This window comes from Scardinius erythrophthalmus (genome assembly GCF_964197995.2).
Source record: "Scardinius erythrophthalmus genome assembly, chromosome: 19".
Lineage (NCBI taxonomy): Eukaryota > Metazoa > Chordata > Actinopteri > Cypriniformes > Leuciscidae > Scardinius > Scardinius erythrophthalmus.
The window spans coordinates 23,108,366-23,224,850 of record NC_138239.1 but is presented as its reverse complement, the minus strand read 5'-3'; the positions used below and the strand labels follow the sequence as shown (position 1 = coordinate 23,224,850).

The 116,485-nt window shown below is 37.5% G+C and overlaps 5 protein-coding genes across 19 annotated transcripts; 3 read left to right on the top strand and 2 right to left on the bottom strand.

The window, feature by feature from the left end:
• The first annotated feature begins 11,679 nt into the window (after positions 1–11,679).
• Positions 11,680–43,122, top strand: clmna (calmin a). Its single transcript, XM_081347113.1, has 13 exons — positions 11,680–12,127; positions 33,215–33,276; positions 34,463–34,558; positions 34,649–34,732; positions 34,827–34,919; positions 35,328–35,521; positions 35,608–35,801; positions 36,363–36,445; positions 36,520–38,523; positions 39,659–39,822; positions 40,206–40,284; positions 40,941–40,999; positions 42,666–43,122. Exons 1-13 carry the CDS (start codon positions 12,043–12,045, stop codon positions 42,829–42,831), a joined length of 3,363 nt encoding a protein of 1,120 aa, XP_081203239.1. The 5' UTR covers positions 11,680–12,042; the 3' UTR covers positions 42,832–43,122.
• Positions 43,123–48,137: 5,015 nt separating this feature from the next.
• LOC308679617 (uncharacterized protein) lies at positions 48,138–75,718 on the top strand. Of its 13 annotated transcripts, XM_081347170.1 has the most exons (12): positions 48,374–48,517; positions 51,343–51,392; positions 51,667–51,800; positions 55,520–55,599; positions 63,790–63,925; positions 67,531–67,589; positions 67,677–67,846; positions 70,319–70,457; positions 71,788–71,854; positions 75,211–75,280; positions 75,387–75,464; positions 75,654–75,718. In XM_081347170.1, exons 8-12 carry the CDS (start codon positions 70,330–70,332, stop codon positions 75,710–75,712), a joined length of 402 nt encoding a protein of 133 aa, XP_081203296.1. In that variant the 5' UTR covers positions 48,374–48,517; positions 51,343–51,392; positions 51,667–51,800; positions 55,520–55,599; positions 63,790–63,925; positions 67,531–67,589; positions 67,677–67,846; positions 70,319–70,329; the 3' UTR covers positions 75,713–75,718. The 13 variants fall into 13 exon arrangements, with proteins under 13 accessions (XP_081203298.1, XP_081203299.1, XP_081203290.1 ...); XM_081347173.1 differs by lacking the exon at positions 55,520–55,599 and having other exon boundaries at positions 48,190–48,517; positions 67,752–67,846; XM_081347164.1 differs by lacking the exon at positions 55,520–55,599 and having other exon boundaries at positions 48,190–48,517.
• Positions 51,278–64,021, bottom strand: map7a (microtubule-associated protein 7a). Of its 2 annotated transcripts, XM_081347133.1 has the most exons (15): positions 63,772–64,021; positions 60,133–60,246; positions 59,826–59,900; positions 59,583–59,746; positions 57,178–57,283; positions 56,938–57,051; positions 56,610–56,734; positions 56,376–56,491; positions 55,514–55,731; positions 53,778–53,934; positions 53,460–53,631; positions 53,016–53,117; positions 51,905–51,955; positions 51,636–51,828; positions 51,278–51,412 (listed from the first exon to the last, which is right to left on the bottom strand). In XM_081347133.1, the coding sequence occupies exons 1-15, from the start codon at positions 63,902–63,904 to the stop codon at positions 51,402–51,404; spliced, it is 1,851 nt and encodes a 616-aa protein (XP_081203259.1). In that variant the 5' UTR covers positions 63,905–64,021; the 3' UTR covers positions 51,278–51,401. The 2 variants fall into 2 exon arrangements, with proteins under 2 accessions (XP_081203259.1, XP_081203260.1); XM_081347134.1 differs by lacking the exon at positions 56,938–57,051.
• Positions 75,719–79,154: 3,436 nt separating the features above from the next.
• znf395a (zinc finger protein 395a) lies at positions 79,155–89,471 on the top strand. Of its 2 annotated transcripts, none has more exons than XM_081347142.1 (10): positions 79,155–79,483; positions 82,081–82,314; positions 82,444–82,631; positions 82,718–82,824; positions 83,665–83,858; positions 83,952–84,052; positions 84,158–84,389; positions 84,552–84,650; positions 86,637–86,755; positions 87,692–89,471. In XM_081347142.1, the coding sequence occupies exons 2-10, from the start codon at positions 82,171–82,173 to the stop codon at positions 87,801–87,803; spliced, it is 1,296 nt and encodes a 431-aa protein (XP_081203268.1). In that variant the 5' UTR covers positions 79,155–79,483; positions 82,081–82,170; the 3' UTR covers positions 87,804–89,471. The 2 variants fall into 2 exon arrangements, with proteins under 2 accessions (XP_081203268.1, XP_081203269.1); XM_081347143.1 differs by having other exon boundaries at positions 79,465–79,577; positions 87,692–89,149.
• pnoca (prepronociceptin a) lies at positions 89,310–100,577 on the bottom strand. The gene is made up of 3 exons (XM_081347152.1): positions 100,480–100,577; positions 93,660–93,812; positions 89,310–91,518 (listed from the first exon to the last, which is right to left on the bottom strand). The coding sequence occupies exons 1-3, from the start codon at positions 100,546–100,548 to the stop codon at positions 90,925–90,927; spliced, it is 816 nt and encodes a 271-aa protein (XP_081203278.1). The 5' UTR covers positions 100,549–100,577; the 3' UTR covers positions 89,310–90,924.
• Positions 100,578–116,485: the final 15,908 nt, after the last annotated feature.

The window sequence follows — 116,485 nt, the reverse complement described above, 5'->3', positions numbered from 1 at the left end:
ATTTTATGCAGTAAAAATAGCTCTGTTTGGGGAGAATTGCCTTTTTTGAACACAATTTTGGAACTCTGACCTTCTTGGTCTTTTTTTGGTCTCAGCTGGGTCTCAGAAGTTAAGCTCAGTTATTCTTTTTTAAGACGGCTTCTTTAAGGTCATGGTTTGATGAAAGGAATGCCTTGATTTATTTATTTTTTTGGTCCAGAACGAAGGCTTCTTTGTCTTTCAAAGCTGGCTTTTTGCAGTGTGAGACACATTATTTAGAGGCTAATTGCATGGCTTTTCAGCTTTAAGTAGTATTACACAAGCGCACAACGCTCTGAACTGCTTTTATCCTGTAGCAAAATGCCATTTTAAAATCATATTCAGACCTCTCTGCATATCTCTGCTATGCTAAAACAGTAATATCCGTTAATATGTGATGCACTATGTAATGTTAAATGCATTAATAGGAGTGTGATAGTCTGAAAGAGACTTAACATAAAATATGCTGCATTTTCTAAAAAGAAACCGTAATATTGAAGCTCAGCACTTCAACTTATTGCACTGCTTTATTGTTTGTATTTAATCTCGTTTTATGCCAATGCAAGCCCTTTAATGATGTATACAGGTTTCATCAATGATACTGTGCAATTCATTAGGCTGCAAATGCTAAACTGTACAAAATTTGGTTAAATGGTTCAACTGTGTTTCAAGATCATTAAACGTATGCTATTAGAGCTAGTTTACAGCACTGTGTGCATGGAAGAATTTTCTCATTGGAGAAATCTTTGATTTGCGAAGAAAATACTGGAAATTATTCTCAAAGACAGCTGACAAAATTGGAAGCATGTAGAAATTACAACATTTAGACTTCAAATGCATGAAGGGTTGTAAGACAATGTATTAACAAAATACCAGTTAAACATTTATTTTATTACTATATTTTGAATGAAACTCGTATAATGTATCTTCAAACTGATAAATATATATAGTAAAAAAAAATATATATATATATATATATATAACCAGTATTTTTGTATCTTACTCCAGGCAATAAACATGCAGTGCATTTTCAATGCTGTTTGTGTCTCTTTTGTTGCTATGGACTTGAGATTGAATAGATAAACGTGTGAGTCAGTGATCCTCTTTTAGCAGGAGACGTATCTATTTGCCTGCATTCGGCATTAAACCAAAGCTGAACTGGTCTGACGAGATGTGCGATGATAACGAAACACAAAACCAGCCTGCTGGTGTGACTAAACATCACGCAATAGCGCACAGCTAGGTCTTCTCCGGCTATATAGCGGCCATGTAAGGTCATGAGGTCAGCCCGAGGTTACTTGACGATCTAGATCTTGATGATCTATGATTTGCTTCAAAGCTATAGGAAGGTTTTACATTTTAGCTCTAGAAAAGCTATGGTTACAGAAATACGCATTTGAGTGTTTATTTGCATGGATGTGTCATTTCTGGGTTGCCTAAGTAACCATGTGTGGTTCTGCCTATTCCATTTACATTTAATTTAGGTCACCAGCACTGTAAAAAATGATTGCTGTGATTATTTATCACAACTTAAAATTCAACATTAGAATAAGAAGGAATGTGTTGTTTCAACTTAAATAAAAGTACTTGTTTGTGCTTGACTTAAAATAGTAAGTTAAGTTAACTTTAGTTTAGTTGGATATTTAAGTTAGCTCAACAAATTTTAAGTTAAGAATTGCAGCTGCATTTAAATTAATTAATTTAGGTCACCAGCTAAAGGGAAACTAGTTCTAATTGAAGAATACTGCACACCACTGTCAGAACAACTATTCGTAAAACATTTAAAGTCACTATCAGACTGCACAGATACATGTTTTGGTTAAACATTGTTCATAACGGAGTCCGTTTATTGACATTCGCTGTGTAGTCAGGTGGATGTTTGTCTTCGAGGTGTGTACGTGAACTCTAAAGGCTATCGGGCTTAAAGATACACTATGACTATGATTTTAATGGTAAAGCCCAATTCCTGAAAGCACACTCACATGGCCTAATTTATATGAGTGGGAAAGAGTTGGATCTATTCTACACACTCACCCACATGATTTCACACTGCCGTTTCCTTCCTGCGTAGCAATGAGCAGATATTTCTCTGGTGTGGAAAATGTCATCCAAATCATGTTTGTTTGCTGATGCCCAAATATTTATGGAGCAGATTGAAAGATTACATTAGAAATTAGCCATTCAGGTGAAAGTAATGGGGTTTGAATAATACAGTGATCTTACCCAGATTCATTTCATTGGAGCACGGCTATGAAACATTAAAGTTTTTGCAGCTCTCCACCCTTTAAACGCTGAAACATTAACCAAAAACCAGTGCAAAAGTGCCCTTTATCTGCAAAACAAGAGGTGACAGTTGCAGTTCTTAACTGGTTTGAAACTTTGTAAAGGTATGGCTTTACACCAGTGTTGTTATTGTTAACTAGAACTAGATAAGATGAAAAACTAAAACCTAAAAAAATTAATCTCAATTAAAGCTATAGAAATATAAAAACAAGAAATGCAATTAAAAATGTTAATAAATACTATACTAGTAAATAAATAAAACTAAAATAATCTAGAGTTATAACTTTGTTTATTCTGTTTTATTGGCATAGCCCTTCCACATCCATTGAATAAATAAAGATGAACCACATGATGTGTACGGAAATCTGCACTGTACCAGTAATGGAATTATGTAGACAGAAGACATTTAAGAGATGAAGCTCCAGTCACACCAGCCGGATGTGCTCCGTAATCAGATTTAGCCACTTAACTTTTGACTTAAGTACAAGTTACACATTCGCTGGCTTAAATGGGACATGAAAAACACACCAAGAGCTCCTGGTCACATGATAAACTGCTGTTGTTAATGTGCCGGAGATGACTCACATTGCTAAAGACTGGGATTTTCTTGTTGCCTTAATACTGTGCCGAAGTCTGGAAACTTTTTAGCTTTGTGTGACTATAAAAGTCAAACAGCAATATCACTAACAATGACTATTTCATTGTTAATTAATCAGAACAAAAGGTTAATATCATTGTGCACCTGGTCTGTTAAAGTTGAGGCTGAAGGAATCTCGTTTATTGCACTGGCTGGCCAGTCCCTCTGTAGTAAATATTTAATTCTGTGGCATGTTGCCATGACAGCCAAGGTTTCCATGTCAGAGGTGCTTTCCACTGGGAAAGTCTTGTAAATGCAAATTGACAGCTCCTGAGAGAGAGAGAAAAGCTTCGTTTGAAGAACTGCCTTTTCTGGCTGTTGAATAAAGAGGTCTACGAATGCAAATGATCTATTGTCTATCTAATTAAGTTTGGGTGTGTGCATGTGTGTATGTGTATATTTCTCTCATGACAACTCTCTGAGTGATTGGCATGGTTATGTGTATGACAATATTGGCTTAGCAGCGAGCTCATTGGCTACTGATACAGCAGGAACCAATCAGCTGTGCCCTCAAGTAGACTGACTTTTTATTGTTAGTTCATGTTAAAGTTATGGAACCTTATTTTAATGTTACCACCACAGTTCTCTTACACTCACCAAGGCTGTATTTATTTAATAAAAAATACTTATATTGTGAAATATTATTACAATTTAAAATAACTGTTTTCTATTTTAATATAATTTAAAATAATTTATTCCTGTGATGGTAAAGCTGAATTTTCAGCATCATTACTCCAGTCTTCAGTGTCACATGATCCTTCAGAAATCATTCTAATATGCTGATTTGCTGCTCAATAAACATTTTTGATTATTATCAATGTTAAAAACAGTTGTTTTAATTGATAAAATCTTTAATTTTCTATAAATTTAATATTTAAAAAGTATTTTAAGATTATACATGTTAAACATAAGATAAATCTTTCAATCTTTCACGGTAACTGCAATATATGCATGAGGATTTTAGAAATGGTGTCCATAACGTAATAATCCTCATTGTATTGTTTACACAGAGCAAACACCACCCAGAAGACTTACACCTGTAGAATGTCATCCTCCACCTAGAACAGGCTCAACACTAAAACAATGTTGTCGTTTAAAAAAAAAAAAGATTTTAATTACCACACAAGATTACAAATCTAAATGTTTTTCTATTTCAATCGACAGCATGTCACGGGTGTGGTCGATATACTTCATTATTTTTAGGTTATTATCTACTATAAGCACCCAGACAGGATATAAAATACCAGTTTTGTGTACGTTATGAACAGCTGTAAAATTGAACAGTGTGTTCAGTGACAAGTGCATATGATTCAGACATAATTTACCAAGAGCCTGTGATAACATCTCCTATCATAAGCTGTTTATTGCAGCTACTGTAGTTGAATATTTTGTATGCCAGCAGTTATGTTCACCAGAGCAGCACAGGCTGGGTTCAGTTGCGGTGACTGCAAACGGCTCAGGCTGACTGACCTGATATATGAAATGACCCTTTTAATTAAAACTGGCTAAACCCAGCTTAATGATGCCTTTGTAGTGGTCTGTGTTTAGAAGAGAGATAAGTTGGGGTTGTGGGACACGCCCCTTTATGGTTTACTACAACACCCAGTTAAAATTTCCCACTGACCTTCAGTTTTGGATCAGGTGCCAGATGGGGGGAAGTGATGTCACATAATGATATAATACCATCAGAGAGTGAAAATGAATGGATCAAGTATTGTGCTCCATTTAGTGTTCATTTACCCACCCCTCTTCAACGGTGACATCGCCGTTGCTTACTCCATGTTTCACAGAGGACAGATGGTCGGCACCAGTGTGTTGGCAGCATTAGCAGCACTTGTTCTGTAAAGCAGAAAAAATAAATCCAATCAGTGCTACTGCAGCAACTAGTGGCATCACATCAGAGCCTCAGGTCAATGCACAAGATGCACAAAACAGCTGTGGCCCACATTCAAATAAGGTGAGTGTCAAGTCTAGCTGCAGAATCTCGGCCTAAATTAAAAATTGATTTATTTGGTGTCAGTATTAATCAAAATTCAAAGCTCAGTGTCTTTCCTCCCCTTGAGGTTTTAAAATAATTGTTTCCAATACTGATCAATACAACAAACATTAATCCTACGATAACCACGACAACACACTCCCATGGCAATTCATAACTGTTTTGCGAATTGGTGGCTAATTCGTAGGATCTCATTTGTATGTTTTCGCATAATCTGCTGAGGCCACACTGACAGTAGGTTAGGGTGGACCTTCATTCTTAATTTTTCTAACAAAATGTAAAATTACATTTTCGTACAGATCACATTGTACAGATTACTTCGAAATCATTGCTAAAAACCCCCCCTAAAACTCAAGGGGGCGATAGAGATACATTAAATGTTTTTTTTTTTTCTTCTTTTTTTCAGGTAAGAATAAAAAACAAAATAAACATTTACGACCATAAACGATTATGAACACATAGAGTGGTGTAGGGATGACGTATATTTGTAGCCCAACCTGTAAATTAGCACTCTGGATATTTTCCATTGGCTTTTTTTGGATTATTGCAAAAAATAAGGTCTGTGAACACAACTTTTATTATTTTGAAGCGTACGAACAACCCCACGGTTGCATGACTTTAGCGTCACCATGGCTAAGCTTCCGACAACTCTTTCAGGGTACGTTTACATGACAGCGATGTACTAAAAACAGAAGTTTTCGCATACAGACAACAACATAGAAAAAAAATCCCCGTTCACAAGGATTTGCGAAAACGACTAAAAACGCTGCATATGCGTAGCAGGCCAGTAGTTGGCGATGACACTTTGTGAAGAAACACTACACGCCTAGACTGAACACGTTATACGCGAGCGCATAATGTCACCGTTTTCAAAATCTTGCACTTTGAAACCCGTTTTTAAAAATTTGTATTTTCAGGGCCACAAAATATCATTGTCATGTAAATGAACGGCCAAAACGTTTTATTTGAAAACGGCGTCATGTAAACGGCTCCCCAGTTTTTGTTTAAATACATTTTCCCTGAAAGTTAAAATTAGAATTGTTTTCAAGAGCGCAATTATAAACACAACGAGGCTGTGAAAGCCATAGATATCCATATAAGGCTAGATGTCTTATGGCGGAGTCTCGAACGGCATCACCGGCGGCCATCTTCTCACAGGCAGGCTTTCTGGCGGGCTCTGTGGTAACTTACCTGATGTAAGGTGAGTGATCAGCACGAACAAAAATACACTTATCTCGCTGAAATCTTGATGGATTTACAAATGGTTTGGTTTCTTAAAAACGTTATTAACGTGGCTATAATTCTGGATGCTTGAACATGTTGAAATATATAATATTATAATTATTCATAAGTATGCAGTGTCATAACTACATCTCTGACGTTTATAACAAACCAACCCGTTTGAAAATCGGCAAAGAAAATTGGGCAAGTTATGGTTATTTAAAAAGTACATACACCATTAAAACACAATGTTACGAGTGAGCGAGCTGACTGTGACAAGATGGCCGCCAGGTGCGGACGTCGACCTCCATTTGCCAGCAGCGCGCACGAGACATAGCCTTTATTATATGATATCTATGATGAAAGCCAATAAGTGAGTAGATGAGTTTACCTTTTCGGCTAATTACGTTTAATGTCCACGACAACCTCTGTAGCCTTTTTTAGCAACTTGTTAGCAACCGCCTTTTACAACACAGGTGAAAGCTTTAAAAAAAATCACAAGAGAGTATTACCTGATGTATTTTATAAGAAAAAGTGAAAATATCTTGAGCTTGTGGCTGCATCCAAAAACGTAGGCAGCTGACTTGCTGCCTTGCTGTAGGAAATTACTTTGCAGGCAACTTTTGCGCACAAAGGTTCCTCACAAATCTGATTTCTGACAGACTTCTTAGGCAGTGTTACGGTTTAATGATCTACAGCAAAATAGATGAGCTTTGGTGAAAACTAAGTAAATATTAAATGACTAGTCTACAATAGTAGCCTAACTTCTCGCTAGAAATGACATCATAATTGAAAACCAATGATCAAAAATATATATTTACACACAAACTGACAACCAGCTACAACTTTCAGACGCCATCTTTATTTTTCTAGCTCAACTGTCACAGAATGGAAAGCACAGGATTGTGGGATATCAAAGGCAGCAAATGATACATTGCTGCCTTCAAAAATCGATCAGATGAAGGTATCTCAGGAGACATGAAGTGGCATTTGGACGTGCCTTAATGCCTTCCGACCTTGAAATGTGTCCTCCAAAGGCAGCACTATCAGTTTTCGGACGCAGCTGTCAGATTTCTGAACAGTCAAGTTTATGAGTTTAATTTGGACACATACAAATACTTACATATTACATAAATAGAGTGAAATACAGTGAAAGAAAATCCCCCAACACTATCATTGTAAATCAAAGGATTGTTTAATGATCTCAGATTGGTTTTATAGCCTGTTAAGCTTCATAATTGAGTTCCAGTGGTGCATTAAAGTTAATTCACCAAAGCCCCTATAACTTCAGTTCATATCCCCTATTTCAACTTGCCATTGTTTTCCAAGAGATTGACTGTCTGCAACCGCATCATACCTACCATGAAGCCCCCAGGCTACTGTAATTGAACCTGAGTCTCAACATGGCTTGGCATGAATTGCACAGCATTCTTGTGTGTTATTACAAGGTGAGATATATTTGAAACACAAACGAGTAAAATTATCCTACGATCCTAAAGATTACAAACTATTTTATTTCATTTGCAGGAAACATGGAACGTCTCAGACAGTATCGTACTTAACCTAACAGTTCAACAGATCAAATGCCTACTGCATTACGATGCTAAGGACAAAGATCTTTGGATGAAATGTTTTGTTCCAGCTTCAGTTTGTGGGCGGTTTATACTTCTCATCTTTTTCCCTGTTACACAACAGCCGCCTCTGCCTGGAACAGAGGGTGGGTGAATGCTGCTGTCCATCGATCTTTATGAATATTCTGCATAACTGACCCTTGGAGACATATGTCATCATAATCATTGCAATGCAAAAACAACAGAGCTGTTACTGTACCTCTTGTTCTCTATCTCTCTTATGCACAAGGTAGTTAGCAACAGCACTCTGTTCGCCAAGATAGCACACGTACGTCTCTAAGATGTCTGCTAAAGAGTGCTTTATTTGGAAAATTTCTGCTGTGTAAAATCATCTGATAAAGGCCTTAGGAAAAGCAGTTTTATACATTCTAATTCATAAACATCTAAAAGACATTTTCAAAATGTCTATTTAACATCCAACAGGAAACGTCTTAGAGACATATTACAGATTTAAATGCAGACATCAAATAGACGTCTCTGTGATGTGTTCTATCAGGGTGCTCTTCTACACGAAACACTACAAGATTATTTACAGACTTAAAGGGGTGATGAACTGAGAAATCAAATTTTCCTTGAGCTTTTGACATATAAGAGATCATCATACTATAATAATATCCTGTAAGTTTCAGAACTGAAAACTACCTTGTTAGTCCAATAAAAGCTTTTATAGACATCAGGCTCAGCAAACGACTCATTTTTCAAAGTGGGGAACAATGACGTCAAAGAGGATAAAACACCGCCTCCACAAAAGAAGATCAACGCCTACTTCAACACGGCCTGTTTAGCCCCGCCCACCGATTCGCCCAAACATGCTAAATAACATAGGACGACATGATGATTGCTAAACCGGATCGAGCTACTTCCAAGCAATAAACATGCGGTTTACAAAATATTGTGCAGCGCCTGTTTGTGGAAGAAGACAGTCTGCATTAAGCTTCCTTAGGATTCCAGCATGGTTAAACTTTATTAAATCAGTGAGTCGATCACAATTTCCCGACACGGATCTGCCAGCAACATGTAAGTAACCATGTGTACTCTAATGCCTGATCTGCGATCAGTGATTTCTGATGTGTAATTATTCAAGTTCAGATATCTTTCTCTTAAAATCGTTCAATACTGTTTATGCATCAGTGACTAAACGATCAACTTCACATAATTTCTCGTAGTATTATGAAAATAATCTTTTTTAAACTGTTATTAAATTAACGTACAGAAAGCGATCAAAGAACGATCCCTTTCCATTCGCCCAAGCTGTCAATCAAACAGCACAGCGCGAGCCGCGAGAGCTTATCTGGACACTTACCAAACTCGTGATGAAATAATGACACTGTTACACTACACAACGAAGCTCTTACTGTGTATTCACATCGTGTTTGCATTGTGATTTGGTGTAAGCATTTGTGAGAGTGCAAAAATTGCGTTGCAATGATAAGATCTTTATTCACGCGATCAACAGACTGTCTGTCATCTGCTCAGTGCTCATCATGCTGCAACCTTTCATGTGATGGAATAGATTTAAATATAATGCTTTAAACGATACTTTTCACGATTTGTTATCTCGATAGCTGTAATAGTAAAAACGAAGTAAAAGTTTTCGAGAGAGTTCATGTAATACTAGCTATTTCATATGCAAGCATGTCAGCCAATCACAGCAGTGGGCGATTGCACTGCAGTCTCACAGCAGACACGCCCCTTAAAACGGAGCGTTCAAATCTGAGGCAGAAATCAGGCTTGGAAAAATGGCTTTTATTTATAAATTATGACAATTTTTGATGTAAAAATCATACTAACATTATAAGGGCACCCCAGGCAACATTATAAAATAATAAAACAATCCAGTTCATGACCCCTTTAAGACAAATTTAAGCTTTCACTTTGTATTTAAAAAACTACTATTGAACTAAACATTCATTGTAAAATATTAGGCTACGTATAATCATAAATGTGGTTTTGCAAATAAGAATAATAGCCTGATTTTGGTCACGGTCAAGACTTGGCTACTACTGATAAGAGTTTGGAGTTGAGGCTCATAAGAAAATGTTTGCTGATTAAGAATCTGCTTTAGCTTTACTGTGTTATCAGTAATCTCATGTGCACTAGTGTTCGTGAAAGATTAAATTCAGGACATATCAAGATAAAACCTTGTAGTTCAAGCAACTGCTTTTTGTAGTAGGCTAACCAGTTTACTCTACTGGCTTAGGTTAATTGATAACCTTTACCTTGACTATTTCTTGTGCAGTAGCCTTTACTGATATAATAAATTTGTTCATGTCATTAGAAAAGCACTGCATGAGAGGTCACGAACGATGATAGATGGTTGTCCATTACAGCTCACTTTAAACGGTCAGTCGGATATGTGCACGCGAGATGGGGGTGGGTAGGTGATTTGCACATCACGTGAAGCAGATTTAGCTCGGTCATTGAGTAAAACATATGCAGCGAAGCCACATACGAACGACTTGGGCTTAACATTTGCACAACCCTGCACACAGGCTCGATTCCTCCAATATGTCTTTCGTCACTGATAAAGAGAGAGAGAGAGAGAGCAGATCTGGGAAGTCCAATTCGTTTTAGTGAAGTGATTCATTCTGACGGTCCGTTCAAATGAACCGAATCTCACGACTGATTCACCTGTTATATTGAGTCTTCTTTCAAAAGTAGCTACAAAAGTCTTCCCGCGTCATTTGATTAGAAAGGTTTGATTGAAACACAATAATTATATATTATTACAAGTGATTCTCATAATGGCTTAGATCTCATAGTAATATTTTAGATACACAACATGTTTTACTACACCTGTTTCTGAAAACAATTATGAGCATCTGAACTTAAAATCATTTATGCATATTACTTTATGCGTATCAATAGGCTTGGCTAAGTGTATTTCTTTGAGTGCCGCCTTCTATCATTTTTTTTTTCTAGAAATTGAGACACTTAATGCTTATTTACAAAAAAAAAAAAACTCTAACAAGGCCTAAATTTAATAGAGATATTATATACAATGTAGGTCTAATGTCTATACACTCCTAAATATTATGGATCTTGAATTTGCTTTTTGGAAACAAGGAACATAATCATTCTTTCTTTCTTTCTTTCTTTCTTTCTTTCTTTCTTTCTTTCTTTCTTTCTTTCTTTCTTTCTTTCTTTCTTTTCTGAATATTTATTTTGTGTTAATATTGTATACTAAAGTAATCTTTACTTGTTTATTGTCAATGTATGTTGCAATCTTCAACAATGTAGCTTTCAATTGATTCCTTAATAAAAAATAAAAAAGGAAACCTAAAAGTTGTTGGCTAAAATAAATAAATAAATGGAAATACATTAAAATTTCAAAAATTATGACATACAAACAATCAGAGACAATTTCTCAATATCATAAATCTTAAGTCATTATTGTATGATAATTATTTCTAAATAATTACAAACGTTCCTTATGATGGCATGAGCTACTCATAATCATGAAAAAAGCTTTCTATTATTTAGTAACTCATAATTCCCCAGTTTCACAGACAAGTCTTAAACCTATAGTCCTAGACTAAAATGCATATTTGAGCTGTCGTAACTGAAAGCAACTTGTACTGACATATCTTCAAATATGTCACTGCCATTGTTTTGTCTCAAGATGCACACCAGTAGGCCTAATGTTTTTTTCCTAAGGCACATTTATAAAAGCTACTTAAATGCAATAATTGAACTAAGACCTAACCCTGGCTTAATCTAAGCCCTGTCTGTGAAAGAGAATCATATATTGATTTAAACATGCTTCCATTGTTCGCACCTCAGTTTGGCCTTCGCTTCGCCAATCGGTTCGGCTGGGGAAAAAAAGAATCAGTTCAAAACAATGATTCGTTCAAGAATCAAACATGAGACAGAGAGAGAGAGAGAGAGAGAGAGAGAGAGAGAGAGAGAGAGACAGAGCCATCAGAGTATCAGAGGTAGTGTGGGCGTGCACAGACAGAGAATCCTGCAAACATTAACCAGGTGGTTATTCCTCACACATTTCCCTCTTATTTTCCTCCTCCAAGCTGCGCTGGAGAGACTTTCCTGTGCGTCACGAGGAATTAAAGTAACTTTACTGGAGCAATGCGGGAGCCGAAAACCAGCATCTCTTCGGATACAGACCCCTGAAACCCCCACAAACTCCACTCATGGCCACCGCCTGGCCACCCGCCACACAGAGCACTTTATAAGAGAGAAATCTACCGAAATCACGGGACGAGAGCCTCATATAACGAGCGACTCGCTGTTTGATCCAGATGGCGGGACACGAGTGGGATGATTGGTTTGAACGGGAGGAATTGATCGGGCAGATCAGCGACATCCGAGTGCAGAATCTGCAAGGTAAGAGTGCTGGAGGCATGGGATGGGTAAGAGTATGATCACGAAGACACGAACATTGGTATTGAAGTAACTGGAGTTGATCCAATGTCTCCATTCACCTCTCGCTGGGAGAAAGAGATACATTTACATGTAACAAATATAGATATAACAGCGTTGCGCTTTAGTGTTCCATTATGGCAAGCCAATTTAACATGCATTCCTTAACGTGCTGTATCTATTTTTGTTACATAACTTTTTTCTAAGTATTATCTTATAATTAATTTAGTAGCCTAGTGACTTTATATTTTTCAGTCTCACTAATAGGCTAACTATTCAGTAGGCTACTTAGATACAAGGAATGGTCAATGAATTTAAATAGTGAGTTCAACTAATTATTCTCTTATACAAGTTTAAGTAGTTTAGATATATTTAGCAGGGGTGTCACTGTAAAAAATAATCCTGTTAAAAGACGGTAAATTACTGGCAGCTGTGATTGCCGTATTTTTACGGTATGGTACTGTTTTTTAAATTAACATCTAAATACCGTTTTGTCAGCTACAGTATAAAACTGTAATTTAACATTAACAGTAACACGCTGTATTTTTACGGTATGATGCTGGCAACCACAGCTGCCAGTAGTTTACCGTTTTTTTACAGGATTATTTCTTACAGTTTACTTCAATTAGCACTGTGCTTTAGCTGTTATCGGGGAATTGTCAGAGATCTGCAGTGACATTTTTCAGACATCATTCATTTTCAATGATAGCTGGTGATTTCCAGTGACACTAGCAACAGCAGCCATTGCCAATGCAACACAGTTGACAGATGTAGATTTTTTTTTTTTGAGCATCTTGCCATGAGTATTGAGATGACGTGTCAGTTTTTTAATTTGCTGAAACCTATATGACTTGGAATTAAGACAGATTAGTACTTGTGTGCGGTTTCTTAAATGTCCCTTTTTATGTGTATGCAAGGGTCCGCTTACACATTATTTGCACATGATGCAAATGTCTTCACCAAAATAGTATGTGCATACTGTATGCGCGCCGCCGCCGCCCGGTCTTAACTTTCTACATGCAGGTTCGCACATGCGCATTGAACTTGTTTTACACAAATCAGCTGTTCCTAGGGGTGTAACGATACCCTCATGTCACGATTCGATACTTATCACCATACTGAACTCACGATTCAATATTATTGCGATATTCCAAGACATAAAAGGTTAACAAAAAAATGACTGTTGATTAAAATGCTAAATTTGGAATTACATTGTGGGTGGAAATGAATAGGCTAACCCAAATGGACAGGAAAATAGTGACACCAAAATAAAATTATTCATGATTCTGAGGCTGAAAATACAGAATTATTTCAGACGAATACGCTTGCAATCTGTCACTGACTAGATATAGGCTATTTAAAATAATGTAGGCCACTTTTTACTCGTAACGGAAGACATTTGGCATTATCAGGAACCACAAATATCCCCCCATTGAATTATTATATATTATGTTCAACATTATATATATATAGGCCTAGTAGTTTAATTTAGTACTGACACTGAAACTCTGTAAACTTTAACTTTTTTTCTCACACAGAAATGTTCATTTTGGGTGAACTATACACAATACAGATTGTCACTATCCACGATAGGATATATATTGTTGCAATTTTGTATCGCTATATATTGTGACACAATATATTGTTACACCTCTAGTTGCTCCACAAGGTTGTTTCACAATATAAAATGAAACTAAATTAAGAGATGGAACAACAACAAAATACTGTGTAAAGGGGATTATGAGATTTAAAATACATACAGAGGCATTTTAATCGGTCATAACTTCTGGAGAAAAATAGCTCAGACCCTGGACAAAGATGAAACTTTCTAGAATGCATGTCAACTGCCCGCATTCGTGTACGCTATCCAATGAAGTCTATTTTGAAAGGCTATGCTTTCGACTATTGTTTTTTGATTGAGTCAGTTAAATTGAGTTATTCTTTTACCCATTTATTATATTAGTAACAAAAAGAAACACCATTCAATTATGTGGAGAAATTCTTTACAACACTGAATTGGCTTTTGGAAAAAAGGAAGATAATATTTTTGTTCTTTTTAGAATGTTCTTTTGTATGTTGAGATTTTGTTTTTGAAGTAATCTTTACGTGTTGTTTGTTATTAACTGTCTGACTTTGAAATAAGACAGATTACGTGTTCTTTTTCAGGCAAACCACCATCTAGTCAATTTTTTTAAAATATGTACTTGTGCACAAGCATACTAGTGAGATGTTAGTATTAATATGGACTTGTAAAATTGAAAAATATTATAGTCACTGTTGGATAATTTCTATTATTAAATAAGTATATAAAATAAGTATGAGTAACAAGTAGTTAGTTTCAAGGAATAAATGTTACAGTGGCTTGCCATAGTTATTATTATTATGATAGTACTTTGTATGATTAGTAACTTGGCAGCTGATAGAAGACCCCTATACATTTGAGAAGTTCAGACAACCAAGCAATCATCCTGACTGAATTACTAAATCTGATGGTCATGATGCAGACCAATGGGTCACTGAAAAAGACTGAATGAATTTCGCCCTTAGAGACAACTTTCTAGATAAGGGAAGCAACAGTTATCTGAATATAGTCTGCATGTGACTGTTCACCTGCATAGCAGCCTTCGGTCCAACTTATTTGACGCATAAACAAGAATAAATCGTTGCCCTGGAAAGAATTGATTTAATGAGCAGGAGTTTTACACACCACTGATTGTGCATGTTCTCGGCTTTGCCATCAATTACTTTAATGTGCGCCGTTAATCGCTGCTCAGTGTTGGCCGGTGGCATTTCAGGCTGTTGTATGTGTTTAGTATTGCAGGTTTCATGACTATGAATGACTAAATACATGTCAAGAAGTGAGAGAATGAACATTAGGGCCTGTAAAGTAGCTCTCTGAAAACTTTCAAATTGAATATAAGCCCTCTAGGCTGCTTCTGTGCCCTAGTGCTGTTCATTGCAATAGGATTTAGGATGTAATGTGGCTTGGATTTAGGATGTATAGGGCTTAGTAGCAGAGAAATTACTGGAGAATATAAATGAAGCATTGCAGAAAACAGATGCTGGAAGCAGATTACATAATATCTTGTCTTCATTGAAAGAGCAATGCACTCTGCATTGGACCTCTGGAATTTCAATGCAATAGTCTGCAGGCCCTTGAGAGCTTCTAGATAATTTGGGATGCAGACTGATCTCAGTGCATGTCTGCTCCAGGTTTGTTTTGAAAAGGAGGCAAAATCCATATCTATGCATGCACACATGTTCCACTATACAATATTTGGTGACAACTTGAGAAATCGTTTTTTTTTATTGTTGATACAGATAGTAGTTACAGTTGATCATTGTGGTATATTCACTCTTTTTCATGATTGCCATATCACTTTGAGGATTATTTTGACATCTGTGCACTGAGTTATGCGAGTGAAATAAATATTTTTCTTGTATTCTAATAGTTGATATCTTCATAAAAATGAGGTTTTTATGAGGCCTAAAACTAAATCAGATACCTACAGTATATTGAATATAAGTTTCTCAATTCCTAGTATCAGGGCTTACATTAACTTTTTTCCCACCAGCCACTGTGGCTAGTGGCTTTTTTCTTTTTTTTTATACAAGTTACATTTTATTAGTGGTGGGAAGATACACTTAGCTCACGAGACGTTACACAATATTGGGTTCACGAGACAATATTTTAACACTATTTTACGAAATCTTTAATGACAAAATATATGACTGGAAAGTAACAAAATGCACAACAATGCAGGACGGCTGTATTTTGAAATGTTTGGACTAATCTAGGGCTGTCTGTCACTTATTGTTTTAGCAATTGAGTAATTGGTCGATTATTTTGACGATTAATCGAGTAATCAGATTTTTTGTGTAATAATAAAATAGACTTTTAAATTACTTAAAAAACGTATAATAACAATGAGGTAATAATAATTGGTTCAAACAAAGTATCAAAAGCAAGTAATAAGTTGCTTTTGTTGAACAACACTGTTAAAATACTAAATGTAATGCATAATAGAAACAGTCAAGTTATGCACATATTACGTATTATTACAAATGCCATTTTAGATTTTTGTGTGTGATTTTCCCCTTATTTAGACTGAATAAAGCAGGAAGACTGAAGCTTATGCTACAAGGAAAGCATCTGTTTGTATTCAGGGTTCGACTTCGAACTTGGTCTGTAAGTGCTTTTTATCATAAAGGTCTAAAAATCCTCTAAAATGGTGATAAACTTGCCACAAAGCAGAGCGCTGCTGATGATTGCAATATTTAGTACATATAGGAGTCGGACATCTGCTGAAGCGTTCTGAAGTGCTGAAACAGAGCCAGTGTGCACTAGAGTAGAAAAAGTGCAATAAAGTAGAGATCAGTGCGAATATACTTGGACTCTCATTGGATGAGTTGTCAAGCAGGACATATTTTCATATATGAAGTGTTGAATGAGAAATTGCTCAAGTACCCCCTCCCTCCCTGTTTCACATGCATACTTTTTAGGCACTTTTTTTTAGGAAACGCTGGTCTACATTAGAAGGCTTTTCAAGAAGAGTTGACCGTAGGGTAGAATACTGAGTTTGCAGAAATGTCTGGAAATCAGAACACTATCTCCCTGTCTTTTCCGTTATTCTCCTGTTTTTATCTGTAATTTTCCTCGGGCAGCTGAAGCTACTCCGATATCCACTCAGCACAAATTTAGCCTCACTTAAAAGTCTTCCCTTCTGTTCCCTGTTTATGCAGAGAACACGATGAAATGATGAAATCTAAGTAGTTAATTCCTGTTTTGTGGCATGCTGTTTGGTTAAAGGGATCATTTACTCACCCTTATCATTTACTCTTCCAAACTTTTATGACTTATTTTCTTCATAGAACAGATATGAATATATATACCAACATTTTCATTTTTGGATTAACTACCCTTTCAAGACCTCACCCTCAAGTTGTTCCAGACCTGTATGAATTTCTTTCTTCTGCTGAACACAAAAGAAGATACTTTGAAAAATATGTAACCAAACAGACAGTTGATGGGCCCCATTGACTCTCATAGTATGGGGGACAAATACTATGGAAGTCAGTGGGGTCCATCAACTTTTTGTTTACCGGCATTCTTCAAAATATCTTCTTTTGTGTTCAGCAGAAGAAAGAAATTCATACAGGTTTGAAACAACTTGAGGGTGAGTAAATGATGACAGAATTAACATTTTTAGGTGAACTATCCCTTTAAAGGTAATGAACTTTTTGAAACATGCTTTCCCTGTTGTTTATCTTCAGGCATAGTTATGTTCTTGGAAATACCTGAAGAGTCTCAGATAGAAGTTATTATAGTGCAGAAAGGAACTCGGAAACCATGGGAAGTCTCTGGTATTTCCCATGACCCTCCTTTTTAGATCTGAGGGATTCTGTTTGGCTCTGGAACATCTAGAGCCACATCATCGGTGGAGGAGAGCCGTGCTGTAGGTGTATCATTATCTATATTTAGCCGGCACTTTCTCCTGCACGCATGAGCGGCTGGCCTGCCTGACATAGGCTGCATGTAAGGAGGATGCAGCTGAGTGCTAGAAACCTCTGCAGCTGAGAAATTATGTAAGCTTGGTTAACTCTATAGTTTCCAGGCCAGTTACTGGTGAATCTGAAAATCAAGGATTACTTTAATCACGCTCTGCTTATAAGATGTTTATAGTGTGCTGTTTGTAAGTATTTCTTGTATACAGCATGAGTTTAGATTTTCATATTGATTATATAATGGAGACAGTGTGCAATTTATTAGTGATGGTTGCCAATGAAATAATCACTTTATTGTTCACATCTGGTTTTCTTAAGTCATGGTACAAAACTTTGGCATTTACCTTGTCTAAAACATTGCCCATTGACTATCATTGTATTTGAAAAAAGAAGACATTTCTCAAAATAATGTTCCAAAGAAGAACGAAAGTCACCAGTGTTTACACACATTAGCAACTGTACAGCAACTCCTTTTTGCATTATGGAGATGAGTTTTGCATGGGAAACAACACATTTTTTTCATGTCTACATTTATTTTTACTTGCTGCCCAAAAAGAAAAATGTAATACTTGAAATTTGATTTAGATTAATTTCACTTTTGTACACTTGTGCCTTTTCTGATGGTTACTGAACTCTTTTTTTTTTTCTGTTTTAGGTAATGATAACATCAAGAAAGTTGTTTTATTAGTTGCGGGTGTTTCTGGCGGCTGGCACAGACCTGTGGTGATGAAAGATGAATAGTATCAGTGTTCTTCTGTCAGCTTTATAAGTAGTCTCATTGTCTAAAAAGCCTGGTTTTCCTGATTAGCCAGTCATCTTGATAGAAAGATGATAAAAGTCTTATTCTAAAGCAAATGGTGTAATGACTTGGACTTAAATGAATGGCATTGTTTGTCATAACACATCCATATTTTTGCTATGGTTTTGTTCTCATGATCCGCAAACCGTCAAGAGTCAAAGGGTTTTTTCCCATGACAGTTTTGAAATATTGTTAGTTTTACATTGTTCACTGCAACTTGCTTAAGGAGAGAAACAAGCTCTAATTGCTCTTGCATAAGAGTCTCTTGATGTCAAGTAGAGTTTTTGCGAAGGGATTAATTAAATTCTTTTGGCTGACAGATAATAGCCATTGTCCAACAATAACACCCCTTCTGCTGATATTCAGAACTAAATGCTCCAGGGTTACAAAACTGAGATAATACAACTTTTTTGATTGCACACATATGTGCCATCAAAATATGGTTTTCAAAATAAGTTTTTACAAAAAATATGATAAAACATAAAAAAAACACTCACCCAGTCGTTTCATCTCTTTATACATTCTGCATATCTGTGATTGGAGGGGAGCTCTTTTCTCTTGACATTGCACAGATTGACTAGTTCCTTCCTTCCCTCTCCGGTGACATGCGTACGATTCGTTTGATGTGAAAAGTGCTGTTCACCTTGTAAATCCTTAAGCCTCTAAAAAATATAATTATGATCCTTTATAAGCATGTAAATGCTTCAGTGTTCTTCTCTTTTATCTGGGAGTAAGTGCTGCAAAATACTTTTTATTGGTGAATCTCACAAAGAAAATGTAGGACGATAAAGAGGTTTTGCATTGTGACAATTTTCATGATAATTAAAGGCACAATATGTAAGAGTTTTGCATTAAAATATCCAAAAACTAGCACAGTGTTATATATTTTGTCCACTTGATTACTTGCATTATCCCAAATGTTTCCAACAATGTTTAAATCCAGAGAAGTTCGCAATTTTAACCAGTGTAACGGCCCTCTTCTTTGCGTCGCCTGTCAATGGCGTAATGTCCGTGTTATCCTCGGTTTCCTCTTTTACTGCCGTAGAAACCATGGCAAAACAGTGAGTCTCATGAAAAAATGCGGAAGTAGTTGTAGCGTCTAGTACGCCACTCTGTTGTTGTTTCGCACAGTCGCCATGGACAATTCGTTATCGTTTGCAGCAGGTTCTGTTGCCAAAGAAAACACGTAAAACTGCACTGCGTTACCCTACCTTTTAATTCGACAAATAAAGTGACTTGTATGAGTTGTAATTAATTTAGCTTAAAACATTACGTTACTTGTGGCTAATTCATTAGAATGGAATAAAATCATGTGATCAAGCGTTCATTCATGAACCTGGTTTGTGAGTCCCATCAGATTGATTTCCATCAGAAGTGGAGGTTAAAATGACAAATCCCATCATTCCTTGCTCCTTCACAGCGTCATCTAGCTACGCTTTTGTTATTGTTTTGAATATGCGACCTGTAGCGGCAACACTTACGTGCTTTTAAAGGGCACCTATTATGACTTTTTTCACAAGATGTAAAATAAGTCTCTGATGTCCCCAGAGTATGTATGTGAAGTTTTAGCTTAAAATACCCAACAGATCATTTTTTACAGCATGTTTAAATTGTAATTTTTTGGGGCTCAGAAAAACGCGCTGTTTTAGTGTGTGCCCTTTAAATGCAAATTAACTGCTGCTGCCGGCACAGGGGGCGGAGCCTCACGAGCTCGCGCTTCAGTCAGGACAATCTCATCTGATAATATCAGAAGAGAAACTCTCAGTTGCGGTGTTCATTTCGACTCGGAGTCGGACAATAATGCCCACAGAGCCAGAGAATATATGCTGTATGGACATAGAACAGGTATAGTTTAGTTTAATTATGGTTATAACTTATTTGTCATCTGCTTTTATCCACTAATACAAGCCTGCTGTAGCAAAACCCGTCCGAATGATGACCAAAATATACTGACGAGTTTAGTGAAGTTTATTGTACATCACACAAAAGATGAGCGTTAGTTTTACTCCAGAGAATCTCTGTAAGAGCTGAATAAACATAGTATAAGAAGTGCGCATTAAAGTCTTATCCATAAACTCTCTCTCTCCCTCTCTCTCCATTTCATTATCAACAACATACACAGCGAAGTACACAAAACACTTGTTACAACTAACAGTAAACAAATATATACACACCTTTTCAGTGGGTGCTAAATAAACTGGTAAACCTTATATCCGTAAAATGACTCGAAGAGCTGTCATAAAGAGCGCGCTCGCACTTTCATTTCTTCCGTGTCCAGTCACGTTAGGCCTGTCGCTCCGGAGACTGTAAGCTTGAGCACAAACAGTTGTACTGATCCATCCTTGAGTAACAACGGGAGTAAATGAAGACTGCTATGTTCATTCTTACATCCATCAACAACACACCTCAATCGCTTAGGAGACATTCTTGTCTACAGCTGCTCAAGCGTCGAACAATGGCGGACTCTGTGTCCAGCTCACTCAGGGCGGGTCTAGGCTCAAACTGAAGTGTCACTCAACAGTCGTGGGAGGGGCCTGCTCAATTCTACGTCACATTGCGCCGAATCTGAGAACAGCTCATTCTGAGACAGTGCTTATGATTTATTGAGATTGTAAAAAAAACACTGGGTGGATTTTTATCATTCTAGGGTGGTTTTGCTCACACACTGCCAACACACATTTATGTTCAAACACCATGTAAAAGTGAATTTTGCATAATAGGTGCCCTTTAAGGACATATTAGTTTGTCATTACCATAATGCAAAAAAACCTTATCTATCATTTTTAATCACAGACCTTATTACAAACCTTAAAAGATAAAATCACTTGGATGCGTTCCGGTAATGAGAATTTGGGTGGAAAATCTATTTAATCAGCATGAGCAGAAAGGTACAATGCAAAAACAGTTCTAAAAGTAAACTTTATTTCTTTATGCAAAATATGTCTTGAATGTGATGAAATGTGACCTAAACATATAGTGCTTTCCAATGAAGTAGAGTTCTCCGTCTACAAGGGCAGCAGGTCTCTGTGTAGCCCACTCAGGATTGAGACAGAAGCGTATCTAAATGTATTTATTTAAACAGGGAAAACATTGACATGCTCACAATGGCTGCTTTCAGAGTTTTAGAAAAACTGAAGCATGACTTGGTGACATCCTTTATGCCATCTTTTAAATGAATACAGCACAGTTTTTGACCATTTAAATACATTTCACAAGACCCTCTTTTGACTGTAGTACAGTGTTTAATAAATGTGAACTGGAAAGAATGGACAACAAAATGCAGACAGATAAGTTGTCATTCATGGCCACCCAATCACAGTGACATCACATTTTGTACAATTTGAAATATTATAAAGAAGCCAATGCTGATCCAGCCAGTGGATTTACATTTTATATGTTTTTGCAAAAAATTGGCATTTTTAATTTTAAATATGCCTTTAAGCTCACCTTTAATTTGGTAGCCTACCAAATAAGCAAATTCAAGCAAATTCTACCTACATGCCTGGTAAAATGTGATAGTATTTGAAACCATGGTGATTGTTTTTCTCACAGTGCTTCAATGTTACCCAATATATGCCGGTCATTCCACTGACTCAATCTCAATATAGCACCATTAAACACAACCAGGGTTGACCAATGTGCTGCACAATAAAAACAGAACACTAAGACAAAACAATATCATTACTAAAATACAGTGCAAGAAAACGTCCTCATTGATAATGGCAAATCAAAAAGATGTTTTTAAGTTAACGTTAAAAACAGATAGTGATGGTGAAGATCTACTACAGAAGATTCCACAGTCTGGGGGCTGCTACCGAAAAGATGAGGTCACCCCTACATTTCAGCTTTGACTTCGGGATGCACAACAATCTCTGGTTGGACGACCGGAGAGACAAAACTGGACGATGTTCAATCAGTAAATCCGAAAAGTAAGGAGGAGCCAAAACGTTTAAAGATTTAAACTCTAAAAGAGAAATTTAGAAATGTATTTGATAACGTACAGGCAACCAGTGCAAAAAAAACAACGTAAAACCGGTGTAATGTGGTCCCGTTTTTTAGTACTAGGTACTATCTGCAAGTGGGATAGAGCTGACTGGCTAATCGCAAAATACAGTTAAAGTAATCCAACCTAGATGTAATAAAGGCATGAATTACTTTTTCTAAATTTTTACTTGACAGTCACAGAATAGGTTTGACTTTTGCTAGTAGTCGATGCTGAAAGAAACATGATTCGACCACTGTATTTATCTGTTTGTCAAATTTCAAACCATCATCAAAAACGACACCCAGATTTCTTACCCAAGGCTTCACAGAAGAGGATAACTGTTTATACAACAGATTTCTAATTCTGATCCTGCACCAGCCAATCAACTTCCATTGAGATGAATGGGAAGGGTAACAGTTTATAGACCTCCTTGTTTGCACCATCAATCAAACTCTAATGTTGTGCTTTTGGAAGCCATTTTCATGACTACATAAGTGACTAGTGGTTTCTATTTTATTCCCCTCTCCTACTATATATGGGAAACTCTCCTGTTCGAAATTCACAATGTCGCCTGGTGATAAGAATGGTTGGTTTCCTGCTGGATGATCTCACTTGGCAAAACCATTATTTGCATGTTAAGCAAATAAGAGTCACATGATTCAGAGTCTGTGTATTTATCAGGTGACTGAAAGAGTAAAGAGTCCTGAACAATAATGAATTCGGTAACTGATTTGTGATAACTTCTGATTCTGTTGGTTTTGAATTGTTTGCATTTGATTCTGAATTTGATCATATTCTGCAAATCTGAGGATCTTAAGAGATAATTGTATATCAGAGAGAAGGTTCTTCCACAGAATTTGCATTTCACCAGAAGAATTATGTCATTCTGTTTGGACGAAACATTGTTTCATGGACGCATGCACATATTTTTGCTTTGTTGTTTCTTGATTCCGAAGCACCTTGGAGAAACTCAACAGCAGTGCAAATTATGAAAAGACAATGCAGAAAATCAGAGCGCATGTGGCGAAAGACAAAACTTGTAATCCACTAGAACATCTATAGAGACACCATTCGTGCTTTCAATATGGAACTAGGCAAAGCTAGACAGACTTTCTTCTCCAATATCATAAACAGAAACCTAAATAATACTCGAAATCTCTTCGCTACTGTCGACAGACTAACAAATCCCCCAAGCCAGATTCCCAGTGAAATGCTCTCCGACAGCAAGTGTAGTGAGTTTGCTACCTTTTTCTCTGAGAAAATCAATAATATTAGAAAGGTGATCAGCACATCCTTGAGTTGCGCTGGGGTCAGTCAGATCAGACTACAACCTGAGAAAGTAGTTACTATGTCTGATTTTGAAGAAATTGATGGCAAAATTCTGAAAGAAACCGTTCAGCACCTTAAAACATCAACCTGCGCCCTTGACACACTTCCCACATCTTTTTTTAAAAGTGTGTTAGACTGTTTAGAAGCAGATCTCATAGAAGTGGTAAATGCCTCACTTTTCTATGGAAGTTTTCCAAACTCCCTTAAAACTGCTGTTGTCAAACCCCTCCTGAAAAAGAGCAATCTGGATAAGACTATATTAAGCAACTATAGACCGATCTCAAATCTTCCTTTCACAGGCAAAATCATTGAAAAAGTTGTCTTCAACCAGCTGAACAAATTCTTAAACTCAAATGGATACTTTGATAATTTTCAATCTGGCTTCCGATCGCATCACAGCACAGAGACGGCGCTCATTAAGATAATAAACGATATTCGCAAATTATCAGTGCTGGTGCTACATGACCTCAGTGCTGCATTTGACACTGTCGATCACAAAATACTTCTAGACAGGCTGGAAAACTGGGTGGGGTTTTCTGGGACAGTTCTAAAATGGTTCAGGTCATACTTAGATGGGAGAGGTTATTATGTGAGTATAGGAGACCATAAGTCTGAGTGGACGCCCATGACATGAGGAGTCCCTCAAGGCTCAATTCTTGCGCCACTCCTGTTCAACCTGTACATGCTCCCAATGAGCCAAATAATGAGAAAGAACCAAATCTCTTACCACAGCTATGCAGACAACACACAGATCTACTTAGCCCTATCGCCTAATGATTACAGCCCCATTGACTCTCTGCTTCAATGCATTGATGAAGTCAACAGCTGGATGTGCCACAACTTTCTACAGTTAAACAAAGACAAAATTGAAATCATTGTGTTTGGAAACAAAGATGAAGTTCTCAAGGTGAACGCATACCTTCACTCTAAAGGTCAAACAACTAAAAATCAGGTCAAGAATCTTGGTGTGTCTTTAGAGTCAGACCTTAGTTTCAATAGTCATGTCAAAGCAATAACTAAATCAGCATACTATCATCTGAAAAATATTGCAAGAATTAGATGCTTTGTTTCCAGTCAAGACTTAGAAAAACTAGTGCATGCTTTCATCACCAGCAGGGTGGATTATTGTAATGGACTCCTCACTGGCCTTCCCAAAAAGACCATAAGACAGTTGCAGCTCATACAGAACGCTGCAGCCAGGATTCTTAGCAGAACCAGAAAATATGATCATATCACACCAGTACTCAGGTCATTACACTGGCTGCCAGTTACTTATAGGATTGATTTTAGAGTATTATTACTAGTATTTAAATCATTCAATGGCCTAGGACCTCAATACATTGCAGATATGCTCACGGAATACAAACCCAACAGATCACTCAGATCATTAGGATCACATCAGCTAGAAGTTCCAAGAGTTCACTCTAAGCAAGGAGAGTCTGCTTTTAGCTATTATGCCAGCCACAGCTGGAACCAGCTTCCAGAGGAGATCAGATGTGCTCCTACATTAGTCACATTCAAATCCAGACTCAAAACACATCTGTTTAACTTTGCATTTAATGAATGAGCACTGTGTCACTGTTTGTCCGACTGTTTATACTGTGTCTTATTTTAGTCTTTATTCTAAACTGTTTTAATTATTTTTAGTTCTTTCTCGTTTCTTTATTTTAAACTGTTCTTTATTCTAAACTGTTTTAATTATTTTTAGTTCTTTCTTTTTTCTTTATTTTAAACTGTTTTGTATATTCTTATTTCTTCTGATTATTTTTAATAGTATGTAAAGCACTTTGAATTACCATTGTGTATGAAATGTGCTATATAAATAAACTTGCCTTGCCTTGCCTTGCCTTGATTTACTATGGATTATTATTTTAAAGAGCATGTACAGTCATCGTAGCATAAAGTCATCTGAAGTGAACTTCTGTGGATCTCGCAATGTAGACGTTGGACCAATTGAAAATGTGTCTGTGCCATGTAATATTAAGTTGTATGTGGAGCCTGGGAACTGAAAATAGAGCAGAGTTTGCTTTGTTAGGCAAAATGATTGCAAATCAGCTAATACTTGTCATATGAATAAAACTTAAAGCCGTCATGTTTTAAATTCATTAAGCCCTTGACATAATACAATAACACTGAGGGCTGCAACAACTAAACGATTAAATTGTTTATAAAATAGATACAATAATGAAAATGACTGCTTCATTATTGATTAGTCAGTTTTTTCATTAATGATTTTATTATTGATTAGCTGAGTCTTCACACTGAGAATCTCCATCAGTGATGGCACTTTGATCAATTTCTATAAAAAAATCAATGTTTACTTACATTTTTGCAGTAAATGCAATAATTTCAGTTTTATAAAACACCTTTGTGAGGATTAACTGTTGCTTTCATCATTAAACTTCAAATACTTGTGACAAGTGTTGCAAATTAGTTACAAACACTATGAAACACGCATTGAATGGCTGTTGTCACAGTTTTATCTATGTTTATTGTATCTGTCCCTATACAAATAAAACATTAAAGCTGCAGTCCGTAACTTTTTTGGGTTAAAAATGATCCACAATAAATTTTTGAGCAAGTACATAACCAGCCAGTGTTCAAAACTATCTGCTTGCCTTAGCTCGATTCAAAACGGTAAGCTTGTAATAATGTTTTTAATTCCAGTGGTACTGGTGGATTTCCGCGGGAAATTCGAGCATGTCTTTGCGTCATTACGTCACATCTGTACAAATTAAGAAGGTGTCTCGGCTAGTAGGCTATGTTGCATGTGAGGATGTTAGAGGTGGAGATTTATAGCCTTTTCTCACAGCACTTGATATAATTAAACTTATCAATTTGATGGCGGATCCAGAAAGGTTCAAACGACAATCACCAGTGACAACTAGAGATTCACCCGTTGTAAAATGCAAAAGACTTCGGTCTCCGGAGTGGCTACAGAAAAAAAGAGACTGCAACCGGGCCAATGCGAAAACAAGGATAAATATCGGAAGGGCATTAAATGTAGTCACGCAATGCTGGTGTTGTTAACATTAACAATTTGAGAACAAAGTATAATTTGCCAGTTTGACGTGATGTGATAAGCGATCGTTCAATTTAATCGATTTACTGAAATGCGTTTTTTCCCCTTAGTTGGTCAGAACAAAAGTGGATGTTACTTACTTGCTCAGATGACATTTTCTGGTGAAAATACTTATGTTGGTCATACTTCCAAAAAGTAGAATCTGTGATTCCGAATGGCAGTATCCACACCGGCGCGGTGACTGACAGCCGCACATTCTCCTCAAAACACTGGATTCATCCGTGCTGTGCCGCGCCGAGGCACAACCCACGTAAAGTTGATAATTCCGCGAATAACTGCAATTGCAGATTTCGAACAGAGATGGCGACAAAGAGGAAAAACTACAGACTGCAGCTTTAAATAAATAAATAACAGAGAATGAAAGCGCAGTCATTTTGTTCAAAATAACAATTTGTTGTTGTTAAACATCAAATTTGAGTTTTAAAATAACCATAAAGGGATCTTAATCTTATATGCAACACAGATACTTATATTTTTACATGAATGATAACTTCAAAAGGAGTAAGTTGGAAATACTTCATTTGTTTTCGTTATTTTTATGGGTGGATCTCACAAAACCATTCGAAAAAATATCTGGCTCATAATTCTCACCAAAAACTAAAGAAATAAATATATAATTATTTTTGCACAAAGAAAATGAAGCATATGTTTAAGTCCATTCATTGTTTTACATACATTATTTTTATGACAGTTAAGGAAATATTAGTTGACATTACCATAATGCAAAACATGAGGGAACATTTTTTAAGATTAATCAGTTTACATGCTGTATTTATAAATACAAACAGAACTGCTGACCACAGCAAAACAAACTACAGTCCTAACAAAGACATTCTCATGAAAGGTTCCAGCTCTGCTCATGTTGAACCTTCAGACACACAGAGTTCAGGCCCGTCTGTCACACTTGAGAGCTCAAAGCTGTCCTGTTTTGTTTGAGCGCTGGCTCTTTGGAGCTGGAAGACGGCCCCCTCATTAAACAGACATGGTCTGTGCAGAAAGATGGAGAGGACTGTGTTCTTGGCTGGGGCCCCGGGCCTGAAATGCTTTATAGGTCCTTTGGCAGGGAAAAAGAAATGAATGCTGGCGCGTTAATGTTCTTTGTGATTTCAACAAAGGGATTGTTTTTGTAGTACCGTATAATTGATATTGCTTCACTAAAGATCAAAGTTATTATCTAGTTTCATATCTTTTTTATGATTTTATGCAGTACACAAACGTGTTTCATCTAATATTGTAGAAACCGTTCACACAAAACAAAATAAATAAGGTATATTTTTGGCTGAATTTTGTTTTAAACATTTATCACTATCAGTCAGTATTGTGTATTTTTCATCTATTTTTACATTTAGAAGAATTTAGCCATTATCAAATGCTCACTTAAGGTTAATGCAATATTTAGTTAATTTCAAAATGAATATCCATTTTCAAACTGTACATTATAATCTTATGCTAATATTCGTTTTTAGTGTTTAAGTTTTGGAGTGTTAGATTTAAAATGTATTTAGTCAAAGTAGTACAGGATTTAAATATCAGCCATTTATTAATTATTGACTCATCATATTGTACATTAACTAAATTGAAGACATAAATTAATAGATAATTGGATCATGTGTAGACCACAGGCCAACCATTAAAAATAGCATATTTTAGTGTGAACAGACTCCATTTATCTTTGGGTTTGAAAAAACAGCTAAAGCGCTGTAGGTGATCGAAACTTTACCACCCCCCAGCATGTCATACTGGGCTTGGTAATGCAAGAGCAGCCATTAGTAACAAGAATCCTTTGCAAGGATTAGTTCTTTTTTAGGGCCGACCAGAAAGAACGAGCTGTTGGAAGCCAGGAAACACTGTTTCATTAAACTCTGCATTACATGTTTAAACATGGGGGTGTTTTTATTTGAATTAAAGAATATGTAGTCACATGGAAAACGTAGATAAACATGTAAAGTGTTTTAGTTGACGTAATTTAGCACTAGCTGAATTCAAGGAGACGTTTAACAGCGGTCACATTACCCTAACATTGAATGATGAATTATCTGCCAAAATTATTTTTATTAAGAAAGCGCTCTGCTGTGAAGCATTTATGGTCTTATTAAATGTGTTGTCACAAAAATGGTTTTAACTTGGCCAGTCTCTGAATGTGCACTATTGTGCTGTTGAGCTCTTTGTATGTGGCGACATGCCTAGACTTCCTGTTAGACTGTTGGGTCATTATTCCATCATGGCATTTAGACCACAGTTATTGATTCCAGCAAATGGAGCCTCTTTATGTTTTGGCACTAAATATAAATGAGGAAAGCCGTGCCTCCAGTGACATCCCCATCAGGATCTTCCCATTCCTTGTGTGTGTACTGTACACCTATAAAATCCAAATGAGCCGCCGGCTGAGGAAAAGAAAACTTGAGAAGAAAGCATTCATCATGAGGTAGACTGTGTAGACGCTTTGCCTGACGGATCATGTAATCAAGCACGGTCTCATGGGAGGCTCCCCAACCACCACCATCTCTCTAGGCCAGATGTCTTTTATTTCAAAGCGTGTACACGAGGTCCAAAGAAACATCTGACCTTTCCTCCCAAACATGAAGTAAAAGAGTCACCACTTAGTACCATATCTACCTTTTTCACATTAGAAGCTAGTTTTTATTGGTCATACTGTAAGTCAGATGTGATTTATTTTGAACATGTTTTTGTTCTGTTGATGAAGAATAATGATAAAGCTTGACAGAAAATGCCACTCAGCTGGTTTGTGTGACGAACTACATTCCCCACCATTCTCTGTGGCAACATAAGAAGCATAAGATAAAGCATCAGTTACAGAACTAATTCTTTTACTTTTTTTTTTTTTTTACTTTTTTTATTAACCTCGTTGGTTCTTGCGGAAGCTCAAACGTGCTGCGTAACACGAGAATGAACCTCATTGGTTCTCGCATGTCAAGCAAGCATGCTTGAGCTTCCATTTACCATATCTGATTAATGTGAATAAAAGCCTGAATTCAATCTGTTCATCAAATAAAGTGATCGTGTGTCTTCAGAAAATTTGGACTGAACCGCTCAATTCATATGGATTAGTTTTACGATCTCTTTATGAATTTTTTTGAAGCATCAAAGTGGTATCACACTAGGGGTGGAACGGTACATGTATTCGTATTGAACCGAAACGGTACGGGCGTCACGGTTCGGTGCATGAATTTACACAGAGAATACACGGTATAAAATTAAATAAAACTCGCGAGATCGGCTCTCTGCAGAAAAAGCAGCCAATAACAATTCCCTTGTTGTACAGCCTACCGAAGTTAATGAAAATCTTATGATAATAATAATAATATTCAAGTTGTACCGGCAAAAGTGCGTGTTCAGTGATGATCGCGAGTGTCACGACTCACTAGTCACCACAGCAATAACTAGCCTAACCTTAACCACGTTACAGCTCCTGCACTGGGATTCAAGCAGCTGAAATTTAAAAGGAAACTCCACCTCTGGAAAGATGAATGTGTATTTAAATTGGGTCATTTATGTAGTAGAAATGTGAAATTATTTTTGAATTTGGAGCCTTCTAGACTGAGAAAAGCCAGAAAATGTATTTTTGGCTCATGTGGATGAAAGACAACAACTCCCAGAATGCACTTGCTTCGCTGCTCTACTAGGCCACTCCCAAGCCACGCCTACCGGTTAGAGAGCAGTTGTAAACAACAAAGCTAAGCTAGTACTAACGTTAGTCTCCGTGAGTCTGCCCGGGTTTTTGAGATCGCACAAAATGTCCGGGATTCAGCTTTTGCGTTCTACAGTCGCGCACAGGACGAGACTAGGGCCGCGGGAGAACGAGGTGAGGCCGGTGGCGTGATTACTGATGACCGACACCTGTGAGACGCACTGGTCTTGTATCTCTCACGGAGGAGCGGGTATTTTCTTAGCAAGGGTAAAACGCACATCAACCGATCACGCCACCGGCCTCGCGTCGTTCTCCCGCGGCCCTAGCCTCGTCCTGCTCGCCACAGTAAACGTGATGAATGGCGACTGTAGAATGCAAAAGCCGGTGGCGTGATTACTGATGAGCGCCTGTGAGATGCACCGGTCTCGTGGGCTATCTCTCACGGAGGAGCGGGTATTTTCTTAGCAAGGGTAAAACACACATCAACGATCAATTGTTTAGCGTTCATGTAAACACTACATTCAAATTCACCAATCGGAATATATTCAGTTAGATTGAAACAAAAGGTGTGCATGTAAACAATGAATGGTGAAATCAAACGCACTGGCACTGATCTGTGATAGGTCTGTTAGCGCATTAGGTCCAACCCCCTATGGGCGGGTTTGAAAGGGTGGATCTAGTGCTTGTAGTCTTAACAGAAATCCCCCCCTCTTACACTTCCTCCTACAATGACGCAAAATGACGATTTTTGCGTCATTGTAGGAGGAAGTGTAAAGAGGTAAATACAGATTTCTCTCGTCTCAGGGGAAAATGAGAAAATGTTGCACGACCATTCAATAGTATGACTGGGTTTCTAACATTGCAAAGCTTAATGCAAATGGGTGGAGTGTTCCTTTAAGGTAGGCTGATGGCGATTTTTAGAACAGCAGCGAAAATGTAAAAGAAGGCTTTATAAACTAAAATATATAAATATATCCTTTTATTGAAACTGGTGCTTTGTGCAAAGAGACATTTCGAAACATTTCACCTGCTGGTACTTTTACTTTTGCCGCAGAGACCCTAGGCTATTATGTCTCTGTGTCGTAGCCTATTTTTGATAATAAGTGCAGATTTCAGTTGATGAATTTGTTTAAAGTTATTAATAACAAAACATGAATGAATGAGAACGAAAAGAGCAGGATGTGCTTTATATTGAAATATTAAAAGATAAGTCGCGAAAGAGAACTGAACTCTACTGACAGGATGCTGTGCACGCGCTCCGAGCGCAACACGGACAAGCACAGTATCCTTTGTCTTCGGTTGCGCGCCTAAACGGCCAAATAAACACAGAAATAATATAAAAAAAGTCGAGTATTCATGTAAACACAGTAGATGTAAGTACTGAGTGCATTCTCTCTCTCTCTCTCTCTCTCTCTCTCTCTCTCTCTCTCTCTCTCTCTCTCTCTCTCTCTCTCACACACACGCACACGAAAATAATTAATGCTCATCAGTTGGGCGCCTAAACGGCCAAATAAACACAGAAATAATATAAATATTTGTTTGTTTTTAGTTGTCTATGGACCTAATAATTACTACTGTTGAAATTTTATTGAAAAAAAAGCATGTCTTTAATAATAATTTTATATAATTTTTTTACTGTGGCTATTTTGGAAAAATGCATTAACCAAAAATGAAAAAATGGCTCTTTGGCCTGAGACATGCACAATAAAAAAAAATTGCCTTCTGCATTTTTGTTTTGCTTTTCCCTCCATTGTACCGAAATCGAACCGAACCGTGATGTCTGAACCGAGGTATGAACCGAACCGTGATGTGTACCGTTCCGCCCCTACAGATCACAGAACTTTCAGTAGAGGGATCGAAATTCTTCAGATTTCATTCAAATATTTGTATTTGTTTCGAAAATGAACTAAAGTCTTGCGTGTTTAGAATGACATGATGGTAAGTAAATGATGTCAGAATTAAAAAAAAAAATCAGGTCATAAAAAATTTGATTTTAAAAACCTGCAGATACCCTGAATAAAGCAGTTTACATGCAAAGCGTAATTGGGATGAAAGGCAAAGATGTAGGTGTGTCAATATGGATTTTGCATACACAGTTTATGATCTTTACACACACACAAAAAACAGTTTAAGACATTTCATGATGTTTTGAGCATAAGTATAATCAGTGAAACTGCATATGAACCCACTCTGACTGCACTGATTTGTGAAGCAATTTATAGTTTACTTGCTAGAGACTGCAGCCTTACATAAAGTCCATTGATCAAGAGCACAATAATGGTAGTTTTTTACTAGCCCAGACCCTTTCAAATGCATAGTTTTGCTTTGCTCTTTGTATTTTAATGTTTATTCTAAAGCAAAGTGTAAAACATTTAGGTATTAATGATGTTTCTACAAGTCTATGTTGATTCTTAGCATAATAATGCAAAGGCATGCAAAGTTGCCATTGGCTGCTCATTAAATAAAACAGCTCAGTGGATGTTTGCCGTTTATGGTCACTGGTCATTCCACATTGACTATAATTATTGTGTGCTGTTTGGCCTTTGTTGCCATGGCGTGCTCACAAGTGAGCAATTGCTTCAGGCTACATGTGATTAATGACATGGAGCTGCTGTTTTAGATGAAGCAACTTCTTGCCGTTTCATCTCCGTGCATCATTTACCTCCGTTGACGTGACGCTGTTGTTTTTGTTTCTCTTCCAGTTGAGAGGGAGGTGGTGCAGAAAAGGACATTCACAAGATGGATGAATCTACATCTAGAGAAGGTCAGTAGGAATTTATTTGGATCCTATGAACCCAGTAGATGGAGTTTATAGACTTCAGATGTTCAGATTATCCTCCTTGTGCACAGGTCGAGGCGTCTTTGTGGTGGTAACTTGTAGCCTACTACAAACAGGAAATGTATACCTCCTTCTCTCTGCTGAATTATTAATGAAGGAAATTGAAATTGTAATTTCTTGGCATTAATTATGCATGAGGTTGAAACATTAACCTGAGTTGTAAGAAGAATATCAGGGCTGAGGAAATGTTTTTTGGGGGATGTACTATTTTTGTGTGCCTAACTGCATTATGCCCAAATTTTATCAAAGAAATGATTGACTTACTCAATTGTGTTATGTATATATATTACTAATATCAGTTAAAAAAAAATCATGTTTTGACATACTTACTCTTCTGATGCTCCCTTTACCCACTTTCACTATCATATTTTGCCTACCAGAAATGGCGAGACAGACACAAAACACACACACATACATTTGCATAAGGCATTAGTCATTGAACACAACTCGTTTAGGCCTTCTCTTTTGTTTTCTCTGGCAGTCCTCCGCGGCTCTTCTTGTGTTGTAGACAGCTTATAGATTGTAATGCTGCCATTCTTCAGAGCCTCATAATACTGACTGAAAACACTCAGCGATGAATCCTTTGTTTTCATGCACAATGTCGCTCTATTCTGTGCCCCTGAGTTTTGGCTTCTTCTCAAAACTTCGACCCACCATCGGACAATTACACTTTGTCTGTTCTGTTTTGGTGGAAAATTTCACCTTTAACACTCCAGTTTCCACTGTTGTCCCATCATATCCTTTTTATTCTTCTGAGAAATGTTATTATTGAAGAAGAGTGGGATTTTCCTCCTACACATGTTATTTAAAAATGTTTTCATAGTATTGAAATATATTTTTCTCTGAAGTTCTTCTCTTATGTGAGATCTGTTCAAAGGATCAAAAGACTTTATAGTCATTTTACTGCTGTGCAAAACATCAAGATGATGTTGGTATCCTGTGTTCTCAAAAGTTCACATAAGACTAAAGCATAAAAAAAGACGACACAAAATTTAGACCAAAAAAAATGTAGATCAAATGTTTAAAAAAGATGCATAAGATAAACCAATATGCAGAAATAATATTTTTATATGAGTTTAGATGCTAAACTGCATGTTTTTTTGCTGTGCAGTGTAACCCTCGTTTGGAGGTGCGGGATCTGTTTCGTGATATCCAGGACGGGAAGCTTCTGATGGCTCTACTTGAAGAACTCTCAGGATGCAAACTGGTGAGAATCATTTCAGTCGATTTTCTGGATCATTTTACTTCATCTGTTCTTACAAACGGCTAAGAAAACGCTGACCTTTGATCTTTTCAGCTGCATGGGTTTAAGCCATCCTCGCATCGTATTTTTAGGCTCAATAACATCGCCAAGGTATTGACATTTCTGGAAGAAAGAAACGTAAGTATCGTTTGAGGTTAGACACCCTCACAAATAACAAATAAAACACCCTGAATGCTTTTCCTGAAACTGTGATAAATGTGTCTGGTTTTAGGTGAAATTAGTCAGCATCGACGCAACGGATATTGCAGATGGCAATCCATCCATTGTGCTTGGGCTTATCTGGAATATCATACTGTTTTTCCAGGTAGCATAATCTTGTTTTCTCCCTTTGTGTTTCTTTATTTCTACATATTTATGCTTTTACATTTGGATTAGTCCACATTTGATTGAATTTAGTTGGGGAAAATAGCTAATCAGTGGATTATTTGTGACTGAAGACTCTTTTCTGAGTCTGGATTATTTGTGACTTAAAGTGGCTGTGGGAAACGTGAGGTCTGATTGGATCAACGATTGCTTATAATATGATATCTTTCTGATTCTGGTTGGATTAGGGTCCAAAATGTGCACTAATCTTATCTTGTCTTTGAGACAGGACAACTTTCTTATCACTCATGTCTCTAATCAGTGTTTAGATAGGACCGAAGAGTTTCCTGAGCAGCATGATAGGAAAGGCCACCTCGCTGAGCCAATGGTTGTGCTGTGTTTATTACAGATCAAGGAACTCACAGGGAATATTACGAGCCAGTTCCCCTCCTCCTCCAGCCTGTCCTCCATACCCACCAGCTCTGATTCGGACACTTCGCATTCCAGCACACCCTCAGATGAGAGAAAGCCCACCATTGCACCAAGAGGTCATGGGAAGGCAATCAAGACCCTTTTGCACTGGGTCCAGAGACGCACTAGAAAGTAAGAGAGATTTTAGTGATCACTGGGAATTCTTTTACTTAGTTATGCCAGATTTCAAAGCATCGCTTGCTACTTTGTTCTTCTAGATATGGAGTTGCTGTACAGAACTTTGGAAAGAGCTGGACAAGTGGTCTGGCTTTCCTTGCTGTGATAAAGTCTATTGACCCCAGTCTGGTGGATATGAGGAGGGCTTTGCTCCGAACGGCCAGAGAGAACATTGAGGAAGCATTTAGAACAGCACACTACAGTCTTGGCATCCCAAGACTCCTAGAACCTGAGGGTAAATATTAAAAGTCGGTTGATATTAAATATTAAGTCGGTTGATATATAGTGGCCCCAAAAATGTACACTACTGTTCAAAAGTTTTTGAAAAACTGCATTTATTTGATCAAAATACAGTAAAACAGTAATATTGCGAATTTTGCATCAGTCACTTTTTTTGGATCAATTTAACGCATCCTTGCTGAATAAAAGTATTAATTTCCTTTAAAAATATAATATAAAATTATCTATATAAAAATGTTTACATATTTAATGCATATACATTTCTATATATTTTATATTTATACATTTAAATTATATATTATTATATATTTTTATATTTATATATATTTTATTGAATTTCTGCTAAATTAATAAATGTAAATGTAAAATATTTGGCACTTGGTTTGACATAATGCAAAGACATTCATACATTAAGCGAGGCTGTAGTGTATTTAACAATGTATTTCAGCTACATTTCAGAGGTCTTGAGGGCATTTGTCATATCTTTGATTTGTTTTAATATACAGTAGCGATTGAAATACATTAGCAGAGCTGAACTAAAAAAGTCTTTCCTCAGATGTGATGTTGAATCCCCCTGATGAACAGTCCATAATGACCTATGTGTCCCAGTTTTTGGAGCACTTTCCTGGAATTGAGGAGGTAGGAATTTTTCAGTGAATTACAGCATCAATAAGTCTCATACATCTCAACTAAATGTGCTTTGTTTTCTCCAGGATGAAAAGTCAGATATTCTGGAAAGAAGTAAAGCCAGTGCTCGTATGAACGAACCTCCTGTTCGGAATGGGGTTCAGAGAAAACGGGAGTCTTATCAGGTCAAGAGAGACTTGGTTCAGCCACCACCCAAGATCTTCATCTCCTCGGTGTCTGAAGACCGTGAGCAGATCACCTCTCCAGTCCTATCACAGACGCCCGAGGACAGACCATGGACCAGTGAAAGGTCATCAGTGGGTTCAAGTCCCAGTCCTGCAAATGACAAGCCCCTTTATCACCCATTGGACTTGAATAAAGACGTATCCACCACAAGCTCTCCGCAACCTTCGTTCTCGGATTCTGCTGTCAACTCGCCCGACTCGTGGAGTGAAGTACTTAGCGAGACTACTAACTCTCACCGGATCATTGAGGATCCTATAAGCGAAAGCAGTACGGCTGGGACTGTTGAAGTGACCTCAGATTTAGGGTCACCATTTTCACCAGAGAGCATGCCTGAGAATCATTTGGACCGTGAGCTTTTCATAGATGAGGGAAACTATTCCCTCGGCTCCATGGATAGTTTACATGCCAAATCCACTGCGCCATCTGAGGAGGACAATGCTTTCAAATATATCTTAGATCTGAAAGAAGAACAATCTGCTTATCATTCGCCCAGCGACAACATGAGGAATAAATCAGAATCAGGATGTTTAGAACAAACCGAAACCAATCCTTTGGAGCACCAGGAACCAGTCAAGCCATCTTTTAATGATCCTTCATGTTTGGAAAGTGACTCAGGATACTTTCAGGATAACAAGGAAGCCATGCCAGCTCAACCTGAGGATGAGAGACCACTTACTTCCACTGTTGATGAAGAAGTGAGTGGAAATCTGGAATCTGAATCTTTTCAGGACAATGTAGAGTCTTCCAATACAGAAGCTTTGCAGAGGAATGCTTTCGAATTGACAGATGGACCTGAGGAGAAGCCTTTCATGATTGAGTATGACAGTGAGCCGGAATGTCCAGTTTTGCAGTTTGAGAGGGTTTCTATATCAGGAAGTGAGGAGGATATTAAACTGTGCACTGATCTGGCTGAAGAACCAACAGAGGAACCAGGCAAAAATGATCTTGAAAATGGTCATTCTGAAACCAACAACGATAGTAGTGACCTCCATGATGGGGAACAAGTAAGTGTTTCAGAAATTAAGGTAAAGGATGTGATATTTGACAACCTGGAAGAACCTGTCTCAGACCAGAGCCAAACAGAAGTTGAGGTTCCTAACGAAGATCAGGTGTGTTATATGTGTGGATGTTCAGTTGCGAAGAGCTCGACTGAATCAAGCGAACAGGGTGACGATTGCCTGTCCCATTTCAACTCAAATGAGAAAGACTGTAATTCAGACTCGAGACATTTCAGTAAATCAGAAGCAGGTGGAAACTTTGAGGACAATCCAAGGGAACAGAACAATGAATTAAACGGATCTGTAAGTGATCTCAAGAATGAGCCAAGAGAGAGTAAAGGTATTCATGAAGATCTGCTTATTATAGGTAAGAGCAACATGGAAAGTGGGTCAGACGGCATAAGGAGGACTGAGTTTTCCCACAATACAAACGGTGAAAGCCAAGCTCAGGTTTCAGACAATACGGAGCCTGGAGGGGCCAAGGATAACAGGCCTGTATCAGAAGTAGACTCTCAATATGGCGTTCTGAAATCTGTCACTGAAGCCATTGTGGTGCCTCTTCCTGACTCCACCAACCATGATGGAGAAGACGAGTCTACATCAACCCAGCGACAGCGTCTAGAAGTTTCCAGCTTCGAGTCACCAATTGAAGTGGAAACCACCTGTGAGGACTCAGAGCCCATTATTGGTGTCCGTGGGTACCTTGAAAAACGTCCCACAGAGCTACGTCTGTCTCTCAGCATGACTCCGCTCCAGCCGGCACCTCCTAAACGTTCACTTACCGAATCGGATACGGACACCGAAGACACTTCAGAGGAACACGGCAAGGGATTTAAGTCGAGAAAGGTTATTTTTCATCCTCACTTTCCTTTAGCCTAGAAAACAGGCTCAGTTTAATGCACAGACTGACCTACAAACAGAAGGTATCAGCATATGAGCTGTTTTAGGGTCATGACCTCCTTTTCCAAATGTAGTTCACTTGAGCGCATTACTCAAAATGATCCTTTTTTTAATGATCTATTACAGTTGCTATTGAGTCCTGTGAGTATAGCCCAAGTATTCAGAGCCAGAAGAAATAATCCTGTTTTCATTTACTTCTCTATTTCCATTCACGATTAAAGATTGATAGTTAAGATGAACTATGAAAGACAAGTTCAGTTCCCTCACATAACCAGTATGTAGATCAGCTCTCTGTAGAGTTGGGTTCAGTAGCAGAGTCATCCACTCTCCGTAAAACCATTAGATAAGGGATAAAAAAGTATTTTGGCTTTCTTGGAGCCGCACATGCTGTGAGTTTGAGTCAGGTTCATGCAATTTCCCTATTCGCTCTCCTTTTTTTCAGTTGACCTTTTAAAAAGAGTGGTAAAAAGGCCAAATGGGAAAACAATAGTGGTTGAGATTCTGTCATATTCACACAGACTAAATTTGTTTTTGGAAGAAACGCTCACCAAGGCTGCATTTATGTGGTCAAAAATACAGTAAAAAGTAATGAGTAAAATATTATTACGATTTAAAATTACTGTTTTTATTTTTTATTATAATACATTTGAAAATGTAATTTATTCCTCTGATGGCAAAGCTGAATTTTCAGCATCATTACTCCAGTCTTCAGTGTCACATGATCCTTCAGAAATCACTCTAATATGCTGATCAAGAAACATTTCTTATTATTATCGATGTTGAAAACAGTTTTGCTACTTAACATTTTTGTTGAAACCGTGATAGATAATAGATATTCAAAAGGGCAGCATTTATGTGAAATAAAAATCTTTTGAAACATTATAAATGTCTTTACTGTCACTTTTGATCATTTTAACGTATCCTTGTATTATTTGTATGGCCTTCAGTATACTTGTGCAAGAATGGTCATCACAGTGATAATATTACCAGCGTGAATATTAAATTGCTTGAGTCTGTATTCTGGATATTGAACTTTAATCTTGTATTATAAATTCACTCCATTCTGCATGTGTCCATTTAGGACAGAGGGGGATCTTTGCATCTCCAGGAGCAAAGCCTGTTTGACAGGCACCCAGGAGAATGGGGTGCGGTGGAGCCTGATTCACCAGCTGAGCATTGTGAGCTCATTAAGACAGATGAGGACCTGCCCAGCGCTGGTGCCAGAGAAAACACTGGGGCTCTGAGGTACGGCTCTATTAATAGAGACTGCTACAGAGACACAGTCTGTGCCACAGGGGTGCGTTCTGTTTTCTGAAGGATGTGACCTCATAAACCTCTTAGAACCATTGCAAATTGCCTTAAATGTCCTTGTTTAGTTTTGAAAACTTTGGTTGACTTTTGGTGAACAGGTCATATCCATTTTAGATGAATGATGCAAACATTTTTGATCTCATAGCATGTTGTGTTACTGTATAAAAATGTGCGTTTTCCAGTACAGCTGATTGGCCGGGATTCAGTCTGTCATGAATAAATGAGCTTAATTGTAACTTAGGTCCATATAAGAGTTCAGTGAGGCATATGAAATGTGTGTTTTATCAACCATAACAAATGTATCATGCTCTTAAAAGGGACGAAGTGGTGACTGATGCAAGCCAACCTTTGACTACTATACATTTGAGAAGGGTCGTTGACACCAGCGAATCAAAGGTTTGCTAATGTTCTTGACTGTGCCCCTTAATCAACTCTGTTAAAAAATAAGTATATCTTATGATAAACACTACCATGCAAAAGTTTGGGGTCAGTAAGATTTTTATTTTAAGAAATTGACACTTTTATTTAGAATGGATGCATCACAACGATCAAAAATGACAGTAAAGACATTGATAATGTTACAAAAGATTTCTATTTCAAATAAATGTTGTTCTTTTGAAGTTTCTATTCATCAACATGATAAAAATAAGAAATGTTTTTGTGCACCAAATCATCATATTAGAAAAATTTCTGAAGGATCATGTGACTGGAGTAATGATGCTGAAAATTCAGCTTTGCCATCACCGAAATAAATTGCATTTTAAAATACATTAAAATAGAAAACACATCAACATTGAAATTGCAATAATATTTCACAATATTACTGTTCTTACTGAATTTTTTATCAAATAAATGCAGCCTTGGTTAGCATAAGAGACGTCTTTCAAAAACTTCTTACCGACCCCAAATTTTGGAACAATAGTGTATACAATTATCTCATCTTAGGTGTCCACATTATTAACATTTATAAAGGCTGACAGCCTTTTCTCTGGTACTAGATATATTGACTTCACTTTTTTAATTTCACCAATCTGTTGGTTTCTTTTTAATAGGGACAAAATGGGAAAGCCTTAGACTGCAGCAAAATGGACAATACCATCATAAATAAAAGGTAACAGAGTTGCCGATTTGTGTTTCTGCCGGTGGGTGCCCAGTGCCCATACAAAGCACACTGTTTTGAGACACACACGTACATTCCTGACACTATGTTTTGCACAGAAATGCACTGTGATCTTACATCATAAGATTTCTTTACTTTTACTTGACTTGACATGGAGTTTTTATTATTTTAATATGTTCCTTGAGGTTTACTTGTAATGTAAATAGTTTTTTTGCACACAAAAAAAAAACATAACAGTATGTGGAAATCTCATTTACAGACAAAGCATTATAAAATTGCTTACTTAAGATTTGCGATGTAGAAGCTGTCAGATCCAATACAGCAACTAAACTGTGCCTCGTTTACAAAACAATCTGCGGTCAAATTCTCTGAACAAACATATAAACCTCTGACGCGAGCCAGGACGCCATTTAAAAATAAACCATTCACTTGTTCCTGACGCTGGTATCAAGTCTGTACAGAAATGAGCTGTTTAAACAGGACGCATCAAAACGAATTATCCTTTACGCTTCTGAAGTGAACAGGGATCTGTATACTATCCAGTTTAGACAGCGTCAGTGTTTATAATGGGTTCTATTTGCTTTTGACGCGACGCCCGCTTGCGGTGTAGACAAGTGTTAGCCGTTAAGTGACTGAACGACAGTGGGCGGGGCCTATGTTGTGATGATGTACTATGTTGTGATGATGTATTCTTCGATATCTTGCTCTGGAGGCAGGGATATGCAAATGCGTTTGCCCGTGTGACGTCACAAATCCCCCAACATCCATATGAGCTTGATTGAATAAATGCTTTGTTTATAATGAGGAGGACGTTTTATGCTCTGAAACTTGCAGGATGATTTAATGGTACAAAGACCTCTTAAATGTCAAAAGAGAAAGGCGAATTTGATTTCTCATGTCATGACCCCTTTAACTTTCATTTTCAACACACCATGAAGTCACTTGACAATAGTTTGTCTCCATTGTTGACATGTTTCTTATTTAAACCACAGTGCAAGATGATTCATATACATTTTTGATTCGTTTTCTTGGAAGAGAAAGACTGTACATTTTAAATGTGTATATCTGCAAAAGGTTAATTTAGTCAACTTTCAGGAATACTCCAACATTTGGATTAGCATCAAAGCTAACAGAAACAGACTAAACAAAACTGATTTCATAGGGTATTTAAAGTGCCCCTATTATGGTCTAACTACAAGTTTACAGGCATCCAAGGTCAAAAAACTCTCTGCTGCATATCCTCTTTTCTTAAAGTGTCTGAAACATTTTGATAAAGGATTCGGTCTCTCTAAACTCCAGTCTGATCATGATCCAGTCTGTTGTGAATGGTCTACCACTTACAGAGTATAGGCTTGTTCAACTTGAACCGGCGCTGCACAGACCGATCGGTTTATGACATCAAAGTACCGCGAGAGCGATTAGAGAGAGAGAGACAACTGGTTTCAGGCAGTTCAGAATCGGTTCTTATAGGAGACGATGACTCAATTTATCGTGCACTTCAATTTTAGAAACTTTGCAGACCTTTTACATTCACAAGCAGCTATATTACACACTACATGAAAAGTAATCTCCGGAGGAAAAAAAACATAATAGGGGCACTTTAAAGCAACGGGCTGAAATTCTAATACTATGTGTGTGCACTTTTGTTTCCTTACAGCTTGGAGAGCAAGACTGCTGTGAGTCAGGAAAGCACATATGACACAACCTTGTCCGACCTTGTCTACATCCTCTTGGCTGCTTGGCTCTTCGTGTACTGCCTTCTTGTCCTGCCTCAGATTGACCCAAGGATGCTTCCTAAACTCTTCTTCAATATAGATGAATGACTGCAATATTATTATACAACAGAATTGATGCTCACACCTGCAACTCAGATCATGTTCTTATAGATCAGCTTCCTGACATTAGGAATTGTTCACCCAAAAAATTAAAGTACAGACATTCTGATAAAGCATTCCCTATTGTGCTGTAGGGAACATGAGGGTGAGTAAATTATGACAGATGTTTTTTTAGTGTGTGTGTGTGTTTTTTTTTTTTTTTTTTTTGATGAAATGAACTATCCCTTTGACATGAATCAGGATCAGGAGTAAATAAAACAGATTGGAAAATTGGCCATATCGATCTTGTTGCCTTTCATATTTCCATTCACATCTGCACACAAATAAATATATATATCTATATATATAATATATATATTAATATTTTTATTTTTTTTGAAGGTTTTTTGTAATCAGTTTGTAATCACACACTATTACAGGTCCACATGCAACACAATTACACAATAAATTATTTATAATGCTTCAGAAGAACGTGCTTTTTGGCCTTTTATGTTGTTTGTACGTACACTATATGAAGAAAAAGCATCTTTAAGACTGCAACTGTTTGTATAAAATAAGCGAAGGTTTTTGGTATGCTTTAAAGCTGTTAAACTACAAGTTTTTGAATGTATCTTTTGAAAAAGGTTATTGCATTACATAGACCCCTTTATTTTTTTGCATTATTTTTAGTAAAAATGAAGGCTTTCAGCACAAATCAATGATTATGTTCCACCAACGTTTATATTTATACATCACATAGGGCTTTCTAAGTTAAGAGACACTTTTAAGGTGTCAACAGCACTTTTTAAAAATCAAGACAAGAACTGCCAAAGATTCAGTAAAAGAAACCTATTCCCAACACAGTGAACAAATTATGAATTTGCCTATTGTTTTAATAATAAATCCTGCACTTAAAGTATATATTTTATGCATTTTACAAAATGCAATAGCACACAAAAATTCCATTTATTAGTGACAAAAATAATGACACATTTATTAGTCATTTTACACAAATACATTATATTGACACTGAAGTTGTTAGTGGTGGTTTTCCAGGTCTGATATAATTCCCTAAACGGAAGGTTTTAATTTGAGCCTGTGGGGCTTGTAATATGTTGTAAAAAATTTTGCTTTTGTTCTTATATTTCCGACATTTTAAGCTGAAATGTACACTTCCACAATATAGAGCAAGCACACTGGCTGCTGAGTGCTAGTCGCATGATCATAGCAAATTAAAGTGAACTCTGGACAAAGCCAGAATGTTAATGCATCCTGATTCATTTATACGCCTACACAAAATATGTCCAAAATTGTGAACAAGCCAAACTTTCTGCATGAGAATGTGTATGGGAAATAACTTTTGTCGTTAACATTTTTAAAAGTCACCAAGTGAATCTATGTCCTGCTTTTGTAATGAAAATTGTTACATTTTCATGTTAAAATGCACTGGAGTGCAATAAATGATACATTCTTTGGTTGCCACGACTGTTGTGTGCTTTATTGTATCCTAATTTTATGTCTTTATCCTTAGTCTGGCCGTTTAGCCTTAAAATTCATACTTTAGGTTCACTGTCCATGATTTTGCACAATGGACAAAAGCCAAGTAGAATTTTTTTAACTACATATGATTAATTTTCATCTTTAAATGTCTAAACAGAATTTATAAGCACATATCAAACCCTCAGCATATCATATTTTCCCACCTCAGGCATTAAAGACCTTTTATTATTTTCAGTTTTTTTTTTTTTCATATTTAAGTACTAACTGTAACCGATTTGAAGCGAGACATTGCCTTTAATTTTATATTTTTTAACTCTCTCTCGCTCTCTCTCTCTCATACTTTGCCCTTCTTTCTGGGTCAACATATAGGCATACACAACACAGTCTTTCTGCTGCTGATGTGGCTGACACAGGATGCTTGTCAATTCTTAAGTGGACACATTACATCAAATATTCTATTTATAACAAAATTATGAGTTGTCATGATTTTGGTAAGTATATATTTACTGAAACCATGACTAATATATATATATATATCTTGGTAGTCCATCGATGTTGATGATGACGATACTTTGCACAGCTCATCTATTGTGGACTCGTAGGTGGCTGTGGAGTCCAATCCTTGAAGGACACAGCCGTTCACAGTAGGGGCATGGGAACTGTCCTAGTTCAGCAGGTGCAGATGCAACAGTCTTCCTCCTTGCTCAGGCCTCAGTGATGTGTGCGGCGTCTCTCCTCAAAGGTGCCTTGTGCCTTCCTTGATAGAGTACACCAGCCAGTCCTGTCTTGTGCACGGTGCTCTAGCTCTTTTGGGGCAATCCCAGCAAGTGTCATGTTGGACTTGTACAGTCTTTGAACCTTTTGTGTGGTCTGCCTTGTTTGCGTTTGCCTGAGCAAAGCTCACCATATAGGAGCTGTTTTGGCAATCTGCTGTTATCCATGCAGATGACATGCCCTGTCCATCGAAGCTGAGATTTCAAGATCTTGCCTTCGATGCTGGTTGTCTCGGCTCTGTCCAGGAACTCGAGGTTTGTTTTGCGGTCTTGCCAGCAGATGCAGAGAAGTGACCTCAGGCTGCGGATGTGGAACTGTTCCAGCTGTTTCAGCTGCTTCAGATGTCTTCTGTACAAGGTCCATGTTTCACATCCATCCAGGAGGCCGGTGAAAACAATAGCCTATACAGTTTTACTTTTGTGGTTAGTCTGATGGTGTGCTGGTTCAATACACGTGTTTTCAGGCGGCTAAGGGCTTGACTTGCACTTTGCATATCCGGGCACTGATCTCCTTGTCTATTGTTCCATCGCAGGAGATAACACTACCCAGGACTTGAAGTCTTCGACTGTCTTCAGTTCTGTCCCATCAATGGTGATAGATGGAGGAAGGGCATTGGAAAGGGCTCGTTGTAACAGGACCTCTGTCTTGCCCAGGCTGATGGTCAGACCAAAGAGACGGAGGCTTCCGCAAACTTGTTGACAATCCACTGGAGATCAGGCTCTGTGTGCGCAATGAGAGCACAGTCGTCGGCAAAGAGTGCTTCAAGTATTTTCCTCTCCACTGTTTTGGTCCTGGCGTTCAGGCGTTGAAGATTGAAGAGCGATCCAACCTGTACCTCAAAAATACCCCATGTTCAAGGTCTCTGACTGCATGGCTCTGACTCAGCACACATGTAAAGAAGAGTTTTAAGAGGACAGGAGCCAGGACACAGCCATGTTTTACGCCGTTGGTAATGCTGAACGGTTCTGACGTTTCACCACCGGAGAGTACCTGTCTGATTAGGTTCACGAACCTGTCTGGGCATCCAAGTCTTGCCAGAATCAACCAAAAGGTCTCTCTGTGTCAAACGCCTTGGTCAAATCTATAAAGACACTTTAGAGGTCCATGTTCTGCTCAATGCATTTTTCCTGTTCCTGCCTGACTGTGAAGATCATGTCAATGGCTCTACGACCTAGGTGGAATCCACACTGAGACTCTAGTAGGTTGACCTCTGCTATTGGAAATTAGGCGGTTGAGAATTACCCTAGCCAAGATCTTCCCGGCAATTGACAGGAGAGAAATACCCTGGTAATTGCCACAATCAGCTCTGCTAACCTTGTTCTTGAAAAGGGAGACGACTGTGGCATCTTTGAAGTCTTTTGGCATGTCCTCCTCTATCCATATGCTGGTAAGGAGGGCATGCAAGGCCTCAAGGGCCACTGGACCGGCAGACTTAAATATCTCTGTTGGAATTCCATCCATTCCAGAGGCTTTACCTGGGCTGGTTTGCTTGTCCTTTGTGAGCTTGTTTGATGGCACTGAAGAACATCTTAGAGTTCTTAGTATCGGCATATCCCTGGACCTCTTCAGCCTTTCTCTTCCACCATTAATTTTGCATCTTGCGCAGCGAGTCTGTCCTTGTCTCTGGAGATGCCGGAAACGATCACCCTTAGAGGTGGATGAGATGTCATTCTGCCACTCAATGTAGGCTTTCCTCTTCTCTTCCAGTAGGTTGCCAATGATCTCATCGCTCTCATCAAACCAGTCCTGGTGGGTATGTTTCAGTTTTCCAAGGGTTGAATCTGCTGATTCTGACACTAATGTTTTGAACTGGTTCCACTTTTCAGTTGTGCTTCCAGTCAGAGGGCCAAGGGGGCTAAATTGCTCATCCAGGTGGTCAGCAAACTCTTTGCATCGCCTTGTTTGCCTTGACTTTGCAACATCAAAGGTTTGTCTAATGGCTTTCACCTTGTTTCGGTGTGTGGGGACAATGTGGAGTGACAGGATGGTCCTGACCAAACGGTGGTCCATCCAACATTTTGCCCCGCGCATAACCTTTGTGATTTTTACATCACGGATGTCTCTCTTACGACAGATGGCATAGTCTATAATGTGCCATTGTTTGGCTCTTAGGTGCATCCATGTTGTTTTGTATATGTATCCTAATTAAAATGACTCATAAGTGAAGTGGAAAAACTCAACCCTGTCACAAGTTCACAATCCTGAAACAATGAGAAATATACACATGATAGGGTTGAGTGTGTTGGGGTTGAGGTTTTTTGCTCAAAATGGCCACTGCTGCTTGTGTAGAGTAGGAGAGTAGAACATATATGGCAGCAATGAAAAAAAAAAAAATGCATTGTATACTTTTGGATTAAAATACAAATTTGAAAAAGATTCAATTTTACTCTCAATTTTATGTGATGGGGTTGAGTTGGTACGCTTGACGGAACCTTCCCTGACCGTACGCCTCAAAAACATGAATAAAAAGTATGATACCATCATCTGCACCACTGTTAAAGAGACCTGAGTTATGTCATTCCTGGTAAATTATGTCACATATGAGTGGAGTCTAAATTATTATGGGCGTAGAATGGCTGACATGACAGGGTTGAGTTCAGACTGAGGGACATAACTTTATAGTCTGGTTTTTATAAAATATCTAGCTTTAAAAAAAATATATATTTTTCACAACAAAGTAACACAAATACATTATTGCCATTATTGACACTGTGCACATTTTGTTAAATATTTTCAAAGTACAAATTCAGTGAAGTGCCTCAGGGACATGAAAAAATGTTTGGTCTGAAATAGAAATAAAAAAAATGTTTATGGTCAAAATGATTTAAGTGCAATAATTATTTTTATTCATTATATTGGACATACCAAAGTGTTGTGAAAAGCTTTTAACATTTCATTTTTGTAAACCACCACTTCAAACATTTTACTGACAAGAAATTACCAGTGTGTGTGTTGTGCAAAGAAAATATCACATATTAATACACTTACTACTTTTTAACAGGAAATGCTGGAAATTGGATGCAGGTATGTGCTTGCTCTCTCCGGACAAACGGAAAATCCTAATTTATTTGCTTGTAGCGTCACCTGCTGGTCGACTCAAACATCGACGTTTGTTTATATCAAACAATCTTATTAATATAGCTGTAAATACACAAATAAAACTAGGCTACTGGCTAAGCACAAAGCGATATAATTTACATACTTCATATTCTGCATGTGTGAGACCACAGATGATAGAGGAGGAAACAGTTGGTCGACTGACAGTCAAGCGGTAACTGTGGACAGGTGATCCAATTAGCAGAACTTTAGTTGAGAATTCAACTGTCGTCTTCAAAGAACGACGCCTTTGTCATCTAACGCGGTTTTGCTCGGATGATCCAACCAAATGTTGTTAAAACTCACTTTAATCCCTCAAAATCTGGTAAGTGCTGCAAAATTCAATCCCCCGAGGTTTAGTGTCTGTTATGTTGCATATCTGGTACTTTCCAGGAATAGGGTACAATGCTGTCCCATTTTACTTTTTTTAAGCAATAGGGGGAACAAATCGTTTTTTTGTTAGATAAACTATTATCTAACATGAAATCAACCTAACATGACAAGTAGCTACTTTTAAATGTCACATTTTGTCCTGTCTGAGATTTAGAAGTCTTGTCTGTATAACTATAACTACAACAATGTCACATTTTGGGCATAATCTGTTGAATTCAATTGTATTAAAATTATTTAAAAAGTATTACAAAAAAATTAACGGTGCTTAAAATCGACATAACATTTTTGAAATAACCTTATTTTATATTTGACCTTTTTCTTTTTTCTTTAATTAAAATATAAATAATAAAAATATATTTTTTTGTGTGTATATATATATATATATATATATATATATATATATATATATATATATATATATATATATATATATATATATATAATATTAGGGCTGTCAAAAGATTAATCGCATCCAAAATAAAAGTTTGTGTTTAAATAATATATATGTGTGTACTGTGTATAATTAAATTTGTATATATAAATACACACACATGCTTGTATATATTTAAGAAAAATGTGTAATTTATATATAAAAAATTATATTTATATATAATATAAATTATATATACAGTATATGTATGCAAATATTTCTTAAATATATACATGCATGTGTGTGTATTTATATATACAAAATAATTATACAGAGTACACACACATATATTATGTAAACACAAACTTTTATTTTGGATGCGATTAATCGCAATTAATCTTTTGACAGCCCATATATATATATATATATATATATATATATATATATATATATATATATAATAATAATTTTTTTTTATATATATATATATATATATATATATTTATATTTATATTTGTGTGTGTATATATATATGTGTGTATATATATATATATATATATATATATATTATACATACATACATACATACATACATACATATTAATAAATGATTTAATATTGTTATTTATATTTTGTTATATATGTTACTAAAAGATTATTTCCTGTCATTTTTTTTTTTTTTTTACTTGTAGTTCTCAAAGATTTGTACTAGGAAATTATGATTATGTATTTGTAACACAATTTAGTTAATGTACGCACTTCTAAGAACAATGATTAGGCTATTTATAAAGCTAAAAGTTCTTTGTAAATCAAGCTTTTATTTTGTTCGTCCATGTAGGCATATATTTTAACAGTACTGAACTACATGTTCTCTGCTGGACTTGCTTCAGTTCTCCAGGATTCTTCTCATCTGAGGTTTTCTTTTACCGTTTGCCCATCTGGCAGCCCACTCACCATACATGTAACAATGTTTTTTTGGATACAAGAACATTCAGTCTTCCAATAATTTCAGCTAATGCAAAACCTCAATGAGAAATCCAATGGTTAGTGTTTTTGTAGACTGTGGTCAAAAAAACACACCAACAACCAGTCAGATTTTTTTAAGCTTATTTACTTACACCAATAAAAAAAAAATTGAATTAAATGTTTACATCTTTACACCTTATTTGCATAAGCCTTTATCATTGCACAAGGTCAGCGGGTACCGGCACACTATATTAATGTTCATAAGGCAGACGAGCACGTAATAATCATACATTTTGATTTGCAAAAAAGGGGTGGGGAAATGTTCTTATTTGGAACAGCTAAATAGCAGCAGTGCAAAACCAGCTACAAAAACTGTGGAAATTCATGAGCTCACCTGTCTGGCATAATACTGTGATTCAAAAGCACTATTCAGCAATAAGGAAATTACCTCTGTATACACTTGTACCCTCAAAACAGCAGCATTGCAAAGAGAGATCCTTAATTACATGAATACACAGATATCTGTTTATAAAGAAATACTGTACACACATGCTAACATTCAGAATTTTGGGGTTAGTAAGATTTTGGTTCAAATGCAGTCTGCATTTATTTGATAAAAAAGCAGCAATATTGTAAAAATATGATTATAATTTAAACCAGCTGTTTTTCTGTTTTAAAATATTTTGTCATTTATTCCTGATGCAAAGCTGAATTTTCAGAAATTATGCTGATTTGCTGCTCAAGAAGCATTTCTTATTGTTATCAATGGTAAAAACCACTGTGCTGCTTAATATTTTGTGGAAATCATGAAATGTTTTTTTTTTTTTGTTCAGGATCCTTTGATTAGAAAATGTAAAATAATTTATTTTAAATATTTTTTCGTAACAATCTTAGTCTTCACTTTCATTTAAATGCATCCTTGCGGAATAAAAGTTTAAATTCTTTTAAAAAAAATGACACTGACCCCAAACTTTTGAACTGTAGTGCATTTGTGCAAGAGAAGTGCTGTTTATATGTGCCTGATAAGACAAATAAATCCATAAGACTATCACATCACCGCTCAGAGATTCAAAGAGAAAGCTTTCTCTTCATAACACCATAAACGTACTGACTAAAACATAAAATATGACTAAATTAAAGCTAAAATATGAAGCATTCAAGTTTTATTTGGTGGGTAATGTACCTTTAAGTCATTATTACTATTATTATTATTATTAAGTCGCCCAAAGTTATCTGTCTACTCAGCGATGCATGATGTCACTCTAGCAAATCAAGTAGTAGCTAATTGGCTGTATTAATTGGGCAGTAAGGTAAAGAACTGTGGTAAGGTAAAGAAATTCTTCTGTCGAAGGAATTGTGACTTGTTAGGTTTTTTAAAGTGCAGGGAAATCATGTGCATATGTTGTTTTTGTGTTTTTCAGAAAGACAAGCTTGCTGAAGTTGCTCTGACGGTCGTGGCATCATATGACAGGTCCGTTGGTTAAATGACCTCTGAAGCATGGAGGGGAGAAATTATGTTTTGTATACCAACTGAATGACAACATTCAAATGTGAATTTATTTCAATCTAATGTATTCATAATATAAAAACAGGCGGCATGCATTTAATAGTATACTAATATTTAATCTAATCCTTGAATTTTCAAATTTAATCCTGAGTTGCATACTATTAAATTATGTTCAAAAGTTATCCACGGATGAATTTATTTGCATACCAGTTTGTTGATGGGCTTGTATCTCATCCAGGCCAGAAAGACTGCGGAAGGATCGGCGCTCCTTGAAGGCCACGGTAGGAAGCATATCCTCCTCGTCCCTCAGCTCCAGATTTGGCGTTTTTCCAGGACCTGGTAGCCTGATTACAGGCTTCACATTCTCACAAGGCAAGTTATCCTTCACCGATGCTGTTTTCTAATGGGGACAAAAAATGAGCAGGGCTTCTAGATGAGGCATAAACAAAGAGCCTGCCAGACAGTGATAGGCTTACCTTTTCTTCAGAGTCTGTCTTTCTTGTTCTTTTCATGATTTGTTCCAGGCGCTGATTTGGATCAAATTGAAAGCACAATATAATATGTACAACTACAATATCATTCTATTTTTTTTTATATATATTTATATATATATATATATATATATATATATATATAGAAGTCTCTTATGCTCACTAATGGTGTGTTCACACCAAACGCGAAGTGCATTCGCATCGCGTTACTCGCTCTAGATTACTCGCGGGATGTTTTTCTTGTTTTTCGCGTCACTCACGAAAAACATCCCGCGAAAAGGAGTGTGTCATCGTCATCATCAACAATACAATTTCTTTCTGCCATAATTTTTTCTCATGTCTGAAATAAATGATATTGCTGCTCTGTACTTGTTGTGGAAGTCCCAAATACGGAGGAAAGCCAAATACGGAGGAAAGCCAAATGCCGACGTGTCTGGGTTCACAGCACCATCCAGAGGCGCACTCAACTCGGTGAATTTCACCGTCTTCACGCGAATTTTCCGCTCGAGTTGAAATTTTTCAACTTGCGCGGAAGACGCGATTGAGGCGATTATCGAGCTTTCGCGGCAAACGCGTCGCCCAATTCGCGTCATTCGCGCCGCCCGGCGTGAATTCGCGTCTATTCGCGTCTTTGCATTGACTTTGTATGTAATCTACTCAGGCAAATAATTAAATTCGCGTTTGGTGTGAACACGCCATTAACACGCCATAAGGCTGCATTTGATCAAAAGTAGCCTACAGTAAAAACAGTAATATTGTTCATTTATAATAATTTATTCCTCTGATGATAGAGCTGAATTTTCAGCATCATTACTCCAGTCTTCAGTGTCACATGATCCTTCAGAAATCATTCTAATATGCTGATTTGCTGATCAAGAAACATTTCTTATTATTATCAATGTTGAAAGCAGTTTTACTGCTTAATATTTTTGTGGAAACTTTTTCCAGGATTCTTTGATTAATTGAAAGTTCTAAAGAACAGCATTTTTCATTTGAAATAGAAATCTTTTTTTAACATCATAAATGTCTTTACTGTGACTTTTGATTGATCCCATGCATCCTTGCTGGATAAAAGTAGACGTATCCCAAGGCATACCTTTTTCCGTTCTTGGCGTTCGGCCTCCTCTCTCTGGAAACGACTCTCTCTTTCCAGTCTCTGCTGTTCTGCCAGCACCCTTTGACGAGCCTCTTCCTCTCTCTGAGAACACATTATATGGAGCATTATAGGAATTTTTATTCAATCTGCCGATGATCCATCTAATATGATATGACCTTTGCTTTATTTTAAGGGGGGGAAATGGTCTGAAGCAAAAAAAAGATGGTAATGCCAGTAAGAGTAGCATATGAAGCACTATTTAAAGCTGAAGTTTGTATTTTTGCAAAAAGTCTTGAACGATGATTGTTTTCCAACATGTTTCCCGAGTGTTTCTCCTTCTGTCACTGGTTGGACAAATACAGTCCTGCCTTAGTCACTGAACACTTTTCATATGGCCTTATCATTTTCTACGTATTAAACTGAGTATGGAAAAAGCTTTAATACCTGCTGTTGAAGCCGTTTTTCCTCCTCTTTCTGTCTGCGAGCGTTTTCCTCCTCAGCCTGAAGTCGCTCTTCTTCCTCTCTCTTCCTCTTTTCTTCCTCCAGTCTCTGGGCCTCTGCCTCCTGGCTGGCTCGTTCTTCGGCTCTCCGACGGGCCAGTTCCTCTCTGCTCTTTCTTCAAAGAGGAGACACACAAGTTCATTGAGATACCTAAATCACTTCGGGAATTTATATCTGTCATCGTGAAAAGTTAAGCTTTAAAAGACTTAGACACAAAATAAATCTTGAACTGATAGGAAAGGTAAGAATACTAAAGTATACCTCTCTGACTCCTCTTTCTGTCTGCGTTCCTCTTCCTCTTTCTCTCTCTGGAGTCGGGCTTGCCTCCTTTTCTCTGCCAGTATGCGACTGGCCTGCTCCGGGTCTGTAGTCCAAGTATTTGGTCTGACTTGAGCGCCGTCACCAGTCTGGCTTGGTCCTGAAAGTGAATAAGAGAAGAGAGAGAGATTTCACCAGGGTATTCAAAATACCTTCACAATATCCACAAACACTTTTATGGTGTCAACAGCACTTTTTAAAACTCAAGACAAGAACTGCCAAATAAGATAAGTTAAAGATACTGAAACATATTCCCAACACAGTGAAAAATTATGAATCTGCCTATTGTTTTAATAATAAATCCTGCACTTCCTGCAGCAAAATTAATCTGTTAATAAAAACATCCCATCCATCCATATATTTTATGCATTTCTTTCCTTCTTCGTTCCTTCGTTCCTTCAGCAAATTAATCTTTTAATCCTTCCTTCCTTGCTTCCTTCCTTCCTTCCGTCCGTCCGTCCGTCCGTCCGTCCGTCCAATTTATGCATTTCAGCAAATTATTTTAATCCTTCCTTCTATTTTATGAATTTCAGCAAATTATTATTTTAATCCTTCCTTCCTTCAGCAAATCTTTTAATCCTTCCTTCTATTTTATGCATTTCAGCAAATTATTATTTTAATCCTTCCTTCCTTCAGCAAATCTTTTATTCCTTCCTTCCTTCAGCAAATCTTTTAATCCATCCTTCCTTCCATCCTTCCTTCCTTCCTTCCTTCCTTCTCTCTTCCTTCCTTCCTTCCTTCCTTGCTTGCTTCCTTCCGTCCGTCCGTCCGTCCGTCCGTCCGTCCGTCCGTCCGTCCGTCCGTCCGTCCAATTTATGCATTTCAGCAAATTATTTTAATCCTTCCTTCTATTTTATGAATTTCAGCAAATTATTATTTTAAGCCTTCCTTCCTTCAGCAAATCTTTTATTCCTTCCTTCCTTCAGCAAATCTTTTAATCTTTCCTTCTATTTTATGCATTTCAGGAAATTATTATTTTAATCCTTCCTTCCTTCAGCAAATCTTTTAATCCTTCCTTCCTTCCTTCCTTCCTTCCTTCCTTCCTTCCTTCCTTCCTTCCTTCCTTCCTTCCTTCCTTCCTTCCTTCCTTCCTTCCTTCCTTCCTTCCTTCCTTCCTTCCTTCCTTCCTTCCTTCCTTCCTTCCTTCCTTCCTTCCTTCCTTCCTTCCTTCCTTCCTTCCTTCCTTCCTTCCTTCCTTCCTTCCTTCCTTCCTTCCTTCCTTCCTTCCTTCCTTCCTTCCTTCCTTCCTTCCTTCCTATGAATTTATATTTTATATTCCTCCTTCCTTCCTTCCTTCCTTCCTATGAATTTATATTTTATATTCCTCCTTCCTTCCTTCCTTCCTATCTATGAATTTATATTTTATATTCCTCCTTCCTTCCTTCCTTCCTTCCTTCCTATCTATGAATTTATATTTTATATTCCTACTTCCTTCCTTCCTTCCTTCCTATCTATGAATTTATATTTTATATTCCTCCTTCCTTCCTTCCTTCCTTCCTTCCTTCCTATCTATGAATTTATATTTTATATTCCTCCTTCCTTCATATTTTAATCCTTCCTTAATAAATAACCTAAATACCCAACACAAAGAACCATTTCAGCATAAAAGATTCTAAACTGATTTATTAATATCATTACATTGTGGGAATCATTGGAAAATGTTTGAGTCTTTCACTAACCATTAGGAATCTGAGAGCCTGGTGGTGGATTCAGAGGCCCATTAGCAGCTGGATTCAACTGGAGTTGGTTATCTCGCAGACATTGAGTAAGTGTTTTGTCAGGTTGTAGATGCCCGGAGGAGAGTTCATACTCTGGTTCTAGATCCTCCTCTTCTGGCAGCGGAGGTAAACTATCTTGTTTAAGTGTGGCATGTCTGGCATGCGATCTGTTCTGCAGCCTTGGAAATGGTTATATAAAAAGAGAATGGGTCAAAATTACCCACAGTATAATTTTTTCTGAGTGTGAGAAAAGTTAAGTGTTACTCATTCTTGAAGGAGAGTAAAATCACAAGTGAGATCTTTTTAAAGCTGTACTACACAACTTTAGCCTCTCTGTCGCTGCTGGAGTTGTTTCTTATGTCAGTTGTGCTTTGCCACTGCTCTTCTGCATGACATGCAAGAACAAATGACATGAAACTGAAATTTACCTCCATATAGTGCAGCTTTATTATCTCAATTGTTTCCCTGGCCTAGATAGTAATGATATTACAAGGAGAAAAAATTAAATTGTCATCATTTACACCCCCTTATGATATTCCAAACCTGCATGAGTTTATTTATACACAAAAGATATTTTAAGAATGTTGGTAACCAGACAGTTGACTGTAGCCATTGACTTCCATAGTATTTTCTTTTACTACTATAGAAGTCAATGCCTACCGTCGGCTGATTGATCAACAACATTCTTAAAATATCTTTTGTGTTCAACAGAGGACAGAAACTCATACAGGTTTGGAACAACCTGAGGGTAAGTGATTACAAAATGTACATTATTTGGTGACCTATCCCTTTAAGTCTAAAATTACAAAAAAAAAAAAAGTACCATGATGGTGGAAGGACAGTATGCCCCGGTGGGTTTGTGTCCTGTTTTGGCTTGATTTCAGTTGTTTGTAGTTGTGGCTTTTTCAAGTCTTGTTCCTCAAAATCACCTTTTGCCACCTGATATAATATATGTAAAAAATAAAAAAAACATTTACATGCAATACTCCATGCGACAAAGTAACTTTTTGGGGGTTGCATTTAAAAAATACAATAAAAAAAAAGTTCTAACTCCCACCAGCTCTCTGTTAGTGGTTCTGCGGATGGTGACTTTTGGACTTGAGCTTGCAGGCCTGCTTGGCACTTTCCCACAATGCACCTTTGGCTTTCGCATGGTGCTGGAGTTCATGGTATGACATGAGGCTGAACGACGACAAACATGAACAACTGAAGATGTATGTTTTTTTTTTTTGTAAGATAAGGATGAATGAGTATAGAGAAATCAGGTGAAGCAATGAGCAGGAGAAGAAAACAGAACATTTATATGTATTACACAAAGCTGCAGACTTTGGTTTTCACTTTAAACATCTGAATGAAAGATGCAGTTCGTCACTCTAAAGTGATACCTGTGTCTCGTGACAGACACACAGCACTCTTGCTTCTGGCTAGATAAGAGACGGTAGGAGTCTGAAGACGACGGACAAGGTCAATCTCCCACTGACTAAGAGAACGGTGTTTAGCTAGAGAAGAGCAGAAAGCAGAGCGACCAACAGGAAGAGGTCAGAAAGGGATTTGGGAAAATAGATGCGAGGCTAGAAGACAGTTTTAGAAGTTTTGCGTTTTGAATCATGCATTGAGATATTCACCATTTTTGTTTTCGTTCTTGGTGACCCTTCGTGAGCAGTGGCCAGGTTTCTGTTTGGCCTTCTGACTTTTTTCCATCGTCTTCCGCACCACAGACTCAAAACGCTCCTAAAACATGGGATGAAAACACTCCCATGATTCCATGATTGCTAAATCTCAAGAGCAATTTTTCATCATCGTTGCTGCAGTCATTGCTAGTGTTTATGAAACTGATGATATACACTACTACCAATCAAAAATGTGGACACTTCGCTCAATTTATGAGCTTAAAAACCTTTTGATCTATATACATACATTTATGCATTTAGCAGACGCTTTTACCCTTATGTAAATAATGTCTGTGTGTATATGTATGCATGTATATTATTACCAAAAAAAGGGCTGTCAAGCGAGTAAATGACAGAATTTAAATTTTTGGGTGAACTATACCTCTGTTTTTTTTTATGAATTATTTTTTTTTTTTTTATGAAGTGATACTCTAAATAAGAAACTAAAACTACCAGCTGGTGGAGGTAAATGTCTAAATGAGTAATTGCGTCATTCTTTCGTTCGATTTGTTGAAACGGCTGATTCATTCAGGAATGAAGTAAGTGGCTCTCTTTATGAACACAATTAACTTCTTATTTATTGAACTGCTGAGTAAAATGAATCATTGGCACTCGTGCTATTCGGGACAAAAACTGCACTCGTGTGATATTGCTTTGTCGTTTAAAACGAGCCAATCTGAACATTATGGAGCACTTGCTCTATTGTGTAATGTATGTTTCATTCATACTCAAAGCCGGAGGGCGCTCTCTCACAGAAAGTTCAAAACGGATTCATAGAAGTAATAACTTATGACGTTCCAGGAAATCCGTAATATGGATAAAGACATCCAGCTATTTGCCAGGGGGCCAATGTTTCGGAAAACATTGAAGCTTCCCCGGGCGCCGCCATTGGCTAGCTGACCCCCACCTGCTGTTAGCATTCCATTGACTCCCATTAATTTTGGCGTCACTTTGACAGCGAATAACTTTATCTGAGGTGTTTAAAGACTCCATTTGTCCATTATTTTTTTTCTAAAGAAACACGAAAATGTATAAAGGCTCCATTACCTTGTATCTTACGTTATGGCCCCGTAGAAGCAGTTTTTGTAAAAATAGGCTAACGATTGCGTCATAACCACGCGACTCTCTGTCGCACAGTAGAGAGATTACCGTATGGACAGGAGGAGAAGCTCGCGGGCAGTCGGGGGGACGTGGAGGCAAAGTGACAAAGTAATTAATCAAAATACTTAGCAAAAGTTGCTCCTGCTCCAAGCTCATGGACACCTCCTACTCACGCTCCCCGTCTCTGCAAGATTCGGAAGGGAATGATTCAGATTTCTCTTGGCACAGCTACTAGAAGACAGACGGGTTGCTCACGTCACATCTACGTCGTCAAGCTCAGTTTGAGTCTGCGCAGTACGCTCAGCCATCAGGGAGTGAGAGCTTCTAATTTACTTCACTTCTCTCTGTTGAATCCAATGGGGGCGCTGTGTCCATTTCTTTTACTGTCTATGCTATTTGCTATAGCAGCAGCCGAATTAAAAAAAAAGAAACTTTTGACTGAAACGTGAAGACAAACGCACAATTTTGACAATATATGGTTTATGTGTGTTTTTGCCAGCCATCTCAAGGTATTTATTGACAAAGTATATGAATAATGCAGTGCTAATTGACAGCCTTTTATTGTTTTTAAAAGAAGTCTCTTCTGCTCACCAAGGCTGCATTTATTTAATCAAAAATACAGTAAAAACTGTAATATTGTGAGATTTTTATTACAAATTAAAATAGCTGTTTTCTATGTGAATATATTATTTTAAATGTATTTATTCCTCTGATGGTAAAGCTGAATTTTTAGCATCATTACTCCAGTCTCCAGTGTCACATGATCCTTCACAAATCATTACAATATGCTGATTTGATGCTCAAGAAACATTTCTGATTGTTATCAGTGTTGAAAACAGTTGTGCTGCTTAAAATTGTTGTGGAAACCATAATGCATCTTATTTTTCAGGATTTTTATTAATAGAAAGTACAAGTCCATTTATTTATTAAATGTATTAAAGTATTTTTTAAATGGAAATCTTTTGCAACTTTATAAATGTCTTCATTGTCCCTTTTGATCAATTTAATGCATGCTTGATGAATAAAAGTATTACTTTCGCTCTGTTTAATCTTACCACAAATGTTTGAATGGTATCATGGTTTCCACAATGATATTGATTAAATTAAAATCTATTCATTTATTTTAGGGCTGTTGATTTAAAAATATTACCGATCTGTAAAACTTATATATGTGTGTATATTGGTAGCATATATAAGCTATATGAAGAAAATCTCTCCTACCAAGCATCAGTCACAATTTATCTCATGCACAAACTCACTCTTTCTTCTTTGATCCTCTGTCTGCGTTTCTCCTCGACCGCCACCCTTCTCCTTTCCTCTCTTTGTCGCTGCTCCTCCAACTTCTTCCGTCGCTCCTCCAGGTGTTTCTCGTAAAACTGCTTGGCCCGCTCCTCCCTCATCAGCCAGCCATGCTCGCGCAACGCTACAGTTCAGAAAAAGAAAAGCTATCTGTTTGTTCTTCAGTGGGTAATGATGTTATATGCTGAGAGTAAGGAAAATACCCAGCTGTTTTTGGTACACCTCTCTCCGTTCCCGGGCCAATCGCAGTCTCTCGTCCACTTTTTTCGCATTTGACTCTAAATTACAAAAAAAAAATCTATTTGAAATGTTTTATGCCACATATAATATAATAAATTCAACTATGTTGGTATAAATGCGCTGCTGGGAAGAGCTCAGAAAAGATTCAGCTTCAAAGACTTTTCTTTATTGACTTTGTAGGCTATCCATGGCAGCAGTATCAGGAAATTGAAGGGTTTGAGAAAGGAAAACGCAAATCGAATTGATGGGTAAATATTAGCTATTTCAGACCTGTATTATTTCCGTTTCGTTTATGGATATTAATCTGTGCTGATTTAATGTGCTGTGGAGCACATGCTTTTCTTTTCTGCTCCAGGGCTGTGGGTTTCACATCAGATCTGGAATCTGGGGGGGAAACAAAAACACCAAACATAAAAATCTTTGTTTTTTGGTCTCTAAAAATTCACCAGACTTTCCAACCCAGTTTGAAAAGCAGACTGGCAGTTTAGAAGTTAAGGGATGTTATGATTTACAACATAACTAGAGTGAGGAATGCTTAGCTGAATGCTTGGTTCCCAAACTTTTTAGAGTGGCGAACCCCCTGAGGCATTTAACATCCTTCTGCGTACCCCGTCTCTTCTACTTGGACTGCAGTCACTCCTTTTCCATTAATGGACAATATTTGCCCCCTTAAATTATTTTCTGGTGGATTTTTTTCCTTTTATAAAATAATGATTCAATTTTAAAAAAATCAATAGAAACCTAAACTGCCAGTAGGTGGCATTGTCACTGTCTTAATGAGTGAGCCATCTAGTCATTCATTCATTCATTCATTCATTCATGCAGCCATTCACTCAGCCATTCACTCAGCCATTCATTCATTCATTCATTCATTCATTCACTCAGCCATTCATTCATTCATTCATTCATTCATTCATTCATTCATTCATTCATTCATTCATTCAGCCACTCAGCCACTCAGCCACTCAGCCACTCACTCAGCCACTCACTCAGCCACTCACTCAGCCACTCACTCAGCCACTCACTCAGCCACTCACTCAGCCACTCACTCAGCCATTCACTCAGCCATTCACTCAGCCATTCATTCACTCACTCACGCAGCCATTAATTCATTCATTCATTCACTCACTCACTCAGCCATTCATTCATTCATTCATTCATTCATTCATTCAGCCAGCCATTCATTCATTCACTCAGCCATTCATTCATTCACTCAGCCATTCATTCATTCATTCATTCATTCATTCACTCACTCAGCCATTCATTCATTCATTCATTCACTCACTCACTCAGCCATTCATTCATTCATTCACTCACTCAGCCATTCATTCATTCATTCATTCATTCACTCAGCCATTCATTCATTCATTCACTCAGCCATTCAGCCATTCATTCATTCATTCATTCATTCAGCCATTCATTCATTCATTCAGCCATTCATTCATTCACTCAGCCATTCATTCATTCATTCAGCCATTCAGCAAGTGGCTGTATTTATGAATCAGTCATTGAATCATTTACTCTCCCGATTCGTTCAAAGCCGCAGATTCGTTCACCTATGAAACACTGCTGTGTGTTGCTTGGACACTCACAACAGTTCTGCTGTGGCTTTCGTTGGAACAATTGTCTCATGCAAAATAGAGCAAACAATATTGATAATACTGTTGAACTGTTGTATTAAACCAATGTCACATTTGCAATCGTATGGATATTTGTGAAAAATTGCATTCTTGCTCATAACTTATCAACAATAAAAACAAGAACTCAGTATGTTTTTGTATTAAAGAGAGTTTGAGTCTAAATCGATCTCTATGCAGTCTGCGTCTATATTTGTGTTTCATGGTAGAAAGTGCTAAATCCCCACTTTTACAAAGGTACATTGTTGAGAACGACAGTGATGTAGTGCAATTTGATAAGGCAGCATAATCTGCACGCAACCTATCATATGCACGCTGTTTGTGTGGATGCAGTCAGTTTTGACTGCAAAAGATGAGGTGATTTGATTGGATGTCATGTATTTGACCTTTTACGGCACTATTTAGTTCTGTTTGAACTACATGTTCGATTTTAATGTTGTTTTAAGGTGGGGTGGAATTAAATGAACGGCAAAACTCAGCATTTTGCTCACGTATCCCCTTTGTCACCTCGCGTACCCCAGTTTGTGGAAGCCTTCATGGTGATCTCTATCTCTTCAAAAATTCTTCAAACAAGCTCACAGTTATGTTAATTCAAACATTTTAGAGACGCATGTATTGGTTTCATAATTATTATTCAGATTTGCACCAATCCCATTGTCTCATGAGTGTGGTCAGTAGAATTTGTAAAGAAATTAAGACTTCAGCCAAGATGCATTAAATTGATTTAAAAGTGGCAGTAAGACATTTATAATGTTACAAACGATTTCTATTTCAAATAAATGCTGTTCTTTTGAACTTGGTGCATTTTCTCAGGATTCTTTGGTGAACAGTTACACGAAAATATTAAGCAGCACAACTGTTTTCAACATTGATAAGAAATGCTAGAGTAGCAAATTAGTATATTAGAATGATTTCTGAAGAATCATGTGACACTGAAAACTGGAGTAATGATGCTGAAAATGCAGCTTTACATCACAAGAATAAATTACATTTTTAAAATACATTAAAATAGATTTTTTTTTCTTTTTTTTTAAATCAAATAAATGCATCCTTGGTGAGCATAAGAGGCTTCTTTCAAAAACATTAAGAAATCTTACCGAACCACAAAATAATGAAGAAAACCATGGTGTTGGCTAATAAATATATCTTGAACCATTTTAGCCACATACAAAAAAGGCTTTTTAACACGGGGTTATATTGTTTCAACTTTTCATACAGTATATCTTTGGCATCCGGTTTCGTAACTGAGACAACCCCAGGGTTAAAAGCGGTGCTTTACTGGTATGAAACATTGCTTTAGTCAGAGAAGTGTCCTTAACCTGGGGATATAATTTAGAGTTGTTTAATGTGATAATCCTATATATTTAACCGATTAGTGTATTAAAGCAAATACATGCTTGGCCTACCATATTATGTAGACCTCTCTCTATCACAGCAGTGTCTTTAAAAACACCTTTGTAAACAAAACTTGTGGGCCAAAAGGCAGATATAAAGATGAACATGAGACCTGTCTCGTGCCAGTTTTGACTGTCCTATGAATCAAGACAGCCCAAAGCCTGTACACCATTACAAAGGCAACATTTGTTTTACTGTTGCTGTGTAGAACAACAAATTCAGCGCCTGACTGAAGCGTTAACGGTGAACTCTTGAGGTGAACTTAACACTCCAGAGCACCACAACAGTGACATCGAGGGTCGAAGTGTGGAGTACGATGCATTCAGAACTGCTGAATTTGCATGCATGAATATTTTAGTCAGTTGCTCTAAGAAAATTAAAGCAGATGTACCTGACATTGGGGCACCTTACATAATAGACATCTAACATGTGACGCAAGACCCTTATAAACACCTTTAGCTCAGCTAGCCTCATCACACACACACACACACACACACACACACACACACACACACACACACACACACACACACACACACACACACACACACACACACACACACACACACACACACACACACACACACACACACACACACACACACACACACACACATATTCTTAATACGTCACTATCTGAGCTAGCCATGAAGAAATACCTTGTAATTTAGTATACACTGTAAACATTTAGATGGGTAATGGTTTTGTTTTTATGGCTTTTACAGTCTGTGTTTGTACACAGAATTTTAGGATACATATGCCACAAAGTTGTACGCAGTTTATTTTGGACCCTGAATTAGCAGATGCAATAAATGTGAACCAGAATAGCAGTTTATGATGAGAATGAATGTCATATTTATCGCTGCTTCTCACCAACCTTTCCGTTTCCTCGCAGTGTCGTACATCTTCAGCTGTCCTTTCTCTGCGATCGCAGCGAGACCCAGCTCTGCCGTCCTTCCCGTCTTCCTCCACTCCCGTTCCTGCTCCGCCAGGCTCAGATGAGCTGGCATCTTTTTGTTTCAAAAGCTCCTGTGAGTCTGTGTGTGTTCGTCTAATACATGCAGCGCATCTGTGTTCCCTGTGCAGAAATCTTCCACTCCAGCTAACCGCTTGTCAGTGCATCCCTAACAGGGAATAGACTGGTTGAGAGAGAGAGAGAGAGAGAGAGAGAGAGAGAGAGAGACCGAGTATGAGACAGAAATTCTTCCTGAGGGAAATTGTGTGAGCAGCTGATCTGCTCCTGTCTGGGCTGTGTCCAGCACACGTGCACAGCAAGCAAACTCAAGCATACGTATGTACAGAGCGCACATGTGCCATCCTCTGACAAAAGAAACCCATCCAGCTGGTGATTATTGAAAGTGTGTTTCTCTTTAAAAAATCCATAGTCACATTGATAGCATACAAGCAGCTGCAGCAAGGATGAAATATTCGCAACACAACAAATAAGATTCTAAGTGGTTGCCTGGGTGATCGTAATATGCAAATTTGTGAGACTGAACGGAGGCATGACATTGCATGCCAGTGTCCAGAAATAGCAGCTGACTGTGCAGCCCTGCAAAGAAAACGTGATTTCAGTCTGCACAAGGATTAGTGACTTGTAACATAAAATATACAACCAGTCACAGATCAGATTAATGGGGAAAGTTCTTGTCCTGTATCTTGGACATGCTTTTCTACAGATCGGCTGCCTGTGCGTGAGGGTCTGCTCTCAGACAGAAAGATGACGTTATGCGTTCACTGTCAGTAACAACTGTGATTCCACACCATTCATGCATGTAGTGGAGACAAAAGGCTATAGTAGGTTGTCACACTTTTCAACACTGTTTATCCCATATAAATTCAACTTCTGTGCAAAAACCTTTGTTTGGCTACAACAAAAAAAAGCGGTTAAATTCCTACCATTAATGCATAGGAAAAAAAATTCAGTTTATTGAACATAAATTGGTTTAAATCGGTTCTGGGGTGGGGCATGTTGTCACAATAGAAACTCGGCATTAAATATCCTGCTATAGACGTTTAACAGTAAAACAATTCAGACATGGCAAAAAATGTATATCAAGACATTCATGTCCGATTTCACAGACAAGGCTGAAGGCTCAAGTCTAGACTAAAATGCATGTTTGAGCTGTTTTAACTGAAAGCAACTTGCACTGATATATTTTAAAATGTCGCTGCCACTGTTTTATTCTCATGATTTTTTTTTTCAAAGGCACATTTTTAATAAGCTGCTTAAATGTTGTAATTTAACTGAGGCTTAATCCTTGCTTAAAGGAGTAGTTCACTTTAAAATGAAAATTCTGTCATCATATACTCACCCTCATGTTGTTTCAAACCTGTATGAATTTCTTTCTTCTGCTGAACAGGAAGGAAGATATTTAGAAGAATATCAGTAACCAGGCAGTTTCTGGGTCCCACTGACTTCCATAGTAGGAAAAAAATATACTATGGAAGTCAATGGGACCCAGAAACTGTCTGATTACTGATATTCTTCTAAATATCTTCCTTTCTGTTCAGCTGAAGAAAGAAATTCATACAGGTTTGAAACAACATTAGGGTGAGTATATGATGACAGAATTTTCATTTTAAAGTGAACTATTCCTTTAATCTAAGCCCTGTCTGTGGAACCAATCTTAAAGGGATAGTTCACTTTGAAATTAAATTTTGGTATGTTTTAGCTTACCTCAAGGGCATCCAAGATGTAGGAGTCTTTGTTTCCGCAGTAGTTTCAATTTTGATATTTTTAGGTCAAACCGTTCTTGTCTGTCAGTCATATAATGCAGGTCTATGGTCACTGTCTCAAAGAGCATGCACAGAGTCCAAATTAAACAATTCCCAATCGTCCAAATTAAACAATTCCCCATCGTAAGTACACATTGATGGCCTAAGACACGAAACGAGCGGTTTGTGTGAGAAAACTAACAGTATTTATAACGTTTTTAGCTCTTATAACACAGCCACGTCCAAGTGATCTGAGGGCGCGGGCGCTTCCTGCTGTGTGACGTGTGCGCAGACTGGTGCATAGATATATACACACACTAGATTTCGCATTAAAGACATTCGTTCCAATGAACTGCCGTAGCCAAGGCGACATCTAGTGTATATATCTATGCACCAGTCTGCGTACACGTCACACAGCAGGAAGCGCCCGCGCCCTCAGATCACTTGGACGTGGCTGTGTATAAGAGCTAAAAACGATATAAATACTGTTAGTTTTCTCACACAAACCGCTCGTTTCGTGTCTTAGGCCATCAATGTGTACTTATGTGGACGATGGGGAATTGTTTAATTTGGACTCTGTGCATGCTCTTTCAGATAGTGACCATAGACCTGCATTATATGACTGTCAGACAAGAACGGTTTGACCTAAAAATATCAAAATTGAAACTACTGCGGAAACAAAGACTCCTACATCTTGGATGCCCTTGAGGTAAGCTAAAACATACCAAAATATAATTTCAAAGTGAACTATCCCTTTAAATGTTTTTTTAACACCTATAGTATTTATTCATGTTTTAAATGAGCTTTTATTGTTATTTTTTAGTTTTTGTTTTAATTTAGATTTAAGTAATATTATGCGCTTTTGCCATTTTCATTAGTTTAAGCTTTTTTAATATTTTTATATAGCTTTTATTTTTTAGCTTTTATTTTACATTTTAGTACTTTGTAGTTGCCAAGACAATATCTCTAATTTTCGTTTTAATTTTAAGTTTACATTTTCATCTAATATTTATTTTATTTCAGCTTTATTTCAATTACTGAAAACTGTTAAATACTTAAATTTACATTAGATATCACTATGCATCAAATTATTTATGTGTAAAAAATATTACATTTAAATATTGTAATTTTATACAACTTTTTATATTATACACGAGTTTTTTTTGGTAAAACTTTACAATAAGGTTTCATTAGTTTACTACATTAGTTAACATGAACTAATAATGAACTGCACTTCTACAGCATTTATTCTTTATTGATGCTAATTTCAGCATTTGCTAATACATTATTAAAATCAAAAGTTGTATTTTTTAACATTAGTTAATGCACATGAACAAACAACTATGTTTTAACTAACATTAACAAAGATAAACAAATGTATTGCTCATGGTTAGTTCATTTTAGTTAACAAATGAAACCTTATTGTAAAGTGTTACCGTTTTTTCAGTAAACCTTAGGTTTACTGAGATACTGTATAGTCATTGTGACAGCTAGCCTCGGTTTCATATATAATATAACATTACATCATATGTAAATTAAATTTATCTGGAACATGCGTCAGAGTCAAAAGAATTCTTTTAAAAGTTTCACAAGGTTCAAAGTACATATCTTTAATTTGTGTAAATGCAAATGTCCGGTTAGTTACATTAACAGCATACCCACACAGAGACATAGTTTGCGATTATAATCAGGTTAGGTGAGCCTTTCCAGGGTGGCGGCATTTCTAGGTTTGTCAGATTCTCAGGATGTCTGAATGGTAAGACTTCTGATGACAATTCATACAGATGTTTCCAGTAATATTCTGTACATATCATATTTAATTTGTGATTTGATAAACAATTTAAAATTTTGTGTTTATAATATGATGGCTAGTGTAACTCTGTGAAATTTCTTTGGTTTGATTTGTTTCTGTAACTAGATTTCAGTAAGTATACCTGAAAACGGGTGTGAGAGGGAGGAATCTACACGAGTCACTGAGTGAGTGATCTGTCTGATGGCATGATGACAGGTGAAAGAATGAGGAAATGGAGCTTGTCAAAGCTTTTTCCCCTTCCTGTCAGAAAGGTAGCGTCACTCAGCGTCAGTGTTATGCTGACAGGAGCTGGCTGACGGGTGTCTGTTGTCTGAACCGATATGTAGGGTTCAAGAGAAGAGACTTGACCAGGGACTGGATCTGAACGCTTTAAACAACAGGTCGCTGACTGAAGGAGGTCACTGAATTATCATCTATACAGGTATTTTCTTTTTTCACTATATTTTTGCTCATAATTTCCATCTGTCATGTTGTATGCAAGTGAGTCTATACCTATATATATATATATATATATATATATATATATATATAATATATTAAACAATTTTATAATTCATTCTTTAGTTTCCTTCTCTTTAAGGACGTTTATTTGGTCTTGCCGTCTTATTGTTCAGTGAGCATAATTGAATAGTGAACTTGGAGAGGTGCAGTTTTAGCAATTTTAAATGACTAAGAGCAGGTTGATCTCTTAAGTTTAGTCCTGGAATCTGTTCCATGTGTCATTTTGGTTTTGGGTGAAGTCCTACCTACCTTACTTGTAGTACTGTTGGAATTACAGATGTACGGTAAAATATGTCTCTATACAGTATACCCACAAAGAAAGATGGTTTACTGATGCATTAAAAAGTGGTTATTCTGGTTTGATTTGTTGTCCTGGTCAAAGTACAACAACACTCCCAGCTATACGAATAAACAAATCCATATAATGTGGCAGTGCCTTCTATATTCAGTATAATAGTTCACCCAAAAATGAAACTTCCCTGTAAAAATGTATATGATCAATAAGTTATGACAACATTGTTTTTTACATTGCTTTAGCTCTTCAAAATAAGTTAAGCAATTTTCAGCTTTTTTTAAACAAGTTATACAAGATTAAACTATTTTTATCTTTATCTATATATGTCAGTTTAATGTAATTTAAGTTGAAATGGCTCAAACATCCAAGTTGATTGTATTTAAAAGTTTAAGGCAGCAACTTAAAAAAAATTTAATCATATATATATAATCATATATATATATATATATATATTATGCACACGCATGTACATTCTTGTACATCTATCTTTTTGAGGACATTCATTGACAATGCAATCTCTAGCCGCTTACCCTAACCTTACCCATCACAACTAAGTGCTTAACCCGAACCCTTACCTACCTACCCTTAACCTAATTATAACCTTGTCCCTAAAACCAAGTCTTGACCCTCAAACAGGCCTTTAAATGGGTCTCAGAAAGTGAGGACCGGCCAAAATGTCCTCACTTTACTCTCTGTTCTCACTCCAATGGTCTAAAACTCAAACTGGTCCTCACAAAGATAGTTGTACAAATACACACACACACCCAGTATTCTGTCATCATTTAATTTACTCACGCTTAAGTCATTCCAAACCTATTTTATTAGCTTTTTTCTATGGAACAAAGAAATTTGATTCTGGTTATTCGGATAAAAACAAAAATTACAATGAAAAGGCATGGAATCAAGCTTCAAAAAGGAAATAAAAACATAAAAATAGTCCATACCACTCTTGTGCTTTATTCCAAGTCTTCTGGAGACATAAAATAGGTTTGCGTGAGAAACAGGCTTGAATTTACATGCCATTTCAATTAAATTATTCCTCCGCAATGAGCCGTTAACCACTGCATGTGGGAAATTGAGTCAACTCTAGAACCGGCTCAGTCAGATGCAGTTTCAGGCTGTTTTTCTTTTTTCTTTTTCTGAACTGCACAAACCAATTTATTATAAATGCCTGACTCAAACGAGTGATTCATTCACGAATAAGGCATCGCTACTTGGTCCGTTTCTTATGCAAAGCTATCCTTTGGTCTCAGAAGAATAGAAATGTAGTTATATGGACCACATTTTTATGGTATTTCTGTATCTTTTTTGAAGCTTGAAAACTTCAGTCACTGTTCTTTGTATTTGCATGGGAAAAACCAAGTCACACGGGTTTGGAGGATGAGTAAAAGACAGAATATCCATTTTTGGATGAATGGACAGATCAGAAGATCTGTGATGGTGTTTTATGTTTAAGGGCCCTTAGGAGAAGAACAAGAGGCCTCATCTGGTTTATCAAGAGTGAACTGTGGCTTCTTGAGAATAGGATTTTACAATTTGATGTGGGGTGTTTTATTCCTCCTAAAGGGATTTGTTGCAGCACTTCTCAACATCAAAACCATCTTCTGGTGGTGATGTGAAAACGTCTTTCTGTGGTAATCGATGTGCTTCATGAACATAGGCAAAACAGTCAATATAACAGACCTGATAATGCAAAGTCATGTAACAATTGTTGTGTTCATTTCTTGGGAGTTTTTTTAATTTGGTAAGCATAGGATCTTTCTTTGCAACAGGATTCTGAACCTATTTTTAATTGGCTGTTTTTTGTGTGTAAAGCACTATTCAGGCACAATTGAAAATGGTATGAGGTCCATTTTGACGTGTAAATGTATATGTGTATATATATATAATATGTATATATGTATATGTGTGTATATATATAATATGTATATATGTATATGTGTGTATATATATATATATATATATATATATATATATATATATATATATATATATGTATATATGTATACGTGTATATATACATGTATGTATGTATGTATGTATGTATGTATGTATGTATGTATGTATGTATTCAACAATTTATCCATCTTCCTGTAGGTACCACAATCATGGCACCAATCAGCCCAGATCTCTTTGGCTGGGCGATCTCAGAGCAACCAGAGGCCGCATTTCTCTCCATAATCGTCCTCTTCATTATTAGCATCGCGCTCTTGGTTCTCTGTGCAAGCTGTAGAAAGTAAGTGGTTTCTTCTGAATGACCTTTAAGTGATTTTGCTTGGTTTTGGTTTAAAAAAACATGGCTCAAAAGATGAAGTCATCTGAAAACAGGCAACAATGCATGTCCTGTAGCTAAGCTATGTAGCCGAAAGTCACCTACGCTATTGTTGTAAGCTACATTCCTAGACATCACCTGTCAAGATTTTCTACTATGCTAATTTGTAAGGAATGAGGCAGGAATGTGGCTCAGTCACAAAACACAATGAACTGTGTCTTACACATTCTCACTTATGCTTCACATAAGAAGACATGAAAAAGAGACCAAGCAAATAAGCAGTATATTGTGGGGTTGAAATTTCTAAAGTCTGCATAGTGATGATATATAAGCCAGTGGGTCAAATACCAGTTATCATTTCAGTCTCATTCACATTGTTTAAACTCATTAAGGTAAATTCCTTATAAATATAATATTATTATAATAAAAAGATAGGATTTGAAGATTTATTCACATTTATTTGGAGCTGTGCCTGTAGTTGCAGTTTTAATCTCAACCACTAGAGGCCAGCCAAGAACCCCATGCATGACGTATGACCTGTTGGAAAAACTTCAGGCATTTTTGCACTGACAATTCTTTTAGTATCATCAGAGTTGCTCTAAAAATTAATTACTAGCTACTAATTAAATCTTCTAAAGTGTACAAATTACTCTCTCTAAAAGTATTGCATTACTTATTTCTTTCTAAATCCCATATCAACCTCGACCGGAAACTGTTCTTTTAATTATTTCAAATAAATAAAACTAATAAAACTGCATAAATTATTCTTGAACTGTTTTAAAGGGATAAGGTTACATTAACAATATACATTTTTAAAAATCACTTTTGTTTTATATAGAATTGCTCTATACTATAGTCTATACAGCATTTAACACAATTACATCCAAAGTAACTATACTTAAATTTTTCAAGGGAAAAGTCATTAAAAAACAGTAATCATCACTTAGCAATGCATTAAACCCAGCATATCATACATTTATTGTAAACAATTCAATCTTGTTTGTGTTAAAATATAAATTGATTGTTAATTCAATAATGATTTGAAAATTAATGAACATTTTATTTGGCGATTTTTGCAGTTTCAATCTCGGACACCAGCCAATAACTTAAGTGCATGTGGGATAAACTTTAGGCTTTAAACTTTATTGCACTCGCAAAATGGGATCGTATAAGCAATAAAGTCACTTATGTGTTTTAAACGAAACGATTAAACTTAATCAGAAGAATCAGTTTATCAGAAGCATGGCCGTGCTTTAAATCACAAATAATTTTGATTTATTTTATTACTCAACAGACATTCATTTGAGTTGGAGAGCAACAGTGCACGACCAGATCAGAAATCATCGAAACTTGTGAGCGTGGTGAGTGACAAATGAAACGGCATAAAATTGTTTTTATATATAAACAGTGTTGGGTAAGTTACTCTAAAAAAGGAAATTAATTACCAGCTACTACATCTTCAACCATGTAATTATTTAATTACTTTCTAAATCCCATATCAACCTCAACCAGTTCAATTTTGGTTTTAAATCCACTATTGTTTTAAAGAAAATTGTTCTGTAGTCTATAAAGTATTTAGTGCAGTTACATCAGAAGTAACTGTAATCAAATTACAGAAAAATTAAGAGTAATTCCTTCACTTTTTCAAGGGAAAAGTAATTAAATTTCATTACACCCAACACTGCATATATGCCTATTTAACCTATTATGCTATTTTAAAGGTTTCTAACAATAGGTTTACATGCATCCTGTCACATGAAGTTTCTATTTACCTGTTAGTTTTAGTTTCCTTTGTCCCTGTTCATTATTTGTCATAGTTAATTGGTATGTTTCCATTTGTTTCCATGGTAACTCATTTTTTTAATTGATTACCCCCACCGGTTCCTTGTTTTCTCCCTCCACTGAGGGTATGTTTTTTTCCTTAGTGTTTTTCGCGTACAGACGACAACATTGTCAAAACGATCCCCACTCACACAGATCTGCGAAAACATCCAAAAACGCTGTATTCATGCCAGGCCAGTAGTTGGCGATGCTGATGTCACTTTGTAAAGAAACACTACGGCCCTATAGACCAGTGGGGATTTCTTAAATTATTTTAATTTAATTTCTAAAAATTAATGGTCAAATATGTACTATTGTGTTAACATTTTATTGATTAAAAATGTTTTAGAAAACGTTCATCTCAAAGACGAGTTCGTTCAGAATCAGTTACATATTGCAGGTCGGCTGACTCGATTTCCTTCTCATACATTCCTGTATAGCGTCACAGTGCATTTCCCTGTTGAAGCCCAGCGTCCATTGACTTCAATGGGGCTGCTTTGAACAGTTTTTTTCAGTGCTTCGAAACTAGACGGTCATTGGATAAATGCTGCGATTATGTCCCGCCCACGGACGCTCAGCGTCTCTGGGGGTGAATGAGGAGTGGGCTGGCCTGGACTCCGGGCTTCTGCGTGGTGATTGGAGGGTCTGTCGAAAGGCTGCATCTCCTTTTGATTGACAGCGATTTCATACAATAAAAAGTTGCTGATGCTGAAGCGGATTTTGCAAGTGTAGTCGAAAAACAAACTGCTGCAACCTATTTCTTGGTATTTGCTTGTCGAAATTGCTAGCCAGTTTTCATAATACATTTCACACAATTATACATTTATACCTTTATTATATTATTACTTATATTTTTTATATTGTTATTAGTTATAATTAAAAAATAATTATAAAAAAAAATAGTAGTAGTAGTATTATACTTCATTATATTATTATTTATACCTTTATTATATTATTACATTTATACAATTATACCCAACTCTGCTGGCCATTGAGAGGACACTGGTCAAGTCACTGGAAAAGATGCCTAGTTGGTACGACAGGGTCACAGAGCATTTTCTTGAAAAGGAACGTAAAATTTACTTCTAAATAAATGGACAATTTTTATGATGTAGGCCGAAAATGAGCTTTCCCCTCTTTGAAAGACCAGCAGCCGCCACTGCCATAGACAGAATGCGCATGATGTCACCGTTTTCACAAATTCATTTTTGTAGTTTACAGAGACGATAATGGTATCGTTTTGAAAAACTTGCACTTTGAATCACATTTTCAAAAGTTTGTGTTTTCAGGCCCCCAAAACCTCGTTGTCAGGTAAATGAACAGAACAAAGCGCATGCGTTTTCTGTTTTTAGTTGAAAACTGTGTCGTGTAAACGGCCCTTTTGTCTGTATTTATAGCCCTCATTTTCTGCTGTTTCAGAAAGAGTCTGAAAACGGTTCGTTTGAAAATTGTCTCTCTAAACCCCTCCTTACCCTACTCTGCTTTGATTGGTCAGATGGCCCATTCTGTTGTGATTGTTCTACTTTTCTCTGATTGGTCAGATGGCTCAGTCTGTTGTGATTGGTCTACTCTGCTTTAATTGGTCAGATGGCTCAGTCTGTTGTGATTGGTCAGATTGCCCAGTGCTTGATACACAGTGATACAAATGATGGCGTCGGTTTTACCACATCAATTCCAGCACGAGTCTTCATCGTTTTGAAGTGCCTGCAAATGGATTCACATCTTCTCAACATGTCGACAACCTGAAACCAAACTCTTCCCGTCTCAGCTGCAAATACAGTGTTTGAGGGCGGGTCAAATTAGACATTGTTCGTGGGCAGCCAATGAAGGACCATAGGCTAGAATTATGCAAATGTGTTACATTATTATGTAACAGGAAGTAAGACAGGAATTAATGACAACTCGTTTCAGCAGTTCAGAATCGATTCTTTCCTTTAGGAAACAATAACTTTATTTATTGCGCACTTTGATCTTTAAAACTTTGCACACATTTGACATTCACAAACAGCTATATTACACACTGCAGGAAATGGAATATTCAAAAAAGCATAATAGAGGCACTTTAATTCATAAAATGTAATTAAAATAAAAAATGAATTGAAACTAAATGAATTACAGCTAAATTCATAAAAATCATCCCATGATAGGAAAACCTAAAAGGTTTTATACATGAAGCGCCTGACAGAACCCTTTTTTTCCCTTTAAAGGCCCGTACACACCGGGACGAATATCGGCGCGCGTTATTCGCCAGCGTTTTTCAACGCGTTTTTTGTGTTCACACCCAAGCGATTTTCGCTGACGATGAGCCGAGTGAACATGCAAATTCATTCCCTGACATAAGATGGCGCTTAATACCACTCCATAACAGTTCTCTTTTATCAAGATTTTTGTAGTCGCTGTCGCGTTTGTCACAGTTCTTTATGTTCCGACGCCAACGAGACCAGCAGCTCTACATTCATCTTGCCTTGCATCTTCCTCGTCTTATTTCTTCCCGGCAGTGTTTAGACGCTACTCGGCATATATCTTCTTCGCCGTTACGTGTGCTCGGCAAGACCGTTTTGTGTTTGAGCGCCCCCAAGTTGTGTTTTACTGTAACTTCAGAAGCTCCAGACACGTGAGCAAAAGCGCCAATCTCATTGGTCGGATAGTTTTTGACGCGGCGCGTCAAACCAAAAAAATGAACCCGAGGCGTTTTTTAAAAAATTACGCTTTTACGCGTGGCGTTTTTCGCGTCGGTGTGCACACTCACATTGGCGCCCTTTGTTTAGTTACGAGGCGTTAAACGTCGGCGAATATCGCGCGCGAAATTCGTCCCGGTGTGAACAGGCCTTAAGAGTGAATAAATGCTCAAATGTGATGTAAATCTTGTGCTAAACTCTAATTCTCAATTCAACAGGCAAGAATGGGCGATTCATCAGGAGCCAGACACAACCCTGCTGCTAATGAAATCACGGGTGATGAAATCGGTAAACTGAGTTGTCAATGAATTTCTTTTGAATCTGAATGGCTGTTTATCACTTTGCAATGCTATCAAACCCACTCAGCAGATGCACTTTAATCTTGTCTTTGAAGGTTTAGATCCTGAGGATGTAACAATCTCTCAAGAAGGAATCGTGTACAAACCTTGGAGAAGTCACACTCTCTCTCAAGGTATGTCTCTCCAGGACAAAAAAAGATAATTGCAAGGAATTCAAACCACAAAAGTAATGTAATCCCTGTGAAATTGCTTGACTTCTCACCACACATTTTGATCCCAGAAATGAGAAATGCACAGAATAGTCTAAAAGTTAGTCATTAGTGTTAGACTCTAACACACAACAATGCATGTGCTTTCTGCAGATCCAAACCTACCAACTCAAATAAATGGCGGTGTTGGGACAACGCTTCAAGCTAACTGAGAAATTGTGAGCACTTCAGATGGTTCTGTTCTACTTTTAAAATACTCCTAAAGGAATAATTCACCCAAAAATGAAAATTACTTCATAATTTACTCACCTTCAAGCCATCCTAGGTGTAGATGACTTTCTTCTTTCATCTGAACACAGTTATATTAAATAGTATCCTGGCTCTTCCCAGCTTTGTAATGGCATTGAAAAGTGCCTGAGTTTTTGAAGCTCCAAAAAAGTGCATCCATCATACAAGTAATCCATACGACTCCAGTGGGTTAATAAATGCCTAAAAGAAAAAATATCTGTATTTAAAACTTTATAAAACTAAACTTGATCGCCATAACTCGACTCTCTCGTGAACGTGGTGCGGCTGTTGCCGAATGTCAGTGATTATCGTTTATAAAGTTTTAAATATGGAGATTTTTTTTTCTTAATAAATGCCTTCTGAAGCAAATCCATGGGTTAACCCCCACTAGAGTTGTATGGATTACTTTTATAATGTATGGATGCGCTTAAAAGAGCCAGGATATTTAATTTAACTCAGACTGTGTTCAGCTGACAGAAGGAAATCATATACACCTTGGATGGCTCAAGGGTGAGTAAATTATGGGATAATTTTCATTTTTGGGTGATCTAGTCCTTTTAAGTTGCATTTGAGTAAAAATTCAAATAACAATATAAACATGTGTTTTATTCATCTTATTTTTTAACTCAGATAATAAAAATGGCGTCTGACACAGACTTTGTGGTGTAAACAAGCCTGTAGAAAGTTCCACCATCTTTATTATGCGACCTGAAATGCTCTTACTAAACAAAACCCCGCACTATTTGGAGAGAAATGCTTTCTGTATTCTTCTGGAGCCAGGCTGAAACCCTGCTTTGTGGTGTTGACTCCCAGAAAGTGCCCATCAAACTTCATAGGAAATATTGGACCCACCCTTTCCCTCAGCATTGACCATACTGACTCAAAGCTGAATCCTCATGCAACAATTCAGATAGAGATGAACAGTGTCCCTCAAGGGAGAAGGAGCCTGATCTTCTGGTCACACCTGTTCTTTTCAGATGGTCACCAATCAAATGCGACGTAGGCAAGAAAGTCACATTTCCATCTGAAGATTAGGTGGAAGTTTCGCCACCATCGCTACCAAAGAGACATGATGAAATGAAGACATTGGATCTTTTCTGAAGAATTCCAGTATTGTGCAACTATTCTGTATTCAATTTCATTCTTAATAGGGGTGATTGTAGATTTTATCTGTCAGATCAATTGATCTGGATATGTTTGACTTGATGGATGCATACTGGTGAATATTATTAGGTTTTGAACAAATGTACGGATTCCAGTGGGCATGAATACATCCTATAAAATCTTAAATGTAATAAAATGTAATATGTAATTAAAGTAACAAGCGCTTTAGAATTAACCCTCCTGTCCTGGTGAGATTGACTTTATTTAGGGGAAATATTTGCTCTCTAGAATTGGGCCTCTTTTCTGTTTTTCTTTTTTTATGAGGGCATTTATAAAATGAGCTTTTATTTCTTTAAAATAAGCAGTGAAACTATTGTATTCATATTTAATGATTAATAATTGTGTAAACAACATGCATGAAGCCATTTTATGAAAAATATGAAAATGCATGATTTTTGTAAAATATATGAGACAGAAAACTATGGATAATAGAAAAAAAATAGATTTGAGAGTCATTCATCATTTTCTACAAAATATTGATTTTTATTATATATATATATATATAAAATGAAACCTAGATAACATATCTGTGAACTTAGCACATGGTTTTAAAAAAAAATCTTTAAAAGGAGACTCCTTTTTGTAATTTCCTTTTTTGTCACTGACCCTTGTATTAAATGGGCTACTTGAATCAATGAACTGAACAGACACTGTACTGACCCTAACTCGGCTAGATCTCAAGTAAAATATTACCGGTATGCAATATATCAAATGTTAGATGTATGTGTCACCAAACACGTGACATTTTTAACTGAAGGTGTTTTCATTCATGTTCAAATGGACATTTTGTTTATAACCAGTTCTTTGCTAAGCATGTTTTGCGATATTACAACAATAAAAACGGACTATAAGGGTTATTTTGCATGCCCTATCTAATAAATTCTAAATGTGTTTAATTGAATGCTTTTGTTTTGCTTGAACATTATACATATTCAGAATCACGAATAATACATTGTGAAAATATAAAAACCCTGCAGCAGAAAAAGGTTGCATCATGCGTTTATCATAATCATTATCAATACTTCAGTCTATTTATTAGGTCGCACGTAACCCTACGTGTAAAACATCGCAACCGTGACAACATCCTTTAAAAATCTTTGACCGGTGATCTTTGTCCGTAATACACGCGTTTAACGGGAAGTAAAAAAACAATAAGAAAAACACTGTTACGTTTAAACCGATCTTCACGTGACGTCTGTTCTTGCAGTTTTTGGGAATCGCACGCGGATCTGTGGCCGACGTGCAGAATGCAGGTTCTTCTTGAATGTTCTGGCCCGATGAAGGATGTGCGTTCTCTCACGTACGCGTTTATTGGCCTCGGCTGGTTCACGAGCGCAGCGCGTGGGGAGGCGAGTCACAGCGCTCGACCAATGGCGTGCGGCGGTGATGCCAGCGGACGGGGGAACTCGAATTATGTAACCCTTTCATGCCCTCCCCTTTAGAAAACAGCTACTAAAAAAAGAAGAAAAAGAAAACACAGCTACTGAACTTAAGATGTGTTTTGTACATTTAAAGATAACACGCCTGATGTTAGCTGAACAAACAGACTGACACCCTCTCATTGTAAACCAATACAATTCATCGATTTGTTTAGGATGCGAGACCAATCATAAGACAAGTGTGTTTCTGTTTCCAAAGCGTATTGTGATCAAAAAGATAAATTATGGAAAACATTTGAAAATAAATCGCAATGTGTGTGAGATGTTAAAGAACATGAAGACAGCTCTGCCTAAATCAATGCATACAGCCAAAAGTTACAAGGTACACGATGTACCCATATACAAAGAAACAAATACTGCACGATTCAGACACACATATATATGACAGCTAAATGAGTGCAATTTTAATGCACAATTCGTGTTATGCAATAAAAAGCATTAACAATATAAAATGAGCTGGAATCCACATTTCAAATCATTATTTGCACAGTGAGCAACAATGCGTCCATTTGCGTTCCTGTTTAAATGCATTTTACTGTAGTAATGCAAAGCCACGGAGATTTAATAAAAAGTGGTGTAGCATGAAATACAGTGTCCTATGTGTGTCCATTGTGTTTCTTGACCCTTCCTCAACTTCTGCGTAAACAAGTTGGAATTGTAGGGCGTGTGTCTTGGAAAGCGCTGCTTAGCCAATGAGCGTCGACATGCCTACCACGTGGTCAGGTTGTTTACTACAAGAGCAGAAGCCCGCTTGAAGGCGCTTGGGTGAAAACCCGGCACTGGATTCCTCTGATACGGCTCACTTCTGTGAAGACGGAAGCAATACGGATTAAACCAAAGTCAAACAGAAGATCACCTCATCTTTGTCATGTAAAGCGAAGACTGTAGATGAGAATAGACTGCTTCAATAGTAGTGTTCTTACGGCATTGGTGCTTTATCAAACAGACACGGTTACAGTAAATGCAAAGATCCAGGCCGGGATTTTGAATACCTAAACACAAGCCGTTCTGGTCTCTGAAAAAGGACATTTTCAAGTTACAGCCGGTCAGAGCGAGCCTAGTGGGAAGGGGGTGTGTTGAAATTTGGCAAAGGTACGTGTGTTCATTGAAAGTTTTTCTCTCTGTTTTAATGCTTTTGTTTCTTATTGCTGCGCTGTGTTTCTCAGACAAAAACTACGTTGTTAAGGTTAGTACATAGCAGGTAAGGTTAGTATTTAGGTTCGTACATTATTTCAGTGAATTCACGTGAAAAGCTTTTGGATGATCATGTTTGATACTTATGGCTTGTTTGTGCGACGATGTGCTTCGTTTTAGCAGAAATATTATTTTAGTTGTTCTATACGGCTTCAAAATCTACACAACTGTGAACTTTTGCATTTGATATGAAATGTAAAAAAAAAAAAAAAAAAAAAAATCCAAGCACAATGGAAAAAAAGTCAGTTGGTTCATTAATTCGTGTTTATAATCTGCAAAAACGAACTTTTTAGCATCTAAAGAGATTAACTGTCCAGCTGCTCCATTCTGATCATTTTCGCAAAAACTGCGTTTAACGCTTTCAATGAATATGGATGGATCATCTGCTCCTGCTGCGCGTGCTCGTCGCGTCGCTTCTGCAACGAAGGCTGCGAGTGCGAGCATGCGGGGACTCACGCGTTGTCATCTATTTTTTACAGTCTATGGTTGTCATTCATGTTCTGAATAAGCTGTTATTCCTGAATGAACGGATCTTTTGAGTTGGATCTCTTCAAATAATTATTAACCTCTTGTTCGATGTTCGATGCGAGTTGTTTTAATAGTCGAACAGCAGAATAAATGAAACGTTCATAACTTGATTGCTGACAGTTAATACGAGACAGAGCTGGTTTAATATAATAATCAAATGTATTAAAACCTGTAAAAACTTGCTCACCCTGAGATTGTCTCAAAGCAAAGTTAGGTTTTAAGTTTAATCTAAGTTGAGCTAAATCATGGCTGCAACAAAATGAACTCGGATACATTAAACCACAGTAAGCACTTAATAATGCCGTAATAAACAGCACTATGTGCCTATGGCTTCTTTGCAATGTTTTGCAAACATGTTATATCCCACGCCGGTGTGTCGGGGGGAAAACGCGATGACGTAATTACGACATGACGTAATCGGACATCCGAATCGCTTTTTGAACCGGTTCTTTGCAGTTATTGTTTTTATTTTTATTTATTTAAAAAAAATATATATTTATTTTTCATTTTTTGTTAATGTATTCAATGTATTGCTGTTTCTTCTTTGTAAAATAATTAATAATAAAAAATAAATAAAAAAAAGAACCGGTTCTTTGCAAGAAAGTGGTCGGTTAAGACTTTCCATCAATAGTTCTGAATATACCGAACATCCATGTACCAAAAACCATTACATCATACTATATTCTCCAACTTATAATCACCCAGTTAGTTATAATCAAACTTCTATTTTTAACAGATTTTCGAAAGGAAACTTTTTTTTTTCAATTAATTTTGTTTTTCACAAATTTCTAATTTTAGAATAAATAAGTTATTATTAGGCGCAAAAAACAAGCAGCAGCCATTTTTATAATTCACATCTGTCTTTGTAGCCTATATTGCACATTATATCTAACCGCTGCATATTGTGCAAAATTGACATGTCAAGTAGAGTTCAAAACACTATATATATGTATGTAGTAATATTGTATGATATTAATGATTTGCACAGTATTTTCTGCTCCGTTGTTATATATTTCGCATCTAGCTAGACACTTATCTATTGGTTTACAGGAGATTTACATTTTTGATGAAGTTTATCTTCTCATTCACCTCTATTATTCTGTTTGTATTAGCTTTGTACATATTATAAATAATCAAATAAGAATAATTCAAGCTGCTCCCATGCTGCCAAATATGTAGTATTTGGCAACCAAGTGAGTTTTTTTGGTTCAATCAGTTGGAATTACTCTGAATCACCTTTTACTGGAACGGAGGAAACTTAATACCAGACTGCAGCTGGTAATAATGGTTTTGTAGTAATTACCAATTCCTCTGTGCCCCAAACTCTTGGGTGAACATTCTGAGGTTACAAAGGGTAGCATGACCATAACCGTTTTAATGTCTTGCGTCAGTTAAAGTAGTTTTTGCATGGTTCATTATGTGCTGACAATGACTCATAGTCATTCTGCACAGTTGCACGTAAACTTCGAATTTTGCGTCATTCGTCCTGTGATGTCTTAATAGTTTGACACTTAGTTGCCGGATGTTTCACGTAAGGATGGTGACTCATGCTGATTTCACTGATCAGATTCAACAGTTGACAGCATTTTTTGAGATTAATATTAATATTTTGTACATATATACCAGTAACATGTCTTTTTGTTTATTTCTTGAATTTGTAAATGGCAAGGTTAATATATCTAGCTATACATTTATAACTTCGTTAAATCATGTTTATGATTTTATGTTATAAATAAACACTTTATTTTGCTTTGTTAAAACTAGTGATTGACCGTTATGGGTTTTTCCATTTTCAATGATACTGATATCTAGAGAGCAGGGTGTCTAACTGAGATAAAAAAAAAAAATGGCCTATTCCTGATATAAACACAATAAAATGAGGCCAAAACATCAGGCTCTCTTTCTGGCAACAAGATGTGCTGAGTGACCCGAACTACATTAATCATTTGTTTGTTTCCTCTTAACAGCTTCCTGTCCTTCGCTTGAATAGCGCTGCTGAATCTCCATCAGGAGTTCATCAAAGCAGTTGAGAAGATTCAAGGTGCGAGGAACTGAAAATGGTACCGAAAACCAGGCTTGGGAAGCGTTCCCCACTGGGCACCCTGGTGTGTGGCTCCTCAGCGGACGGCCTGACAGAAACGGGGCCCCATGGATGCCCGGAAAGTGGGCTTCACAGAAGCAAGCTTTACCCTGGACAGAAGGTAAACATGAATGTCTTTGTTGCTGTAGAGTAAATCAAAATATGACTGGTATTCTGAGTGAGATGCACTACACAATGTAAACACTGGAGCACGCAGCCACTTCATGGTGTTTTTCCTGATATGCTTCAGGTGTATGTGCACTGCGGAGGACAAGAATGTGGAGGTGTGGTAGAACAGCATAACCACGTGGACAATGAGGTGTCTATCTTCCTGCCCCAGCTTAACCAGCACGTTCATCGCAAGCTGGAAGATGTATGGACAAACCCCACGTCCAGTCCTAACTCCTCAGTCTCCTCGTCCATTGATGTGCCAAGAAGGTATGGCTTGTTATAGATCTCAGAATGATGAATGTTGACTTTTTGAACGAGGAGCACTCCCTTATAACTCTACTTCAACACTGCAGGAGACCAGAGACAGTGGACATGGATGAGATTATGGCTGCAATGGTGCTTACAAGTCTGTCGTGCAGTCCAGTCATCCAACACGCAGCTCCGGGGAGCGTAGCTCCAGGTTAGTTTAACCTTGCACGTTCATAAATGCTTTACCAAACCAATGGCACAGTGTACAAATCTGGTATAAACCAGCTGAGATTACTCAACGCTTGCTTAGATTGGCGTTAGTCACCAAGAAAAAATCCCTAACAACTGCACGTACAGTTTTGGCTAGTGGAACAAAGTCTTACACTTGTACAGGATTGCATGTCATCATCATTTTTAATAACTTCTGAAGGATAAAATAAGGTCCTACTGCCTAAACTGAGACTTCTGGGGGGGGGGAAATAAAATAGAATTTTTAAATGTTTTTGACAAGTCTCTTATGCTCACCAAGGCTGCATTTATTTGATCAAAATGACTGTAAAAACAGTAATATTGTGAAATATGATTATAATTTATATTATAATATAAATATATGATTATAAAATAACTTGTTTATATTTTAACATATTTGAAAATGTAATTTATTCCTGTGATGTGCTGCTCATGTTGAAAACAGTTATGCTGCTTAATATTTTTGTGGAAACAGTTCTGTATTCTTCTATGAATAGAAGGTTCAAAATAATTATTTTGCTTATTAATGCATATTAATGCATCCTTGCTCATATTTAAAAACTCTACTGACCCCAAACTTTTCAACGGTAATAATTTTATATTATATTATGTACTGTATGACATTTTGTATTAATATTAATTGTTCTAATGTGATGAAGTACTTATGTAAACGTAATTTACCAGTGGTTGTAAGGTGCTGGAAAAGCTTGGAAATGCTTGAAAAATGCTTGAATTTGACTTTGGGAAAAGGGATTTTATGATAAAGCATAACTCAGTCAACCTATTATTCTGTTTGTATTAGCTTTGTGTGGAGTGGAAAATGGTGGTGGCGAACTGTCTGATGGTGGATATTGGAGCTGCGACCATGGAAACGGAAGCCCCGCCCCATCCCCACCCGTCGTAGAGTTGGACAAGAGCGCCCCTCTCGTTGATGAAGGCCTGGACATGGAACTGGACCAAATGTTGTTTAATGAGCCAACGCCAAGGAAACGCAAGGTACACTGCAAACTGAATTTATATACTGTATAATACATGAGGTGTTATTTTTATGGAGTGTGTAGATTAATTGTCTTGTTTTTCACCCTGTAGAACTCAGTAAAAGTAGCATATCGGTGCTTGTGGCCAAAATGTGGAAAAATACTGACCTCAGTAGTAGGCATCAAACGTCACATCCGAAATTCTCATCTTGGGTAAGCATCACAATTGCCAAACGTCTCCCAGAAGTGTCTAGCCAATGAAAGCAGCAATCTGAGACGTTTAGATTGTAAACACACTGTGTGTTATGTTTTCTGCAGACAAAGTGAAGAGCACTCACAAAGAGAAGAAGACTTCTACTACACTGAAGTATATCAGGACATGGAGCAGACAGCTCCCCCTGCTGGACCCCGGCCCTCCTGCGCTTCCCCGTGCAGTCCCAGCCGGCACAGGCCCCCTTCTCCCTCCACCCCGGAGATGCTCCATCCCAGCCCGCTCAGCCAGTCGGCCCCGAGCAGCTCCTGGCAGGTCCATACTGAGCACTCTTACCAGGTGAGATGCTTTACATTGTTGTGATGTAATTGAACACAGTGTTTCCCTTGAGGGCTTTTAGTGCCATCAAAGATCTGATTGGTGTCACATGTCGCCGTTTGCATGTTGTCCTAAATGAAGAAACGTGGACGATTGTTTAATATGTTGATGTTGATTCTTTAGGCTCATCCACCCGTTCCAGTTGTGACTCCGTGTAAACCAGTTTCTGTTCCTGTGTCCTGTCATTGGACTCCACCTCTCACAGTTCACCAGAGCAAACAGGTGAGATTTTTTATTTTTTATTAAAGAGACCATATTATGATCTTTTACAAAGTCTTGGTTTTGTTTTTCGGAGTCTACTAGAAGAGTTTTTTCATGCTTGACTGTTCAAAAAACGCATTGCACTGTTGCAGCACCTCTCCTACCAGTCTGTCAGTAACACTAGGGTGCGTTTCCCGTACAACGATGTAACTCGCTGATAAACTACCATAGTATGATGCATCGTTGGAGGAACTAACCAACTTGTCATGACTGTTTCCTGAGAAAAAACGTACTGACATGGTTGCACTTCTGTCATTTGAACCCCATTGGTTCAACAATATAGGACTGTCGTTAATGACGTCACGCGCATGTGAAGGAGAAATAACTTGCTAATGCTAATTAATCTATTTGAGATCTCCGAGATGCTGATGTAACGAACATGGAATAAAAATAGTGAAGCAGTCATTAGGTGTCATCTCATTTTGCTTTATATGATGTTTGATTCATCGAGGGTTCCCTCATACGTCATACTCTGGAGTTCCCTTGCGCATTTTACGCACATGTGCACTCTTTAAAAATGGTACTGATTGTTGCCTCTCTAAAATATATTAGAAATATATTTAAATAGAATGAAATATATAAAATGTATCGAATGATAGGTTATTTATTGTGCCCAAGAGCATGATCTATTTAAGTCCACGTCATTTAACAAGAAGCTATGCTTCTAACTACAGTTTGAGAGCTGTAGTTCCAACCACGTTAGATTGCGATGCTTTTTGCGAATGTTCGTTGGAACTATGGTTTCGAGAATCGCCAAATCGTTGAACGATGTTGGTAACCACGAAAATTGCGACCATAGTTGGCTAATGATGGTTTTAGGAAATGCCCCCCTGTTTATTTCCAAACTCTATGAAGCCCCTCCTTTGGAAAAGCACAATGTGCTCTGATTGGTCGGCTGGACCAGTGTGTTGTGATTGGTCAACCGCTTCGAGGTTCGAGCGTGTATTGGAAATGTCACGCCCCTTGCCTGTTTTTGCGCATGCCTTGAACGGGAGTTATTTAAATAAGGAATATTGGCCCTGTTTACACCTGGTATTAAGATGCATTTTCTTCGATCGAATCACAAGTATACAAGGGAGACACATTCCCGTTTACACCTGGTGATTTAATCGGACTCTTTTGTCCACTACCGTTTTCGACTACCTCTGGAAGTGGATGAAAGCGGACAAGCTCAAAACGTTTAAGACCCCGTTTACACCTGTATTTAGCATAATCCACTTGTGATCCGATCAACCAAAACACATCTTAATACCAGGTTTAAACAGGGCCATTTTGACGTGTTAGTTCCCAGTAGAGAACTCAAGACTACAATCTTGGCATTTCAGGGGGTTCAGAAAGCACTTACTGAACTCCCTTTGGAGTGACTTTACGACTACACTCTTTGACTGATTCCATTATCATCTACAAGGTCAAAGAAAGCACAGACGTCTTTAAAGAGGCGTTTTCGCTGTGAATATTTATTGGTAATGGATGGTTTATGCATGAATGTTTTCTCTGAGGAATATACAAAGCACCACATGGTCTCAAATACATTGTGTTTTCGCACTGGAAATGGGAGTGACATGCCCATGTTGTTTGTGTGTCCTTTGTTCCGCCCACAAGAGATGCTGATGGTATTGCATTGCCATCTAGTGGAGTTCAGGCCAATGTGTTCTCTTTGTCTAAACGCATGCTTGTCACTAGGTTGAAAAATCATGTAAATATAATGTGATCTGCGTATTTTGATCTTGCTGGTTAGAAACAGTCAAAGGTTTTTATCAACAATATTTCTTTGAAATGAATCATTTCTTATTGCATATTTTTTGTCACGGTTTTACTGCACTGATGCATTGTTTGTACAGCTGAGTAGTGCAGTAATATAACCTGCAGTGCGTCATTCTGTGACTAATAGTGGTGTGTCTCTCTCTCTCTCTCTTTCCCTCTCTCTCTCCCTCCCTCTCTCACCAGGCCTCACCATTCCGCCGTCGTTCAGTTAGTGTTGGTGAACAGTGGCTCCAGAATAACAACGCCACCTTCAGGCCACATCCTGCCAGTGTTTCACCTCCAAGAAACCATTGCTCTTCCAGGTGAGATTGGATTGTTTTCAATAATTATACATATATTATATATTGTCTCTTTTAGTCAATCTTCATTTATAAAGTTAGTTTGATAAAAAAAAATTTGAAATTGAAATCAGACGCTGTTTAGCCCTATTGGCCAATGAGTGCAATTTAAAATACTGAAAAAAAGGCTTGATTTCATACTCTTCTCTGTACCTGTAATTACTTTTCTGTTGACGTATCCACGGTTGGGTGTGCAAGGGAAAATAATAGTAACCAACAACATCTTAGTATTTTACTATAAAATCCTGTTAAATTAAAACTACCCACTCTTTTATTTTTCAGCCAAATATTTAATAAACACACTATCGTTCAAAAGTTTGGTGTCGGTTTTACAAATGTTTTTGAAATTCTCTTGTGATTTAACAAAGCTGCAATTATTTGATCAAAAATACTGTAAAACAGTGATAATCACAAGTACTATTTTTCTGATTGGATACAAAATAAAAAAATTAAATGGAATTTATTCCTGTGATGCAAAGCTGAATGTTCAACATCATTACTCCAGTCTTCAGTGTCACATGATCCTTCAGAAATCATTCTAACATGCTTAACATTGCTTTTTATTATAAATGTTGAAAGCAGTTGTGCTGCTTAATTTTTCTCTTTTTTTTAAAACCGTGATACTCATAATTCTTTGACTAGAAAGTTTGAAAGAACAACATTTATTTGAAATAGAAATCTTTTGTAACAATGTAAAACTGTCACTTTTATCAATTTAATGCATCATTGCTGAAAAAACCCTTGTATTTATTTCTAAAAAAAAAAAAAATCTTACTGACCCCAATCTTAAACCGTAGTATAAATGACATAATGACATAGTGTTGTGAATAACATTTCATTAGTTTTGTTGCATTCAGATTAGATGTCAAATTGAACTCTGAATTTATTTTCTACTAACAGGAGGATTCGGGGCGAAGCCAAGAAATGCCGGAAGGTGTACGGCATTGAACACCGAGACCAGTGGTGCACCGCCTGCCGCTGGAAAAAGGCCTGTCAGCGATTCCTCGACTGAATCCTTCTTTCAATTGGAAACGGAACACTAACCTTACAGAGACTCACAAGAGGGGAACTGATCTGGAACTATGGTTGGAAGAAACCAAAAGAGCACCTTTAGACTTAACTTTTTCTACTTTTTATCACGAATACGTGTTTTGCGTTTTATTAAATGTGCTAAGGAGCCATGTTGGTGCTGGAAAAATGATAAAACAAAAAAGGACAGCCTCTGCCCCACAACTCCCGCAGTCTTCCTGCATCATATCAAGAACTGATGAAGTGTTGCCTTCCTTTTACATGCAGTAAGCAGCCATATACTTAATGTATATGCGTGTTGTTTAATGTGGTTTAAACATTGTTGTCATCAGACACGGATGGAAAGTTAATTTATCATTCCGACTTAATTGCTGAAATGAGACAGGAGAGATGTCTTTACTGCAGTCCGATGCTTTCAGGTGCAAAATTGGCAGCTTACGGTCCATTGTAGATTAACAAGAAAGCAGAGTAAAGTTTCAATATCATATACCGTTTATGTTCATGTATGCCATGTTTACCTGCTGATAAGCAGTTTCCTTCTTCGATTTCCAGTGTAAAATGTTGTAAGACAAACTTTTGAAAAGGAAATGGGAAGAAAACAGGATTTTGTATTACGATTTTGATATCTGCAATGTGTTAAATCGTGTGTCGTCATTATCGGTGTATGTCACAGGTTATACTTCTGTGAAATGAGACGATTCACTTTTCTGTCGTGTCATTATTAAGGAAGTATTTGTGTAAACTTGCATGATCTGATCCAATTTATTCAGTTACTTTTGTGCTTCTCGGCCCAGTCCGCTCACCTGCTGTTCGTTTGTTTGGTCTGTGTTCTTGCCAAAGAAAATCTCAGCAAGATAATGTGAAATTATCTGTTGACCATTTATGTGAAATATCTGTTGACCATTTATGAGAACATTGTAACCAACTGTTTGATTGGTTCATATTCTTAATACTGGGTCCAAATATTTTCTTATTTCGAATAACACTTCCTTTTTGTTTTTATATGTAGCTCAACTCCGTTTTTTGCAAAGCTTGATGCTTTGACATCATTAAAACTGAATGTATCTTATCCTGAAGATCTCCGGAAGTTATTATGCATTTCCAACAGCCAGTGTCATAGCTGTGTAAGAACATCCTAGTCTGAGAGACAGTCAATGAACCTCATGGAGAACAATATTTTTGTACATTTTTGTAAAGTACCTCCAAAGTATTTCCTTTTATGAAACGTCTTGAACTGTCTGAGATCTGTATAGTAGATAATTTCTTTTCATGAATCGTACGTTGCTTCATGCCTTTTTTAAATAAACTTTTGTGCAAACAAGTATGACCAACAGCAAGTGTTGCATTTTAATATTTGAAAATGAAAAGGTGGGGTGCTTTCAGTTTGCAATGAGGTGAACAGGTATAAAATATTACATTGTCTTAGACTGAAATTAATGATGAACAAAATACTTCAGGACACAATCATGTGCTGCATGACAAGCCACAGAAAATAGTAAACTATTTTATTGACAGTTCAGTTTTACTATGTACAGTTCGTGTAGTGAACATCTGATTTTTATCTTCGGAATAAAGGGGAAAGCATGACTCAGCAATGTTTGCATAAAATACTACATTTCATATGCACAAATTCAAATAAACTTTGACAGCTTAAAAATAAAAATAAAATGAAAGCTTTTGGTTTCCCACTCTTATGAGGAAGCAAACTGTGCATGACAGAATTTATGTTTGTATTGGCATATTACAGTGATGAGTCTTTGCTGGAATCTGGCTTTATTTATTTAAACACAGACAGTAAACACAGATTAGCTTTCCTTAATCCCCTTAGAGGGATAGTTTACCCACAAATGACAATTATATCATCAATTACTCATGCTCATGTCGTTCAGAACCCATTTTATGTACTTTCTTCCTTAAAACACTAAAGGGAGATGTTAAACAGATTGTTCAAGCTGCTATTTTCCCAATACAATCTCATGGCAATTCGTAACTATTTTATGGTTTGGCAAATTGGTGGCTAGTTCGAATTAATTGGTACATTCCCATTTGTACTTTTTAAGCCGAGTGATGCTTATGTTTATGAGTTAGGGCTGGATCTTCATGCTTACTTTTTTTTTTCTTCTTAAAAACATAGCCTTAATTTTCATATGATTAACATAATGCTCAGATCAGGATGATTTTTGGTTGAAAGCAAATTAGTTATTTATACAGCCCATTTAGCTCCAAAAATGACAAAAAGTGTCCAAAAAAATTGTCCATATTAATTCTGAAGTAATATAGCCTAATATATTTAATGCTAAGGACAGACAATTAATCTGTTATCACTTCCCAAACATAATTGGTTCGTGACTGAGATTGGTTTGATTTGAGATTTGAAAGCAAAAATTAGGTGATAAGTGATAATTAAAAACGTACTTAAAATCTGTTTCTCATAGGTTCATTAGATTTTAATGGTGATTTTGGAGCTCAAAACGACATAACATTGAGTGTCATCATGACAATTAAAAAAAAAAAAAAACTATTGCTTCAATCGTTCTATTTTGTGCCTAGTAATCACCTAACATATCGCCTTAATTTGGAGTTTTCACTATGGGAATTCTCATTGACCAATAGGTGGCAGTGTTGTAGAGGAGATGGATTTGAATCGAGTAAAGTTTTTAGTGGTCTCAAACCGGTTCCACGGACGGAGGGCCTAGTGTATGCAGGTTTTCTCTTTTACCTTGAACCAAACTGATTGAGTAGGTCACTAATTGGTTAAGATCTCCCCTCACCTGGTAGTCTAGGTCTTAATTGGGCACTAATTAAAGGGAAAGACCAAAAACAATATATAATTAAACTACAGGGGCCTTCATATACAATACCAATCATATGCAAACTTTAGATGTCTCGAATTGAATCTGAAGAGTTTTCTTCAAACTTCAAGCTAATAATACTTATTGTTAGCTTTGTTTGACACAGATTAGATGCTTTAATGAGTAAATGCACATCTAACCGTGTGGCACTATGAGAGCTTTTTGTGTTTGAGGAGAACAGTGCATGATATCTTTCGAATGAGCATAACAAATGGTTTGCTGGGTAAGTTTATTCGCTTCGAAGATCATAGCTTACTCATTCTGTTGGGTGACATCAGCAGACATACTATTAAACTCGCTAGCTCGAGTACTCATGCCCAAATACTGCTTGAGGAACTCGCTAAAACGCTTCTGGTTGTTCCATTTGCGAGCGGATTTGCGGACGCCTATGAAACCCCCATATCTCTTTTGCAAAGACCTGCCAGGATCCATGAACTTCCTGTAGCCATACTTGTTTTTGAGGAAGCCTCCAAAGCGTTTGATTAGGTGGATGGCAGCTTTTTCCTCCTCGTCACCTTCAATCTCGTTGGCTCCATCTCGCTCTTCCTCGGATTCCTGTGCCGACTGTAGTTGCAGGAACTTGTATTTTTTACTTAGCTGCATATCTCGGTCCTGATCATCCATTTCCAAAGCCCGTGTTATGTGGTCAAACCTCTGGAGGGTTTCAGAAAACTCCCCATCATCTTGGTCCACAGGCAGAGAGGTGTCCACCTCTTCATCTGCTCTTTTCAGCATGGCACCTCCAACCGATAATGAAGCTTTTGGTTTCTGCTCCACAATGGTCCTGCGACACATCTCCCAGGTGTCGCCTGGAGAAAGTTTACCATGACACTCTACCAGACACACCTGAAAGAAGACACACACATTCCAACATCAATATACTTTAATAACACAGACACACTCAGAGGTGAAGAATGTCTGTAAAGTTATTTTCAACACAATTTATCCATTGACTGGTCTTAGCTTATTTAAAGGGAGAGTTCACCCAAAAATTTTGTCATTACTTACTCACCCTCAAGTTGTTCCAAACCTGTATGAGTTTCTTTCTTCTGTTGAACACAAAAGAAGATATTTTGAAGAATGCTGGTAATCAATAAATGGACGCTGACAGTAGCCATTGACTTATAGTAGGAAAAAAAAATACCATGGAAATCCATGGCTGCATCCGAAAACTGATAAATGCTGTATCTCCTGAGTTACCTTCATCTGATCGATTTTTGAAGGCAGCATGTATCCATTGCTGCCTTAATATCCCACAATCCTGTGCTTTCCATTCTGTGATAGTTGAGCTAGAAAAATAAAGATGGCTTCTGAAAGTTGTGGGTCGAGAAATTACTATTGTAGCCAAATAAATATTCACTTAATTTTCAACAAAACTCACTCTATTTTGCTGTAGATCATTAAATCGTTACGTTGCCTCAGAAGTCTGTCCGAAATCAGTTTCGTGAGGAACCTTCGTGCTCAGGCAAAGTCGTTGCCGAAGTTTTCGGACGCAGCCCATGGGTGCAGTCAACTGTCTGGTTAACAAAATTCTTTAAAATATCTTCTTTTGTGCTCAACAGAAGAAAGAAACTCACACAGGTTTGGAACAACTTGAGGGTGAGTAAGAAATGAGAACGTTTTCATTTTTGGGTGAACTATCCCTTTAAGATGGTCTCCCAGTTAGCTAAACTAGTGTTCTGAGCAACTAAAGTCACGAGTCACGACCTTTTTTTACAGTCTATACTATGGTCACGACACACTACCCTCGCATATTTTAATATGAATATGTAAGATATATATATAAATATATAGTATATATAAAATGTATTTTAAAACTTTAAAAAGTGGGAGGAGCGCGAGCTCTTTTTCATGTAGCCTAATTCGGTGCAATCAATTAACCTTTTCGATTTAAAAGTCTGACTTCGAGGGAGTTTGTTAGTGACCAGAAAGAGGGAGAGAGACAGAGAGAAAAATATGGTCATTCATGCTGAAAATGAATAAAAAACACCTCAGGGAGAGCCTACGTAACGATGGAGGGCTACTCAGGCCAATCAGTTTCCGCAAGCAGCCTTGCCAAATTATGTTATTGTGTTTCTACTTAATTACACAACATGATAACTGAATCACCCCAGCTGTTTTGAGTCAAAGGTCCATCTTTAACCAAATTAGCACTTCTGCCCCCGCAAATGCGTCTTATTGACATGAATCAGACAGTGTGTCCTCCTCTCCTCGGAGCTATAATCAGCTGCAGTGCACAGCCACATTCCGCTGTTATGATCATTATAATTATGTCAACTAATGACGAGTCTCGGGGAAATTCGATACAGTTGAGGCCAAAGATCTTGAACAGTACAGAAAAATTAAATAAGATGAACGAAACTGTATCTGGGAAGAGTAACAAAGAAAACTTCTACATATTCTGAAGAAATATGCCTCTGACTTTTGAGTGGTTCCTAAGGTGCTTTAGCACGTTACTTTTGTGGTTTGGGTGTTGGTCTCTATGATATTCCGGTTTAGATATGTCTTGGATAAATCGTTGAATGTAAGCGTATGGGATTTTTTTCTTCTTCTGTTATAGTATGAGAATGCATGAGAATTAATTGTCTTAATTGGGGATCAACTTTGCACATTTCTCATTTGAAGAAAAAATTTCAATAGAAACAAAGAAGACAATTATTGTCGTATAGTAGCCTAGTCTATAAAAGCATAAAGCTATTAAAATTAACATGGATGATTTAGTTTTGGGAGGATTTAATAAGAATACAATATGAGCTCTTATTAAGTCTCTGATTACAGATGTTTGTATGTGAACACAATCTGTGACATTGAGATCTCTTCTGAAAGTGAGACAAGAAATATGTGAGATCACTGAAGTATTTTTTCCTGAAGATTCAAAATTCTTCCAAATGCTTTCCATTTAATCTTATTGCTGTCTAGGAGAGATATTTAAGAGATCTCATTTGTGATATTCTATATGGGAAGTGATGGCAACTGTAGGGAATTACCAAATTGTTGAAGGCATATTCATTAGGCAGTTTTTGGCTGCAGAAGAGGCAATCCCTCTGGCAGTCACACCATGCTGGGTTACACAGTCCAAGCAACAGCAGCGTCCACAGTGGAGTCTTCATCACGGAGTGTGAGAACAGCTGAAGTGCAGTCTGTAGAGAAAAGAGATGATGGTGCGAGAGAGAAAATAAGTCACAGAAGCAAAACTTGGCACAACAGTATGTGTGTATATACATTAGTTAAACCAAAGACTTTCCTGGAATTCCTCTGATTGTTCAAGCATCATTAGCACTATCTTTTGTGACTCAAATCTAATAAACTCAAAATCAAAAACCAACTGTAATAAAAATAGCCTGAATAACTTCAGAATTATGTCTATATACAACATTCAAAAGTTTGGGTAGTGTATGTAAGATTTTTTTATGTTTTTGAAAGAAGTTCAAGGCTGCATTTATTTTACAAAAATACGGTAAAAACAGTAATATTGTTAAATATTACAATTTAAAATAACTGGTTTCTATTTTAATAAATTTTAAAATAGCATTCATTTTCAATGCTGTTTTAAAATGAATAATAATTAATAATAATAATTAATAATAATGACCAAAGCTGAATTTTCAGCATCATTATTCCAGTCCTCAGTGTCACATGATTTAGAAATCATTCTAATACTGATTTGATTCTTAAGAAACATTGCTTATTATTATCAATGTTGGAACAGTTGTGCTGCCTAATATTTTTGTGGAAAACCTTTTTCAGGATTCTTTGATGAATAGAAAGTTCAAAAGAATAGCATTTATTTGAAACAAAAATATTTATAACAAAAGTATTCACTGTCACTTGAATTTTTATAACTGATTCTGTTATTTGCCTGTTTATTACTGATAATCTGTATATAAATGAAGGTGACTTGACTTGATCAATTTAAGTCAGGGTATGTTGTTTGGACTTTGTTTGCCATTTTCCGTCTTGGTTTGTCACCATAGTTACTAATTTTACTTTGTCATTCTGTTCAGCTGTTCATCATTAGTTACCTTTTTGATCTGTGTATTTATGTCCATGTGTTTCATTTTAGTTTTGTCTGGTCTTGTCTATGTATACATGTGGTTGTCCTATTCTTGTGTCTGTGTTTCCCTTTGGGATTATCTAATAAAAACTTTACATCTTCATCGTCGTATGCCTATCTACAACCACCAGTTGTGACAGAAGACTGGACCAAGAAAAGATGTTTTGTGGCTTTTTTTTTTTAATTAGTATTTTTTTTCTTTCATTTTCCCCCTCACCATGGCTTTGCCTGCAATAAGACTGTTATGCCTGGAGCAGATGGACCGTTCGCTGGCAGATTATACCCAGGACTTTTTAGATCTGGCCTGCCTTACGTACTATGACGATGACTTGCTCGGCATCTTTTTCCATGCCAGCCTGAGTGAGCAGGTGAAGGCACGCCTCCCAGCGAACGGTGGGAGTGAGGAGGACGACCCTACCTATTTGGAGTGGGTGCTGGTGCAAAATGGACTGGATTTTGTCGTCAGCCCCGAAGAGGACACCAGCCCTACTCCCAACCCAGAGTCCAGCCAGACACCACCATGTGAGATGACACGAAGCCTGAGCCCACCGCAGACTGTTGTTTTTACTTTGGAGAGGATGATTCCCTGATCCCACCCGAATCAGACGCTTCAGATTCAAATCTATGGATCCCACAGCCTCCCTCTCCCACCTCCTCTCAAAACCTCAAGCAGTCCTTCTACCCAGACTCCGCTGTCTCCCGACAGCCCCTCTGTTCCTCCTCAGCCTCCTCACAATGATCTGGATTCACCTCGGGTCTTCTGTGAGCCACCTACCCCTGGTTGAGTGGATCCCCTGGCTCCGCCTCCAGCTGCTGATCCCGTCACTCCTCTTCAGCCCGTCGCCCTGACTCCTCCACCTTCGCGTCTCCCCCCCTTGGCTCCACTGGGCTCCCTCGGCCTGCCGGCTCCGCCTCGGGTAGACGTCGACATGACTACGCCACAGACCTACGAGACATCTGCTGTGCTCTGTCTCTCCATCCCTACAGCTCCATCTGGCTCCGACCTACCTCCGGCTTTGCCTTAGACCTCAGTCACTCCAGTTCAACCTCAGCCCTCCGGTATCCCGGTTCCACCTCGGGGGGTCATCGCTACAGTTTCATCACGGCCTCCGAAGCCTACGGTGTCGCACCGGAACACCGGCTCTCCAACTGCACCCAGCGCTCCACCGCCATCAGCTCATTGTCAGTCGTCGCCAAGGAAATTCCCGCCATGATTCCTCCCTCCTTTGCCGCCGCCGTGGATTTCCATCCTGGCTGGACTCTGGGATTCCACCTGGCTTCCCCTGCTCCGGGCTTTTCCCTGGCTCCACCCACCATCTACACCACCTTTGTTTTCTCAGTCTTCACTCCTCCTGGTTTCCCGTCCTCCACCAGAGCCTCCTCCTTCCTCTGTCGGCGCGAGGTCACTCCTCTTCGGGATGGGGCGTACTGTCAGGGTTATATGATGTTTGGATTTGTTTGCCGTTTTACTGCCTTAGTTTGTCACCATAGTTATTAATTTGATTTAGTCATTCTGTTCAGCTGTTCATCATTAGTTACATTATTTGATCTGTGTATTTAAGTCCTTGTGTTTCATTTGAGTTTTGTCCAGTCTCGATGTATACGTGTGGTTGCGCTATTCCTGCCTTGATCTGTGTTTGCCTTTTGGATTATCTATTAAAAACTTTACTTTGACATTCATCTTCATCGTCGCGTGCCTATCTACAACCACCAGTTGTGACATTTAATGCATCCTTGCTGAATAAAAGTATTAACTTCTTAAACTTTCAGACTCAACTTTAGAATGGTAATGGTGAGCATAAACCCTTTGAAATCTGGCTAGAAGCTCAAGAGTCCCCAGCTAGAAAATGAAAGCATTGTTTTTGAAGAACTGGAATAAGACCCCCTGAGCTTAGAATGTCACATTAGAGCTAAATATGTTACCTAGTCCATATAGAAAATAACTTGATTGCAGATTAATCATAGTTTATTATAAAATAATTATGTTATATTGTCGCAGTGTTTAGTTGGTTGCTGGGCGACTTCGTTTAATAAGTTGTAATGGACTGTTTTCTTTATGGAAGCTTTAGATACATTAATTTAATACAATAATTTCAACTCAGTTCAGTATTTAATGATCAATTTATTTGTTTATTTGGCAATTAGCCATGTAATGGGCAGAATAATGTACAGGCAGAAGGTCATTATTGCAAAATAATCTCCTTCAGGGTAAGATTATTTTTTGATAATGACTGTCTGAATGTACTTTATCACTCACATAATCTAAACTAGATTTTGATGTAAAAATGTATCATATGTGTGATGTTAATAAACTATATTTAAAGGTACTTTTTGATTGAATTTGAGACAGACTTAGCATTTGCATGTACTTCATTAGCAAAACTCATCATCTGTAGTAATTGAAGCTAGAATTAGTGCTTGTGGCGTAATGGGGGCAGAATAGAGAAGAGGAGGAGGATTTGAGCCGCTGTGATGCATGCTGGTTAAGCAGTCACCACATTATTCCAAACAATAGAAAGGACTATAAAGCTTCAGCATTTAAGCACTTTAAGAATAATAACCTTATTCTGTGGCTTCCTGCTCAAGCAAATAAAGCACAGATGAGAATGTAGTCTACATTTCAGCATTGACAGCACTGACCGCCAAACCATCAGTTGTTTAGTTGCTTCAAAAGCAACTTCAAGATAAATCAATTTCACCTGCATTACACTTGTACTGAAGGTGTCACCATGAACAAAAGCAAAGGTGTAAGTCACTGAGTTTTATTGAATTTGGTCACTGTACGAGCAACAGACAGGAAAGACATGTAATTATAAGTGTGTGAGTGAATTACACAACTTTATGTAGGGGAGAATGAACTAGATATTGATTTTCACCACCCCCTTTAGCTAATTTAGTTTTTTTTCTCTTCTCGGGAACTACAAGATGACGCACCTAAATGGATTCTGGCCAGGGTGCAGCATTGTGTAGAGGTGATATTTCAAGTGAAGATTGTTTGTTGCAACTACAGTATTTCTGTTCAGCAGTATTTATTCTTGTTGAAGTTTCTCATTTGAATTTAGATTACCAAGACAAGCTTTCTGTGCACCTCAAGTGCCCCAGAAGTTCTTAATTTCACTTTTTACAGACCTATACATGTGGGATGCAGAGCTTGGCAGGCCTTCAAAATGTAATTAACTAACTCAATTATGTAATAAAAAAGACTTAACCAAGATAGACACAGTGATTTAACTCCTGACCTTTGGAATTATCTCATATACCCAAAGGAAAGAACAATCTCTCATTGACTAAGTGGGAGGAAATTGGTACAGTTTGAGAAACTGTGCTTTTTATATCATAAGAGAGCGTTTCTGTTTTGAAAAGGAAATAGTGATCTTTTCTGCAGTAGCAGTGCATTATTTGTGACATTGTCTGCCATCTGCAGCTGGAGTGGCACTTATACCAAAATAAGATTAATTTAAAATTGTTTAATGCTGCACAGAGGAGGCATAAATGCGTTTACTCAGAAATTACAATTGCACTCTAAAAAAATCCTGGGTTTAGCCTGTGTTTGGGGGTTATTTTTTGTGTTACCTTGCTCCTGGGTCAAACGTAACAACCCAGCGGTTGAGTTATTTATCGCGGACTTTTTGTATCCTCTGTAGAGAGTAGTTCTCTGGCATCGAATTGGTGCATTTCTTCGGTAAATACAGGTTTGTGTAGGCTACGGTTTATTTTATTTATACAATTGTAGCCTACTGTGCTGTAAAAACATTTAATTTTATGCAAAGCAACATAAAGGGATGCGATGTGAGTCATCTAAACGAGTGTGGCATCGGTCTTTTCGCGTGATGGAAACGCCTGGTGGTGCCTTGCATAAAATACAATTTTACTCGTAGCCTAATAAAGATATATACTAAATCTAATTACTTTGAATGTTAAATGTGCCCTCAGAGCTGTTCACTGTTTGTTTATGGGCAAGTTATGGAGTCAGTCACAGCATATTTCGGCTAGTGAAACGCTAGGCGGGCGGCGGTCTGAAGTTAGCAGTTCCCCCGCCGAACCCGATACCAACTCCGGCACGAGAAACAGGCAGCGTCGTTACGGTGGAAACGGGATAACAGAGACTGGTCGATTACACGTGAGTTACCTCTAAATGTTTATTTTTTTTTTACTTCTAATGTTTGTAAAATAATTTTAAATATAGGAAATATTGTATAGCCTATATACTACATACTTTACTGTAGGCTAAAATATAATACAGGCCTATGCTATATCGAAAATAAAGTAAGTTATTCAAACCAGTGGTTGTGTTGAGTACACAAGTTTAGATAGTTTAACTTAATCTGTAATCACTCATTCTTGTATGAAGTAAAAATAAGCGAGTATTATAGATAAAATTAAATAATAAAATCAACCCATTGTTGTTGGGTTTAATAAACAACCAAATTTGCTGGGTAAAATTAGCCCAACAATTTCTGTCCTAGTATGTAGCCTACCCAAATTGCGTTGTTTTTAACCCTGTGTTTTTTAGAGTGGTATAAATAAATTAATGTTTTAAATTTGACATTATTGAAAGATGAAAGCCTGTTTCTGCTTCAGAGTAAAAAAAGAATTAACAAATGAAAAAAGTGAATTGCGATTTTATACCTGACAATTGACCTTTCGCCGAGCCCCGCCCCCCTTAGTTACTGTTGCTACGTCCGACAAACAAATGGTCAAACACGACCAGCGCGACAGATTGCCATGACGGAAAGAGGTATACCCGTGCGTGTCAGTGACCTTTTTTGGAGCAATACCTCCGCGATATCCTCCAGATTGAGGCAAAAAGGGTTACAGTATGCAGTGGAGGGATATATTATAATATAAAAATACGCAATGAAGGAGACACGACTACTATCTACGTCTCTATCGAGGCTAATGCTTAACGTTACCGGTGTTCATACACATCATTTGTGATTATGACAAAGAACAAGGAAACAAGTGTTTAAAATCATTGTAAGACACTTACTGTTGTGTTTTTGTGTGAAAGAAAAAACTGTATCTGAAAATAAAAGTGCTGTCAGCAATAATTTCTTATGTGTGTTTTTTCGCATAACACGACTAAAATTTTAAATGCTGCAAAACACATGGGAGTTATATTCCAGATGCTGTAGTTTATTTGATCAGTCACAGTATATCATTAACCAAGCTTAATTTGACTTTTCAACTACAATTAGGCAGGGTGAACTGAAAAGCTTTTACAATCTTTTAGCTATAACGTTAACTTATATCACTGACAAAAGTATGTGGTGCATTTTCTTCCAAAAATGATTTTCTTTCTCAAATTCATGCTTCAAGTTGACAAAGCACAATAAACGAAATCACACAATAACTGTTTAACCAGACATAGCCTTAATTTGCATCTAAATAACTTTCATTGATTGTCTTTCATAATGCACTTACCATAATATTTATTTATTAGATACCACAGCCAGCAGGCGTATAGGGCTTGGGCGTCGTGACGTCATACTTGGCGTGGCGGCCATGTTGATTAGTGATGGGCAATCCGGCTCTTTTTCGTGAGCCGGCTCGTTTGACTCAGCTCACTGAAAAGAGCCGGCTCTTTTGACTCACAAACGGCTCTTTAAAAATATGTTTTAACTCGCTGAAAGTCCATCACACAACTGTGCAACGTGAATATTCACATTTTTAATTGTCCATAACAACCCAAAAACGTGTCTGCTTGCCTTGCACATCTAATTAATGGGCAAAGTTATGACTATTTTTCTTACCTTCTTTTTTAAAATTGTATGGATGTTATTGAGCTTGTAGAAGTTTAGCGCTTGTGTTCTTCTGAACATCTTGCGCTGCAATTGCACGATGTCATTTCTGAGTCATCAGACCATAAACTATCTCTCTTTTAAATGCCTATTCCACAAGTGGTAGGCTACGATTGGCTGTTTTAAAATATAATAATTCATATCGAAACAAAATAACCCAGGCAGTCTCATCTACGAGACGTTTAGGCCTCATCCAATAGTACTGACAGCTGGGCTCATAGCTTGCAGGTTTTGGCAAACTTTTTTCATTTGACTGGTTCAACCGCCACCCGCCCGAATTTAATTAAAATATTATTTTACGTCACATCATCCGCCCGATCCGCGGTTTATCCGCATCTCGAGTGTGTATGTGTTGGCTCGGCCCACCCTCATGCAGTTTAATTGGTTGACATCACGTGTATGATTGACAGGAACAGAATGTGAGGCTGACCAGACAGTCGAAACAAATGTGTGTGCGCCTTTAGGCCTATATAATTATTTTTTTGTTGGTCTTTGAATTAGTCTATCATTTTAAATACAATTAAAATCATTCGTTATTTCATTATTAGCCTACATAATGATTTAATTTCTATAGACTATATTTTTAAAAATAGAGTCGGCTCTTCAGATATGCGAGCCGGCTCTTAGATCCGGCTCATTCGCGAACGACCCATCACTAATGTTGATGGCCTCGCGAATGTAAACATACAGCAAGTCAACGGGGAGAAGCAGAGTTGGGAGAAAGAAAAAAGATGTTAAAATCCCGAAAAGGATGTGGAATTTACGGGGATACGTTAAATAGGGAAGCAAGGGACCAATATGTGGACAAAATCGGCAAAAAAAAGTGTAGTTAGTAGCTGTCAACCCTCCCGTTTTTTCCGGGTTTATCACGCATTTGAGCTCTTTTCCCGCTGTCTTCCCGTTTTAGTATTTACCTATAAAATATCCCGAAAAATTACAATTTCAACATTCATCTTTCTGTTGCTATCCCTCTGCAAAACTGCAGCATTAACTATGCGAGTTGTGAAGCTAGGTCTAACGTGACTTTGCATACAGATTGGCATGAAATCGTGCTCTCACAACAACCACGCTGTTATCTAAAAAAAGGCCAATATCACGCTAAGGTTGCCTTCAAGTAAGCAAAACGATGCTTTGAAAACATCTGTTTTTCTGGAAGGGCAAGGGGGTAGCAACAGGACAACAGTACAGAGACTGACAGGTCCGATGGAAGGGCTAACATTAATGTTATGATAGTAAGTTATTAAAATACGGGATATTTTACAGGAAAATTTGTCCACATAACTTACTGGTCCCTGGTTTCCCTATTTAACGTATCCCCGTAAATTCCACATCCTTTTCGGGATTTTAACATTTTTTTTCTTTCTCCCAACTCTGCTTCTCCCCGTTGACTTGCTGTATGTTTACATTCGCGAGGCCATCAACATGGCCGCCACGCCAAGTATGACGTCACGACGCCCAAGCCCTATTTATGCCTCGTAATGTTCGACACATTTAACTGGGACTGGGGCCGTCCACACTGTTTTATCCATTGAGGGCACCGCTCACGTTGTGTTTTTGGCTTTGGGAATGGAAAGAACACAACTCCTCCAGACAATCTCTCGGGGTTTGTAGTGTCCGATTTACAAACGCCATGGGCGCACGCTTCACCATCTTGCTAATGTTTGTCGGTGATTGGACAATGGCCGTTTTGGGGGAGGGGCCGGCGAAAGGTCAATTGTGACTTCATATTTTTTCACAGTTCAGACTTTATATATCTCAGTCATAATGTTATTTTATATCACAGAATTGTGCCTTTATTTATTGTAATTCTAATAGATTTTTTTATAATTGCAACTTTATTTGGCACAGTGTCACTTTACAGCTCACGATTGCAACTTTATTTGTCACATTTGAATCTTTATTTCTCGCAATATGATTTCTCACAATTGCAACCATTTCTTGTTTCTCAAAATTGCGACATTAAATAGCACAATGACTTTATAGTTTATTTCTCACTGAGACTTTATATCTTGCAATATGACTTTATATCTCAGTGTTGCTTTATTTCTTATTTTAAAACTGTCGTATTTTCGCTCTGATATTGGCTCTCTTAGAAATGTGAAATGATGAATGAAAATATGAAATTACTAATAAATGTATCTAATTATAATTAATAAATAATTAAATATATACCCTATCACAGTGGTTCTCAACCTCTCCTGCAGGGACCCCCTGACAGGCCATGTTTCTGTTTTAACCCTGAAATGGCACACCTGATTCAATTAATGAGTAGTTATTAGAGTAGGAAGAGTAGGAATTAGTCAATTAATCAATTAGTCAACTACTCATTAAGCCTTTAATTAATTGAATCAGGTGTGCCATTTCAGGGTTAAAACAGAAACATGGCCTGTCAGGGGGTCCCTGCAGAAGAGGTTGAGAACCACTGCCCTATCATTACAACAGCAAAGTTTCAGTGTTTTGCTGCTGCATTTTATTTTAATTTAATGAACAAAAGCAGCATCAGTGTCACAACTATGTTCTGTCTTGTCTGCACCTGTTCTTGTTTGTCCCTGATTAGTTAACCTTCATCCACCTGTGTCTAGTTAGTTCCCTCGTTTACCCTGTGTATATGTTACCGGCAAAGTGTGAAATCCTGGTATTGTATAGAATGCCTAGGCAATGTATAGAATTCCTGATTTTTTTTGCAAAAAATACATTACCTAATTCTATAGGCTACATTACCTAGGCATTCTATACAATACTGGGATTTCACACTTTGCCGGTAACATATATATTCTCCCCGTTCCGTTCAGTCCCTTGTCGGTTATTGTTTGTATGTGATACACGCTGTTGCGTCCTGTTCACCTGCCCGTGTCCATTAAAGCTTTGTTATATTTTTGGAATCAAGCTTTGTCTGTCTGCTTCATCAGCCAAAGCGTGACAGAATAACCGACCAAACAAAGATGAACTTGATGGACTCACCCACGCTGCAGCTTCTCCTCTGCCCGGAGAGCAGGCCCTATCTGGGTTACCTGGCCTGGATGATCCAGAATGGTGACCTCTCCCTCACAGCGAGCCTGAGGCGCCCACCGAGGTCGTTCCTGAACCAGCCCCGGAGTCAACGCAGGCGGGTCAGTCCATCACAGAGCCAGGAGTGGACTACAAATTAATAGACCTGTGGTCCGCGGATCCTATTCCCACCCAAGTCCCCACCTTCACATCATCATCTTCTTCGCCGGTCCCGTCCGGAAGTTTTCCGTCCGCGTCCCTTCCTGTCATCCTTATCCCGTCAACATCGCTGGTCACGACCAGCCCCCTGTATCCCCCTGTAGCTCCTCGGCTCTGCCACCGCCGCTCACTCCGTGCAGCTCATCCTCCACACAGCTCATTCTCCGCGCAGCTCATCCTCCGCGCCTCGGGCTCCCCGGCCACCAGCTCGGCTAAAGGCCGAGTCCCCGGCTACACCTTGGGCCTCCAGGCCCACACCACCACCTTGTCCTGTCAGCCCGTTGCCCTCACCTCGACCCACCACTCCTTCATCGCCTCCGCGGTCCGTTTGCCCGGAAGCTCCACTGGGCTCGCTCGACACTCCAGGTCGGCTTCCAGCGATCGACGCCCAGCGGCAGCTACGGACTTCTGGGATTCGGGCTGTGCCCTCACCCTGCACCCCTGGACTCCTCCCTTCCTCTGACCTCCCCGTCAGCCTCCCTCACCACATCGTCACCCCGGTCATCCGTCTTCACGTCATCGCCTCAGTCCCGCAGGTCAGCGGCTCAGTTCCTGTCTTCCGGGTGTACGGTGTCGCCATGGTCCGCTCCGTTCCACCGGTTCCTCCACCTCTCACCATGGTTCCGCCTCCGCCGATCAGCTCCAGGGCTCCGTCCGCCCCCTCTGTCTGGACTCTGGTTCCTCCCCCCATCTGCGCCACCATGGTGCCAGTGGCCGATGCCCCCAGGGTCCAGTTCGTCCTAGCTCCAAGCCCTCCACCAAAACCTCTGCCCTTTTTCTGTTTTTTTTACTTCTATTATCACGGCGCAAGGATACGCCTTTTTTGAGGGGGGCGTAATGTCACAATTATGTTCTGTCTTGTTTGCACCTATTCTTGTTAGTACCTGATTAGTTAACCTTCATCCACCTGAGTTAGTTCCCTCATTACCCTGTGTATATATTCTCCCCGTTCAGTCCCTTGTTGGTTATTGTTCGTGTCTATGTGATAACACACTGTTGCGTCATGTTCACCTGCCCGTGTACACAATCAGATCTGTCTCTGATTCTATGGGCTGAGATGGATCAGATCTACATATTTTATGGCTTTTATGCGGAATCGTGTTTTTACATAGAATCTGGTGCAGGCACTCAGCATCCTCCGAGCAACTTTATCTCAGCTGTGTAAGCAACCCTAAGTGTTAATTTAGTCCATAAGCTTTAATGTGTTCTTTCTTCATATTTTAATACACCTTCAATTATGTAAGCTTCTTTTCCATATTCTGATCAGATAAGAGGAAAGACACAATGAATTAATGGATTCTAACGAGTACACTGCAGCATTTCTGTCATTGATGCTCATAAATACCATGATGAGAAATATCAGACGTTGTCCAGTAAACAAAGCAAGTGGAAAGAATTCTGTGTTCTGCTTTATTTCCTGTCTCCATCACCAGTTGCTACTCTCTTGGAGATATTGTCCATCATTTCAGACGTGTTACCTCCTGAGATTTTTGAATGTATTGGTTAAAGACACTCACTGGCTTAGTTAAACTCCAGAAATACATGGGGTTAGTTTTGCACAGCCCATTTCTCAATCAAACGCGTCATAATCAAAGCTAAATACCAGAGGGGTTCTCAGTGGCGGAGATGCGAGGTTCACTGCTGTGTCTAATTAGACCAGAATTGTGCAACTGCAGATGGAAAGCTGGAAAGAAATTGCTGCAAGGGGTCTGTGAGCTGACAAACACGTAATTAGGATCACATATACCCCCGGTTTCACAGACAAGGCTAGTCCTAGACTAAAATGCATGTTTGAGCTGTTTTAACTGAAAGCTTAAAATATGTCACTGGCATTGTTTTGTCTCAAGATGCACACCATTTATGTTTTTTATAAGGCACGTTAATAAAAGCTACTTAAACGCCTTAATTGACCTAAGGCCTAATCCTGGCTTAATCTAAGCGCTGTCTGTGAAACTGGTCCATAACATTTACATTATGTACGTATGACACAAAACTAACACCATAACCTAAGGAAATAAATAATGATCTATGATCATAATGGGCTGGCCATTGAGGTGGCGACTATATGACGCTAACAGCTGTACCTGCCAGGATTTAGAATTAATGACCTCCATTTCCTTCCAGCATGACGCTATAGATCAGTTAAAAAAGAAGAAATCAATGACCATTATTACTAATCCAGTATTAACCGAAGAGCCATTAGTATCCAATAGTAGTTGATCCAACAAGTGTCATTATTATTGGCAGTAAACATAATGAATGTCAATGAAATGACCAGTGATGCAGCAACAACCCTGAGGAACATTTTATTGCTAATACGTTGCTCTTACTTAGCCCAGGAGACTTAAAGGTGAGTCTCAGTTAGGCTTAAAGATAATTTATGTTTCTCCTTAAAATCCTTAGGAGAAATAAAAAAGAGACAATTGTTGACGTACAGTGAGAGTGTATAGAGCTATAAAATGAAGGTGGACGACAGTACAGACAGATATGATTTGGTTTTAGAAGAATCTGATTAAAGATGTTTGGGTTTGTAATTGTATTGTGATCTCTGATGTTTGGTATCTTGGCCAATCTGAGATTTTGTTTGAGATCTCTTCTGAAACTCTAATGCCCTGAACACATTGTGCGATTTCGGGCTGTCCCAGACGAAAGATGATCAATCGTGGCGATTTCTGTGGTTGTGGCTTCTAAACGGTGTTTTCTACGTCGTACAGTGAGAGAGGTTCAAAGACGACCGTTGTCACAGTCTTGCGACCAAAGCCTGCGATCATTTTATGTCAGTGTCAGAAATTTAGCATGATCATCTCACAGTGTGTTTGCTGCTACGACCTACGTCTACTGACTAGCCAATAAAAATGCAACATGAAATTGCGTATTGATCAGCTTGACCTGGCGCTAAAACATAAAACTACTTACCTCAAGCTCCATTTGCAAAAGTGGCATGCCAATTTGGCCTCTTTTTCCTAGCATTGACCGCATCCATATTCTCCTCTTTTGCTTCCTCCTCTTTTTTAGGGCTCATAAAAACCTCAATTGCCAAACTGCGATTCATCTTTCTCTATTTATTTACCACTAGCGCATGCTGATGACGTTTTATTCTTCTATACTAACTTGCGTCGTAGCCTACGATTCATTAGGTGTCACCAGTCTACATACATGTCATACCCAAGTTTATTAGTTCCATGTTGTACAGTGTGATTTGTAATGATCTTATAGGATTGCCGAAATTGCACAGTTTGTTGTAGCAGGAGCTCACATCAGTGGCAAACACGCACGACACAGACAGCTAAGATGAAAGGAAATGAGACAGAAAATAATAGAGTGTAGTGCACTTTGTTCACCTGTATGTCTCAGCAGGGCCACTGCAGCCCATGAAGGTCAAAGACAAACATTTGTGTATACACCTACAAACTCACAAGCAGATCAACGCAGGCACAAATTAAATGCCAAATTGCCCCAATAACCACAAAAAAATTCTTATAAGAAATAATTATTGACTGGAATAGAAGGATTCACCACACTTAAATAGCAGTCAGGATGGGCTTTGCATTGACACCCACGATATACAGATAGATTATCTAATCAAAAAAGCTTAAGGTTGTTTTCATGCTTGTGATGCAAAAGTAATTGTTTCATCTGCGGTATTGAGTGCAGTTGTTAAACTCAAGTTAAGGGCAGAGGGACTCCTTGATGAAATATCATCCTGCAGTGCAGTCTCTCACTCCAGTGCATTTCATAGTCCAGCATCAAACAGACATGTTAGTCTAGATGGCAGATAAACTACTGTGATATTACTTTCGGGATTGTACTCTTACTATTGCATTTAACACCTATTTTCATGATTGCATTGTAAGAATGAAGCATAGATCTTAGTCACATCTCACTGCTGTACTGCACATCCATCTTCAAACAAAGCCCTCCTTTTCTCCAGCCAGTGCCTAATATCCTGTATAGCTACTATTTTGAACTGACTGACCACTGTAAAATATTTAAAAAAAAACAACTAAACAATATAATTCAACATAGTTTGATAGATATATATTCATGTTTATTATAAAGCTAGATTATCATTTTTATAAATATTTCCAGTGATTATGCTTATATATTTTTCTTTTATGCTTTTGATTATGCTTTTTTTTGCATCAGGATATTTAAAGCACCACTAGGACAGCTAATGAGTCAATTTCACAGTGGCTAAATTTGTGGCATGAGTTTCGGACGAGCTGATAAATTTGCCATCATAGCAGCACTTTCCCTCAATGATTTTTCTACAATCTCAGAAGAAAAGGTACAAAAGCTGTCACTGGGGCGGTACCTTTTTAAAAGGTACTAATATGTACACGTACTGATATGTACCTTTAAGGTACTAATATGCATTCTTAAGGGGTAAATAGTCTACAAAGGTGTGATAGGTACTGCCACTGTAACAGCTTTTGAACCTTTTTTTCTGAGATTGTATCATACTTGTGAAAATTTTCTATTAATCATCATGTGGATTTTTCTTTACATATTTTTTTTAAAGAAGTACTGAAACGATTGGCATTATTCTAATAAAATACAACATACAACATTAGGAATCAAAACTCTTTTGAGTTGTAATTCAGGTTTTTGTTATACAATAAACAGTATTAACACGTTTTAAAAAAAAAAGAATTTATGATCATAGCCACAATTCTTGCAAACTCAGCTCTGATCTTTTAGTGACACTCTGTGGTTTAGAACAAGTTAGGTATGAAATGATCTGTTGCAACATCAGAAAGTTACATTTTAAACCATCCAAGGCAGAATTACATCCAATGCATTACAATCTTTAAAGGCTAATTCATTATGACCTCATGTGAAATTAACAAACTATTTATGTCACTCTTAATTTTTGTAACCTGAGCACTAAATCCAAACTAAATCCAGCAGATAAGACATTTATAGGCACTGGCCACAGATAGTAGAAAATTGCATGGTAATGGCCCATGAACGGAGCAGGTGCTGGGCATTTTGCCGCACCAAAAGTCAGCTTGTTTTCAAAAATATTTCACAAAACTGCCGATATTCCCTCTCAGCTGAATCGAACACCTCAGAGTACAGTAAATTTCTCCCTAAAGTTAAATGAAGTGTATAGCCTGGATTATGCCCTGTAAAGAGATGCATTGATTTCACAATGGACAAATCAATGACATAATTGTGAGAGCAAAGTGAAAAATATGTCCCTGTCATTCACAAGACAGAATACAGTAGACACAACATGCCATAAACCATATGTTTATGCATAATTTTATGCTTTATTTCAGTAAATCATGAGGAAAAAATATAAAATGTCTTGCACGTGGTTAACTACGATTATGCAATAAACTACTGATCTGATGGGACATTTCACCCAGAAAGGATAATATCGTCTATTGTCTCTACACCCCTATGTTGTTCAAAACTGTGTGACTTTCTTTCAAAAGAAGATATTATACGTTGGAGTCCAAACAAAATTGAACACAGAAAGAAAGTAATAGAGTAAATGTGAACTATCCCTCTAACGTCCGAGTTTAACAAACATTTTTTTACCCGAATTGCACACTCTAAATTTCAAATAATCAGCAATCAGATTTGTGCAAAGTGGCCTGAGTAAACTGATGTGAATCTAAAGTGTTTCTCCCCCTCTGTCAGCCTACCTGAGCTGTGTGCGGTTCAGGCACCTGTCCTGAGCAGATCTGCTGAAACTGAAGGCGGTTATATTCTCCTAATGCCTGCTTCTGTTTGTTTCCTAAGAGGATGCTGTTGCTCGGTCGTTTTATAGAGACACACCCCTCCCTGTGGTCCAACCCCTAACCCCCTGTTTTACAAGTGTGTATGTGTGTGAGAGAGAGAGAGAGAGAGAGAGAGGACACAGAAGACTGTCTTGCGTATTGGGATGGGTGGACGTCAAGACCTATCATCTACGTCAAGGATTGCAGTCTCTCAGAACAAGCTAGAAAACTAAAAATACAAGCAAAACATTTTCCCAGAATACTCGTACACTCATTCACAGCGTGTCCTCTGTCCATTCATCCTCTATGCTGCTCTGATGAAGTGATTCTCCAAGACAATGATGCTTTGGGAGCTGTGCATGAAGCGTAACCATTGGCATTGAAATGGATTAAACTTCAATCTGCGATGTTTTCAATATCTCATTTGCAGTCTTATTTTTTTAATGAATACTGATCAAGCAATAAACACTATGAATTTGAGGGTAAATGATGGAGGTTAAACCAAACAGACCCAAAGACTTGTTTTTTTATAGAATGAATAGGTCTTTTTGTATACAGGTAAATTTGAAAATTATTGATTGCAATGTATACAATAATAATTGAAACAGTAGTTCAGATTGTTTGTCCTTCAAAGAACAGATGAGAAATATTTGGGATTATACTGAAATCTCTCTTGTCTTGGCAGATCTGAGCACAGTTTGAGACACTAGAAGAGAGATGTGAGGGTTTTTTTTGCTGGAGAAAAATGAAAAGGCAAGCATTTGTTCTTCATTTCTGTATTGGGAAACCATGTTGAGATGTTAAAGAAATCTCCTTCAGGAGTTTTCTTTGGGGAAGTTTATTTTTAATTATGATTGAGATTTCTGCAATCTTTTTTTTTTTTTATCTTATAGCTTATAGACAAAAAAAAAAAAAAAAAAGACCACTATCACATCACCCAGAATTGATTGACAGAAAGTGAAATAAAATGTTATTTACAGTTATAAAAAAATCTAAATTGGCCATTTTTACATTCTTTATATTGTACAATCATTCTAATATTTATTCTCATTTGAGATTGAGATTTATAAACTATATACTAAACACAACGTCCCCTGAACAAGTAAAAAAAAAAAAAATCAATCTTTGTTTAAGACATCTCCAATAATGGAGTACTGAGGTGAGAAATGGTCTGTAGATAAATGTGCCAGACGGATAGCGAAAGCTCCTTTGCATAGTCTCACAATGAATGGCAGTTTTAAAATAAAACTATTTCATGGTGATACCACAAAATCCAAAAAACAATGCAAGGACTCGAAAGTGTTGAGATTGCTTTTCTAACAGTGAGTCGCTTGTGAATTGAAACCCAGTCTTGTCTAGCAAGTCCAAAACACCCAAATCAGAACAGGCCAGCACTCTGTCCACAGGTGAAAGGATCAGAAAATTGGCCCTCCCAGCTGTGGCCTCCACAGCTGCTTAAGCCAGATCTTACAAAGTGAGTTTAAACAGTCATGTGTTTGTCCTTGGGCAGGTATAGAGAACCTCTGATTATGGTGATGGTAAAAACAGCCTCTCGCTGAGATGACCATCTCGTAATGCTTCTAAAGGGCTTCTGGCCCAAATGATGTATCATTGTAGCTCTCAGCATGATAGCATGGAGTGGGGAGATCTGATAAGTGTGTTACAGGATGAGTTGTGTTCACTGGTCTGGCTTCAGCGTGTCACCATGCTGAGGAAATGGAGCCAGAGAAGAAGCTCATGCTGAGAGAGCAGAAAGCATTTTGCGAGATTTTCTGGGGATCAGCTCTAGGGTGAGTCTACAGTGGGCAGAACTATTGCTTTGGATCCGCACTGGTTGCTGATTATTGTGTTTTGGACTCGGGGCAAGATGCATGGAAGATAAAATGTGCATATTAGAAGTCCAAGTCCCACTCAATGCAGTGGAAAAACAAAGGAAAGCCTTAAAAAAATCCCTCAGCAGAATATTCAACCTGATTTATACGTTTTTTTCCCCCAGTGATCTGATAATTGGTGTCATCACTTGGCATCTTCTATTAATTAGTGCTTGAAAAGTAACATCAAACATAAATAAACTAAATTTAAAAAGGTGCCAGAATGGGTAACAGAGTTACAAGTCTATATAACAAAATGTTGGGCTGCAGATATTGATAAACTTACGTCCCCAAAAAATATTGAATACAGTATTTTTTATGTAATAGTTTGAGTAACCTGGTTGAATGGTTGAGTTTAACAAATGTAGTCAACATTTCATTTTCTAAATTTGTACAAATATTGGTATTTACTTTGTCTTTCCAAATTATGCTAATTCTTGAGCGTCACGTCACATTTTGAAATGTTTCATTTTTGTTCTCTAATACGGAAAATAATGTGGTAATACAGTTGTGAAAAATGTGAGATACAGCTAAATAATATGTTTTTGGTAATTAAAATGAATTGTTATAAATTTGTTTTACTACAGTTGATTGAATATGAGTTCAGTAGATTGTCAAATTGGATGATTTTATTTGTTTGCAGGCAAAGGCCCAAATTACCAGTTTTAATGGAGGACATTTAATGTGTTTAAAACTTGTTACTTTTCATGCTAGGTTAATTTTACTTTTGTAGATAGTAGTTTATCAAATATATCTAATAGGTCTCACATCAAAAAAACATTTGGATTTGTGCCTCTAGGGCTTTAAAAATTAATGAGACACCAAAGTACGACATATTCACGGAACATGCCACAACGTAACAGATTCCCGTGTTGGTGATGGCAGTGTGCTTTGTTAGATCTGTCAGTTTCATAATGATATAACAAACTTGTGTCTGAAGACTCAACAGTGGCAATGTCAGAACAGTGCAATTTCAGAAACTCTCCCAAAGGTCCTTGTACAGCTGTATTTTCTTCCTGGCATCATCAGCTTGATTGTAAAGTAAACATTCCCAAGTTGTTTCAACCAAATTCAGAGTCATTGATAAAAATGAATGCAATCAATCAAGGGCCCAAGAAATCCCCAGTATCATTAAAACATGAGAGAGAACAGAGATGTATCATGTGCAATCAGTTTGATTAATAGAGCTGCACTGCACTGCTAGAATCCCACAGGATTATTCCTATATGACGTTAATGGATTACTTTATATTTTTTACTACCAAGACGAGATAAGGATGTACTAAACTTTTTTGGGGGGGGGGGCTTCAAAGCTAATAAAGCAAAGGTAAACCAAAACAGAACAAGGCTGTAAATTCACACAATAACAAACCCAAATAGCTTATGCTCAGAATCATGAACACTGTTATCAAATTAGCTCTTTCAAATGCCTGAAACAGTGAGTGGGATTTAAATGACATATTTTCTTAACAAGTACTCTGATGCCAAAGAATGAACATTCAGTGTTTACCAGATGTATACGCTTTTGCAGTAATTTATTCCTTTGTTCAGTTCTTTTGTTCTTTTATTAATTCATAGAAAATCATTGTAACTGTAAATGGCATACTTTACAAATAATAGATACAAATGAATCATCTTACTCATCATCTTACTCATCTTACATCTTAATCCTCTTAAGATGTAAGAGGATTTTTAATTATACTTTTTCTGGACAATAATTTTTACCAAATGATCTCAAAATACCTTTGAAGAACATTATCAAATTCAGTGTTCTTCAAAGGTTAAATGGTTCCTGTTGAGCGCAGAATGGTGCTAGCAACGCCAATGTCGTGGGTTTGATTCCCAGACACACATACTGTAAAAATGTGCAGCTTGAAAGCATGTAGCTTTGTATAAAAATAAATGAAACATTTAGCCAATGCAGAGTTTTATAAAATTATAAAAAGTCATAATTTACTCACCCTGGTGTTGTTCTAATGTCGTATGCCCTTCTTTCTTTTATGGACCACAAAAGGAGATTTTTTAAAAATGTCCCGCTTGCGCTTGTCCATGTAATGGCAGTGAATAGTGACCAGCATCAAGCTTTTTAAAAAAAGATGCAAAAGTATCAAAGAATGATAGTATTTCAAACGTAGTTCCGGTCCAGATTACTCAGTGAAGAAAGTACACAGATACTTTTTGGGGGGGATTTCTAGGCGTTGTATTTCATGTCGCGTTTTTGTTAATCTTGAGTGAACTTCGTCACATGAACGTAGCTGTGCACTGAAGGTCAGGTTTTCAGTTAAATAATACATTAAATATCATATTGTGTACCCCAACACATGTTGCATGGGGCCAGGGTGAGTAATTTATGACTTAATTTTCATTTTAGGGTGAACTATCCCTTTAAATTCCATGTATAGTATCCATGAATGTGATTGTTTCATTTTTAGGTGATGTTATTTGTGGAATCAGACATGTTTGTCTTTGAGTGTCTAGACCAGCTATTTTTAGGATGCATGAATAAAGTGGAACTATTAGAAAGTTCGAGACAGCTCCAATTTGCCCTTGTCTCTTAGCATAACCGAAGTATAACAACGTCATATCAATTTCTAACGCCAAGGGCGAACTGCAAAAGAGTAAAATGGTTTTGGAGTGGTTGTCAATCAAAGAGTATGAGCTTCATGTTGAAACTTAATTGAAAAAACATCTCATGATATTTATATAGGGGTGTCATTGCCAAAGGGCATTTGCAGCATCTTAAAGAAGCCAACAAATTAAAAACATTGTTTAGGTATTCATTGTTGTCGCATAGTTCCTCAATTAAGACAAACAGTATCTGTTATGCTTGCCTCAGCTCAAGCGTATTTGCTATTTAACAAGATGTCAAAAAACATGTTTTCCAACATGAGTAAATAGCTTGACTATACTGTTGTCAAACATTAAATCCTCTTTCTCATGGTCATATGATGTCCTTATATATGGGTTTTTGGACACTCTGACCAAGTCAACCATTGTACATTTACACAGGAAAGTGACCATGTTGGTGTTTAATGACCATGCTTAGTGCTTTAGAAACTGAGAGACAGTGAGAGCTTGAGATCGGGGCAACAGCATGTGCACTAAAGCCGGCTCCAGACGGAAGACTAACATTGGTTGACTTACGCTTTGCCACCAGCAGGCATTAGACAGCTATACTCACTGTGAATCACCACAGCAAACTTCATCTGAATACATTACCAACTGATTATCAATGCTCAATAAACAGATGAGGTTACAGTATATTTGGACTCTACATGGCCTAAGGATGATTAATCACACTGACTAACAAGTCCCTATTGTACAGGAGTTTCAATACAGACAAACAGGAATTGTTCAAAGACATTTTACATTTTTGGATGATGATTGGATGCTGAACGGTTCGGCATGGCATGATTACAAACCGGTCTCAGCCTGGAATTCTGCTGGTAGAATGCGTGTAGTGACATCGCCACTCACTATTTTCTATCCAAGCGCACTAATTTAAGTGAAGTTAACTCAAAAATGAAAAGAAATATCTGATATTTACATCTCATATGGTCTGTAAACTCTTGCGTAATGCAACGACTGAAACTTTTGTATTACATTCCAAAGAGCTCAAGTATCAGTCCTAGTGGACAGTGAAATTTATCCATATCGGCTGGGCCGGATCGACTGTTTCAGGGATGGGCAACTTCGGTCCTGGAGGGCCACTGTCCTACAGAGTTTAGCTCCAACCCTGAAAAAATCACCTGCCTGTAACTTTCTAGTAATCCTGAGGACCTTGATTAGCTTGTTCAGGTGTGCGCGCTGAATTGCGATCCAAATTTTAATACTTGGGGTTTAGAAGATTTGAAAAAATATTGGTGCTTGCTTTAGTAAACTCTACCAATAAAAGGTAATTTGTCACATTGACAGGTCATTGATTATATTACACAAAATGACATGATCGTTTCCATATAATGAAACTGTGTATCACGTGAAATGTTGTCGAACTAAATATTTATAATATCACTGCTCACAGTACGCCTACTCATTTAATTAATCATACAACATCACAGCAGACTGTTGTCACCAATGATACATCATGGAAGGCAGCCACTCATCAAACAAAATCTCCTTGAAAATGAATCACCATTGTGCAACAAAACCACATATTTATTTAGTCAGAGAGCTTTTCTGCCAAATATGACTGCTTGTATGATGCTCAAATGCTGCCAGACATGTGAGGAGAACTTGACATTTGGTTAGACCACGTTTTCTAGATCTTTAAATCTGTTTGCACACTGTACATTCCTCAGATGTAATTGCATTTGATTTTATTTATTTATTTAGTATTCAATTATTATTTCAATTTAATTATTCAATTATTTATTTATTTATTTTTTCAAGACAAATACAAATTGATAAAAATCTTCAAGGTCCTTCAAGTTCTTTGGTTTCCCAATCCCAGCATTCTCTGCACATTTGAGTTCTCCAGTGGCTACATGTAACAGGATAATAGTTATTATTTTGTTGTATAGGACATGTATGTGTTATGCAATTTACAGTGCAGTAAAACATTAGATTTTTTGTATAATTTAAAAAAAGAAGCATCTTATAGATTCTGCAAGTGGTATGTTAAATTATAAACATTGTAGAATGGTGTAAGTTAATGCATTCATTTGACGGTCAAGCCATGAAAAATCCCTTTCATTATTTCAGTCATTTTAGCTTCTAATTAAATAGTCATTAGGAGTTGCAGCTCATTTATGATTACCCTGAGGAGGAATGACAGACTTTTCGAAGGGGGACATTTTTGCTACCTCCAGGCTATATTTAAAGAAAACAGCAATAACTAAGCCAGTAATTTTCTTTTTTTTTCAGTTTAGTGCACAATGAAACAAACTAAAACATATCAGCACGAATCTCATCATTGCTTTGGTTCATTTGACAATTTTGATTTGCATTTAATAATGTTGCAACTATAAGAAAACCTTTGCCAAGCTCTGCGATGCTGTAATTATGACAGTAAACGAGCAATTATATTTTTTATGTGTTTCCCCGTAATCCAATGTGAAAGGACGCGGAAACACTGGGGTTTGGAACATTGCGAAGATAAGTAGCTTATCTCTCTTTCTGCAGGTGTTTGAGATTGCGATCCAATCAGGGA

What these genes read in the sequence shown, in the direction of transcription:
- pnoca (XM_081347152.1), bottom strand. Translation starts at nt 100,548, where the DNA reads ATGTTCAGAAGAACACAAGCGCTAAACTTCTACAAGCTCAATAACATC. An exon ending in ATACAATTTTAAAAAAGAAG is followed by an intron (nt 93,813 to 100,479) that starts GTAAGAAAAATA and finishes TTTTCTCTACAG; the next exon opens with ACTGCACTTCAGCTGTTCTC. An exon ending in AATATGCCTTCAACAATTTG is followed by an intron (nt 91,519 to 93,659) that starts GTAATTCCCTAC and finishes GTCTTCTTTCAG; the next exon opens with GTGTGTCTGGTAGAGTGTCA.
- clmna (XM_081347113.1), top strand. Translation starts at nt 12,043, where the DNA reads ATGGCGGGACACGAGTGGGATGATTGGTTTGAACGGGAGGAATTGATC. An exon ending in CATTTCTGGAAGAAAGAAAC is followed by an intron (nt 34,733 to 34,826) that starts GTAAGTATCGTT and finishes GTCTGGTTTTAG; the next exon opens with GTGAAATTAGTCAGCATCGA. An exon ending in AATACCATCATAAATAAAAG is followed by an intron (nt 41,000 to 42,665) that starts GTAACAGAGTTG and finishes GTTTCCTTACAG; the next exon opens with CTTGGAGAGCAAGACTGCTG.
- LOC308679617 (XM_081347172.1), top strand. Translation starts at nt 70,330, where the DNA reads ATGGCACCAATCAGCCCAGATCTCTTTGGCTGGGCGATCTCAGAGCAA. An exon ending in CTCTGTGCAAGCTGTAGAAA is followed by an intron (nt 70,458 to 71,787) that starts GTAAGTGGTTTC and finishes ATTACTCAACAG; the next exon opens with ACATTCATTTGAGTTGGAGA. An exon ending in AAGTCACACTCTCTCTCAAG is followed by an intron (nt 75,465 to 75,653) that starts GTATGTCTCTCC and finishes TGCTTTCTGCAG; the next exon opens with ATCCAAACCTACCAACTCAA.
- znf395a (XM_081347142.1), top strand. Translation starts at nt 82,171, where the DNA reads ATGGTACCGAAAACCAGGCTTGGGAAGCGTTCCCCACTGGGCACCCTG. An exon ending in TCCGGGGAGCGTAGCTCCAG is followed by an intron (nt 82,825 to 83,664) that starts GTTAGTTTAACC and finishes TGTTTGTATTAG; the next exon opens with CTTTGTGTGGAGTGGAAAAT. An exon ending in CAACGCCAAGGAAACGCAAG is followed by an intron (nt 83,859 to 83,951) that starts GTACACTGCAAA and finishes TTCACCCTGTAG; the next exon opens with AACTCAGTAAAAGTAGCATA.
- map7a (XM_081347133.1), bottom strand. Translation starts at nt 63,904, where the DNA reads ATGCCAGCTCATCTGAGCCTGGCGGAGCAGGAACGGGAGTGGAGGAAG. An exon ending in CACTGCGAGGAAACGGAAAG is followed by an intron (nt 60,247 to 63,771) that starts GTTGGTGAGAAG and finishes TTTCCCCCCCAG; the next exon opens with ATTCCAGATCTGATGTGAAA. An exon ending in AACGCCAAGAACGGAAAAAG is followed by an intron (nt 51,956 to 53,015) that starts GTATGCCTTGGG and finishes GATCCAAATCAG; the next exon opens with CGCCTGGAACAAATCATGAA.